This window comes from Eleginops maclovinus, chromosome 11, assembly GCF_036324505.1.
Source record: "Eleginops maclovinus isolate JMC-PN-2008 ecotype Puerto Natales chromosome 11, JC_Emac_rtc_rv5, whole genome shotgun sequence".
Classification (NCBI taxonomy): Eukaryota; Metazoa; Chordata; class Actinopteri; order Perciformes; family Eleginopidae; genus Eleginops; species Eleginops maclovinus.
The window spans coordinates 23,258,637-23,402,815 of record NC_086359.1 but is presented as its reverse complement, the minus strand read 5'-3'; the positions used below and the strand labels follow the sequence as shown (position 1 = coordinate 23,402,815).

The 144,179-nt window shown below is 41.6% G+C and overlaps 3 protein-coding genes across 3 annotated transcripts; 2 read left to right on the top strand and 1 right to left on the bottom strand.

Moving 5' to 3' along the window:
• Positions 1–33,973: 33,973 nt before the first annotated feature.
• On the top strand, positions 33,974–41,927 carry LOC134872346 (myb/SANT-like DNA-binding domain-containing protein 2). The gene is made up of 4 exons (XM_063895619.1): positions 33,974–34,402; positions 38,452–38,707; positions 38,790–38,853; positions 39,387–41,927. The coding sequence occupies exons 1-4, from the start codon at positions 33,974–33,976 to the stop codon at positions 40,309–40,311; spliced, it is 1,674 nt and encodes a 557-aa protein (XP_063751689.1). The 3' UTR covers positions 40,312–41,927.
• A 4,276-nt stretch (positions 41,928–46,203) lies between these two features.
• Positions 46,204–124,356, top strand: esama (endothelial cell adhesion molecule a). Its single transcript, XM_063895977.1, has 7 exons — positions 46,204–46,577; positions 112,224–112,378; positions 116,114–116,315; positions 116,401–116,556; positions 117,806–117,928; positions 118,109–118,241; positions 121,830–124,356. Exons 1-7 carry the CDS (start codon positions 46,511–46,513, stop codon positions 122,344–122,346), a joined length of 1,353 nt encoding a protein of 450 aa, XP_063752047.1. The 5' UTR covers positions 46,204–46,510; the 3' UTR covers positions 122,347–124,356.
• Positions 124,357–126,446: 2,090 nt separating this feature from the next.
• fez1 (fasciculation and elongation protein zeta 1 (zygin I)) lies at positions 126,447–139,673 on the bottom strand. The gene is made up of 10 exons (XM_063894225.1): positions 139,416–139,673; positions 134,659–135,012; positions 131,681–131,768; positions 130,682–130,768; positions 130,125–130,290; positions 129,016–129,329; positions 128,230–128,310; positions 127,805–127,880; positions 127,642–127,707; positions 126,447–127,419 (listed from the first exon to the last, which is right to left on the bottom strand). Exons 2-10 carry the CDS (start codon positions 134,982–134,984, stop codon positions 127,397–127,399), a joined length of 1,227 nt encoding a protein of 408 aa, XP_063750295.1. The 5' UTR covers positions 134,985–135,012; positions 139,416–139,673; the 3' UTR covers positions 126,447–127,396.
• Positions 139,674–144,179: the final 4,506 nt, after the last annotated feature.

Genomic DNA, 144,179 nt, shown 5'->3' with positions numbered 1-144,179 from the left:
TTTGAAAAAGACGAGTCCACAAAATAAGATGCAAAGGAGGAAAAAAAACAAGGAAAAGCAAACATTGATACGGTTCACAAACCTCAATAATGGAATCATGCTTCCAGAACAATTGTTTTCTATGGTGTGATCTGCTTTGACCTCACAGATGGAAATGTTTTGGTTTGATTTCAAATCTACCTCTGTATGGGCTCTGCAGAAAGATCCTACACTTGGGGAAATGAAATGTAAACGATAACTAAAATGTCTCTGACTGTTAATTGAATACAGTTACATAAACTAATGTCTGTGCATGATGGCCCATTTCTGATGTTCTGAAAACAGTCTGTAACAGAAGGTGAACATTAATTTATAAGACCCAAAGCCGCCATGCTCTGCTCCCCTCACGCTGTTTTGATACTTTAGTATTCATAGGCAGGCATGACCAATCGTGTTGACACTGCAGGGCTGTCGCTGCATGATCCTCTCCCACCGATGGATTCACAACATAATTGTCACCACGATTGTGATGTGAAATGGATTTTGGAGACAGCTGTATGTATTACTTTGTGTGTGTGTGTGTGTGTGTGTGTGTGTGTGTGTGTGTGTGTGTGTGTGTGTGTGTGTGTGTGTGTGTGTGTGTGTGTGTGTGTGTGTGTGTGTGTGTGTGTGTGTGAGTGTGAGGGTGTGAGGTAAAGAAAGACAGAGGGAGAGATTTGTCATGCTTACACGGATGGCTATTGTGATTCACCTGTGTGCATATTTTGATATTGACATGATTAAGTATGCATGTATACGTGTGTTTAGAGGACAATATAACCCAGTCCTTTCACTCAAGTATGATTTACCACGGGAAAAAACGACATGTAAAATGACACTTCATACCTTCACTTCATTCATGTTTGCAATTTGTCTGACAAAAGTGATAACTGCACTGAAAACACTGAAATGTTTACTTTGATTAAAATGTATTTTGTTAACAGATTTTACATAACTGTATTAGTTTAGCTGGAAGCAATCATTTAAGTTGAGCCTTATATTTATTATTTAAATGTAATATTATTGCTTTTAACCGACCTAATACAGTTGTGTGAAATCTGTTGACATAATACATTTAATTAAAGTCAACATTTCAGTTATTTCAGTGTCGGATAACAATGATATGCATACAAATTCTGCCACAATTATGATGCAACACTTGACTTCAGGCAAGCAATGTCTAACCAAAGACAAAATAATATTATGTTATTAATTCTAAGCTCAATTTTTGAATCTGTCACTTAAATGATGTGGAGTGGACACTACTCATAACTAATTGCCCTGATTGGAATAACAATGGTGGGGGGCAGACAGGGCCAGCCCTGGGCATAGGCAGTATAGGCGAATGCTAAGGGCGCATTTATCCATGGGGGGGGTGCCATAAATTGGGGAAACAAAAAATGGGAAAAAAGTCCACATAAAAAAAAAAAATTAAACTCATGCAGAACAATGGTCAGGGCCGGGCCTGGGGGCAGATGTGACGGACAAAAGGAGCATGTCATCACACTCAATATACTGAAGCAAGATGTAGTGAGGTTGCAGGGGGGGCTTGTAGATGGGTTAGGGGTTACGACCTCTCTGGTGACCCCTGAGTCATCAGCCCACTTAACCCCTCATTTTAATTGACCTCCTCCTTGTAGTGAGCAAGGAGCCGCTTTAATGTACTGAAGCAGGAGTTGTTAGGTCCTCTCTTGAAAGAGCAGACAGGAAATATCCTTCAGAGAACAGATCTGGATGATGTTTCAGAGAAAGAAAATGGTCTATGAGAATGAAAGGATTTAGAAGATGGCCCAGTCAACAAATGTCACACAACTGTATTAGGTTAGTTGAAAGCAATTATATTAAGTTGAATCTAATATTTAAATATTAGGATTTTCAACTAACCTAATACCATTTCATTGCATACTTCCTCTCCTTGGTTCATCTGAACTTTTCCCCCCACAAAGCATCTTGAAATTGAACGAGGGACAATGACAATCACAATTCCAGGGAATGATCCCCTGATCCACGATAGTTTTTTTGCATATACATAATCCCTGGCCCCCATATATGCGCCATGTGAGTAAATCGAAGCAGCATCTTGTATCTTCATCACCATCAAATCTGCCCATGCTCACCACCAGGACAAATCCTCCCCATGCTGGAGGAAGTTGTCCAAGCCGCTATTAGCATATGCAGAAGTCTCTCCTGCTTACAAAGTAGCATCTCGTGCCCCCCGATCCCTCCCCTTCAGTCTTCATCCTCTTCACAGATGCTGCCTCATTTCCATCCCTGCTCCGTTATGTACATAACTCTGCATATTATCTGCGACACGGGGGGGACTAAGCATGGAACACACTGCAAACATCTCAACAGGTCTGGAAGCGAAAGCTTGAATTGTTTCGTTTTTTTTTTAGCAGAATAACGCTTTTTATTGCACGAACAAATCCAAAATGTATCTGAATATAGTTTTGGGAGAAATTGGCAAACAGTAGATCTAAACGTACTCATTCTACATGAACTGGCACAACCAAAGGGTGATTCAACAGAAGAGTGCTGTAGATCCAAAGGGTCTTTAAGGGAAATTATGGATGATGGGATTATCAGGGATGCAGCAGGCTGTGATGATGGAGCTAAGATAGGGAGGCCTACAGCTCCGGAAAAAATCAAGAGACCACTTATCAGCAGTTTCTCTGGTTTTATTATTTATAGGTATGAGTGAAATGTTTATAATTTTTAAATTGTATTCTATAAACTACTGACAACATTTCTCTGTGTTGGAATTCAACAGACACTGCAATGGCTGCCATACATGTAGAGATAAAGATTTATATATTTGCCCAAATAAGAGATAATCTGACAATTAATTGGGCTACTAGCTGGACTGTTGTCGCAGAGGACCGCCTGATGATATTCCTCCTCTACTGGAAGAGGAAGTTTCATAATGGGAACGATGTGTGGGGCAGATGGGAGGATAAGGTGAAGGAGCACAGAAAGGGTGGAGTGAGGAATGTGCAGTGACTCAGATCCTTCATTAACCAGATGCTGTCACACACAAACACACACATACAGATATAAACTCAAATGGAATTCTCCATCTTCTCTTCTTTTAGTCATATATTCACACAATATGGGGAAGCTGTTTATGCAACAGCCGTCCCCATAAATCAGAATGAATTGGAACAAAATATAAGTGAGCAAGAGAGAAACCATAGAGTGAGGATGACAGAATGCAGGAGATAAAAACAGATGGGGTAGCACAGGTGAAGAAGGGAGGGGGGGAGCAGCACTCACAGAGGAGAGGGTTTCTGGAAGCATGATGTCATCTCTGTTTGACTTCACTTCAAGATGAAGCAGCGTTTACTGCACCCAACTCTGTACACACACTTTGATTTAGATTACTACTGTTGGCTGCTTGCCTGATGATGATGATGATGATGATGATGATGATGATGATGATGATGATGATGATGATGATGATGATGATGATGATGATGATGATGATGATGTAGTAGTAAGTACAGCTATCTTTTAATTTAACACTACATGACTAAATGAATCCCTTCATTTAGGTTGACATAATTGCTTCTGCTGTGAAGAGCAACAGATCAGATTCAGACAATAATACCATAACAACAATACCAATGTGTAAATATATCAGTGCATTGTGTTATAATGGAAGATATAAAGCCCTTCTGGGACTCATAGCTCCTATCTGTATCTGATATTTTACAAAAATATACAGTACGTAGGCCTACTCAGTTCCATGCTAAGAGTGTGGATCAGAAGAAGAAACAGTCGTGTCTATGATTGAAAGATGATAAAGATGTAAGACCATGTTGTTTTTAAAAAGCAAACATTGGAAGAGGTCCATGCTTAATATCTGATGTGGGTAAAAATAACAGTTTTGCAACATACAACAAGCACTTTCCTGCACTGCACAAAACCCTGATCAAATGTTATGAGGCTGGGCACGACTGAAAGCCCGGTTTTCAAAAGAAATAACTGACTTCTCCATATGCTACCAATAATCCGCCATATTTGGTATAAAAACATTTAATAAGGCAACCTCCTCTCACTTCCACATAGGACCAAGCTCTGGACCTGGTGGGACAGAGCCTTCTCGCTCGCTGTCCCCTCCCTCTGGAACTCACTCCCCAAACACATCCGTGACAGCCCTGACCTCAAAACGGCTTTTAATCTGAAATGTTATGTTGTGTTTTACATATTTACAGTGTGTTGTTTTAATTATATTTTGATGAATTTTACCTCTGTAAAGTGTCTTTGAGTTTTTAGAAAAGGATTATTTGTATTATTATAAATACAGAACTTTTCCATGATGGTCTCTCAGTAGTTGTGCCAAAAGGATTCTAACAAAGTAAGACAAGCGTTGCCAGCCTTCAGTTGGCTGACGGCTATGATCATGCTGATATGCTATACCGTGGTTTTGTTGTCAGGTTGTTTTCATTTATGTCAGGAACACACAGATCCAAAGGCTCTGTCAACAACAGGTCGGTGTTGAATCACGTCATCATAAAGGTCATTAATGTGAAAGTGAATACACCATTGATCCCTATTGGATCTGGTCATTAACAATGAAAGGTTTCCAACAAAAAAAGGTCAAGTGAATGTCCCACTCTAGACAGGCTTGTGTGTGAAAAGTCCTGACCCCCCCCCCCCCCCCCCCCACCACCACCACTAGAATAATGGGTTTGTTTTGGCCAGATGCCAGCAGTGAGTGGGGCTTAAATCCCTCCTGCTCTACACCACAGTTTGTGTGGCCAACAGCTCCGGAGCCCCCCCCCCCCAATCATCAGACATTCTCTTTCTAGGCGAGTACAAAGTCCCGGTCGAGGCCACAGCGCCAGCATCAGCAGCCGTGCTCAGAAAGGTCATATCTAATGATCCAGGCGTCACGCTGGAGCTGGAAGCGGCTCTGACAGGAAGTGCGGGGTCCAGAGGTGAGGCAGGGTCTGTGTATGTATTCCTTGTGACTTTGAATTAGTGTGCATCTCAGAGCATGTGAGCATCCAAGCTGTAAGTGAAGTACAGAGAGAGCCCACGGTAAGCTAACAGTTAGCTTTCGAAGATGGCAATCAAGCTGAGTATGCGGGGAGAATATGGTGGTTTCATGCACACACACTTTGAGTTGACTTTAATTTAATGTATTATGTCAGCAGATTTAATGTCTGCTATGCTTCAGCCATCTACTTCTCCATCTTTAAATGTAGTGTTATGGATTCAGAGCCCTCTGCAGGTACTGGCTGGGCTCACACCGCTCCACATTGACAGCATCATTAGCAGCAAACAGCTAACAGGCTTAACAAGCACCACAGGGGCCTGAAGGAAGTTTAACCCTCCCTTCGGAGCTCCTGGTGAGCATCAGGTCAGCATGGTTTCCCTCCGCCTGTAGCTCCAAGTTCTGTTTGAATTCAGCGTCTCTCTCACAGTGAGCAAATTGAACAAGAGCGAGTTCACCAAATGCAGTTTGCAGTGATTCTGCAGGCAGCCATGCTACTGCACTAATAAAATCAGTCATGGTTGTTGTGGATTTGCATATTTAAATATTTAGTTTAGTACGCAATTAGCTAGGAAATATGTACACACACGCATACTTAGACACACACAGACATTTTTAATGGCTCCTGGGCAGATTAATGGTGAATGGAGCAAAGGGGAGCCTACTTGACCTCCATGAAGGGACAAATGGCTGCATTAGAGCCCATAAATTACACATACACATTCAGAAACACACATACAATGACACAGCGTCATTATCTCCAGCTGCCTAAATGCAAAGATCTCACACACACACACACACACACACACACACACACACACACACACACACACACACACACACACACACACACACACACACACACACACACACACACACTCAGAACTTGGGCTCAAATCATGTCCAAAAGTATTGGCACAAAACTGTACGTTAAGTCTCAAAAGTACATCAATGTGTGTAATGTTCTACGAACATGAAAACATGAAACATCTCCATTGGACTTCTTTGTTTAATTCAGGAATATAGTGACATCACTATGTAACCCCCACTCTTCTATTGGCTAGCGCTCGAACACATTGCACATTGATACGCTATGTGAAATGTGATAGGGCAGGACATCTCTAAGCAGTTGACCAATCACAACCGAGCCGTCCAGCTAACCAATCAGAGCAGACTGTGCTCTGGTTTCAGACAGAGGGTGAAAAGAGGTGCTGCAGCACAGGCAGGATGAGAAAAATAAAGAGCTTTCTGAACATTAAAGCATGAAGACATGTCCCAGTAGAGACACTAGAGATTGATATACACCTAGAAATGATCAGAATAGATCCACTTTAAGCATAAATATTTGAATTACTTTATGTAACTCTGCTGAATATCTTAACCTATAACTACATGTCAATTTTTATATATCATTTTTTGTACTTGGTATGAGCTAATAAACTGAATCTGGAAAGTATTAGTAAAGCTGTCAGATATATGTAGTGGAGTAAAAAGTATAATATTGGCTTAAAAATGTGGTGAAGTACAAATAAGTAGAAGTACCTCAACATTTTTCTAAAGTATAATATTTGAGTAAATGAACTTAGTTACATTACGCCTCTGTCTATTCACAAGGCAAATATCCCTTTGTCCAGGTAATACTCAGCACCATTAGTCAATGCACACACTTAAAATCGGTCAATAGAGAAAAGAGAGAAGGTGTGAGAGCGGGTGAACAACTGAGAACTAAAGCGTAAACTCTCGGCCCCAGCAGTCCTCCACAGTGCGGTGTTTGAGGGAATTGTCTATTATTCAGTAATTGGTTATTGGGCCGCATTGATTTTCCAATTGAGCCTCCCTCTGAGCTCCAGGTCGACTCACACAAGCTGTCCGCCCACTGCTTGGCTATTGAGCTCCTCGCCTGGATACCCACGGTTTGACCAGCAACCCTCCTTTGATGAATCAGCACATAATGGCCGGAGAAATACATCTCTATTATGACAAAAAATAGTATATGCAGTATCAATCACAATGTGGGCAAACATTACAATATACTTTTTGTCAGATTGATTTGTGTAGCAGGTGGACTTTTAGATATCAGTGTGTTCACTCTCTCCATGTGGTCAATCCATTTCCTTCACAAAGGTTTACAATGGAGAAAGCTTATTTACGTTATCTCATTGATCACCGATTAGAACTATTACATCTACTCCCCCCCCCCACCCTCATTCAAACTCCCTGAACCTATCGATGCCTCCTACAGATTGTGTGGAGCAGATTCAGTGTGTGAGCGCTCTGGGGAAACATCTGGAGAATATGAAGCCGGGAGCACAGGAGGCACGTCTGTCTATCAGCCCGTGTGGCTCCACAGATAGATTCCTCTCCATAGATTCGTTGTTGTTCCTCGCCTCTTATGTTTACTTTCTCATACGGCTGATATATATCTTAGGAGCGAACCCCACGCTCAATCTACACTCCATTAGAGCTGGTGAATAAAAGCAGTGATGAAAAGAGAGAAAGAAATAGAAGTGTGAGGGCAGTGAATGAGGAGCTATATAAAGCCAGCATTATTGATACACACACATCCCAGCAGCTGAAAGCTTATCTGGAATCTACCCTTCACACACATGTTCACTCATCAAAAGGCACATGTCCCCCCCTCAGTGACAAAACACTTCAAGTCACTGCAATCAGACATACAACCGTACACAGAGAGAAAAAACTAAAAAAGAATGTGTGTGTATGTGTGTGTGTGTGTGTGTGTGTGTGTGTGTGTGTGTGTGTGTGTGTGTGTGTGTGTGTGTGTGTGTGTGTGTGTGTGTGTGTGCGTGTGTGTGTGTGGCTGGATGCAGCTTTCATTGGTATTCACTGACATGGAGACAAAGCTTAGCTGCTCATTATAGCAGATATCAAGGTGATCTGTTGACTTAACACTCGCCTATACTACACATGCACAGACACACAACCACACACACATACACACATTTACTTAAATGTATATATATGTATACAACCTAGCCTTTAGAGCAGTGCACTGCAGGGACAGCTCATTACTCCATGTTAATAAGCCTTTGCGGACACACAGTAAAACAGAGACAAGTGCTGTGAGATTGATCTTCATCTCTGACGGAGCCCAGTGGCAGAACTTATGGAGACGTGACAGCTCTGACAGCAGACAGCTTCATTTACAGAGAGCCGCTCAGGTTTCTGCAGAACAGACTGTGTTATGAGGTAATAGTCACATTTTACTCACAACCCACAAAACACTCAAGAGAAGTGTGTGATACCAGTGTGCTGCCATCAGCTTTTTGGACATAAATCCACCAAAAGACTTAGACAGAGGCAAGCACTGATTCAGTTTTTTGCTCATGGAAACCAGTCATGTCTTTAGATGGACTTAAAAATCAGATTAGGAAGTTCATCCAATGGCCCAGTTTAAAGTGTTCAGAGCCTTCTTAAATAGTGAAATCAAAAAGAATGAGACTTCCATAGATAATGGAGGTTAAAATTATCACCTGTCATCCTGAGTTCTTGGATACTCATCATGTCTGAGCAGCACATCCTACATCTGTAATAAGCACCTGATCTGATTTCAAACTCCCATTCATCTCCAATCAGCTCACATGAGATTACTCTGATGACAACTCCTTCCACTTTCTCTTTTCAACTCCCTCCCAGGCTCAACTCCACATTACCATCACAAAAGGAAACCCCTCCTAAGAGTTTTCAGTCTTTTTCAAGAAACGTCTTGCGTCAGACTGTGAGGAAAAAGCCAAAGACAAATCAAAGAGGAAGACGGAGCAGAGGATGCAAAAGCAAATTCCCTGTTCTTACCGTTGAAGCCTGTGAAATTCCCCCAGTCGAGCAGCGAGCCGTTGAAGGAGGGCAAGGAGCCGTTGAAGAACAGATCGGTGCCGTTGGACGGGTTTCGGAGAGTGTCTGTGAACAGGTTCATCTGCAGCAGGGTCTTGATCAGATAGCGCAGCATCTTGTCGTGTGGATGGACCCGCTCTCCCACACAGGTTCACTTTAAAAAGAGGGCCACTGTTTAATATCCTTTGCCTCCTTATGTGTTGTTTAGAGTTAAAGAGATGTCCTTTTGATCCTCAAATGTTCAAAACATTCTTTTTAAGACTGAAGAAAAAAGGATAAATCTTGAAAAGTGGATGAAAAGAAATCAAGTTAAGTTGATCAGTGGTTTGTAGATGTCAGATTGGGTTTGGGGGGCCCCTCGCTGTGATCCCATTCAGTTCCTCCCAGCATCGGATTGTTCCTTCCTCCTTGTTCCTTTTGTTCTGGGATCACATAACTTCACACGCTGTCTGACACCACACAAAACAGCCTCTCGCTGGTGTAAAAGAATCCAGCAATGTGATTATGACCCCTTCGGATTTGCTGCTTGCCGCTCTCCAACCCCTCCCTCTGGCTCCTCCTGTGTCCCTCCCTCTTGCTCTCCTCCTCTCTCCCTCTCTGTGATGGGGTCCCGGGGGGTCTGGAAGAGAGAGAGAGAGAGCAGGTGCTGTTGGCAATAAATGTTTAATTATTAGATTAATAATCATCCCAGGAGGCTCTGAATCTGTGCGCTGGAGAATAGACTTACTGTCTCGGTCTGTCCATAAACTACACACACTGTCTCGGATAAATACAGACAGTATGTGTTAGACAATCAAATCTAAGGTGTCTTTTGAGGTTGTGTTTGATTTCCTACTGTAACACCTTTCGAAACACATCTTATGTTAATATCTTTATGAAATGGACGTTCCAAATACTTTTCCGTCAGCCAGTTTTGTGCCACACTGACAAAAGTGAAACGCTGACTTTAATTAAATGTATTATGTTAACAGATTTGACAGAACTGTGAAGTATTAGGTAATGTTATTGTTTCCAACTAACCTAATACAGTTATGTGACATTTTTTGACATAATACATTTAATTAAAGTCAAGCGTTCAGTGCAGAAAACAGTTTTTCGATGCACACTGCAAAATCCCCATATATTTAGGAATGTGTGTGTGCGTGTGTGTGGGTCTGCATGTGAATGAGACACACTTACCCACATACCTTCAATCATGCTGGAGCATGCTATAGCTCTAATGCACAGTCTACATATCATCATCCACATGCGGGGGGGGATCGTAGCAGTATACGGTCGCATGTGGCAGCCGGACCCCCCACTGACAGCCTCAGTGTGACTCCTATTAACGATGCCCGTCCTCCATCAGGACCCTGTCCTCCTGCCGCATCACGGGGACAATGGGAGCCAGCCTTTCGACAAAGTTGCCGTGACGACCCCCGTCCCGTGCTCTGTTCCCGGGGTGCTTTCCGGTCCCTCCTCATTTCAGAGGGTCTTCAATTCATGGGGTTCCTGTGCCAGCTCCATCCACACAGACAGCGCTAATGGGGGTACAATGGAGGGGTGGGGAGTTGTGTGAGCAGACAGATACACTGTGTGGGAGTCGAGCTGTCTGATGCATGGATGTGCTGTAAGTGTTTCACTAGTGGAAGGAGACATGAAGGTTGTACATGTCCCGTATAGATTGTTCTGTACACACACACACACACACACACACACACACACACACACACACACACACACACACACACACACACACACACACACACACACACACACACACACACACACACACACACACACACACACACACACACACACACAATGTCAATGTTCAAGCAAGAAGTTGTCTTTGTGCTTTCATTTCCTTGAATTCCAGTAATCCAACATAAGTAGACCAGTGATTTATCTCTGGCTTTTCCTGTGTTTTCCCTGGTTAAAAAACATTTGCTCATTCTGGTGCCGATCCCACCCACACCTGTCTCCAATATAAACATAATCACCAGGAGCCCAAAACCACCTTCAAAATAAAAGCATAACGAATTACTTCAATCAACTAAAATATTTGCAATAAATAATTTAACATACATAAATATTGAATTGTTAAAGAGCATAAATCAATGTATAGCTCCGACAGTCTTAAACAGAAGTAGGTGTACTTTTATGACATCTCTTGTTTGCACTTCTTGTTTCAGTTTTGTAGCATAAAGACCTGAACCTGCATGTAAGAGAGTAATGAATATTTGCAGCGCTGCTTTCACCTGATAACAATATGTTGGGAGAAATAAAGAAGACAGCAAAACATAACTTTCACATGATGATCATGTTGTTGCACTCATCGTCAAGAACAAATTGCATTTTTTATTTCAGTCATAAAGCAACCATAATGAGGCAGCTCTGAAGTGCCCCTACACATATGTGTATGATTGCATGCTCCATTTCAGCCACTCATAATTTTCAGTAAAGACTCTCCTCTTCCATGTAATGCCATCATAACCATGTAGGTGGATCTGCTGTTAGAGCTTCTGAGTAAACATGGTGCACTTTAAAATATTATTTTTTTAAATAGATACATTCAAAGTCCAGGCTGTAGGGCTTCTGTTTTCTTATTTACAGTACAACTTCTCTCTAAAACTGTTCTATTATGGGTTTGCTGTTTTACTCTATGTGCACAGGTGAAAAATCACACATACCCCTGTGATCATGTACTCCAAATGTCAGTAACCATAGCATTGGTAAATCATTGGCAAGTGACCAGGACTTTGTTTTCATTCTGCACAACATATCATCTGTGGAATCCAGATCTGAACAGTGAAAGTATCAGTTATGGGAATGATATGTACTGTATATAGTCAGTGGAGGAATTTTGACAGCTTTAGTTACTTTACAGATTCAGGTTTATAGCTGATTAACTAATAAATGTATATAAAAATACAATCTGAGTACTTGTGCCACTCTATAAAGTATAGCAGTATTATCAGTATTTACACTTGTTTTCAATATAGATTATTATTTCATTTAATAAGCAATGATTTTCTAACAGGGTGTGACCGCATGGAATAGCAGGTATCTGCATGGTGACCTTTCTGTTTGCTTGGGGACAAGAGGACCTCTGTTTGGAGCATGAAACCAAATTTCATGGACATCCATCAACAGAGGAATGAAGTGTTTTGCCTGTCATACAAATGTTAATGCAGAGATGCAGATGGGTCATTAATGTCACCATCCTGCTAGATGGATGACATTGACTCGCTGTGACAATTATTAGGAGTTCAAACCCTTTTAACATTCCCACACAGGTCTTACGAAAGAAAAATAAATACTGAAATTATTTTATTTTGAACCCGTTCTTGTACGCTTTGTTGAACATATGAGCACTGCTTTGAGCTAAAGTTGTTATGCTAACATGTAGATGTGCAGCAGGTATAATGATTACCCTGTTTATGAACTCTGTTTAGCTAGTTAGCATGCTAATATTAGCTTTTTAGCACTTAACACATGAAGGCTATTATTTGAGGGTTGAATAATTTACTATAACTTTGGGGATAAGCATCATTATAATGGTTTACATCTAACCTAAGTGAATCATAGAAGTTAAAACCAGCTTTTATTCAAAGTGTCCCAAACTGTGTTGACTTAATCAAATCAAAGAAGACAATTGAGTAGCGGCTGAGCCCTGTTTATTTCTATGAGGGTTGCTCAGCGACGCATGAAGCCTACAAGGCCTTTACCAGAACAAAAATATCTGGATCTCGCCCTAGAATTTCCCTGGATTTTCCGGTGATCTTCTGCATCCATGGGGCCGTAGGTACTGTGTTCCCTAAGCCCATCGCCTTTCTGCTTCACCATGGCAGCGCCAAGGCCGGTGTTCCAGTTTAACTGGATTCTGGTTTAACTGGTTGAGTTTCTTTACCTTTTCCGCCAGATGTTGTGGTTGCCCGGTTCGTCATTTTCACGTAACTTGTGTGTCTGAAGTGTGACTAGACAACGGAGAAAACCCAGGCGAAAAAACGTTAACATCACCAGTTCATGTAAAATGCACATCTCGAGATCATCACAGACAAACACAAAAACACGCTGGCCAAAAAATAAAAATGAAAATAAACAATATTCATACTCTAGCGACAGGATTCGAACCCGTACATTTGGGCAATATATGTATCAACCATGAATGTTACTCATTGCGCCACCGACCAGCTCAAACGATGCCCTGCTTGAACCATCTAAGTCTTGTAAGTTCTTGTCAGCTGTTTAACATCACCGTTTAACATGGATGAAATAAACCCCACCATGTTAACTGGTGATATTCACAATATGACACAGGCAGACGCTGCCAACGCAAGCCTCAAAAACAAATTCAAAAGCCATGTGTTACGGACTAAACACTAGCATGGCCACCTCAAAGGATATAGCTTTGTTTTTTTGCATAAAAAATGCATATAATGACCATTATAAAGCACATATCAAACGCTATGAAAGTAGCCGCTGTGAGATACGAACCCAGTCATGCTTTCAAAAGGTATTAATCCACTGCCTTTCCGCTAATGGCCTGAGCTACTGTTCAGACGTTGAAAGAATCAGGTGAATATTTATTATTGACTATTTGCTTGTAGCTGTTCCCAACAGTTGGGAAAAACAGTAACAATGACATACAGTGGTTCCCAAAGTGTGGGTCGCGCCCCCCTAGGGGGTCGCGGAGGTATTGCAGGGGGGTCGCGGGGGAGGGGTACGGTTTGCGTGAACTGCAGAACCGCGTCTGTTGTTAAGGTGGCACGTAATACAGTTGTTTAGTCTACATGCCACCATGAGCCTATACCACCTTAACTAACGGACCACTCATCCTGGGGTGCGTTTCCCAAAAACCTTTTGATAACAGTAGCCATGCGTGAGTCTGAGAACTGAACATTTTAAAATGGAAAAGTTTTTAACAGCGGGTCCAATCAAGCGTAAGCCTACTTTACAGTACGAGCCATCAAGCACTCCGACTCAGAAAAAGACGAGGAGATATGACGAGGTTGTACATCGGGCTGGGCTTCACTAGTAGGCTACGCTGGTAGGTGGTGAGGAAAGACCGCAGTGTGTTCTATGTTTAAGAGTGCTAGCCGCTGACAGTCTAAAACCCAGCAAGCTTAAACGTCACCTGGAGACCACACACCCTGAGCATAAAGACAAGCCGGCTGATTTCTTTCAGAGAAAATTAAATAACTGTCGTATCCAACAGACTAGTTTCGTAAAATCTGCGTCTGTCCCTGCCAATGCTCAGCTTGCCTCCTATAAAGTGGCCTACCGTGTCGCACAGTGCAAAAAACCACACTCAATAGCTGAGGAACTGATACTGCCCTGTGCTATCGATATGGTTGCCACTATGATTGACGAGGCAACAGCAAACAAGTTAAAAGTGATTCCTCTCTCTAACAACACTGTTGGGAGACGCATACTTGATATGTCAAGTGACATAGCGGAGCAGGTCAACGATATGGTGCGTGCAAGCACCCGGTTTGCTCTGCAGGTGGATGAAGCCACCGACAGCAACAAGGACTGTTTATTAATCACATACGTCCGATTCATTGCTGCAGGGGACATGAAAGAGGACCTGTTGTTCTGCAAAAAACTTAAAACGCGAGCCACTGCTGATGAACTTTTCAAAGTAATTGACACTTACTTGCAAGAGGCCAATCTGAAGTGGGAGGGTTGTGTTAGGGTGTGTACAGATGGGGCTCAGGCAATGGCTGGGAAGCACAACGGGCTCCAAGCGCTCATAAAGCGTGTGTCGCCCAACGTTCATTGGACTCACTGTATGATCCATCGAGAAGTGTTGGCTTCTAAACAGCTGAGTCCCGAATTGAACGAGGTGATGACGGACGTCATTGCCACAGTGAACTACATCAAAACGCGCCCTGTTAAGGCCCGACTTTTCTCTGCGCTATGAGGAAATGGGATCCAATCACACAGCTGTTTTGTTTCACAGCGAAGCGCGATGGTTGTCACGTGGGAAGGTTCTGTCCAGGGTATTTGAGCTGCGGGAGGAAATTCGGATTTTTTTGGAGGAGGAGGGTCATGACCTCGCGGTTAATTACAGTGATGAAAATTTTCTTACGAAAGTTGCCTACCTCAGTGACATGTTCCAGAAATTAAATGAACTAAATCTGCAGATGCAAGGAACCAACACCCACCTTCCGCATCTTGCAGATAAAATAAAATCATTTTCAAGGAAATTGGAAATGTGGGAGCGGAAAATTGGGGAGGGAAACATAGACTCATTTCAGAACCTTCATGCTTTTCTTGAATCCAACAACATTCAGAACACAATCGTGCCTTGTATGAGAGCACACATCTCTGCCCTACAACAACATTTTCAGAGGTATTTTTCAGTGAAGGATTCAGCACAATATGACTGGATCCTAGACCCCTTCACTGCAGCCGCACCTACTGACTTCAGCACTGCTGAAGAGGAGCAGTTCATTGATATCACATCAGACTCCACACTGAAACTGCAGTTTCAGGCCAAGTTACTGACTGCATTTTGGATTGGGGTGGAGGAGGACTACCCACTATTGGGTGGAAAGGCAATGGCAGTATTACTCCCTTTTGCCACGTCTTATCTTTGTGAGGTGGGCTTTTCTGCAGTGGCCTCCATAAAGACCAAATACAGGTCAAAGCTGGACATTGAGAATGAACTGAGGGTGGCCATCTCACAGTTGCCACCACGATTTGAAAAGATCTGCAGTTCAAAGCAAGCCCACACTAGTCACTGAGATGTATGAAATATTTTATGAAAAAACAAATCTGGGGTATTTTTTCAAATTCAGTGCAGATGTTAAAAAGATGAAATAGGTTCAAAGTTGTACAATTTAAAAGTAAATGTAAGTTACTTTTTTTGTTATTTTGTCACTCAAGAAGAGAAGTTGCAGTTGCAAAGTTGTTAAAACAGTGCTGTTGCACACAAAACACATGAATAAATGTTATTTTGAAGTGTCTTGTAATGGTGATTATGCCCTTATTGTTTATTTGTACTGTTTGCGTGAATTTCAAAATACATTTTCAAGAAACTAAAAGTTTCGGTGTTTAGGGGGGGCTCCAAAATATGTTTAGGTCTTAAAGGGGGTCCCAGCAGAAAAAGTTTGGGAACCACTGAATTAGCAAATTAGGTGGCAAAGGATATATAGCTGTTTAGACGGGCCATTTATAATCGTCAGCTTGGATGGAAAACGTGCTGACATATGGTCCAGAAATTAAACTTTCGCTTGTCTTATATTGTACTTCTCAAATATATATGTTCAAATATATTAATATCTGAAAGCTTTTTCAAGTATCGCGCATTATTCACCTACATTTGATTTGTTTTGCTAACTTATAACTTACATTTGAGACAATATTCACCTCTATAAGTGGCCCAGCTCTCCGTATATTTTTCTGTATGTGGCCCTCGGTGAAAAAAGTTTGGACACCCCTGCCTTAGACCAACTCGGCCATAGAGCCAACACCACTTGTGCCGCACAAATGGCAAACTGGTTCCCCATCCACAATTACTGACCCATCGCTTCCCCATCCCCACCTCAGTCCAGCCCTACATTTCCACAAGTACAAGAAATACATTCAGACACTCTCGAAACTCGTAATTATGGACTTATTTTGTCGATTGTTGATGAAACTGGTGGCTGGTCCCTTTGATGAGCAGGGATCAGCCATCTGCGAATGGACATAGCCCAACAGCTCATCAAGGAAACGGATTGGTTTATAATTTGTTTTCAGTTGTTATTGTCATGCAAGTGATATTTATTCCAGCCAATAACATGGCTATCTGTAATCAGCAGATGATTTGAGCTATGTCGGGTGTGTGGCGAACATGACACCCATGACGAATGGGTAAGACAAGTTTGGAGCACTTGAAGTTGATTACTGTAATGTTTTACAACTGTCCTAAAGCATAGGCTATCTTTTTCTTTGCCCTTTTCTTCCAGACGTAGTGCACGCTTTCTAAAAGCTGGTATCACAGCCTTTGTGTGGGGGAACCACCTGTGGACAACGATTACTGTCCTGCATGTATTTGACAGCCAAAAAATAAATAAAGTCCCCTGCCGAACCATGCCTCTATTCATCCAGTGATGAAGTTGTAGCCAATTGTGACAGTTTTTCTCAATTGGGAACAGCTACAAGTAAATAGTCAATAATAAATATTAAATATCAAAATACCAAACAGAGCATGCCTCACACCCCTCAATTTCAGCACCTCTCCTCAAGTGCTGATTCTGTGATTGTAGCTTTAAATTGGAGCTGAGCTGAAACTGGCCCCGCCCCTTTGGAGCTCCATGCAGCTCTCTGTCTGAAGAGAGAAGTTTCTAACAGAGAAATTCAGCTAAACGCTGCCGTAATTAAATCCCATATTATGTTCCAAACCACATCCAGCATTATTTCTGAAACTCTTCTCAGTGTTTACCACTACAACAGAGACATTATATGTATTATATTTACAACAACTCTAAGTCCCTCCTGCAGACATCCTGCTGAACACACACACACAGAGGTGCTGCAGAGGGGATTCAGCTCCGACTGTAATATGGGGAAGATAGGTTGGGACATGTCACGTGGGCGGGACGTTGCCAGGAGTTCAATGTAAAGCCAGCCCACATTTCTGATATGACGTCATAACTGAAGCAAATCTGGATCAGCTCGTTTGTACCCCCGTTTTTAGAGATGTGAGGAGAAAAAGAGAGAGGGTTGTATTTTCTTACACATTGTGAGTCTCCTGAAACACCGGGGACACATATTTATGTATAAAAGACATCAAAAAGTGTATTTTACATAAAGACCAGGAGACCTTTAACACCCAGATCCGTTTCAGGGGGCTTGACTGTATTGGGAAGATCCACTGAAATGAACATGCTAATTGATTGACCCAGCCCATCTTGTAAAAGCCCTTGTTCCTATAGAGACTAAAGCTATGCACTGTAGCACCAAACTGCTTTCAGTGCATAGGGAAAAGAGTTGCCTTTACTGGGGGATACTCAGGACAAGTTTTAAGAGTGTGGTTTGAGGAAATCCAAAAAGACCCTTGCCTTGCTCTTTCCATCACTGCAAGCAGGCTTTGCCGGGAGGAGGGCTCGAGGCGGATAAGAGATGGAAAGACCTTTGGAGCCTTCCCTCTCAGTCAGATCTCACACATTGTGCTCATTCTGACTGTAATGTCCATCGAAGCTCTAGCCTGCAGCAGCTCATTGTCCTGTCAGCCGCTGTGTCTTACAGAGTCATGACAGGTTGGGTGTCCCCTGGATGATGTCAGCTGAGATGAAGTGTGGTTAGTGTCTGCCTTGTCCTGAGTAGCGAGACGTGATGCTGACGACACCCGCAGTCAGATAGGCATCAGAAAGGTAGATGTGTGCCACTAGCCTCTACAGATCACCAGGGTGGAACATCTGTGCCCCGGTCTGGATCTGGGGTCTGCTGCTGCAGTTTGGCCCCATGGGAACCCCTGAGTTGGGGTAAACAGCCGGATCCACCCCCAATCCCTCACTCCCAGCTGGGTAGAGGAAGGCTAACTGCAGGCAAGCAGCCAGAAACAGCATCCTAACCAGACTGCAGGTGTAGGACCGCCCCCCCCCCCCCCGCCCTTTCGGCCTTTGCCTCCTGCACAGATACATCTGATACCCTGATAAACAACTGCCATCCGGAAAAGAGGTGGCATTAATTGGTTGTTTTTTTTGGCAATAAATATGTGTCAGTGACCTGGAGCAGTTGGCAGCGTCCATCAGAAGAGCTGGCGGCTAGCTCCTGCCCATATGCAAAAGTGCCATAATTGGTGCCTGTGTCCTATACGTTTTGTGTGCAGGCCAGAAGGACAGAGCCCTGTCTCCCTCTGGGGTGCTCTGTCCAATCACGCCTCTCACAAACTGGCTCTGCAGGAAACCCTGCGGCCAATTCCCTCATCTCCTCCAATTGCCACATAACTACAAAGCCAACTTCAAAGCATTTGGGACGGCCCGCTAACATGGCTGAAAGCTGGACAACGGTGCCTCTTTAAGAGCAGGATACATCTTTGTGTGTGAGGTATCTATTTCTCCACCTCCACAGTGCATAGCAGGCAGCGTAACTGGGAGTGACAGAGCCAATATGCTTCAGTCAGGGGATTATCCCATCTCCAGAGGCCTAAGTTACACACAGGGCCATGAGGGGAGGAAGTTAAACAAAGCACTAGCCGCACCCCTCAGCTCGGCTCTATAAGGTCTGAGCAAACTCTGGGTAATTGCACAACAAAAGCACAATTAGCCATGAGCGCAAGGATATTAAGTAGGAAAAGATGGACCTGTCATTTATCCCATCTCATATTTGCATCTCATGAATCTCCCTCCACACACCTTCCATTCTATTCCTATTTTCATACTATTTTATTTCCAGATGAATGCAGATAAATGCAAAGCAGTCATTTAAATATGCATTAATATTATAAGTGGCCCCACCTCCCCAAATCAGAGGTAGTCATTTTGCGGGTCCCAGAACATTCTGCTCCCTCGGGTCAGACTCCTCCAGTACTGCGCCAGAGCGCTGCCCTTCTCAAGTGCTTCTTTGAGAATGACCCTGTGCACTGCGCTGCAGTAGGACTTTGAAGTGACTTGCCTGGAAAAGGACCTTATGCCATTTAACAAGATTGGCTCACACACAATCAGTGTGTGTGGACCTGTGAAACACTGGAGTTCATTCCAATCAGAGTTAGAGGGAGAAAATATTGCTGCTGGAGAGTGAAGAGGTCTGCGTCATATTGATTGGAGCTTAAAAGATGGGTTATTTGTCAGCCTCAGAATTTGAAGGAGGAGAAAACTTTTAAGCTTGATTGCTTTCCCACAGTGCCGTGAACTGCCGACTTCAAACAGACACACATTCCAGGGAGAAATCGATGGTGAGCGGCAGTCACAGCTTGATAAGTGCTTTAACCAGGACTCCCACCACAACATATCCAATAAAAGTTATAAAAATATTCTTAAAATCTCAGTTATCGTAAAAATGAGGATAAATCAGATCTGCATGGTAAATCCATATGGTTCTCTATATATTTGTGCCCATTCTTCCTGAGAAGGATAGTGTGCACTTTAGCAAGTTAAACACTCATGTGTGCACGCCAGAGATTGAAAATCTATGCACACCTACTGAGGTGTGTCTTGCCTCAAATGCCCTCAAGGCTGCTAAAATAACTGCATCATGCACCAGTGACCGGAACGCCTCTTCTCTTAACGCCAGTGTGGGCCAGCCAGCTGCATCCCCCCCCCCCCCCCCGCCCCCAGCCTCTCCTGCCTCTGAGGCTGATGGGCAGGCACTGTAACAGGTAGCCTCCCCAGGTGCGGCAGCGTCCTCACAGCTCGCTAAGCTATTGTGCCCCGGCTCGACAAAGCTGAGCTTAATTATCCGAGGGGTGGGCTTCTGCTGGCCAATAATGAGCCATGGTGAGGGTAATGTCATGAAAAGATGTGGAAGTGGGGGTCCAAGGGTCTTTTTCTTGGCTGTGAATTATAGATTTTAACCATCTGGCCATGCAGGAGGGGTGGGGAGAGGAAAATGATATGCCTGACAGACGACTTTAACAAAGATGTGGCGAGAGAGGGGGGCGTGTCCGGGATCACAAGCTGAGTTATAGCAAGCGTGACTGGGCTATTGTTCGGGGTGATGGGTTGCTTATTCACAGCTGGGGCAGCCCAAATTGTTCTTTTATATTCTTTTATTCTCCTTTATTGAAGCCAGAGGGGCTTTGAAGATGATTAACAGAGAGCAAAACAAGACAGACCCACTGACGACCTTTCCTCTCAATTTGGTCACCATCTAGTCATTTTTACCTCTGTCTGTGTGATGCATATGCACCAGCTCGCTTTGTTAACCGACAGGCCCCAGAAAATTGGTTAGAATAACACAGCCGTTGCAGCGTGTGTGCCAAAATCTAATCAGTGTGTTTTTTTATCCTGTTTAAGACTAAACTTTGTAACATCTTTGCTGAAAACTTTGTTGGGGAGAAGCCTGGAACATTACTCTCAGCAGCATTCACATCCATACTCGTGTTAGATAACACTTTGACATATGCCCATACAACACGGAACAACAATGCTTATGCAGCCAGCCAAGCCGCCCACCATGCTCCATGCTCAACCTCTTCCTCCTCCTGCTATCACTCCCTGTTATCATTCTTCCATCTGGTGTCCATGCTGCACCCCTTCTGGTCAGGAAGAAGGGAGAACAGGGCCAGCTTACTCCATAAACCCAACTGGATGGAGTTTTCATGGCAATTAGGGCAGAGATTACTGGCACTTTTCCAGGCACCCACTGCTCTTCCTCTGCCGCTGGTACCAGCACTCACAGCTCTCACACTGAAGCCATTAGCTCGGCTGGCTGCTGGCAGGGACTAATTGTGGGTCTCTCAGGAAATGACAGAAGCTCTAATGGCCACAGTGTTATCTGGGGCTCTAAGATCAGAGACACTGGTTTGCAATGACTGGAGGATGTTTTTTACAGGACAGGTTTCAGGTGCCATCTTTGGATATTTGTGCCACTAAATTTGCTAGCACTTTGATCATGTTTAACTGGTCCATTTATGAGATCCACTATTATTGTACAGTCACAGTAAAAAGGTTTTAGAGTTCAGTCGTCCTGCAAGAAGGAGGACTTTGATGAGAGTGTGCATGTTTAGGGATGTGTGTGTGCGTGATCACATGATTGTTCAGTTGGATGAACAGTGAACACACACTGCAGTTTCTTGGCAACACCTGACTTTGAATGGCATTTTCTGTAGTGGACAGACTGAGCTAGAAGACTTTAATCAAGACATCAAGAAGGCCAATAAAAAAGGATTTAATTTTCCAAATACTATATTATATAGTTTCTTTGAGAAGTATATCACTAGTGGACATTAAATGTACAGGTCAAATACTTTTTAGACAATAAAAGAACATTTCTTGACATTACAACTTTATTCGGGAAAGTTGTAAAACAAACAAATCCTACTGTAAATAACATTTTAACCACATTCCTCTGACTGAAATGCCATCAGGATTCCTGCCCATGTTGGTCCTTTTTCCTTCCTTCTTTCAAATGAAACGCAGCACAATGACAGCAGCAAACATCACTGTACGGTAAAGTCATTTTATTCATCAAATCATAGCAGGGCCCCCCCAAACAGACTAAAACACATAGTGGTCCAGAATGACTTATCAAGGAGACTCACACATCTGCTTTCGGAAGAGAGGGGGTTTCCCTTTTCCTCTTGTGTGTTATATAGGTTTTAGTGCACGTAAATGGTCTGCAAAGGCTAAAATCCCTGTGTTCCTCCAGAGAGAGTATCTCTCCCACTCCCCTCACCTGCCTGAAATGCTTCCATTGGACTCCTTTGTTTACTTCTGTAACATAGTGACATCTCTAAGCTGTTCACAACAGAGCCGGCCAGCTAAACAATCAGAGCAGACTGGGCTCTGGTTTCAGACAGAGGGTGAAAAGAGGTGCTGCAGCACAGGCAGTATGAGAAAAATAAAGAGCTTTTTAAACATTAAATCATGGAGACATGTCCCAAATCCTCGACATGAGGAAAATAGAGCCCTTTACCCTGTTGTTCAAATCATTTTTAACAAAGTGTGCATTTGACCAAGATGCCGTGGCAGACCTCAGTCCAACATAGACTGCTAAACCAACATCATTCCTCCGGCACACCACAGAGAATCTATGTACAAAATGCTGCACCCATTGTTAGTAAATCTCTTAAGTATTAAAAACGGGTTACTCCAGCTGATATTTATAAAACTGATAAATATCTTAAATTGATCCTGTATTGTTTGTAATGTAACAAGATGTCAGAAAAGCAACATATATATAGATAAAAGTTGAATATTGACATACATAAAGACTGCTGTCAGTTTTGAATATAAAAACATATTATATAATCAATATGCACTGAAGAAAAACATAAAAGGCAGATGAAATGTACTTTAAAGTGCTGTTATGAACTGTTCTTTCTAGACTTTAGCTTTACACTAGGTAAAAGAGTCCCACGTCTCTTTGTCTACATCTGCTGCTTTGTTATTACGTTTGACAGCTAAAATCAATAAAGGGTGATGGCTTTTATGTGAATTCAAATAATAAGAGTCCCCTTGATATTTTTTCCCCAGACAGATGTAAGAAAGTTTTTCTAAACAAAAGAAAGCTTAAGTGCATCTCTCGTCCCCTAATACCAGCGTGTCCTCTCTCCACTCATAGCTTGTTTGTTAATCCTCAGAAGTTCATGTGACGGTGTGCCCAGAGCCGTGAGTGATCACTGTTTATTGGAAGGGGCAGCCCTTTAATTAGTCAGGGGTCTCTGGGGGGCCATTACCACGGGGGAATCTTGGAGCTCTTTATTAGCCCATTTTAATATTGACTAAGCAAAGAGATACACAGGGTGGGGCAATTTGGTTTCCTCAGACAGGACCAGCTCTTGTGAATATGCATGCTGGGATGTGGGCTGTGGAATAGTTAGGGGGTGCGGGGACATGGGACAGGGCTGATGGATGACCTGGGTGGGGCCTCACCTGGGGTCCCTCACACAGTAACAAAAGGGGCTTCAAGTTCCATTAGACTGTGGAAATATAGCACCAGAAAATGAAAGGATAGAAATACTAATGAAGGGAGGAAAGGGATAGGCATTTCTTATATGGGCCGGGGCCTTGCAAAACATTAAGAGCTTAATGCTCAAAGTGAAAGAAAATATTTTTGGCCGAAGTTCGGCCCAAATTGAGCCTCCCAGATAAGAATTATCCTTAAGAAAAATCAACGGCAAACTCTTATCGGTAGAATTACCCAATAAGAAACTGTAATGTTATGAGGGCATTAGAATAAACTGTGATAATAACATTTCTTCCAAAAGGACGTCAGTCTCAAAGTCACACTTTCCTCTCAAAGTTACAGAAGGTGAACCCATCAAAGAGCAGACACTAATTCCTGACAAGGACAGACTTCATCTCTTCCAATTCCATCCCTACACCTCTTTCAAAGCGACTTTAATTAAAAGTCAGAATGGGAAATGAACACATTTCCCTCCACAGCTCTCCTCATTCTCCATTTCCATGTGTCTGTTTTCCAACTCTGCTGCTCATTTCAAGTGATGTCAAATGAAGAGGTGCATCACAGGGGCCCACTAATAACCAGACCGGGTGCATGTTTTAGCCATCTTGTTTGGGAATAGAGAGATTAAGGAATTGAGAGACATATGTTGTTGAGCACCGACCTTGGAGAGACCTGAGACGCATCTTTCCCTGCTAAGTGGCTTCAGCGGTGTATCAAGCCTCTCAGAAACCTCCCAGAATGCAATTACAGCGGGGGATTACCTCCCTTACTCCACACTGGGATAAACTCAAATTGGCCACAGTGTGTGTTTGAGTGTGTTTTTTTTGTGCATAGTGGCGGAGGTTGTTATTGGAAGCTGCCTTTCCTCAGCCGAGTAAACAGATAATTTGCATAAAGTAAAAAGACCCCTGCTCACTGTAAATACTGCTGAGGAAATCCACTGCTCATGTGCAATATGCAATGTATAGTTTTGGTTTTTTTTACTCACTGCTTCCTCTTTCTGTCACATAACTTTATAATGATCTTTGAAAATCATTTTTGTAACATACAGTATTGGGAAAATATTTCATTCCCAAATCTTGCTTCCTCAAAATGTCTCCAGTAATTATTTGACTTTTTAATGACATACAATATAAATCTAAAAATACATTTGTGCCAAATTAAACAATTTTATGAACATCTGTGCAAAATAATTCCTTTCTGACAGCTTGTGTTTATTTTTTATTTATTTGTATAAGGTTTTTTTAAATCTGGTTTCTGTTTATAACGCCCTCTGTTTCAGTACATGAACATTGGTGGGCCTCTTTCTGATGTTTTTGAGGAGTTGTTCAATAGAGTAATAAATGCTGCTATTCTTATTTTTATTTTTACTTGCCATGGATGTGTTCTTATTTATTAATTTTTTAACATGTGCTTGCCTTTATTTGATATGTTAATCTATTATTTTTTCCTTTTATCTGCACTGTCCCTCTGCTGTTGGTTGATTTCCGTTCTGTGGGAACAAAAAAGGATTGGTGTGAGTGATGAAGGATGTTTGTGTGACTTCAAACTGTTTTCCTGAAACGAGACTGGAGATACGGTTGAACTCACTTTTCTCTAACTCCACACTTCCAGACCTTTTTTCAGGAGACATCAATGGAATGTGTTAATCCGACTTTCATTTTCCAGACAAACGAGCTTTATTAAACTTTTTATAAATATCCGGCAGCACTCAAAAAAGTGTTTCATCAAATTTTGTTTCAGCTTGAGAAAAAGCGAATCAGGACTTTCCTGCCCTGAGCTGTGAGATAAAGCCGGGGGGAGAGGTGCGCTCTGTCAGCCTGCTCTGCTGCTCTCAGACAGTGACGGGTCACATGTGCGGCAGAGATTGAGGGGCATTAGTGCTCCATGGTAATCAAAGGCAGAGGATAGACGCAGGAGAGCAGGGATATAAAGGGAGTCGGTTGGGCGCCAAAGCTGCCCCTCTGCACCCAGTGCCTTTTAATTAGGCTCACAGCAGGGACACTGACACACACGCACACAGCTCATCACTCACACACAGACGCACGCACACACTCATAAAAACTGACATCACGTACCTTTTTCTGCCTTATTATTTCAGTGTGTGTGCTCTGCGTTTTCTGTTCAATTGGGGGTTTGCTGTCCTGCAGTTGTCTGATGTTCTGACCCTTCCTTCAGGTAATCCTGCGATGTAATGGGCCTTTTGACTAACAAAAGGATTATATGAGTCGTACATGTTTAGTGGTATCAATTAATAGCATCTAAAGTATTTCAATGTCTCTGTATAATGTCTGTCTCGAAATTCTTAAATCTATTTTAATGAAAATAAAGTAAAGCTAGAAATGGCAGATTAACATATATTTAGAGCACAGTTTGATCATCATCATGTTTAAATTGGTCAACAACTTCACACACCTTTAATCTGCATATTATTTCTGAATCAATCCTGTGCTGCTTTGTTTTATATCATTGATTTCTGTAAAGATTTGTTTAATGCTCGTTAGAGTTTATCGTTAATTGTAGATCAAATCATAACTCAGTTCAGCAATCGTACGTTTTTTCCTCAATAACAAATAATAATCTAAATAATTTACAACAACTGAAGTGAAAATGTATTTATAATTCCAACTCATAATTTCCCCTCTGGCTTTACAGAACAACCAGAGCTGCACAGTTGCAGGCGTCGGTGTCGCAGCTCATCAGACGCATTGACAAGATCAATTTCTTGAAGCAGAGGCACGGAAACACAGTTCACCATCTGCCTGTTTGCCGACATTGGTCCATGACCTTTAACCTGGCAGGGAAATGTCATGTCACCAAAAGTCACCATAACAAACCCCATTGAAACTTAATGGGTAGAGCCATGTGAATCCGAATGTGTTCTAACACCAAAACAGCCATCTGAGAATCAGTCCTTCCCTCTAGAATGTCATATCATCTCTAAAACAAGGACACACGAGCACTATAGGGATTTCTTACTTGTGTTTTGACTTTGATGAGTTACCGTGGTGCTGTGATTTAACACACCAGGTACAGACTTCCCCTCATATCAGTGAGGACTGCTGACAGTGAAGAATTATGCAGTGGGGAAGGGGGGGGGGGGGGGGGTGTTTGATATACCAAGGTCACAAATGATACACTCTTTTCCATTTCAGTTTAGTCAAATTGAAGATGGATTAAGTTTGACGGCCAAATCTGAAAATATACCTTGGGGGTGGGTGGGTGGGGGGGGGGGTTAGGGACTTTTAAAAGTATATAACAATATTCGCCCATCTGTGCAATTGTTCAGCCAATGCCAAATCAAGGCCGAGTCTCAGTGAATGATTGGCTTTGTTCTTGCAAGTGTAAAGCAGTGGGTGGTGCAGAACATGTCCCGGAACTGCCAGCTACTTATTTAACTTTTTCCTTTTTTATTTAATCAATTACACTTCCTCTGATATTCAGCTATAGCATACCAGGGAAATAGTTCCGAATTACAATAAAGGTGCCATATTTTCAGGGTCATATTTGTATTTGTGTCTCTCCTGGGACATGTCTCCATGCTTTAATGTTCAAAAAGCTCTTTATTTTTCTCATACTGCCTGTGCTGCAGCACCTCTTTTCACCCTCTGTCTGAAACCAGAGCCCAGTCTGCTCTGATTGGTTAGCTGGACAGCTCTGTTGTGATGGGTCAACCGCTTAGACATGTCCCGCCACCTTCGCCTATCATGTACAGTGGGTTGGAGCGCTAGCCAGTAGAAGTGCAAGTGTTACATAGTGATGTCATTATGTTCAGGAAGTAAACGAAGGAGTTAAATGGAGGTGTTTTAAGCAGGTGAGGGGAGTGGGAAAGAAACTCTCTCTGGAGGACCATTTACATGCACTAAAACCTATACAACATTAAGGAAGCTATATAACACGTTTTGCCAAGACATGTTTGCAAGAACTGTATCTTCATGTGTTAATTTTAAAGAGTAAGGATTCATTTATGATGTATTTATTGTCAAGTTTTGGTGGCAGGATGATCAATTATTGTATTTCACTGAAAGGTTTTTAAATGTATTGGTTATGCTATTAAGATAATAAATGTGAAGTGAATTCATGGACCTCTTTTTAAGTTAAATTAACAGCAGTAGTTACTTTTAGGAAATATCATGGAAATTATTGGTAAAATTTTGAAATGACAGACCCTTAAAATAATAGCTTTCCCATTCATAGAATGTGACAATTCATCCACTGCTTTGTTGTTAAACATTTCCTCTTAGGAAACTTAATGTTAATTGTATTAATAGAGGTGTAAAAGCATTGTTCTCACACCGATTACCCAGCAGACACTCTGACAATCTGTGCATGGGTGTATTGTTGTTCATGTGTTAGTGGATTTTATGGAGCTATTCTCGTGTATGTCTCTCTGTGGATATATTTATTACGTGTTGCCTGTCCACGCCTGTGGACAGGCGTAAATGAGTGTTTCGCTTGCACTAATGGTCAGTGTGCATACTTGTCTCTTTTATAATGCTACATTAGTGTATCAAAACAAACTCCCCTAAACTAATGATTGTATTTCCAGTGGGCAGTAGACAGGGAGGTGTGCGCACTGGTCAGGTCAGCTGCAGAGGCTAATGGTGTATTGAGCTGTGGACAGGGTGGGGGTCAGTAGGCCTCATGCTTCAGCTGCTGCACACCTGGGGTCCGGCAGGGAGAAGGTGGGTGGGTGAGCCCATCTCAGCACTTCTCTCCATGAGGATGGACCATCATCCCTCATTGAGTCCATCTCTCTAACCTCCAACACCTCATGAATACCCCCCCCCCCCCCCCTCCAACAACAACACTCGTTGAGGGGTCTGCAGATCCACCATTAGCAGCCCTTCATTCATTCCTGTCAACTGTTTTCCTTTGTCTTCTCACTGATGCCTGACATTTGGGGAATTGCAAACCAACACAGTCCATCCCATAATGACTGCAGCAGTGTGCATGACCAAAGCTCTTTCTTAAATCAGGAGCATCTGTTTGCCACGTTAACTTTTATATAAAAATCACAATGTGTTGTCTTGCAAATCTAATAGCTTAACAACATCACCATGTCTATATTGTGATATATGAATATCATTTGTGATGACTTTGCAAACTACATCATCAGCAAGCAATTATTTGCTTCTTGATTTAGCATTCATGAGATGTTAATGAGCTGAGAATTGTCCCTAATTCAAAAAGCTGCCCGTGGTATTTAGATTTAATTGGGTAATGGTAGCCAGCTGCTGACCGTTTTGGGTGGCATAAAAACTTTCAGATGGAACATCATTCCGTTGTCCTCCCATCATGGTGAATTGCTTCACAAACAATGCAGCATCTACAGAGAGGCTGGTTTTAAGAGGAGGTGATGCAGAATATGTTATGTTCTCTTTGATTAACAGACATTTAGAAAGTTAAATCATGTGTTAACTCACAAACAAAGAGGCACAAGTAATTCATTTGAACCCAATTAACAACAAAGCCACCTACAAAATCTGATGGGATTAACTCTGAAGCATCCTGAAGACAAAGTTCTTCCCTTAAGTCTGCTGCACTGTCACTCCCCATTCTTCCTAAGTGCTTGAACTTGGATTCCCTCACTCCATCGCCCCCCTCCCTTTCCTTCAGAGGTGGGGAGGCATGACATGACTTTGGCCCTGACCCCGGGCCCTACCTGGATGTTTTGTTTGGAGCGGGTGGAGATCAGATGTTTTTGGTCATTTCATTGCCTCCCATTAGATCTTCCATCTCTTCCGAATAAAGCTAATGAGACAGTGTTTAATGTCAGGGTCCCTCTCGGCCCCCGATGTGAGGAGGGTGTGTGTGTTAGGGTGCATCGAGCCAAATTACCCGACATCTCGTTCAGTGATGGCACCTGGGCCCTCTGTCGCTCGGGGAGGTTAGCTCAGGGTAGGGGAATCCACTGGGGGGGTGGGGTGTTGGACCCAGCTGGGAGAAGTTAAAGAGCTAAATGGGGATTGGAGGAGCTCAGATAAGAGAGGTGTTTCAGTTTCAACATTGGGGCGATCAATGGGGGACTCAGAGGACTCCCTTTGTCTGAAGGACATGTGGGAGAATCCAACATCCACGTGCTGAGGAACATTTGAGTTGAGTCGATACTAGAACTCTGAGAGTGTTTTTTTTGTGGACTCACATTGAGGCTGTGTGTGTGTGTGTGTGTGTGTGTGTGTGTGTGTGTGTGTGTGTGTGTGTGTGTGTGTGTGTGTGTGTGTGTGTGTGTGTGTGTGTGTGTGTACTCAAAACTGCAGTGCAGGTAAACACATACAGAGGGGTTACATCATGCATGTTGTGTCAGTACTGAACTCCCATGTGCTAAAGAGTAGTACAGTAATCAGAAAGTAATTATAGAAGAGTATTTTGATAATCAAGTTGTCCTTTCGATAAATAACTTGCCACAAAGTAGTTTAATTTAGTTGAATATACAATAAAAGTATATCAAAATGAAAAACCAGCACTTAAACTATCTATTTAAAAAGAGCAATGAGGTTGTTGAAGAAGAAGAAGAAGAAGAAGAAGAAGAGTACCCTTTATTTATCCCCAAGGGGGAATTCCCTTGTTCACTCTGTTACTATAAGATAAGATAAGATTTTATTGATCCCAGTTTGGTAAATGATTTTGTCATACACAGTACAATACACACATGCAAAGACCTATACGCAGTCTAAATACAAATATGCAAACGCGTTTAGTTATGGAGCCGTGTCAGAGCAAAGAGACAGCAGGTTTGTCAGCACCAGGGAGCAGTTAGAAGATAGTTGCTTTGCTCAAGGACACCTCAGCAGTGCCCAGGAGCTGTACTGGCAATTCTCCTGCTACCAGTCAACACTCCGTATTTTTGAACCGATCGGGATTCGAACCGGAAACCCTTCGGTTCCCGAGGTAAGTCCCCAAAGACTGAGCTAGTGGCCCAGTTTGAAAAAGCGTGAACTTAGTGTACAGGCCTATGACTATTTCCTGAAGCCAGCGTGTACCAGTGCAGTTATGGAACTAATCAAACCCTAAAAAGATGAAAGAAAGGTCAGTATTAAGGTTCACATTACAATAAAAAGGTACCTGATTGAAATCCAGCAAGGTTATAAACCTGTAAAGGCCACCAAGGTACGCCAATTATGTAAGAAACGTGCTAGTTTTATCAGTCGTTAATGAAATATGAAGTTACATATACAGTAAAAAGTTCAAAAACACAACACTGCTTTCTTTCTTTTCTGATTTCTTCTTACGGGGTGATTTCCTGTCTGCTCCTTAAAAAGGGCAGCGATCAGAGACTTGATTTCCACCATGACTGCTCCCTCTCCTTATCCCGGTTTGCTGAAGAGGACACGTCTACAGCAATCAGTATCAAGGAAGCAGTCAACGTAATGGTGATTTCACACCTATCTCACGATCCAATAGGAGCTGTGATGATAAAATGACATAGCAGAGATGTGATGAGAAAACCCTTCTCTAAAACTCATGGCTCATTCTCAAAGACCTTATGGATAAAGTGTGTGTGTGTGTGTGTGTGTGTGTGTGTGTGTGTGTGTGTGTGTGTGTGTGTGGTGGGGGGGGGGGGGGCGGGGGGGTGTGGGGTGTGTGTGTGTGTGTGGGGGGGGTGTGTGTGTGTGTGTGTTTATATGGCTGAATATGGATTTAGGTTTGTTCAATGTAAGTTATTTTTACAGCTTTATTTTGATGCTGGACGGATGTTTAAGGTGATGATTCGGATTCAGAGTATTTCGGACTGCAAGGCCAAGATAGCTTGCAGATGATGTTGGGAAGTCAATCAGTAAATCAATAAATCAAAGTGTGCAATCTGTCCACTTACTAAAAATTCAGTAGGCCCCTTTTAAAGTCATTTCTTTATCACATTGCATTCAATGAACATGATAGAATCAGTTTGTCTGGGTGCTTTGAAAGCAGTCAGTAAAGCTAGCTTAAAGCATGGATATCTGAGAACCTTTAGATAGTTGTCATGCCCAGCATTTCATGTTTAATTCATTTCCAAGTGCAGACTGAGCTGAGACACATTGAAATGCCAAACGGCTGAGAGGCACACTTGAAAAAGAGATGTATGAGTATTTAGCTATATTCATTTTACATGAATATAGCATGTTTGACTGCCACCGTTTAGAGCTCATTTCACATTGAAACTATTATGCTTGAGAATATGTTGCTGTATCAAATGCTTTTTCAATGAATCGGTTAAATGAGACATGCAGGTGCTACCTGATCACAATATGGGTGAACATACCATTAAATTTAGGCTGACAGGCCTCACTTTAACTTCAAATCAGTGTGTCACTTTCATGTAAAGTAATGAGTTTGGAGCCATAAGTAGGACTTCACTCAGATACGCTTAAATGAAAACACTTGAGGGCATTCCTGGCGCTGTCATTAATACTGAGGCTCATGGGGAGCAGATGCGGCCCAATCAAAGATGAGCATGAAGACAAAAATAAATCCATCACATGACGGATGGCATAATAAATCCCCAGCCTTCAGCAATACAAAGGTTCATTTTTAGACCTCCTTTCATATGTCTAGAATTCAACTTATGAATAAGAACAAGGTTTGTTTTATCTTAGCTAAAAGACATTATTTTATTATAATTATAGCACGTTCTCAGAGGTCAATGACATTGAAGACTGCATTACAAATGTCCAGTTCCAGACAGAAGCAGGCCCCTCATATTTGAAATAAAACAACAAAACACTTAAGAATACACCTAAAGCAATCAGCAATCAGAACATTGGTATTATTTTTGTTCCAACTGATCGCCTGTCTCTCAGCAGTCAATTACAGTTAGAAAAATCTCTCTAATGATACACACAGGACTATAATCACAACCAATATTCTCAAACTTCAAATTCATGAGGCAGCACTAAAGCTGGCGGTACTGAAAGCTGAAACCAGTATCCTGAATGTGCATCTCATTAACTTTAAATTATGTCAGGACATGTGCCCAGATTATAATGGCTGACTCTAGATGCTACATAGATTAACACAGATCCTCACTATTTTGTTCAGATGTGCTTTCAGGAATATTAAAACGCAAATGAGGCCACGAAGACTAGACCTTACTGATTTTAAATGTGTCAGTGGCAAATTTAGGCAAGGCACATTTTCCATCATGTTCACTATTGTCTTTGAGATCCCAGATAATTAAGTTAACATTAGGTAATTACAGATCAAAAACACATCTTAATGACAGCCTGACAGGAGAGTGCAGGACGATGCATGCAGGATTTAGATAAATAAACTAGTGTGTGATCATGGCGAGGTAGGAACATGTAACCGAGTGCAACTTTTTGGCTCACTGAGAACAACATATAGCATCACCATCATTTTGAATTCATTTCAATCAACATTTCATTTGGAGTTTCAGGCTCATCTCCTCCTGACAGCCGACATGACAACTTATTGACAGCTGCAGACTTGACATCTAAAGGTTAGACTGTCCACTCTTTCCTATCTTTGACCTATATTGGACAGCTAATGTGTAGACCAAGTCCCAAAAATATATTATTGTCGATATATTAAGACACACACAAACACACACACACACACACACACACACACACACACACACACACACACACACACACACACACACACACACATACACACACACACACACACACACACACACACACACACACACACACACACACACACACACACACACACACACACACACACACACACACACATGCACACTGGACAGATGGCAGAGTAGGCTGGAATGATCGTAGTCCCTGAGGGAGTTCAGTCAAACTTTATGATGAAAAAGATGAAGTAAACAATGACACAACCCATCAATTGAGCCGTCAAATGACCAATTACACACAGAAATCCAATGAAAGGTCTCATTCACTGCACTGTGGTGACTCACCGGACAATAAAGCTCAGTTTATCCAATGTAAACCAAGACAAATTCCTCATACTGTATGTTATAACTTACTTGGCATTAAACCTGTTTCTGATTCTGATATTTCTACTAATGCATCTGTAAAAATGAACTAGTGGGCACTAGTTAAAAGAAGTCACTAAAGAGTGAAATTATTTAAATATTTTACAAAAAGACAATCAGAACTGTGTTTGTCTACAACAGTAAAATTCTACTTGCTGCAACAATGTTATTCAGAAATATCATATATTTATATATATGTAGTTATATACACACACACACACACACACACACACACACACACACACATAAAGGCAATTTTTCGACTGGTTTTACTTTTTATAAATGTACATTTTGCAATACATTTGGACTTTTACTTCAGCAAGATTTTGAAGGCAGGACTTATGTATTGGAACTTTTACTCGAGTAAAGCATCTGAATACTTCTTCCACCTCTGGTTGTTTGCTAGTATGTTTGTTTTGGGTTTCTTTTCTTTTGTTTGTTTGTTTGTTTGTTGGCCTTAAAGTGAACCTCTTCCAGGATCCCTCTCTGGACCTCTCTCAGGATCCGCGCCGTATTTTTCTCCTCGCCTTGTAGCGTAAAGACCCGAGCGTCACCCGCCTCCCATCCCCTCCCCCCCTCCCCCTAGCAACAGAGGAAACATGGCGGCGTCCAGTACCGCGGAGCACTCTCCCGAGATATCGACGCCGTTAAAGATACTGAAAACCGAGGTGCCATCCCCCGAGTCGGAGGATCTGAGTGACAGTAACCAGTACCATTCCAGCCCCTCCACCCCGAACCGCTTTTCGCCTCTGAACGTGGGGTCGGGGTCGGCGGGCCGGACGGCGGCCTCATCCTCCAACAGCTTCACGGCTTGCCGGGGGATGTCGTGGACCCCTTCCGAGACTAACGCCCTCATCGCGGTGTGGGGCAACGAGAGGCTGACGGAGGCGAGGATGCAGCAGCTGGAGGTCGCGGGCACGGTGTTCTCCGGGAAGGCCCCCGGTCCTGCCATGTATGAGCGGGTGTCCAGAGCCCTGGCGGAGCTGGGCTATGAGAGGACTCCGTCCCAGTGCCGGGAGAGGATGAAGGTAAATGAGGTTATGAGGACACACCGTACATGTCAATCTTCCACCATCAGGACCTGTTAGTGAGCTGCAGGCTCTGACAGCACTGTCATGCAGCTGATGGCGGGGGGGGGGGGGGTACATCAGTCCAGGTACAGCTTGTTGACATGCAGCAGAACTCACCTTCACATTGGGAAACAGCCCACCACTGAAGAATCAAGTATCCCCACCAACATGCAGCCTTTAAAACATGCTGTCTTATTATACAGTAATGGCCATGCACTGTAATGCATCCATTCTCCTCCCTGCATGTATCGGCCAGAAAAACAAGCCTGATCAGATCAAATTTTTAAATCAGAAAGGACAGCCTGGTTTGGGTCAGTACTTCATATTCATGTGACATTTTTATGCTTTTGCCCCCATTGCATTAGCCTAGATGTCAACACATGCAATAATATTTACTTTTAAGCACAATAATATTTTAGATGACAATTTCAACAGATTCCCAGCAATAAGGAGCAACACAATTGAGATATGTTTATTTTTATTATTATTTACATAACATACTCCCAGCACTTCAGACACAATGCTTCATTCTAAAGTGAAAAAACACCCTAACACTTAGTACTGATCTAATACCATTGCCCCCCTTTTTCCCACATACAGTGGGGAGAACAAGTATTTGATACACTGCCGATTTTGCAGGTTCTCCCACTTACAAAGCATGTAGAGGTCTGTAATTTTTATCATAGGTACTCTTCAACTGTGAGAGACGGAACCTAAACAAAATCCAGAAAATCACATCGTATGATTTTTAAGTAATTAATTTGCATTTTATTGCATGACATAAGTATTTGATACATAAAAAAAACCACTTAATATTTGGTACAGAAACCTTTGTTTGCAATTACAGAGATCAGACGTTTCCTGTAGTTCCTGACCAGGTTTGCACACACTGCAGCAGGGATTTTGGCCCACTACTCCATACAGATCTTCTCCAGATCCTTCAGGTTTCGGGGCTGTCGCTGGGCAATACGGACTTTCAGCTACCTCCAAAGATTTTGTATTGGGTTCAGGTCTGGAGACTGGCTAGGCCACTCCAGGACTTTGAGATGCTTCTTACGGAGCCACTCCTTAGTTGCCTTGGCTGTGTGTTTTGGGTCGTTGTCATGCTGGGAGACCCAGCCACAATCCATCTTCATTGCTCTTACTGAGGGAAGGAGGTTGTTAATCCTGACGGTGTAGTGTGTTAATAATGGTTTTCTTTGAGACTGTGGTCCCAGCTCTCTTCAGGTCATTGACCAGGTCCTGCCGTGTAGTTCTGGGCTGATACCTCACCTTCCTCATGATCATTGATGCCCCACGAGGTGAGATCTTGCATGAAGCCCCAGACTGAGGGAGATTGACCGCCATCTTGGACTTCTTCCATTTTCTAATGATTGCACCAACAGTTGTTGCCCTCTCACCAAGCTGCTTGCCTATTGTCCTGTAGCCCATCCCAGCCTTGTGCAGGTCTACAACTTTATCCCTGAGGTCCTTACACAGCTCTCTGGTCTTGGCCATTGTGGAGAGGTTGGAGTCTGTTTGATTGAGTGTGTGGAGAGGTGTCTTTTATACAGGTAACAAGTTCAAACAGGTGCAGTTAATACAAGTAATGAGTGGAGAACAGGAGGGCTTCTTAAAGAAACACCTAACAGGTCTGTGAGAGCCGGAATTATTACTGGTTGGTAGGTGATCAAATAATTATGTCATGCAATAAAATACAAATTATTTAAAAATCATACAATGTGATTTTCTGGATTTTAGTTTTAGATTCCATCTCTCACAGTTGAAGAGTACCTATGATAAAAATTACAGACCTCTACATGCTTTGTAAGTGGGAGAACCTGCAAAATCAGCACTGTATCAAATACTTGTTCTCCCCACTGTATATGCTTCGCTTCATGAACATTATTGTTCTGCGATTAAACATGAGGCTGCAGCTGTACTGAATTGCAGTCTGGTTATTATTGTTAAACATGTCATAAAATAGAGGTAACTTCCACCTCGCAAACAACTTCCTGTTTGCGTGATCTTGAGTCAATCTTAGCTAATGTTAGCTCACTGTTAACATTCACAGCAAAGGTGTACCACTGCCTTCACATTAAATGGGGCAGTCATTGTGCAGCACATACAGGAAGTGCTGACTTACAGCAGCGTTACGAGATACAGTTGTAGCCTATGAAAGTGGAGTGTTGATGACCTGCTGATCCTGCCTCTGCTCAGTGAGGTCTATCTCGGGGTCGGTGCCATCACTGATCCGACAGATCAGTTTGATGCATCCTAACTTAAAACGTCCATAGCCAGACACATGAAAGCTCATTGGTGTTAGTAACCAGGCAACTAGCATAGGTGATATTGTTAGTGGTGGAAAAGTCTTTGAAAACCGACCCCTTACCACACTGTAAAAAATGCTGCTCCGAAATCAAGTAAAATAATAAGAAAAACAATGTGTTTTCCTTTGTAATAAGTTTAAAAAATATTCCAATAGAACAAGTAAAATTAGCCTGGTAAGATTTCTGGAAATAAGATGGGATATCTAGATAAATGAGATCTTGTAATTAGCTGGGAAAACTTATTGTGAACTATATTAGACCAGGATCAGGGAATGGTGGGTTACAAAATAAGCCAGAACTGCTCAAAAGTGTTCTGTTTCCTGACAAATGTTTAAAAAAAGCTTGTTTCATCAGAGATTCAACTAAAAATAAGATGCTTCAAGAGTCTTGACGTAAAAAGATACTTAAGATGCATTGTCTAAAAACAAGACTCTATATCTCACTGCATTGTTTCTGCATTATGGTATGTCTTATATCCAGTGTAAAGACATATTCTGACTATTAAACAGACAAATATACAAGATTTCTAAATAAACGGCACCATTGAATGACCAGACAAAGACTGAGCTTGCCTCTTATACTGTAACAGGTCCAGTCCCTCTATTTCACCTTTGCAGAGCGATGCAAACCCCCTGTACTCGACTTTGTCTAAGTCTGCTGTAGTCAACATGTAGTCAACATGTGTTCTAACTGTTTTCAGAATAGTGTCAGGCTTGTCAACATGAGGCATGCACATACTGCTGTCTTAACACACATACATTTTCTTTTTCAACCCAGTGTGACCTAGTTTTCACACACACATCTGCTGCAGCACCAAGGCAGACACTATACACACCTTGACATTACTCTTATTGTTACTGAATACATTATATAAGTTTCTAATAGAGAGCAAAAAACTTCACTGCTACAGTGTCTGTTGCTCAGCCAGAGGTGGGACAAGTACTCAGATCTTGTACTTGAGTAAAAGTAGAAATACTCAGGTCTTTTACTTGAGTAAAAGTAGAAGTACTAAGGTCTTGTACTTGAGTAAAGTAGAAGTACTCAGATCTTGTACTTGAGTAAAGTAGAAGTACTCAGGTCTTTTACTTGAGTAAAAGTAGAAGTACTAAGGTCTTGTACTTGAGTAAAGTAGAAGTACTCAGATCTTGTACTTGAGTAAAGTAGAAGTACCAGAGTGTAGGAATACTCTGTCACAGTAAAAGTATTCTAAATGTTCCTCCAGTGAAAGTAGAAAGTACTCTCATCTAAATGTACTTAAAGTAGCGACAGTAAAAGTAGTCATTGTTTGATTGGTCCATTTCAGAATAATATCTCTGATATGTTTTATAATTATTGATCATTAAAGTGTTCTCAGAGCTGGTAAAGTTGCAGCTAGTTTGAATGGCTTTGTATACTGCAGGGTAGCTGCTGGATTTACTGCAGGTGAACTAAAGTCTGATTTAAGGGCTGATTATATTTACCATCATTCATCCAGATCTGTAAAGTAACTAAAGGGATTAAATACATGTAGTGGAGTAAAAGTACACCATTTATCTCTAAATTGTAGTGGAATAGCATAAAATGGAAATACTCAAGTAAAGTACAAGTACCTCAAAATTGTACAGCACTTGAGTAAATGTACTTAGGTACTTTGCACCTCTGTTGTCAGCATAGTGCTGAATCCAACAAAGTCACTATAAGAGCCCCCTCCCCATACAGACGCTGCGGCGCTGCTACAGCCGTGTGAAGGAGCACGGCATCGGCAAGAGGAAGAGCAGCTATACCATCGAGCAGCTGGAGAAGGTGTTCGGTCAGGGAGGCTGGGACTCTCAGAGCTGCGCCCCCGTGCTGATCAACAGCAGCGGGCTGTACCAGGAGATGGAGTCTGACGGCAGCACGCTGGAGGACTTCTCCCAGGAGGACTGGTGCAACCAGGTGCTGGACTCTGCCTTCCAGGAGGGGGACATGGAGACTGGTGAGTGTTAGCAGTGAGAGGACAGATAGCAGAAGAAAATACGGTTGATTTTAACGGATGTATCTGTTTGTTTTCTCTCTAGAAGAAATCCAGGTGCCTAAAAACAGAGCTCTGCAGATTCAAATAGAGCTGTCTGAACAAACCCAGTAAGTCAAACAAATAAATGTAGCCCTTTGTCTTTGCGAATGGAACATGTGTGATATAAAGATTTGCAAAACGCTATAGTAAAGCGGATGATTTTTAATGACTTCTCTGGATGAATGCACTTTCTGCCAGTCAAAACAGGACAGGGCCCTGTATCCCAAAAGCATTAGTTCATAATCATACAATAAAACAAATATTATCGTAGCTTTAAGATATTAATAGGAATAAGGTTGGATTTTACTTTATGCAGTGCTGTCTGCCAGTGTTTTTTTAATACTATCACAGGGAGACCCAAAGCCAGAATTTATCCAGTCTCACACACAGAGACTTTAAAGAATCTCCACTTAACTTCTTGGTAGTTCTTTTGTTTAAGAAATGTATTATCTGAAGAGCTATTAATGCATAAAGGCAGGCTCCCGTGAACAGGCGAACACATTTAAACACGTTTTTTTGTTATAGTTTTGTCTGGTCACTACTTGTTTGCTTCTTTATAAAATGTAAATCGTCATTATAATGTATGTTGGGTTCTGTGCAGAAAGAGGGACATGATGCAGACGGTGGTGCGTATCCTGGAGTCGGTCCAGCTGAAATGGGAGCACTTCCAGACCTGGACCGAGTTTTCCCGGCTGCATCTCTCCAACAAACTGGCCATCTTCGGCGTTGGCTACAACACCCGCTGGCGTGAGGATGTGCGTTACCACTACGCCGAGATCAGCTCGCAGGTCCCGCTGGGCAAGAGGCTTCGGGAGTACTTCAACCCAGAGAAGCCGGAGGGCCGCGTCATCATGACCAAAGTCCAGAAAATGAACTGGAAGAATGTCTACTACAAGTTCCTGGACATCACCATCAGCGAGGCGCGTTGCCTGGAGCTGCACATGGAGGTGGAGTGGATCCCTGTGTCTCAGTCCAGAGCAGCCGGCTGCAGCAGAGACATGTCCCACTATCTCCTCCCTGTGGACATCCCCAAGGCGTATGGACTGTACGCTATCGGCTATGAGGCGGTATCATGTTGTAACGACACCGCTCACACCTTTCCCCAGAGTGACAGTGAAGAGCTACCTCAGAGTGAGTCAGAGAAGAGTCAGGCTGATGGAGGAGGAGGCTCAGAGAACTGTTACAGGACTGGGGCTAAAGTCACATACTGCTACCTGGGCATCGCTGAGGAGAGGACCATACAGCAGAGTCTCTTCCAGCACTTCCAGGGCTCTGGCAAACACTACGGCCATGGCGAGCCCTTGGCTGTGACGCGTTTCCTGCAGGAGAACTGCCGCGGTGCCGTCTCAAACCAGAGTGGTGATGCAGGGGAAGACTCGTCCCAACATTTTGCCATTTACATAAAGTTCATAGAGGTGGAGCTGGACTTCCTCTCTGCAGGCTCCCTAGTCGAGTGCCTGGAAACCGCTATTGGTTGTTCCTTGCAGTACAACAACAAAGAAACACTAACTACTCAGTGTTTCTGATTTGTATGGAGATTTAATTAAGTGTTACAGCCAGCAAGGCAACATGAAAGCTGACCAATTCTGTCTGTTACAAAGCATGGATGTGTGCAATAGTCGGCCATATTTTTGCAGCCTTTTCAGCTCTACTGAACTGATTTGTCATTATTAGGTCCTTAAAGAATGATGATGCACAATATGGCTAATTTATTGTGTTGCTGTATGGGAGCAGTAGCTTGAGTATTACAGAGCTGCAACATCCACAAAGTTCTTCATGTTAGGCTGATGTGCACTACGAAGGGTTTTGCTGCTGGTTAAGTTAAGCTGAATATTGCCTCATCAGGAAGGGTGGAGTTGGCAAGGGGACTACTGCAGTATGCATCCGTCTACCTCAGTAGGATGTAGCAAACAAGGCAGCGAGGGGACCATAGCCTGTATTTATTTAAAAAAAACTGCCTTTACTTTGAGTGTTGAAGTGTGGACCTGGCTTCACAAGCGTCAAACAGAAACTGCTTAGTCATGCCTTATGTTCTGCACGTGTGACAGGGTTGCAGCTAGTGATGCTCCCATGCAAATAGTAAAAAAAAATCAATGTGGATATCCAACACTGTCGGTGCAAAACAAACTTGGCCAGTTGGGCAATTCCATTTCAATGCAGCACACTAAACGACACATGCCTCGTATGCCTGTAACAACCATTCTGTGCAGCAGGAAGAACAAATGCCCTGTGTATCAACACACAATTTACATTATTCAGACTGAAAAGCATGGCTGAATCCAAATAGGAAAGGTTTTGTATTGTTTGTGCAACACATGCACACTAAGCGTTTAAAGACTACATTAAGTTTAGGCACTGCCTCTCTTGCTGTGAGATGCAGAGTCATTACCTGCACTGCATCTGGTCTTGAGAAGGATTTTGTGGTCTGCAGATGATAACCAAATGTTGGACTTCTGACTACATGGAAAGCATGTCTTGTTCTCTGTTTGGCTCTTCACTGACTTTCTGTTGCACTTCAGATGGTGAGGGGTGTGCAGAGTTTGGCTCCTCACAGGCAACACAGCTTTGAGTTCTCTCACTGGAAGGCAGTATGTATTGTTGGCCAGTACTTTGGAGCATCTCTAGCTGCAGCTCTGGGGGGGTTGTGGGTCAGTGGAGCACCATCACAACAGAAGCTTTGCTGATGGCACCAGTCCCTCAGATATCATACAATCAAGCGTATAGGTGTAAACCAGGCTGCACTGATCTACAACTTCTAGTCAGGTTAAGACCATGACCTGCATCCTTGACCAAGATATTAAGTTATTTATGATTCCTGAGGTTATGTGCAATGTGCCAGGAAAGGACTGTATGGAGAATCAAGCGATGGAGAAGTCCATTTTGAATCTATGTATATGAAATGTACCTTATATATCTATAATATATATATTTAAAAATATCGATGTTCTTGAGCATTCCAGCTTTTGCAAACTTGCAATGTTCACTTGTTTGGGTATACAGTATATACATATAAAAGGATATTTTATATTTTATTGGTTGACACCATGTCTTGTATGTGATTGTTTTAAAGTCACTGTCTTGTATGTTTACTTGTTTGAAAAACAATAAATGGGGCACTCACTGTCATTTGCCACACAGTGAACATGGCCATGTGTGTGTATCTGTTTGAGCTCACAAGGGGATATTTTCAGGTGTATATATGTAGTGTCTCTCCTGGGACACGTCTCCATGCTTTAATGTTCAAAAAGCTCTTTTTGAACAGAACTGGAATTTTCTTGATCATTATTATTGATCATTAAAGTGTTCTCAGAGCTGGTAAAGGTGCAGCTAGTTTGAATGGCTTTGTATACTGCAGGGTAGCTGCTGGATTTACCATAGATTTACTCCAGGTGAACTAAAGTCTGATTTAAGGGCTGATTATATTTACCATCATTAATCCAGATCTGTAAAGTAACTAAAGGGATTAAATACATGTAGTGGAGTAAAAGTACACCATTTACCTCTGAATTGTAGTGGAGTAGAAGTACAAAGTAGCATAACATGGAAAAAGTAAAGGTATGTCGATAATGTTCAAAAAGCTCTTTTTGAACATTAAGCTCCCCCCCCCCCCCACCAAACAAGTTCCAGTTCTGTCAGCTGAATCAGGCTCATCCTTTAAGGAGGAGGGTGTGAATACAGTAGCAAGCTAAGGTTATCGAAACAGTGTCACAGTACGAAATTGAACAAATTACAATAAAACTCCTGAAACTGTTGGCACCATTTTATTTTGAAATTGTTTTTTTCTGAAATAGAGAACAATTTACAATCAAATGAACACCTGTACCCTTTTTCCAGACACAAAGAAATACAGCAGTAGTAAGTGATCCAAGTAAAAAATGATATATACTTATAAAATGTCTATGTCTTACTTTGTGCAGAACTATTGGTTCACATTGTGTTCCATGAGGAACCCAAATCAAAAAGTTGCACACGGTCAGGTCGGGCAGGTGGCCAGGTCAGGATGTTGGAGTTTAATAACTCCCACTCTCCTCTAGTTGGTTTGGAACGGCACTTAAACCATTTGAAGAGTAGGGAGAAGTACTCAGATCTGGTACTTCAGTAAAAGTAGAAGTACTCAGATCTTGTACTTCAGTAAAAGTAGAAGTACTCAGATCTGGTACTTGAGTAAAAGTAGAAGTATTCAGATCTTGTACTTGAGTAAAAGTAGAAGTACTCAGATCTTGTACTTGAGTAAAAGTAGAAGTACTCAGATCTTGTACTTGAGTAAAGTAGAAGTACTCAGATCTTGTACTTGAGTAAAAGTAGAAGTACTCAGATCTTGTACTTGAGTAAAAGTAGAAGTACCAGAGTGTAGGAATACTCTGTCACAGTAAAAGTATTCTAAATGTTCCTCCAGTGAAAGTAGAAGTACTCTCATCTAAATGTACTTAAAGTAGCGACAGTAAAAGTAGTCGTTGTTTGATTGGTCCATTTCAGAATAATATCTCTGATATGTTTTATAATGATTGATCATTAAAGTGTTCTCAGAGCTGGTAAAGGTGCAGCTAGTTTGAATGGCTTTGTATACTGCAGGGTAGCTGCTGGATTTACTCCAGGTGAACTAAAGTCTGATTTAAGGGCTGATTATATTTACCATCATTAATCCAGATCTGTAAAGTAACTCAAGGGATTAAATACATGTAGTGGAGTAAAAGTACACCATTTACCTCTGAATTGTAGTGGAGTAGAAGTACAAAGTAGCATAACATGGAAAAAGTAAAGGTATGTCGATATTGCACAGGTACATTACTTGAGTAAATCTACCTAGTTACTTCCCACCTCTGACCATGTGAGGGGGGAGTAATGGAGTGTGTTTGAATTGGGCCACAGTCTATGGTATAGACCTGGCAGATGTAATTGGACACAGCTGCCAGGAGATGGCCATAGAGAGCTGCTGCTGAATTGACCCCACATGCTGAAATATGTTTATGCTGAGAACTCTGCTAGCTGTGGGCTCTGGGATGTATGTGACACTTCCTTTTAACTGGTCTTTCAAACTGGAACAAATAAACATTTTTACAGACATCCAAATACAGTTTCATAATACGTTAAATTAAATATGTGACATGACGTGAACAGAATGAATCAATGTATTTTTCAGACGTACTGAGACACCACAGCAAATTGAAAGGCATGTAATGTATTCTCTTAGGTTATAAATAACATTCCTGGTTCAGCTAGTTAGTTAGCAATTAATATGACATCAATATTCAAGCGTTTTATTTACACAGTGTCAAATGTTTCCAATGACAGAAATTACTCATACATGATAACATGCTGTTCTATATTTGATAGGCCATTTTGTTTTTCTTCACAATGAATAAGTAATACGTTTTCTTTCATGTATTGTATCATGCAGGAAACAACAGGACTTTCTCATGTTTAATAAAATATATAAGGCTTTAATCATTGAACATCATGGATCAATCTTGTTCTGAGCTGCAAACAGTATTATTATTTAACTATTTGTTGGTGCAAATTTTAGAAGTGAAATTCAAAAGATAATGAATGAGCTGACATAAAAAAAAAGCTAAACTAATCAAAGAGTAACTATAGAGGATGTCCAGAAGCAGCAGGACGGGGTCAATAATCACGTCTCCCTTCTTTAAGTATCCAGGGCACTGAGGATAAACCAATAACACTGTTCTGCATGAAGTAGATTTCACACATCAGCAATATCCTATAGAGAATAATCTGAAATAATCTGATCATAGAAACAATCACACAGCACTCTGTTATATTTCATTAAAGCATGGAATCATTTCCAAATGTTTTTATCCATTGATTTCCAGTGAAATTCCATTGCACACATCACAGTAATCTCCTATAAGAGAAATAAGACATACAAATATAACAAAACCATAAGACCTTAATAGGAAATGATCGAAGCAAGCAGTGTGTTTGGCCTCCAGGTGTTAGGTTTGCTCATCCTTTGAACAGACTAAATGGTTGGATTTGCACTCAGTTCAAAATCAAGTATTCATACTCATATTGTAGAGCAACACAATAAAAACAGGGCCTTTTTGAAAGTTCTCCTCTGAGTTCTGTAGATTTCAGCTGGAGACGCAGATGAAATTTACAACAACACAACAGAATCACATGAGGCTTGGACCCTGCTACTTTGGATTTAATCACAGGGATAACCTTATTAACCTCTCGTAATTGAGTGATCCTCATGCATTAGCCTCACCCTTGTTGCTGAGGCAACTGGGCAACCTTAGAGGATGAAGTAAAGGGGTCTGACCACTGCGGAGAGCACAGGTCACTCCATATTTCTACATCTGTGGTGAGCTCACCTTGGGAATTCATGTCAAGCTGAGTCCAGTGTGTGTGTGTGTGTGTGTGTGTGTGTGTGTGTGTGTGTGTGTGTGTGTGTGTGTGTGTGTGTGTGTGTGTGTGTGTGTGTGTGTGTGTGTGTGTGTGTGTGTGTGTGTGTGTGTGTGTGTGTGTGTGTGTGTGTGTGTGTGTGTGTGTGTGTGTGCTGCAGACCCACACCTCTTCACACATGATGGAACAGGAGCTGACGGTCTGCTTGGGAAATCATGCAGTTGTGTTGGTTTGGCAAAAGGCTTACTGATGAAAAAGCTTGAGCCATGGTATTTGAAAATGGCCTATTGCACACGAGTATGTCTGCCTAGTATTTGATGAAACACACTTTTTGCTCTTTATCTTTTTTTTTAAACAAATTCAGGTCATAGCAATTCAGTGGAGACATTAGAACTTTAAATAAGATGGTGAAATGTAGCCTCTATGGCACGTATTACTCAGATTCCATAAGCTTGAGTGGGACCATAACTTATATCAATTATCTATACACAGATAAATGTGATGATTGTTTAAATACTTCCATAGCCACTGTCTTACACCGTTTTTCAGTTATGTTCATGTGTTTGAGGAACATTTGTAAAATACACGGAAATCGATTTTAACTAGGTAACCTAATTATATTTTTAGTTTAATAGTCATTTTTAAAAACTATTAGATTTTCTGATGACTGTTTTGTGAAATTGTCTCAGAAATACTTCCAAAATTGTATGTAAATCAACCTTGCAACGCTGCTAATCAGAGGAAAGGTGTACCTGCGAAGTCAAGTGCTAACATTTTAGCAGAAAAAAACCGGATGATAATAAAATGTTCCTTACAAAATAAAGGTAGACTGTCACGATAAGTGTTAAAACTGTGTTAGTAAATAGGTGGTTTTATTTTGAAGGTCATAACCGGAACTTGTAATTATTATTAAGGTAAATTGGTTCATCTCCTCTCTCTCTCTCTCTCTCTCTCTCTCTCTCTCTCTCTCTCTCTCCCACACACACACACACACACACACACACACACACACACACACACACACACACACACACACACACACACACACACACACACACACACACAGAAGTACTCGCTGGCGGAGCGGGAGTAGCAGATGCAGCTGAGCGTTAAGAAGAGTAGCAGAAGAAGAGTGGTTACAGACCTCCAGTGTCCGCTCCACTGTGTCACCATCTCAGCAGAGTCAGGAGGATTCCCGCCGCTCTGTGGGACCGGACGGCTCCTCACATTTCCTCACCCCAAGTGTCTCTTACCTTCCGCAGCTGGCTCTGTGCTGGGCTCGGGGGGAAACACCTGCCAGACTGAGCCTGAGGCGGACAGAGTCACAGAGGTGAAGGACACTAGCAGTCAGTCTCAACCATGGAGCTCTCCAACACTTCGAGGAAACTTGCTCTGCTCTCACTCACCTTTCTGTGGGTGCTCTCAGGTCAGTGACTGCTTATTCTTTACCTCTCCTGTGTGTGTCAGCAGCACGAGACTTTGTTAATTGCTGGGGAATTGGGTTCCGTGACAGTTCAAATCACAATACCTATATTAGCCCCGCAGGGAGAAATCTACATTGTTACATCGAAAGTAAAGAGGCAAAAATACCAAATAAGAGTCATTTATAACATTTAAGAGATAGAAATGTCAATTTACAAAAGTACCCATCCAGTTGGACAACAAAAAGTTGCTCCATTTTAAAACGAAATTAGTAAAAGATAAATTCTTTTCTTTTGTAAGAACAATAAAAAGATAAAATAAAATGAAGATATTTATTTAAATATTAGAAGTTAATGTAAAACGACCAATAAAATATATAATAATAGCAAATAAGTATTTAAACATAATAAGTGAAAACAAAAATGTGCACATTGCATACAAAATATAATATTTATATATGCATATTACATACAGTGGTGTATAGTGGTAAGTTCTTGGGCCAGTGGCTGATGCATCTATGTTTTTCACCAAATAAAACACTTATTATGTCAAATATTTTATACAAAACAGCTTGTTGGACACGTTAAATATATGCCCTGAGGCTACACTCATTCAATCAATTTGACATTTTCATTTTGTCTATCAAATCACAGCAAAAGTCTGTCTGAGAGTGTTTTCAACATGTAATGCCAAAATGTAGCGTACTTATATTAATATCTCCCGACAGTCTATTCTTTAATATGTGGGGTGTATTTCTATGATGAATGGTATTGAAATTATCTCGACATTATTCACCATGTCTTAATAACTAATGAGCAGATGACGTCAGTCTGTGTTTCTGGGGGTTCTCTATGTGTGTGTGCTGCAGGATGAAGCTGGATTTAAAGCTGGAACACCTGTTTGTTTTTCACAGGATTTGAAACAAGTGTGTTACACATGATTATGTCTTCCAGGGAATAATCCCTTTATAGCTGCTGTAACATTGGCTCAGCCGCCACTCTCTCTAGCAATGTATTAAACTCCTACTGTGACTCGTATATTACAGGCAGCCTACTTTCCCCCATCATCTCTGTTTTAAAAATTGGGGCACAGTACGGCTGTAAGACTATTTCGCTAATATTTCAATGAATGAGCAGTTTTAAATGATTAATCAGGTGAAACAGTGTTTTCTTGAAGCGAGCATTTTACACTTTACAGAAAAAGAATACTGTGGTTGTTAAATCCTTGCTTGGCTTTATGAGAGGGAGAAACTTGAAGTCAAATTTAGTCTCAGTCAACAGGCTGCATAACTTGAGGTTATGCAGCCTCTGCCAATGATTTGACAGAAAAACATCCTTAAATAGCCACAACGGATCGCTGTAAATTCATATTCATCTGGTCTGTCATTCCTCTTGTCTCAACTCAACCCTCAGCTTTAACAGAAACTGCGGTTTTCATGGAAGTCCAGATTCATGTCTCGAACATTCACTTGGATGTAGCCTTCTCTCAGGAACAGTCCTGCTTGCAAATACTGTATGTGGAAAACAGGAGGTATACTTTTAAGTTAAGCTGCTCCAGGTGAGTGTGTTACTTCCTTTCATTCCGCCTGTGAGACAGCAGGAGCTTCACATGTTGTCTGCTCTCAGCTGAAGCCAGTGTGTTCTACAACGCTGTTGCCAAAACAATCACATGCGCTGACACGGGCAATCCCAGGCTGCCTGTTAGTCAGAAGCAGGGCTGTTACCTGGGGAATGTTGCATTTACCAACATGCTTCAGACGCCTTAAGGCATTTCAAGGACTTATTGCTAATAATGTCTCCTACCTGAGGTTTAACAGCAGGCTGTGATTCATGTCAGACAGGACATTTGGACAATACAACCACAGTGCTGACCTTGACCTCAGCATTTGACTGGCCATCAATTGCCCTGCAGGTGTGTCCTGAAAACACTCAATGGTCAGACACAGGGAGGAAATGTCCATGAATAGCAGCCTGTGGCAACAGGAAAGCTCCTTCAGCTGCTGATGGAGCCGAAGGCCTCAGAGCCGGAAGTGAGCAAACGTCCTTCAACAAACAAGACCTTTGGTGTTAGAAATCACAGCAGTGGAGGAGGTCAAAAAAGAGAGGGATTAAAAAATATACGTAAAAAATAAAATATCTTGAAATCTCAAAAAACGGAAACGTTGACCTTAATTAGAAGTGTATTATCTCAACATTTGTTATTAGGTTAGTTAAAAGGTATAATATTAAGTTGAAGCTACTATTTTGAAATCTGTTGACATAAATCATTTAATTAAAGTCAATGGTTCAGTTTTTTCATAGCTTAACTGACTTTTGGTAGTTTGACTTTCTTACCCGTGTACTACGTTTTTGGGAAGATTGTTCTTCTGTGTACGGTTTTGGTAATTATTCAAGCTAAACTACCATTTGATAATAAGGAAGTTTGGAAACTGCTGCTTTTAGTCAATGTAATGTTTTGAGGTTTTATACACTTGCTGTGACAAACTAGACATCTGATGATGCCAAATTGGCCTTTGGATTAGTGATGAATATTCATATTCATCACAAATCCCCCCCCTCAACATTTAAGACTGTATTAAATGTTGAGGCAGTCTCCGTGACCTCATCATAGTTTTACTAAAGCCAAATGTGGTTGGCTATTCATCACAAGAAATCTCATCTCTTTGTCATGTGTTTCTAATCATAGTAATTTTTATAGCGATATCTGATTTACTGTTCCTCTCTGGACGTTTTCAATCTCATTTTGTGTTTTTTTGTAGTCATTTTTCAGTGCCTTTGCTTCTGGTTTTGTGTTTTGTGCTCATTTTGTATCATTTTGTGGTCACTGAATTTCCACTAAGGAAAGTTAGCAGTCTCTTCATACAGAGGAGCAGCCTCTTACATCAAAACGTCAATCTTTGATTCGTCTGGGGTCATGTAAATACCTTAATCTAATTATGTTTCTTAATTAAAACCGTATTCACAGGATTAATGCTGTCATTAAAGGATGTGGAGCAGTGCAGTATTAGCTGCATATTTAAATTGCTGCTTTGACCTTTAAAGATCAGGTTAAGGCTATTTATCAGAGGTTTGCTCCACATTCGCAGAGTTACTGCTATTTTTAAGTGTACACACACATTCATATTTAAATGGTTGAAAGAGGCATATGAGTAACATAGCTAGTAGATTAGATTCGATTAGATTCCTTTATTGTCCTTGCACTCACATACAACAAACAGCAATCAAAGAGGTAGAAAAAAAAGTGCAAAATATATATATAACAAAACAACAACAACAAAAATATACAAAACAAATGCACACACTAACGATACGACACAATTACTTCTATCATTGGCAGCGAGATATTGCACATTCCGACTTGCCATGGCCCTAGTAGCTTGTTACTTGGATATGGGTTGAACTGTTGTTGCCACACTGAAAACACTCACATTAGTTAAATTATGTTTCACATTTCTGTATTAGGTTAGTTGAAAACAATAATAATACGTTGCAACTAATGTTTTTTTATTCAAACTTAATATAATTGCTTTCAACTAACCTAATACAGTTATATGAAGTCTGTTGACACAATACATTTAATTAAAGTCAACGTTTTAATTTTTCAGTGCATTTGTAAATTCAAGCTAACTTATTTGGACTGTTGTTGAGACAAAGAAGATTTGGTCATGCCTACTTGGGCTGTAAGAATTTGGGATTTTGTAAAAGTCTTATAGACCTGAAGACTTAAAACATGTAGCCAGTCTACGTGACATCACCCATAGCTTTAGTAAGTGCTGTTGGGAGGCTCAATGTGGGCGTGTCAGCCGGCGCTACCTCCACAGTCCTGACTCCCCCTTAGACAAAAACTGGGCCAATAGGTGGAGCTGAAGCGGGCAGGGTGACGCAGCAGAGCAGACATGAGACGTCACCCACCTGTCAATCAAAATGACCACATCGTAATTGTGCATAATTTAAAGCCTTATGATAATTTAACGTTGTGGTAAGAAGAGCGCTCCCCTACATGATGAAAATGATCTGGAAATCAGCTATAGATATTTTAAGTTACCTTAGCTATAGAAGTGTGTGTGTGTGTGTGTGTGTGTGTGTGTGTGTGTGTGTGTGTGTGTGTGTGTGTGTGTGTGTGTGTGTGTGTGTGTGTGTGTGTGTACGTGCGTGTGTCTAACAATGCATTTCCATGAGCACACATTTGTTGCAGCTTATCAGAGGCAGTTGGTCTCTCGGAGTGTAAGCCGTGCCTTATCTCCGGACCAACAGTTGAACCATTACTCTATTCTGGACACACCAGCTGGAAAAAGAACATCTTCATTGGTTTTCCAGGTGTGTCCCACAATGGACTTAACTTATTTAACGAGGTCAATCCATACAAGCTTCAAAGGCTCCATTGGGACAGGATTGGGTGGGGGGGCGGTAGAAATCTGTGCTGCCACTAGTGATTTTCTGTGGCAACTCTCAGTGATTTCGAGTAGTGAACTAGAGGGTTGAAAGCATTATTTTTAGATACTTGTATTGTTTTAACACGGGGCCATTTAGGGCCCTGATCCCCCCCCCATTAAAACATAACATTCCTTAAAGCTCAGCATTCTCACACTCTATATATGACAATATGACAACATTGGTTTGTTTCTGGTTTCACTCCCTATTGTTACCCTGACGACACATTGTCCCAAAATATAAAATGTTTCCCCTGAGACTGGCAAAGGGAGGGCCATGGAACGCAGTTTGCCCAACCTACAACTATTGCCTTATCTCTAATTGCCTATTTCTTAGAATAATACCAAGTGGATATGCGGCAAAGCCCCTTTCCTCTTTAGCAGGGATTACAGCACTCTGACGCTCCTCCCGATGTGTCCCCGGCAACTGGTGCAATTTTGATTTGAGGAAGGAGATTGAGGGATTTATCAGTTCATACGTAATGACACAGAAATACATCAGTGTACTTTTTCCTCCCCAGTGAGGCAGTTTGCTGTCCAATCGTCAGTCTGTGTAAATGTGCCGGTGCCTCTTGTAATCCCGTGTATGAACATCCACTGACACTCTGCACACGGTCCAGGAGAACAAGAACCTGCAGGGGATTAGGGCAGGTCCAGCATCAGCAATAGATATAGAGAGAGCATTTATCATGTTTCTCCAGTATTTTAATAAATAAATAAATTCCTTTGAAGCATTACATTTCTACGTTACATCACATTTAATTTAGCTGTCGGCTTTTTTTCAGAGCAATTTACAAAAAGTCCTGCAGGTACATGAGCTCAGTGTCAAGACACACTTTACCAGGCCAGTTATTTATTAGGGGCACAAACAAAGAAAGTACTCACAATTTCAACATTTTATTTCAATTTTAAGTCATAGTGCTCAAAAGAACCCCCTAAAATATCACGATTGGTTTGTTTCAGCAACAGTAACATTTTCTAAATTATACTGTTAAAAACAAAACACATTATCATAAGTCCGGCTCAAATTTGAGCTCAATATTTGCATCACAAGTGGTATTATCATACACTCTGCTTGTAGAGGAGTGGGGGGCATAGATGAGTCCAAGCTCAGGCCCTGGCCTAAGCTATCTCACAGCCAAACCATTGTACGACAGTGCTAAGAATAGTCGCTTAAAACAGAGGTGCCGCCATGTTCATCTATACGTCAATCTGAGTTTCTAAATTGCTGCCAGGGGACCCGTAAACATCTATTGATAATACCTTCATTAAAGTCATAATGACAGGATTAATGCTGCGATTAAAGGATGTGGAGCAGTGTGAGCTGCATATTTGAAACGCTGCTTTGACCTCTGAAGATCAAGTTCAGGCTAACTATCAGAGGTTTGCTCCACTTTCACAGACTATTTTTAAATACACACACACATCCATATTTAAATGTGCATCCACACAGTGAGAGCAGTCATTGGATGACGGCAGGCGGACAGATGAGGAGGAGCTGTGTCTCTCAGCTGTGTGGGTTGTCCCTGTCCTGGGCTCTCTTCGATGTCCCCGCTCCATCCATGGACGCAGGAGGAAGAAGGCCTCCTCTCAGGGGTCATGAGAAAGCCACTGGGCGACTTTCCCAACACTGGGCCCTGGCCTGGGGACTCTTAAAGGCACAGACACATGTTTACATCTTTTTCTTCCTCTTCCCTCTGTCTGTCCGTTGGCCCCTCCTCTCAAAAAAAGAAAATCCAACACCCTAGAGATATGGGCATAGTGGCGTTTTTTGTACCAATTGATTGACAGCTGGAAAGATGATAGAAATCTCTAGTGTACAGTAAAACATGCTTTTGTGTATTGTTTTGCGTCTAGGCTACATAAACAGAGTTATTGCCAGCTGATGGTAGCTTGTAGCTGAAAGTATTTCCCACAACAAGTCTTTATGGTTAATATATACATATATAAATACAGAGTATAGTATATCTAAGGAGACGTTATCATGGTTTCTGTAGGGTCATAATAAGTCATAATGATGGCATGTGTTGCTGAATTACACACATACAAAACTACAGCGTCAGCCTCATGCCCGTCTTACTGCAGGACTTCCTGTGGTACTGCTGTAGCCAGGCTTAGACAGTGCCCTGGTTAATGACTGTTTACAGCCAATACAGCCTCATGGAGACTATCAGCTGGGTTACAGACCGGTGTGGGCGCTCCGCTGTGTTCCCCCTCACTTCACGTCAGACTGCTCATGGAAAAAAAAGTATTTTCCTAAATAGTTACCGTGAATAGTAAGTGATATTAGGTCCCTGACTTGTGATCACTTCAAGCACTATAGATAGATCCCATAGGATAGGATAAATGTAAAGGTGACATCAGAATTTGCAGTTTGTTACGCCTGTCCTTAAAGCATGTGCTGTCCAGTGGAGCAGTGGAAACACAAACAGACTGCTGTTTTTATTTATTGTGACTAAACAACGTGACTCATTAAATGTTAGAGCCAGCAACTACATATGGCTGTTGGGTAAAACAAGCAGATTTATGTGCTGATTATTGTTCATGTTTCAAACTTAATATCTTTGTGTGTTTTAGATATTTGGATGGAACACAGCATCACATACCGTTGACTTACTTAAATTGAGCATTTTAACATATAGTGCCAAAAACAATGTATAATTTTCTGTAATCAAAAACATATCTGCAGATTAATCAATATATATAAGTTAAGAAATTCCACTTACAAAATAATTAATGAAATGACAGTATGGAAACTATGAAGTAGTATTCAGTGATGAGCGTCTGCAGCCCCCCTCTGCTTCATGGAGCTTTACGGTGAGTTTCAGCATGTTTAACCCTCTTCTGTTTCACTGTCAACTCTCGTAGCATCGTTTTCAGACTCAGGTAGCAGCTGTTTTCAGAGAAAAAGCTTTATAAACTCACTGTGCACTACCTGCTCAGCAGCAAACAGCAGGCTTAGAGAGCAGCTGGTGAACAGAGAGGAACATTTAGCAGATCAAGAGACTGACATTTTCTTTCATGAGCTGGTGGAAAACCAAAATCAAATATAAAATGGAGAGACTGACACAAACACACTGTCAAAATACAGTCTTTGCATCATTCATACATTTTATAGAAATGTATATTATTCTACTTAGTAGGCAACTTTTCTATTTCCAACAAAAATAACACGTTAATGACATTCATACAACACGCATAATATTATTAAGCACAGGGTTTGTTTAATATGATTTATTCTGATCTCATTATGGCACTCATCAGAAATAAGCTCTTGGTTAAAGATTGAAAAATAGTTTGAGGGTTGATGTATTTCAAAATAGAAGCTTTGTTTAAGATTTACTATCCTTAGAAAGAAAGTGGAATATTAACTCTTTGTGTTGAATATGTGTTGTATAATTTCCAGTTGAAACGCTGTGTCTGACATGTAATGGGTTTTGAAAGGGTCTCCTAAGGTCGAGTTTTGTAGAATCTTACCCCAGCCACGGGGCCACAGTTACTAAAACTTGAGGAGCCCTGATGTGGCTAAAGGCTTCACAGCATCATGCCCCCCCAGTTAGCTGAGACGCTCGTCTGCTGAGAGAAGGCGTCCTGCTCCTGGTGCTGCTGACAGATGTTGCAGGCTGAGGTCAACAACAAGCACAGCCACACATCCTTCTAAACCTGCCCTTCAAAAAAAGAAGTTAATAAAGCTGCTGACAGACGGGAATTGAGGGCATGGGCTTAGACAAGATAGGCTATGTTAAATTATTCTTACTTGGAGGTACTTAGGTGGGGGTGGGGTTAGAGTCTGATGCCTTCATGACTTCAGGGACATAATCCTGGTTGTCTTCTTTAAGTGTTTTGGGCGGCTCATAATCACTCTCTGCAAACAATCATCCGTTTGTGAGCTGCTGCATTGTTTTATTCCCATGTCCACTCTTTTATGAGAGCTGCTCTTACATGAATCTGATCTTTGAGATATCATGGACTTAAACAATTAGTGATAAAAGACGTTTGTGGTTTTAGCTGGCACTGTCCGCTGTTTGAGACAGATTAAATGAGAGGGGATCTGAATGTGCTGTGGCGTCTGCAATGAGAGGGAGATATTTGATACCAGATTTGGTGCCATCTGAATTGATTGTATTTTACCATTTGGGATGTTTTGATTGGTCATTTTTCACAAAGAGTTGAAAAACGCATAAGGATCAGATTTATTTTAGATGATACCAATATTTAAATATTCACAATCTGCCCAGCGCTGATATTTAGATTCTCCTCAGAACATCTGTGCTGATGCATTTTTCATGAAACTTAATAACCCTAATTTTACATTTCATAAAACTTTTGAGTTACTTTTTTTTTAGTTAGTTAGTTGCGAAGTCACCGATGTGAGGAGAGTGCTGATATAGGTAGGAGCCTTTTATGCCGTGTCTCACAATGAGCACAACTACATAGTATATTCCTTCATGGATGGCATACAGAGCCGTGTACTTCTTCTGACGGTGTTGAAATAAAATATATTTGACATTAGGACAAGTTTAATTACAATGACCCAATGAAATCCATATGGAGTAATCGTGTATGAGATTACACTGGCAGCAAGCAGCTCTGTGGAAAAAGTCATTATAGTCACACTATTAGGCCGGAGCCTTCAGGGCATCAGAGCTGTGTCCTCAGTGAGGCAGAACGAGGGAAGAAGAGCCGTTAGAAAGAAAGGACGAGGCACAAGTAGGGTTTATGCCTTCTAGACGCTGCTCAGGGAAAATTCCCTCCCTGATGCTGATATCATTCATTAGCACCGTGGCCTGTGCTCTCAGGAGGGGGGTTTGATGGAGTGTTGAAACTCCATTTTAGGGGGAGTTTGCAGCTCAGGAGGTCCAAATCGGAAGGTCAGTGGTTCCATCTCCAGCCCCTGCAGTCAACATGTGGGAGTGTCCTTGGGCAAGATACTGAACACCAAATTGCTCCCTGTGGCACGGGTGTGTGAATGTTTCCCTCAGCAGACACCTTGTGTGGCTGCCTCTGCCTCTATGTGAGTGTGTGTGAATATTGACTTGTATATGTAAAAGGGCTTTGAGGGGTCACAAAGACTGAACTAGCGCTCTAGAATCCTTTAACCATTTAACTTTATTTTACTAAATCCTCCCTCAGGTACTTAGTGATTTCCTATATAGAACACAGAAAAATGAACCACAAAGAATGACAGTGGGTTCCTTGTGTTTAGATATTCAATATTACTATCACTACTAATACTGTTGTACCCATGACATTACATTTGGCTGAGTTTATCCAAAGCTCTTACAATGAGCAATAAACCTTAACGATATAAACTCAGAGCAACAAGAAAAATGCTGATATGTTCATTTTAAAAACGCCAAACCATCTTAAGTTATTTTAAAATGGGCTAAACTGTTCTAGTGCTATTTGTGTGTGTGTGTGTGTGTGTGTGTGTGTGTGTGTGTGTGTGTGTGTGTGTGTGTGTGTGTGTGTGTGTGTGTGTGTGTGTGTGTGTGTGTGTGTGTTTGTGTGTGTGTGTGTGTGTGTGTGTGTGTGTGTGTGTGTGTGTGTGTGTGTGTGTGTGTGTGTGTGTGTGTGTGTGTGTGTGTGTGTGTGTGTGTTGGGTTTAATGGCCAGAGTACAAGTTAAACAGAGCTGTAGACTTTATGCTGTCCTGATATGAATGGGGAGCTCCTTCCACCACTTGGGAGCCAGGAGAGCAAACAGGTGTGTTTTCCTTCATGTTACCTTGGTCCCACTCACAGTGAGCTGATTGGCTGATGTGCGTGAAGGGTACATGCTGGAATGTGTGGTTTAACCTGGATTTGGGAAGGACATGTGAGTAAGTGCTCTGATGAAGCACGCTCAGTGTGTGAGGAGCAGGGCTCTGAGTGTGTGACTCTCTTAAGTTCAGTTTGATCAGAGGCATGTTTCAGGGGAGTGAACCAGAGTTCGACCCCCCTCTCACACTGTGGATGATGCACAGCGGTTAATCGAGCACACCACCAAACACCAACCATATGTTTTTTGCATCGCTGTGAACTTCACTTTGCTGACAATGGAAACAAAGTCTTCTGTGCAGCATCTCAATTTAGTGTCAGGAGTTCTGAGATATGCCCTGATGCTCAGAAATGGCCAAAGGCATAGATTTGAAGGATTAGTCAAATCAAGATTTCTATTTTGATCTATTTCAAGCATTGAAAAGCTCAGCAAAACATTTCATATGTCTACATTTCGCTCTAGAGAGAAGCGTCAGGCATTAGTGAATATATGTTTTATTAGTGAGGATTCAAACCACTGGAAGCAGCGACACATTGTTTGTTTTTTTATTCTTAACGTACAATATATACATGTTAACATATTAGAAATGACTTAAAAATTAAGAGACCACTTCAGCATTATCATTTTCTCTTGTTTCATTATTTATAGGTATGTCTTTGAGTTAAATGATTTTTTTATTGTATTCTATAAACTACTGACAACATTTCTGTTGGATTTCAACAGACTGTGTCACTGTGGCTGCCATAAAAGAAAAATGTGGAGTGGTCTCTTAATTTTTTCCGGAGCTGTATGTCAGCCTGACCAGACAAAAACATCATTAAACACAAGCATAGTTGTATATTAAAAATGAATAAAAAGACATTTAAATATTTTGGCATAAATCTCTTATGACCATTCGTGACAGTGTTTGCCTCCTGCACCAGGACATCCATCTCCCCTTGGTCAAATTCTGGATTGTTCTTTCCATCACCAAAACTCCAGAAGAGCAAGGTACTCATTAAGCACACTGGACTAAAAGGAGATTTACTGTTATTGCTCATAAATAGCTTAAAGCTTAGAGCTTTACTGAAAATATGTTGTAGTCCACTTCCAAATGCAGCAAAGGTCTTGCAGCGACCTCCACTAAAAGCATCCAGACTCTCCATTGGATTTTGGGATCTATAAATAATCTCTGTGGCAAACAAACATTTATGATAGTTACATGTTTGGTTCAGCAGGATAATCTCATATATTAATACCACTTTTATGAACGAAATGCAATTGCCTGAAGTAAAAAGCTAACGTTAGGCTATAAGGGCTATCAACACTGCTAAGCTAAAGTTGGCTAATGTTCTGTGTGTTCATGTTTAGTCGTCTCATTTACACACTGCAGATTTTGAGACACAAAAACTTCACCAGTGGGGTATTTACTGACATATTGTATCACACATATCTTATATTCAGGCATCTAACCAACACATCATTGAATACCTTTAACTTTGAAACAAGGTGGTAAAATGCTAACTCATTCCCGGGTTAAGCACTCATTCCTGCACCTTGGGTCAATCACACTAGTCCAGGGGAGCAGTCCCCATCTGCATTTGAAATGACTGCACCATTCATCTGCTTGGTCTTTAGATAACAAACGAGACATCACAAAAACCATGTCCTCTCACACGATTTGAGATATGAAGCATTCCAGAAACAACGTGTGTAAATCATTTGCACACGTAGTAGTAGCATTATTCCTCCATTATTTCACTGTCTTGTATCTGTGGTGTTCCAGAGGGCAGGACCTCTTGTTTACCTCAGCAATCATTAAGCATTAAGCACCCCCCCTCCCTGCATGAATAACACCTGTTACTGTTTATGTTTTGGAGGGACGGATCTGTTCAGAATGTTTCGTCCTTTTCTTTCATAAAGTACAGCTCCTCTTTCTTCCCTCTTTTTTCTACTCTTCTCTGCTCACAAACATCTGGCCATCAACAATATTGCACCCCCCCCTCTTTTTCCTTTTTTCTCTTCATCTTGTCCTCCTCCTCATCTTCCTCCTATTCCATCCCATCTCTCCTGAGGGTTACTGCTCCAGCATCTCATCAGCATCAGACTGTCGGGTCAGCCAGGAGGGTTATAGCAGAGGGGCTTTGTTTCACTAGTGTGTGTGTGTGTGTGTGTGTGTGTGTGTGTGTGTGTGTGTGTGTGTGTGTGTGTGTGTGTGTGTGTGTGTGTGTGTGTGTGTGTGTGTGTGTGTGTGTGTTTGTGTATTCCCTCCTTTAGCCTTTCCCCCTCAGCCCTTAATACTTCATTGCCAGTTCAGATCATTCCTCCCTCCCATCTCCCCTTGTATCTCTCCTCTCCCTCAGTGGGAGGTGTGTGTAATTATAAGCTCTTATCTATTTTTCTGTCACACACAACTACACTCTGTGGATAGCTTAGTTAATGTCATCTTCTCTGATAATAGCTCAGAGGTTTAGCCCCTCCATCCCCATTTACCCCCATCTTCACCACGCTCCAGCACATAGAATTTAATTGCTATTTATTGAAAACATCTCCCACATTGCTCACCTCCCCTGGCTGATCACCCTCTCCCACAGACCGTTATGGGAGTGGATATGTTTTAATGTGTTGCTAATATGGGGATCGCTGCCAACATGTTCATAATTGGATTTATTTTTCTTTATTTTTAGTCCGTGTGACTGCAGCCCTCAGAGAAAACATGTGTGCCGTCATCAGATTTCTGTGTATCGGTCACAAAAAACGCTGTATTTGCACCCCTGTCATTTCCACAACAATTCCTCCTAATGAAACCATTGGTCTGTTCCAAAGAAAATGTTTCAAATCAGTGAACTTTAAAGTTAACCAAAGCATAATGTGACAATGATATGTTTAAGGTTTGGGTATACAATGTGGGCAAAGTTAACGTAGAGTGTCAGCCTCATTGCTTCTACGCACGATGACTGTAAAACATATCTGTACAGTAAAGCGGTTTCACTGTTTAGGTGTTTAAGACTCAAAAAGAACATGCAAGTCATATCAGTTGTATTCAAGCCCCCAGAAAGTGAACCGGACGTTGAAGCAGATTTCCGTAGTGGCCAATCGGCGATTACTACGACATCTGTGTCAGTCCGTCATTGGGCCCCAGAAATACCTTTCCGTTTGACTTACATTGGGAAAGAGTCTTAAATCAGTGAATCATTTCATTTAAATTAAATCAGCTGCCCAGTACGAACACTTTTAAAGCCCCTTATCTAAATCATTATGGTCATTACATTTTAAAATGCAGTCCAAGTCGAATCAAGTTATTTTCCCTCTCCATTCATCTGACTGAGCCGAGGTCGGCTGTGACGCTGCAGACTGGAGGCGGGCCTTAGGCAAAACGCATGTTCTATGGTCCCAGATACTGGTTCTATGGTCCCAGATACTGGTTCTTTTGTTCTCCAGAGTCAGGCCCTTTTGGCTTCATGCGCCACAGAGCAACTTTCATAGCAATGAACGAGGTCCCACCTCCAACGCTGTATCCGTTGCGTTGGCCCATCCCCCCACATAGGCTCCATAGTCAATTCATATAAATAACTACTACAGCCACTATATTCTTTGTCACTTGAGCATAAACATCGTTTTGGGCTCTTGCTGAAGGAGGACTCCTTTTTTTCGCAGAGACTCTTCACCACTCGCTGTAAATCTTCTCAAAGCTTCCGCTGCTCAGGTCCAGCTGTCCTCGCATGCAACTATTGTTAACTGTAAAAGTCACTAAGGACCTGTGGGCCGAAGAAAAGGCTGGGTCAGTTTCCTTGCACCGATTGTCTGACGCACGCTCTATTTTCTGACTCTGGAGCCAAGAACAATGGTGATAATGGCTGCAATGTAACAAGACAGGAAAGTACGGAGGAAATTCTAACTGAGACACAATGCTGAGTGCTTTACTGAATGCTAACCTCATCCTAAATGTCACTGATGCCGTTGCTGTGTCCCCTCCTGACAGAAAGAAACACACTAAACCTCCATTCATTTCTTTTCCCATGTATGTATGCACAGCACTACTGTACTCTGAACTACAGTAGAACTGAGGCACAGAAAGCCCCCATAATCTCCCCTCACATGTGTTTGAAGAGGTGGAAGTCTCTCATCAGAATGCTAAACAGGATCTATAAGGATTAGGTCTTGGTTTGAGGCAGTGTAGCTTATTGCTGACTCTGTTTAAGGATTGGGAATTTTGAAAATATAGCCACTTTAACAACAAAGCGACAGATTTCTCTCATGTGGCACTCAGAGTCTCGTTAAGCCACTCCGAGAAAGATTTTTTAGAAAGCACCAACAAACCCAAAGCCCTTTAGTATAGTATCATCATTGATGTTTTGAGTGTTCATTAGTAACTGCTCATTACGTTCACTGATTTCCTGAGGCCAACCATCCGTGAGAGTCCATTAACCCCGGACATTAAGAATAATTAGGCAAAGTGCTCATTTTTTGTTCAGATATTTATACTCTGGATTGTTTGTGTGGATGTATACAAAATACCCAGAAGGCAATTTGTAAGGAAATTGACCTATTGGCTCTCCATTTCTGTATTCCTGAGGGGTTTTGTTAGAAATAATCAATATATTGGAGCGGAACTTTAAAAGATAATTCACTGTTTCTGGACGGATCATATTTGTCCACTTCCGGTAGTATTACCGGATGTTGTTTTTAGCCTCAGATAGCATAAAGCTAATATTGTATTGTATATATGAGTAGAGGGAGAAGGACCAGTGGAGTTACATACTAAACACACCGCCTCTACCTCTCACTCATTGATGCTGCAATGATACAGTTGCCTAGGGTGACCAGACGTCCTCTTTTGCCCGGACATGTCCTCTTTTTATGTCCTGTCCGGAGCGTCCGGGGGGGTTTTATAAATTCATGAAAACGTCCGGTTTTCACAGTTTTTCATGGGACCATTAAGCGTGTACTTAAATTGAATGGCGCTTTGCACAGAAGTCTACTGTACTTAGACTTCCCCCCCAACAATCGCAAGTGTCCTCTTTTTCGCCACCTCAAATCTGGTCACCCTACAGTTGCCTGTTTAATAACTGATAAACCTCAGAAGAATTGCATAATAGAATATTGTAGTTGAGAGCTTCAGGACTTCACTAACAAGATGGCGACGGTGACGTCACAAGAGGACCCGCCCCCGACGACGTCAGCCTATAGAAGAGTCCGGAGAACCCCATGTGACAAGCAGCCAACAGGATCCAGCCCCCCCCCCCGGTACCAACCAATGAGAGCACGAGAGTGGAGCGCGTCTTATTTTGAAGTTGTGTATTGTATGGTCGGAAAGGGGTGGTTCTATAAAACATGTTTGTATTTTGAAATCGCTCTCTTTTGTTCCGGACCGCCAGACAGTAACTACTGATGAGCTCCACTCAGTCAGTGGCCTGTGGACCGTGTCCCGGGCTATTGAGCCACAGCTGTGAAACTTTTGTAAAACCTACTATCCTTTTATTAAACACTCCTTTTATAACTTTTAAGAGGAGGTTTGCTTTCTTTCTTTTGAATCGACACCTGGGCTTCCCATAAACGAACATTTCTTACAGTTTCAATTCCTATACACTGAATAAAAAACTGAAACGTTGACTTTAATAAATGTATGATGTCAATACATTTCACATAACTGTATTAAGTTAGTTGAAAGCAATAATATTAAGTTGAACCTAATATTTTAAATTTTAACTTAAAGGTCCCCTATTATGCAAAATGCACTTTTGGATGTCTTTTATACATAAATATGTGTCCCCGGTGTAAGTAGACTCACAAAGTGTCAGAAAATACAACCCTCTCTCTTTTCCTCCTTACCCACTTCTTAAAAAACGGGGGTACAAACGAGCTGATCCAGATTTGCTGCGGACTTGACTAATAAGGAAAATGGGCCGGCTTCACATTGAACTCCTGGCAACTTCCCGGCCACGTACCGACCTATCTTACATAATATATACAGTCGGAGAGCTGAAATCACCCCTTGTTTTGGAAGTAATATGGTCTGTGTTTACATTAGCAAGCATTGCTAACACTCAGAGCTAACGCTGTACTGGAGAGACTATGTGTAATATAAAGGTCCTGTCCTTGTGGTAAACCGGAGAGAGAGAGACGTTTGAGCTCCAGACTGCTTCAGAAATAATGCTGGATGTGGTTTGGAACATATGGCGTTTAATCACCGCAGCGTTTAGTTTTCTACTCACTTCAGAGAGAGCTGTGACGCTCCAAAGGGGCGTGGCCAGCAGCAGCTCCAAAGGGGCGTGGTCAGTAGCAGCTAGTTCATTTAAAGCTACAGTCACAGAATCAGCACTTCAGGAACTGGGCTGAAATAGAGGGGGATGAGGCATGCTACAATGGGGGATCTGTTTGCTATTTTGAGTAAAACACTTCACAGACAAGTTTAATATAGATATTGCCCTACAATATGTTGTTAAAATATAGCATGATAGGAGACATTTAATAATATTGTTTTCAACTATCCTAATACAGTTATGTGAAATCTGTTGACATAATACATTTAATTAAGTCAACGTCTCAGTTTTTCAGTGTAGGCAGAGGAGCAGATGAGAATGAAAGAAAATAAACAATGTTGGCTAGGTCATAAAAGCGATCCTCCACATGTTCATACATGGCTCAATGGCCTTATTAAATGTCTTCCTCATATTGTCACATGGAATTAAAATCCTCATTTAGAGCCACATGTTTGGCGTCCCTCTTGGAGACCCTGAGATGCGCTGACTTCCTTCTCTGTTACTCTTGTTGTTTCCAGGATTCTCCCGTTTATTCCCCCAATGGGAACACTTTAATCACAATGGCAGATCCATATACTGTATCTCCACCTCCATCCGCGTGCTCACAAACACACTTGCTAATTCATTTCTGTACTCATCCTCTGGGAAGGCAAGTCTCGTCTGATCCGTAATCTCTCTCTCTCTCTCTCTCTCTCTCTCTCTCTCTCTCTCTCTCTCTCTCTCTCTCTCTCTCTCTCTCTCTCTCTCTCGGGCGTCCCCCCCCCCCCCCCCCCCCCCACGCACCTCCTCCGCCATAACCATCATCAGGAAAACAACTTTACAGATTCTGTTTAATAACAGCCGCGGCATGCACGGAACCCACAGAGGAATACTAGCTCCTGTCTCATCTCGCCTCCTGACACTACCTGTCAGTGAGCGAGACGTCACACAGCGGGGAGCAGAAGAACCATCAGACCCCCCCTCAACCGCCTAGACTTGGCACTCATCTGTCTTTTACCTCCCCCCCTTTTTAAAAATAGACCCAAGCTGTCAAGTGCCAACCGCAATTTTTTCCTGTCTTTCTCCCCCACCCATTCCCTCCTTTTACTCACTTTCTTCATATTCATAATTCGCTGGCTGAAGCAGACTCCTGGTCATTACAAGTCATTTTCAATCTGTCTATCCATTACTCAATCACTGCTGATGTTCACCTGTCAAGGCGAAACAAGAAAAAGAAACTAAGGCACCATTACAAAAGAAGCAGTGGGCCACATCTCTGACCCTGAGTGTCTGTACCAGATGTTTATATGTGAGTTATCAAGCAACATAAGCCACTAAAAAACCTTCAGAAGCCATGTTGTGGTCCAAAGTTGTCGAGCTGAAAGTGTGATGTCATTATTTCAACTACTTGATAAAAACAATATTGTGCTCTTCAGGAAGTGTTCTGCTCCAAATGTCCCTCTGCTGAAAGCTGAAAGCTTCTGATGTTTGTATGTGAACCTGAACTGACCACGAACATAAACTCTCATCAGGATGCACAGCACATGTGAGCACCATGTTAGCCACACTGAACTTGAATTACTTTCGTAAATGTGCTTAACTTAAGAGGACAGGGATAAATACAAGTGGGGGCATGGCAGGATTAAGATGACAGGGCAAAACAAGCAAACAAAAATAAGACGACAACTGTGGATCTGCTGGTGGGTATCAGCGGGACAACAAATAAAGAAATACTATACATTATTAATGAAAATACTTTAAAGAAGTTACGTTGTGTTTTCTGCAGCTTCAGTTTGTATATTTCATTGAGAGTGTTTCTCCTCTGAAATACAAAGCTGACGATCAAAGTCAGAAAGGAGTGTCCACTGTTTCATGAGGACACCCAGTGATTACTGTTGTCCTTCATCAAACTTTTTGTTTCCATTTAACTTCAGACCAGAAGTTATGCTATCAATTACTGCTACACGCCAAATGCATTATGGGGGATAAGACTGTGTTGAGACCTCTGGGTCCTCCTTGTGTACACGAATACAAACTTGAAGGTTCACACACCAACAGAGTAATGTTGGATTGTTATATCTAATGGAAGGTTGTTCATCTTCCCTTCAGAGTGTGATGAATGGGCTGTGCAAATAGGTAGTAAATGTCTAGACAGATGAGTGTGACTGATATTTACTTTAGTGTTTTAAGAGGAACGTTTTAAAGCAGTTTTCTAGTCAATGCTGTGATGTCCATGCTACATTCTGTTAGTTTCATGAAATCCGTTTTCAAGGTGACATGAGCTCCATTGATAAAAATGATTGTTACAAATGTATGGTATTACAAAAAATAACTCTAAATATGAAAGAACATTTTGAATAAATAGTGAGTTGAATCATATAATTGAGGAAACAAATTCACAAAAAAAGGCATTGACTAAATGAGTGGAGTGACACAGGTTGATTTGTCCCAGCCCTAAGGTCAAACAAAGCTGCGTTCTTCTGTGGGTTTTTCAATGGAAAGCACCCAAACAGCCATTAGCAGGAAGAAAGAAAGTAAGTTAATCAACCGTGCCATGTGTACTGTGAACGCTAGCATAAGCTGAGTCAATGTTGCATTAGCTGTGTGTTCTGAAGTGAATACAAAAAGAATAGTCCGGATGTAATAAAGTGGGGTTAACTGAGAGACCTATCCAGTCAGTGTTTTACCTGCAGTAAATGTCAGTCGGTGATGAAGAGAGGAATACCTGCAAAAAGCTATGCATCCACTGAGGTTAACTGGGGCCGCAGCAGAACGTATTTTAGAGACTGAAAATGTAATCTATGCTCACTTCAAAGCCAGCAGACTGCTCTTAAATTTACCTCACAGAATTTGGGAGTTGTTAGTCTACTGCTGCCTTCCTCGATGAGCTGGTTGGTGACATTGTGCTACTTTTTGAAACAAACTGACGTGGTGTCCATACTTTACTTAAATTGATCTGAGTTTCTACAGGTCACATGGAAAATCATTTTTAAAAAGGCTAGGGAAAATAGCATTTCAGTACTAAACAAACAAACAAAGGCACATTAGGAATATTTAAAACAAATTCTAGATGATTTTTAACTTTGGATTTGTATGTCACCCTGCATCTTCTTGACTCCTGGGTGATGACCTCTGACCTCTTCCTAGTCAGTGTTGTGACTGCTCTGGTGTTTATTCAGATCCTGTTCAGGGTCACTGAATTATTGAGCTTTTCACACAAATCCTCCAAATGAAACGACAAAATGCAGTTTGTCACGGAGAAGTTATTTCTTATCTATTTCTTACATAGCAGAGGTGGGACCAAGTCACCGTTTGGCAAGTCACAAGTCAGTCCCAAGTCTCAGCAGTCAAGTCCAAGTCAAGTCCCAAGTAAAGACAGAGAAGGGCAAGTCAAGTCCAAGTCCAAGTCCCGATCTTTTTCAAGTCCTGAACAAGTCATCATGTATTCTTCACTTAATATTGCAATTATTAGACTATCGATCATAATTTGAACATATCAATCTAATCTACTGTCTAATTTTATAAATACAGATTGAAATATGTTCAATGTTTCTGTATTGAAATCTTTTACGATATACACATGCGCCCTAAGACCTTCAAAGTATCTCAGAGAAGAAGTGAGAGTGAATATTGAGAGAGAGAGAGAGAGAGAGAAAGAGAGAGAGAGAGAGCTAACATGTGCCACAGCAATGAGAAGGTTGTTTTTCATGCAGACCGGACGGACCGCTCTCGACTAGGCTTCCCTTCCGCAGCGCAATTGCATCTTTTCTGTAGGTGAAATAAAGAAAAATCATGAATATTAATGAGGGGAAAGCCGGGGATTATCCAATCACGTTGGTTAACTCCCTGATCCAATCCAAAAAGGCCAAAATCCGCCACATGATTGCATCGCTCGCGCTTGCCTGCCGGCTCTCGCACTTTACGGTCTTCGGGGCTTCGCAAATTCGCGTTGCAGGGAAGGATGTCCATGATCAGGAAATGTAGTTTTTGACTCGAGACATGTCAAGTCATTACAAGTAAAAGAGGCAAAGTCTGAGTCAAGTCTCGAGTTAATAGTATTCAAGTCCAAGTCGAGTCGCAAGTCATGCCGAATTTGATCAAGTGAACTCTGAAGTCATTAAAATCATGACTCGAGTCCAAGTCATGTGACTCGAGTCCACATGTCTGCATCATAGTATGGGGTTCTGGTCCTCACAATTACAGCAAAACATGAATGCATGTGTGAACAATAGTAAGAACAGTAGTATTATTGCATGTTGCTTTCAACATTATATGAAGACTTCTAAACCGTGATAGGGGAACTGTTCATGCTCTCTTTCTTGACTGCTCTGCATTTTTTCATATTTTGAGCAGACATGAATGACTAAACTCATTGAAAGCCTAAGCTCCAAAATCTTATGCGGCAGGATTTTTTCTTAAAGGAGACTTATTTAATGGGAGGAATTGAAAATATGCTTCTCACTATACAATCAACAACTTTATAAAATGTTGAACCATTTTAAACTAAGAAAGATGCTCTTTTGAAGGTAGAAAGAATGTGGGTTTATTAAGATTTTTGGAGCTAGTTTCCAAAGCATCTTCTGAAGGTGCAATCATGGTCGAGGTGTTTTGGCAAGAACTCAGTTGTTGTTGTTTTATCTGAGCTGAAAGAAAGATGCTACAGAAGTTTCGCTGAGAGCGAATGAGTGAGAGGGGAAAAGATGACAGCAGACTATCAGAGAGGCTGAAAGAGAGGAAGGCAGACGACACAAAGACCATAAAGAACATTTTGTCGGGAGTCAAGAGGTGGAGGGGAGGGCATGGGAAGAGAGAAAGGAGAGGCAGAAAGAAAGTGGAGGAGAGCAAATGAAGAGAGTGGCAGATAAAGCCAGATACTGAGCCGGAGATTTGGCTGTTTAATCGAGTGGGAGAGGATTAGAGCCGGATTATGGAGGAATTGCGACATAGCAGCAAATTAGCCTGGTAGCTTTAATCTGCTAGGCGGACAAGCCGAGTACTTGACCAGACAGCTGTGTGTGTGTGTGTGTGTGTGTGTGTGTGTGTGTGTGCGTGTGTGTGTGTGTGTGTGTGTGTGTGTGTGTGTGTGTGTGTGTGTGTGTGTGTTCGGCTCGTGTGCTAACGAAGTCTTAGGATGCACTTAGACAGACACACTTCTCTCCTGCTATATTGATGAAACAACACCTACAGTATTTAACCGTTTTATATTGGGTGATATATATTTGATCATTAATTACATTTTATTTTATAAATTCAACTCATCTTTTATTGTTTCTTATTGGTTTTCTTTCTCTCAGAAACCCATACGCAACAGATTTGTACCGCAGTTTCCACATTGATTAAGGATTACAGTTGCACCAATTTATGAAAGTAATCTGCAACTCTATCGCTCAATTAAAACATCTTTGTATTGGGTTTCGACAATGCATAACCAGTGTTTGTCATTTAGGAATGGAGAGCACAATATATGCAAACACAAATAAGACGGTGGTTTATGCTGATTGTATGTAAAAAAAGAGAAATAAATAACAAAAAAACATAAACAAACAATAACAACGACTAAAGTAATCCCCTACATTCACTGCCAGTGAGCCTCATACACAAATATTTTCCAGAAATATTGTTAAATGAATATATATGCATGTTATACATATGCACATGCAACATATACGTACACATTCACATTTACTGTATACATACACACAGACAATACGTGCTGCAGATAAGATAAACCAATACCAAAAAAGGGTCCCCAGGCTTCCTGAAATGTCCTGTTTGAGTATAGAAGTGAATATCTGATCCAGTTTCATGCAGGACATTACGTCCGTTAACCACTGTAAGTGAGTAGGCGGGACACTGTCTCTCCACTTAAGCAAGATGGCTTGACGAGCTAGGAGGAGAGCAAAGGATCACCGCCATTCTGCGGTTAAATGCATCTTCTTTCCTATCACCCCAGATAGGGCAGCCAGGGGATTTGGATCCAGTTCAGTACTGAACACCTGGGATAGGCTTTGGAAAATCTCCGTCCAGTACATGCTAAGGAAGGTCCAGTACATATGAAGGAGAGAGGCTTCAGTATTTTGGCATATATCACAGTAGGGACTAACATCAGGATAGTTTGACTTTTGAATTATGAGATATATGTACCACTTTGAACTGAATTAAGCATAGAGAAGTTGAATGAACCAGTTTAAGTATAGAAGTCCATGTATCTACTGGAAGAGAAAGGCCCATATCCACCTCCCATGCTGCCCTGAGCTTATCTGTGGAGAGACACCTTAGATCTGACACCTTGTTATAGAGAGCTAAAATAAGTCTGTTCTAGGATGAGTTTAAAAAATCTGATTTAAGGAGATTTAATTTTTTGCAGGTTTACATTTAATTCAACTGCTCGAATGATGCCTTTTTAAAACAAGTGATTCCTTTGCTGCGCCATTCTAGGAAGCCACAATCCAAAACGGATGGTTTAAATAAGTGACTTTGTATTATGGGACTCAGAGGAGAAAAGTCTGACAGGCTAAATTGAACCCATATCCTTAGTGAGTGTTTAACCAGCAGCTCTAATGATAACGCATGATTTGCATGTAATTTTTCATGCAAATAAAAGCCAAACTGTACTGTGTGTCCGACCAAAAGTCCTTTGTCACCTTGAGGCGTTGTAGACCAAAGCAAATATAGTGACTATAGACAGATAAATGAAATATGAAAATAAGTGCAGTACAAGAAAAACCCAACAAACTAAACAGATATCTTTATTTGCTCCAAATACAGTAGGAACAAAAATAAGGTACAGGCCTAAACTGGCTTTCAGAAGAGACGTCCCAGAATGTGGTTTATTTAGCGAGTGTAATGTGATTCATTCTCAGAGTTAGCAGTCATGCTGTTGTTTCGTGAGTTAACTTTATGTCTGAGCAGCCGGAATCTACATAATAAAGAATATTGCAGGCTAACATGTTTATAGGAATAACATTACACTTTTTAAAAACATTTGACTTCTTAACCGTAGACTACACTGTCTATGATTCTAACCCACATGAAGAAAGAGTTTCAAACACTTTGCACAGCAGACTGTTGGACCAATACTCTTCACACACATGGACAGTGAGCGGTGCAGCTTGGCTTTGGTCGCAGCATACACACTGATCCATGGCACCATGTTGACCATGAGCACAGTGGTGTGTTGAGTTGTGATCCCCTGTGAAGTCCAGGTTTATCTGCAGGAACAGGGAACATGTTGAGGGCAGTCTGTGGACACAACACATGAGAGAGTAAGGGAGTGAACACTCACCCACAGCTTAAGGTAGGCAGTGCTGTGGCAAGTAGATTGCTCTTGTGTGTGTGTGTGTGTGTGTGTGTGTGTGTGTGTGTGTGTGTGTGTGTGTGTGTGTGTGTGTGTGTGTGTGTGTGTGTGTGTGTGTGTGTGTGTGTGTGTGTGTGTGTGTGTGTGTGTGTGCCAGAGATGAAACCTGTATGCCTATATATCCTTATTTACAATGCAATTGCGGTTTTCAAAGTGGGTTAAAGTGCAATGATTTGATTAAAGATGGTACACACATAGCACCAATATACTGGTATTCTTACACTGCTCTATGTATTCTATATTTCAATCCAAAAGCCTTTTTAATACACCATCAAAGATCTCAACAATTATAAACTCACTGAAAACTGAACTCACTGATCCCAAATTGGAAATGTTTTTGTTGCAGCAGCATAAAACAAAACAATGCATTGCACATAATTAAACATTAAAAGAGTAGAAATAAACAGTTCTAAAATATAAACATCTCAAAATAGAAATAGAAATAAACCGGCATTCGAGAGTGAAAAATATACAGTTGACCGTGAAGATAAACAATCTATACACTGTATGAAACACTATTGAAGGGCCAATTACTCAGTTTAACTTGATTTACGAATGAATATGGTCCTTAAAAGAAAGGTTTTTACTCTATCTGTAAGCATGTAGCTGCAGACTGTGGCAGCCGGAGTTAGCAGGCAGTGAGAATCTGAAGTGAAGCGAGTAGTTCCAGTCGTGTGAGCAGAGCAGCCTGGATGAAACCTGATCAGAGCAGGTAGGTCAGGCCCCATGAAGAGAGAGACAGTCCAGTGAGTCACCACACACACTGTCAGTAGCGGTGACATGCCGCACACACATGCATAGCTCGCACCAACTCACACCTGAGTGTGTTGCACAGGAAACACACACACTGTATGTGATAAACTCTGTGACACTGCAGCAGGTTTTTTAATCAAGGAGGAGCTAAAGTCGCTTCACCTGAGCCTGGTTCTGCAAATGAGGATAGGTGAGGTGTAGAGAAGCATATCATCTGAGTTATAACTTATTAAAGCTGTGTGTGTGTGTGTGTGTGTGTGTGTGTGTGTGTGTGTGTGTGTGTGTGTGTGTGTGCAGGGGGATGGGCGGACAGTAAGACTTACATAAGAGCCCATGTCCACCTTGCACCGCTCCTCTCTCTGTAATGGAGACCCCCGCAGGCCCTGGAGCCGAGGTTTCGCGTCCATTTGAATCACGCTCCCTTCACTGGGACCTGGCGCCTTCTTTTCCCGCCTTGGCGCTCAGTGAGTCTTGCTAACAGGCTGCACTCCACACACACTTCACCTAGGGGTTTGTGTAGATGTTTTCTCACGACAGTGCAATATATTCACTGCTAGACAAATGCTTGTGTTTGTTTTCTGCTCTACTAACCCATTTTTCATCTTCTTTGGAGAGAATTTGGAAAGCTTCAGACACAATGAGAGCAGCTCTTTGTTCCCTTTGGGCGCCGGACATTCAGTCAGCCACTGTGAAGGAGGATCTTCACCTTCAAGCCTTTGGTGGGGGGGGGGGGTTATGTCAAAATGGTCACAAAAGTGTATGCTGAGAATAAATATAAGCTGTAGTAATACTGTATATCAGACCTGATAGCAGCATATCGTATGCTGACCCTGACAATCTCAGTAACACAAACCGAATGTTAATAAAAACCTAAATGAAACAGGTTTTAAAGGATAGATTTAGAGTTTTTGTGTCTTGTGTATGTTTAAAGAATTATTGGTCAGTGTAGAAAGAAAATAATAAATAAGAGTACACATCCACATTATATTAAAATGACAAAATAACACACATGGAACCACACCTCTGCCCCATCACACTGTTCTGCTACTAGCCTACTAACATAGCCATCGAGACTAATAAGCTAAATGTAGAGAGCAGTTGTATGACATACTGCTTAGCTAGGCGCTCCAAATCATATTTGATTAAAAACATTTTCTGTACGCCAATACTCTCAGGAAAAGTCCTAACATTTATTTTTCTAAAGTGGTCATCAATGACACAATGTTTGGCTCTGACTGAAACCAAGCCACACAAAGCAAGTGATATTACCACTTGGCAAACTTTATGCACGCCTTTTACTCGTGTCTGTTTATTCCCCAAAGCACAAGACCGTTTGTTATACTAATGAATTAATACAGAGCATTTATCATGTTGATGTTTGACAGCAGCAGAGAAACATGGAGAACAACGCAGCATTCACGTGCTCAGAGTGAGAGACAGATTCTGTTTTTAAATATCAATGAAGATAGTAATGTGATGGAAGCTTCTGGCGCAATGGAGATGAAACTCAGAGAGACACGGGGAGAGCTGGAACTTTGATAGCAAACACTGAAGGTTTATTATGAAGTTAATGGCCAGAGAATTGACAAGACATTTGCTGCAGCCACGAGTTGACACAGCGGTTGCCCGACCGATCTACTTCAATACGAGGTTTTAACCAGTTCGGAAAATATGGATCCTGAATCTAACTAAAGCTGTCGTACATAGAAAAGAATGTACGCCAGGGAACCTACGTTCCAGATAAGAAGGGCTTCTAGACGTCCCTGAACAATAAACTATCTCAGGTCAGCTTGTGCTCAGTCATAGACTGGCATCAACAAACCGCCCTAGCTGCCCCTCCTTAAGGGAGATTACAGCACCCCAAGGCCGAAGACCTATGCCATGGGAACGCAGACAGAGGAAGGAGAAAATGATGAACTAGGTCAAAGGTTAAACACCTAATCCAAAAATCCTCTAACAAGTATCAGAACAAGATTAAGGATGGGTAGCATTAATACTGAAAGTATGGGCTCACACTTTTGAACAGGAAGAGGTCGGAGCAGAATTTTGATTTGAAATGCTCTCTTTGGCATGTAGTTGACGATTGACACAGGAACACAGGATTAAACTATTTATATTCCCCTGTGTTCGGGCCATACTTAAAGGGCATAGTTTGAAAGCGCAGGATGCTATCTCTGCGGCCCGGCCTCTACCTCCTGCCCGTCCTCTCTGCTGATTTGTTTGTTTAATGCTTGAACAACATGACAGGGTAATTCTTGCCGCACCCCTCAGGGACTCAGTGGGCAGATCAAGTGCAAACAAGTGACTTCTGACCTGGAGCAGGATATCACTATCACCACTGCCCATCTCATAATCACTGCCCCTCTCCCTGAGGATGCCGTGGCCATGTAGGGGGGAGTCTGAACCTCCCCAGTGGTGGATTTTTCTTCAGGATAGGGACGTCCTGCTGAGTGCTGCGTTCAGGGGAAGGAGAGTGTCTTGCATTATGCATGGCCGTTGTTATTTTCATCACATGGTGCTGTCAGGCGTCATTGTGCTTTCTGCCCTGTCAGCACAAATTGCACTGAGTTCACAGATTGTTGTTTTGGTGTCTACTTTAACCCCCTCTCACTCTACCCGTGTTTACTCCCTCTGCACTCGCTTTCACTGCATCAGGGAAATGGGTTTGAGAAGACCCAGTGGGTTTCCATTAACATGTCCTGTCTCCAGAGTGTTGAGGGTCCCGGTTTGAGGAGGACTCAGAGTGGAGCCGCCTGATGTGACAAAGCCGGCCCTCACTCTGAGGCTACTCAGGAGAATGAGAGGCAGAGAGTGGCTCCGCTCTGGAGCCCATGCATTATTTCACACAGCCAGTGACAGTTCAGCACACAGACACAAATGCCAGCAGAAGCCAGGGTGTCAGCAAGAGGTGTGTGTGTGTGTGTGTGTGTGTGTGTGTGTGTGTGTGTGTGTGTGTGTGTGTGTGTGTGTGTGTGTGTGTGTGTGTGTGTGTGTGTGTGTGTGTGTGTGTGTGTGTGTGTGTTCTACTGACTTAATGCCATTGCTACTGTGGAAGCTCAGTATACAGTTTTATCCCCCACCCAAATAACCTTTAATATCCGGACAGGTTTGGGGGATTCTAAGACAAACACACTTGTCCTTTAAAGGTGATATCTGTTGCCAGGAGCGATAGCACTCTTTAACAAGGTTCAGATAGCTTCAAACTAGGGCTGTCAACATTGAGGCATTAACACTCGATTGATCTGGAGACCGCAAATGAACGACATTACCAAGTTTGACAAAGTATCTCCCATAATTCCATGAATCATATGACAGTGAAAGACAAAATAAATCTGAGGAATTGCTACAACCTACATGTGTTACACTGACTACAGACCACTGGACCTCACTAAGAACCATCACAGTCACCCCGCTGTAACGGCACACCTGATCCATGAGAAACTACTGCGCTCGTTCTTTGGGTCTTTCGAGATTGCATCAAAAAATAAGCCAGTTGCACAGGAGTGTGAGATAGTGGACAGGGACCACAGGATGATAGCAGCAGAGGGTAGCACACATCTTACAGAGGGGAATCACAGCGGCTCTCAGTGACAGCGGCTCTGTCCATGCTTCAGTGCCAGATAAATGTCACAAGAAATGATCAGACTTAATGGCAATAATTCAGAAAAAAATATATAATAAAGAAATAAAATGATGTCTCTAACCAGTTTGTAATGCTTTTCTACACCACACTTGTGTTTGTTTTATTTGCTCAAATAATATAAAATAAATACTAGTATTTAAACTTCTGATTAATCATGATTAATATTTTGGCCATTGCGATTCAATCTTTTATTTGATTGACAGCACTGCATGAAACATAGGATGAGACTTAAGTTAGTCTACCGCTCATCCTAATGACAGATCCCCCCACAGGGGTGGTTTGATGAGTTAATATCTTTGGGAGCGTTTTGTGATGGAAAGCTGTTTGTTGGAAGGGCTCTTTAAATGACCTTGATATTGCTTTGGTCGATTACAGCCTCATTACCTGGGAGAGGAGCTCATTCATTTTAAATGAGAATAAGATGCATCATTACGTTGTGGCCGCTCCTGATTAACCCAACAACTGAGGAGGGAACAGTATTGATGAGTATTGAGCGGTTTAATGGGAAACTGAAACAGTTTGACTGTTCTCTCTCATTGATCTGGTTATTTGTGTTAATGAATGGCTTCATCTTTAAGAATGTTGACCAAAGGCTTAATAATTACTATTTTCTCACTTACCTATTAATTTACTTACTTATGTTGGTCATTTGGACCCCCCCTGTTGCTGGGTGAAATACTTTACGAGACTCTGTTCTGCTTTTTGGGGTGTTCGCTTCCCTGTAGTGTGTTCTATTGGTTTTAGTGCATATCAATGGTCTGCAAAGGCTAAAATCCCTGCGTTCCCTCCAGACGGAGTTTCTCACACTACTCCCCCCTGCCTGAAGAGTATCTTTTGGACTCCTTTGTTCACTTCTGTAACATAGGCACATCACTATGTAACACTCACGGTTGTATTGGCTAGCGCTCCAACACTTTGTACGTGATAGGCCAAGGGGCCTGACATCTCTAAGTTGTTGACCAATCACAGCAGAGCCGGCCAGCCCAATCAGAGCGGACTGGGTTCTGGTTTCAGAAAGATGGTGAAAAGAGGTGCTGCAGCACAGGCAGTATGAGGAAAATAAAGAGCTTTTTGAACATTGAAGCATGAGGACATGTCCCTGTGGAGACACTTAATATAAATAAGAACCTGAAGATAAGCATAGGGCACCTTTAAGCAAAACTCACAGAGAAAAGTAATGCGGAGAATTTCTTAAAGAGAGTAAAAAATCCGACCGTGGAGGAAGTTACTAAGTACATTTTCCAATTAATTAATTTAGAAAAAAATACCTGAATAAATAGGATATACTGTAACTGGAACATTTCCATAATTTTTTGACTGACACCATGAATTACCTAATTTAGTTACAACCTTTTCCCTACAATATTGATCACAGTAGTGGATGGATATGCACATTTATTAACATTTAGTGTTGTTACTTCTTTGGCAAATTTTGTAAGAAATGTAGCCACATTTGGGTAGTGTTTACCTGAATGTTTTCCTTAACACCATGACTATTTTACTATTACTATACCACTTTTCCATACATTTGTCTTTTGCTAGAATTGAAAAGAAACAGGCATTTAAAAATATTATTGGCTTGGACACATGATCACATGCTAACACACATGTTCACACACTGACACACAGTTCTGTCAACACTGTCTCCCTTGGTGTAACATTCAGGGACCTTCACCATTATAACGCCGCAATTTCCCTTTTCGCACCCCCAATTCAATTTATTCCATCTGAAGCCTGCTGATAAAGACGCAAATGTAATATATGAAATATAAAAAGAGAGTGAAGAGAAAACAGAATTGGGAGATATAGGAAATAGGGAGGGGGGGGGGTCTTCTCTCTAGTGTTGGTGGTTATTCAGGAAAGGTTGTGTGCTGTGTGTGTTCGCCTGAATGTGTTATTTGTCCACGCCTGACTCTATGTGTGTGTTTGCACGTTACATCCTAGCCTACTTCCTCTTTCCCCTCCTGACACATCACTTCCCGTCGCAGCGGCCTGGCGCTCCCAGATAAGGCCTTGCAGAACATTCCTCCTTCCTGTCGTCCCTCTCCCCTCTATCCAGCACCAATCCGAGCCCACGGCGATCAATCCCACCGATAGTGGTCAGCCACCAAAAATAAATAAATACATTCTGTCTTCTCTACATCTCCATACAAAAGGCTCCAAATGGGAAACAGCCTCTATTGTAGCAGCAGGGTGGAGGAAAAAACAGTGGGGAGGAAGTGGAGTCTGCTGCTGGTGTGGAGACCTCAGCTGTGAAGAAAACAAATCCTATGTTGTTACCTTCTGTGGGTGATTAGGAATCAGGTGCATGGAGTCAATCATGATAGCGACATATCCACAGATAGAAGACGAGCAGTACCATATATACAGCTGATATAATGTGACAAACAATACAGAAATGCTTCAAATGTTATATTTTAAGTGTTCTCTTAATGTTCATATAGGGAGACTCCATTCTGAATGATGGTCTGGGGTATGGCAAGGTATTTTTGAGTTTCCAAGTAGGAATTCCAACCTCAGGGCGCGTTCCAGTTGAAATTTCTGACTGAGAAATCAGAGTTTTCGAGTTCCCAGTAAAACAGGAACATAGCTTTATGCACTAGTTGTGAGTTTGTCTTCAGAAAAGAGGTTGTTAGTGGGGCCGGTGTGACACCACGCCCATTCCTCCTGCAACCGGATCCATGCTGGTTACGGGCCGGAGGGGGTCTGAAATCATGCGGAGAGTGTGTGTGACTTGTCTACCGTTCCTGCTCATGTCCGTGAGTGTACAGGTGCTTGGAAATTGGAGATAGACCCCATTGTCCATTGTCCTGAGGGATTCTGGGTAGCAGAGCAGACTGTGGTGAATACAAAGGCTCGATTTAGACACCGTGGCTGTTACCTGAAAAAGAAAAGTATCCAGGTCTTTACTCCGGCTCCAGCACTGGATCAAACAGCAGCTGCTTCTAAAAGTCTCTCGAACAGAGAAGTGTGTGATAGCCTGCTCCTTTAAACAGACAGCGGCTGAAGAGAAGATTATGTAGCAGATTGCTGAAATGGATAGGGGGGTGTTTGGTTCACTTAGCTCATTCCCTGTATGTAGGACAACGCTGTGAGCCAATAAATGCTTGCCAAAATGTATCTTGAATGACATTTTACTTTCATTTATCCTTCTTTTCACAACTGGTGTGAAGGAGCTTGTTAAGGTGCATGAAATGGATGTTATGGAACCAGATTTGAGCAGCAATTCAATTATTTTCAGAGTAGAATTGGCACAGAATGTTGGTTTTTTTGTTGCATATATATCAATATCTCCATCACATCTCATGAGGGCCTAATTACGGACACGTTTGGTATCCAAGGCACAATGCTAGCAACCATTCTTCACAGTTATATCTTGATTCAGCGTCTCACATTTTATATGTCTGTAATACATGTGCGGCAGTTAGTGAGAGATGAACTGTGAGTGGTTAATGCATAATTGGTTTTAAATATTCAGTTATTGCTCCTAATGCTGATGTGATTTAATAATGAATAGCACAAAACGTAACTGTTTGTAGTGACAGCTTATTGAGGTGTCTAACTGATAGCGTGGATGGAAAACGCATCAACCCTGGTAACTTTTCAGAGAAACAAACCCCAAACATATGTGCAACGTCTGATGTCCTGATCCCCTGCAGGTGGCATGCTGATGAATGCACGTTGCAACTAATGAATAAATGCATGGAGTTAGTTAAAAATTATTATGTGCTCTTAAGAGACCCCATTATGCCTATTTTCATGCTCATATTTGTATGTAGTGTCAATACTGTGAAATGTCTCCATCTTTTAATGTTCAAAAAGCTCTTTATTTTTCTCATACTGCCTGTGCTGCAGCACCTCTTCTCCCCCTCTGTCTGAAACCAGAGCCTGGTCTGCTCTGATTGGTTAGCTGGCCGGCTCTGTTGTGATTGGTCAACCGCTTAAACATGTCTCTCCCCTTAGCCTATCATGTACAATGTGTTGGAGCGCTAGCCAAAATAAATGCAAGTGTTATAGTGTGATGTCACTATGTTTTGGAAGCAAACACAGGGTTTTTTTCCCCTTGCAAACCATTTACATGCACAGAAACCTATAGAACACACTACAGGAGAGGGGAAATAATATTTCACTTCCATGCAGACCTATTGCATGATGTTAAAGTCGACAGTCCTGTTTCATTCAAAAAAAGAACCTTCTCCAACTTTTCTCAGATAGCGATGCCCCCCCCCACCCCGCCGCCTGTGTTCATGTTGTCTGCTCCTGCTGATCACATCAATAATTACATGACCTCCTGGCTCACTTGTTGCTCGGAGTTCACTCTGTCATTTTAAATCACTGTTGACCTTTTGACCCTTTGTGTCAGAGTCTGACCTCAGATCAGGGCTGAACAATTCATTTGATCAAAATGGCAATATGGGGAATATTTATTACGGGTGGTATGTGTCCCAAAAAAGCTGCTGAGAAGTCCTGGGCTACACGTCCATTTATATAGCTGTTTGGTACAGATCCTTACAAAAAAACCTTATCATCATCATTAAGTATATTTTTAATGAATATGATTTTCCTTTTTTGCATGTAACCTTGATTCTGTTCCAGTTCTTTTTTTCGTAGCATATGATAAATCTTGAGAAACGTGCCATAAATAACATTTAAGAAGGTGCAGGCAAAATTCTAAGCTACGATTAAATTCCTCCCCCGGCAACAGTATTTCTGATGCCTGTGCACATACTGTAGGTAAAATCCTGGTGAGTGGTGACATGGCAACAAGGGTACAGGCTGAGGTGCAGCCCATTTTCCTATGGCATAGATTATAGCAATCAAATGTTTGCAGACTCTGAGCCATGCCAGCGATTTGACTCTATCATTCAGTGTTGATACGTCAGTCTGTCCGCCACCGTTTGTGAAACTTACAATATTAAATGGTAGTGACAAAATCTGTAGCTCTTCGAAGGTGGTCGCGCTGTCTACCACAAAACTCATTTCATCTCCCCTCATGCGATCTTATTAAAACCTGTCTCCCGATGGCGGACTGACAGCTGGCTCGATGATTGAAACGCTTTACAACTGAGCGGCTAATATTTCAGATCGTCACTTTGATTTTCGTCAGTGACATGTTTACTGTCAGTCACTTCTGATTTAGAGCTGGCAGCAAGGTTTCATTAGTACCATGTGGTGGATGTCAGTGTGTAGCCTGTACTCCCTGTCCGTCTGCTGCTGCTGCCATCCCTCAACCAAGCACCAGATGTGTGTGTGTCTTCAGGGAGCCTTACCTTTAGCACTGCCTTTGAACACTGATACGATTAGCGGTGCTGAGACTTAGGACCGAGTCCTTGCTGCTTCACCATCCAACCCAATCAGCTGTGAGTGCAGCTGAGACGAGATGAAGAGCTACCACACCTCCGTCCACATGCTTTTATGTTGTACCCACGCACACAATGTTTCACAATCGGCATGCTCGAAGCACATCACAGAGTTTCCATGTGTTAAACCAATAATTATTTCCTTCTTTCAGATATACTTACAACTATTCAAAGTACTGCATTCATGCCAGCTTATGTCATGTAAGGACTCTGAAGTTCAGGCTAAATTTATTTAGAAAATATAAGAAGAAGCATTTTTTCTAATTTTACATTTTAAATTATTATTTAAATGACATAAATTCTCAGTGGGATTAAAGTGGGGCTTCAAATTTATGAAATGCCAAATGTATGTGTCAACATCAAACAGTAAGAGGAAACACAACTCAAAGGGTCTCATTAAGGGGTCCTCTCCTGCTGATGTTCAGGTGTATATCAGTATGTAGTGTCTCTACTTTAAAGAGTCCTCTCCTGCTGATGTTCAGGTGTATATCAGTATGTAGTGTCTCTACTTTAAAGAGTCCTCTCCTGCTGATGTTCAGGTGTATATCAGTATGTAGTGTCTCTACTTTAAAGAGTCCTCTCCTGCTGATGTTCAGGTGTATATCAGTATGTAGTGTCTCTAATTTAAAGAGTCCTCTCTTGCTGATGTTCAGGTGTATATCAGTATGTAGTGTCTCTACTTTAAAGAGTCCTCTCCTGCAGATGTTCAGGTGTATATCAGTATGTAGTGTCTCTACTTTAAAGAGTCCTCTCCTGCTGATGTTCAGGTGTATATCAGTATGTAGAGTCTCTACTTTAAAGAGTCCTCTCCTGCTGATGTTCAGGTGTATATCAGTATGTAGAGTCTCTACTTTAAAGAGTCCTCTCCTGCTGATGTTCAGGTGTATATCAGTATGTAGTGTCTCTACTTTAAAGAGTCCTCTCCTGCTGATGTTCAGGTGTATATCAGTATGTAGTGTCTGTATTTTAAAGAGTCCTCTCCTGCTGATGTTCAGGTGTATATCAGTATGTAGTGTCTCTACTTTAAAGAGTCCTCTCCTGCTGATGTTCAGGTGTATATCAGTATGTAGTGTCTCTACTTTAAAGAGTCCTCTCCTGCTGATGTTCAGGTGTATATCAGTATGTAGAGTCTCTACTTTAAAGAGTCCTCTCCTGCTGATGTTCAGGTGTATATCAGTATGTAGTGTCTCTACTTTAAAGAGTCCTCTCCTGCTGATGTTCAGGTGTATATCAGTATGTAGAGTCTCTACTTTAAAGAGTCCTCTCCTGCTGATGTTCAGGTGTATATCAGTATGTAGTGTCTCTACTTTAAAGAGTCCTCTCCTGCTGATGTTCAGGTGTATATCAGTATGTAGTGTCTCTACTTTAAAGAGTCCTCTCCTGCTGATGTTCAGGTGTATATCAGTATGTAGAGTCTCTACTTTAAAGAGTCCTCTCCTGCTGATGTTCAGGTGTAGATCAGTATGTAGTGTCTGTATTTTAAAGAGTCCTCTCCTGCTGATGTTCAGGTGTATATCAGTATGTAGTGTCTCTACTTTAAAGAGTCCTCTCCTGCTGATGTTCAGGTGTATATCAGTATGTAGTGTCTCTTCTGGGACATGTCTCATGCTTTAATGTTCAGAAAGCTCTTTATGTTTCTCATACTGCCTGTGCTGCAGCACCTCTTTTCCCCCTCTGTCTGAAACCAGAGCCCAGTCTGCTCTGATTGGTTAGCTGGCCGGCTCTGTTGTGATTGGTCAACCGCTTAAACATGTCTTTCCCCTTAGCCTATCATGTACAATGTGTTGGAGCGCTAGCCAAAATAAATGCGAGTGTTATAGTGTGATGTCACTATGTTTTGGAAGTAAACACAGGGTTTTTTTCCCCTTGCAAACCATTTACATGCACAGAAACCTATAGAACACACTACAGGAGAGGAAGAATAATATTTCACTTCCATGCAGACCTATTGCATGATGTTAAAGTCGACAGTCCTGTTTCATTCAAAAAAAGAACCTTCTCCAACTTTTTCTCAACTAGCGATGTGATTGCAGACCATTTACATACACTAAAACCTATAGAACACGCTACAGGAGAGGAAAACCCCCAAAAGCATAGAAGGGCCTCTTGTAAAATTCTGGAATACGTTAAAGTATGGACATTTAAATATATTAATGGCGGTGCAGGACAACACACTTTTATAAGTATGATAATTGTTGAAAACGAACTGCTGTAACTGAGGAGCTACACTGAAATCACATTAATACAGCGACAGTGCTGGGATGTGTAGGATGTCCAACCCTTGTGAGCAGCAAGATGATATACACACAAATTGTTGAGCCTGTATGATACAGGAGTCCCTTTTGTGAATATTATTATTGGTTCGATAATGTTTGCTTCAGTGTAGTAGGATAATTATATTCTCTCCAGTAACAGCAATAATTACAGCATAAATATAGGTTCTCTCCCAGCCAGGAGTTCATTCCATTACTGTTTTCACAAACGCCTGTGACTGACCCAACCCCCAGCAGGCCACACCAACTATATGCAAGCATATAATTATGTGGCACAATTGCTATTATTATAATACATGTTCCATACATTATGCCGGGAGCACTCATTATGACACCCTGAACTCAGTCCCTGAAGGACATAGAGAGCGGGCTCCTCACTTCAAACAGTCCACAGTCAACACTGATAAGCTTTATGTTTATTGACAAAATGATTTGTGACAAAATCGACTGCACAGTGATGACATCAGTCACAGTAGAGCCTGCTCTGCTGTTTCAGGACGGGAAGGTTAATCATTATCATGAAACCTTTTGGAATTTTCTAACTAGAAAATGCTTAAATAATTTACTTGAGTAACAGTAGCAGTGCCACTATGCATTTGATATTTTGCAAATGTTTCTGTATTGTGTTGCTTTACACAAGTACACTGCAGTCGCTAAACAATGAAGTAAAATACACTTCATTTGCCTTGAGTTTGAGTACTTCTGAGTTTCAAAACAGGTTTCCTTTGTTTGAATGTCACTTTTTTATTCATTAACTGTCACTTCCATAGGCACAGTTACATTGACATCACAATAAACAACACATTTATCCCAGTCTATAAAAAATACTCAACAAGTTGGCAATACGAATAACACGGGGTATTCCTTAAAAATAAAGAATTGAACTAAAGTGATGTGTGAACTTCATGGACATTACAGTGCCCAACAAGTGAACACATCTTAAACTGCCATGCTGCAATCATGATCTTTTTGTAAAGATATTTCTGTAATATAATATATATTTCTGGCTCTGGCCTGAGTGGTCACTCTTGGCCTTCAGCCAGAGGAGAGTTGACTCAGAGTAAACTGGTATTTTCTACAAACAATTCCTCCCAGTGGAGAGATTAATCAGAAACGGATGTCTCCATCTATAGTAGCTCTTCGATAGCTTATCATGAGTTCTGCCTCTCCTTCGCTTTATCTCTGTCTCTTGAGACTCATACTTATCGAATATCTCACCACACTTATTTCATAGCCTCATCTTTAGGTGTTTTTTTTTATCACAGTTAGTGTAGATTCACTGCAGACAAAAAAGGGACATTTTCCATAGTACTGAGGCTGGAGGGGATATCAGAGACCAAAGCAAAATAAGCACTTCCTCTGGGGACTGTGAACTTTGCTGTCACTTCCTCGCCTCTGAGAGCTCTTTTGTTTGTTTTTGATGCCCCCACGCCCACACGCTCTCTGTGGAATCATAAGCTCGCTAATTAGGATATGCTGCGTCTTCTGAGAGAAGCAAAGACAGGATGTTATCAGAGGATGCTGAGAGCGCCATAGTGCGGTTTGGTGAAGTGATAGATGTACAGTTTAGAGACTGAATGTTTCTCAATCAGTTCACCACTGTTTATCACAATGCTTTGTTTAGGAAAGTCGTGCAGATTGTAGGACGCGCATCCAACATTCTTCAACAGGTTGTTATAAAAAAAACCTAGAGGCAAAAGTTGGAAAAGGAAAACTGTGCGCTGTACTAATATCACAGCAAATGTACTGTAGAGCAGACACTCCATCCAACAGAGACCTTCATCAGCACGGTCAGAATATTGTTTTAGAAAGTGTCATTGTAAAGAACAATGAGCCAATCAAATATTCCTAAAATGTAACAATAAAAACAAGTTAAAATTTAAATATTATAGTAGGTTGATATTTGGAGAAAAAAAACTTGATTTCTGTTATTTGAAATCAGCCTTTTATATTAGACTGTTCAACATTCAGGTGAATGGAAAATATGCTAAAAACATAAGATAAGAATAACTTTATTAATCCCAAACTGGGAAATGTTTGTGTTGCAGCAGCATACAAGGCATAGCATATAGTTATCATAATAAATATACTAATGCTATCCTGCCAAGAGTTACAAGAGAACAAAGTTACTTCTCATCTGGTTTTCTTTAAATAGGAAGCCAAAGCAAGCATAGCTTCTTAGCTTAGCGTAGCTTAACTTAGCATATCTCATTTTAGCTTAGCATAAAAACTGGAAGTGAGGGTAAAGTGCTTTTGTGTGTGTGTGTGTGTGTGTGTGTGTGTGTGTGTGTGTGTGTGTGTGTGTGTGTGTGTGTGTGTGTGTGTGTGATCCATCCTGTGTGTAGCTCAGTCTGGGGCTCTGTGTCATTTGACCACTCGTGACTGCTATTGTACCGTTAACGATGTCATCCAGAAAACACACTATCATGTGTTTCGGTACCAGAGTTACAGTAATGTATTACTTTTTGCTGTAATGCAGTAATATAACTCATTACTGATGAAATGTGGGTAATATAATACCCGTTACAATTCTCAGTAATGCAGTTACAACACATCATTGGCGGCTGGTGAAAAATATTGTAGGTGGGGCTGTTTGACAAAATATGCCGATTCCTGTCCACCTCCTTGTGCCTTCTTAAGGCAATGCGGTGTCCCTCATCTAGCTGTGTGGCTATGCTAATTCGGCCTACCATGGCTAGCTTCACATAGCTGTCCATATGCACTCTTGCCCGCTCATGTTTTTTAATGCTTTCTGACGTATGTTTCAGGTCTGTCACCCCCTGTCTGTGTCCACAAACTATCACAAGCACTTGTTTTAAAAAGTAAGCAAGGGAAGCAAAAGATTGCATTGGCGTACCCACAGCTAGTTAGCCAAGCCTTTCGATCGAACCAGCCTCTCGCAAAGCTTCTCTTGTAGGTTTTCTCCTTTTCTCGTGCCTTTTGGGTTATATTCTCTTCTGGCTTGTCTGGTCCGAGTTCTTTTGCAATTAGTTTTTCCGCTAATGATCTTCTTTCGAAGGGATACAGGTGTAGAGATTTAACTGAATTAGGGGCAAGCTGAACTACATTAGTGCTACTCAACATTGCCATGCTGCTCCAGTGGTGCACTGCTCTAAGCTTGGTAGCTACTACGGGCGATATTTTCAGAGCCCCCAAACCATAGAATTTGACAACGCTGATTGGCGAAATATGTACTTTTTTGCGTAGCAACCGGGGAACCATTGACTTAAATTCAGCACTGGTAGTGCTGAGTGAACTGGAGCCCAGGGAAGACAGCCTATTGGCTACCAAAATGATAAATGAACGTGAAAGTGAATGCAGATATCATTCTGGAGACTTCTAAACACATTCTAAAGTAAAACCATTATTAGCATGTAATTAATAGATTATTTTTCGAAATGAGAAAGATTATAAAAAATAAAAACAGGCAGGCAGGTCGGTGGGAGGTCGGTGCCCCAGCGTCCTCTATGGGCGAGCCGCTGCTCCAACACATTTTAACCCGAAATTATGTGGTGTTTTGTTTTTATGAATTCAGCAACATCGCGAGACATTCCGACGCCAGAGAAATAATTGTGCGGGTAGAAATTCTCAGTAAGCCTGTTTACTATTGATTAAGAGGGCTGCAGAAACAGATTTGCAATGCAGAGCTGCAGGCTCGCAATGCAGAGCTGCAGACTCGCAATGCAGAGCTGCAGACTCACAATGCAGAGCTGCAGGCTCGGAGAAAAGAAAAGAGAAACACACGAGTGCGCGCAGGCCAAAGCAACAGAGGGTAACTTTCTCTGGTCTGCCTCTTGAACCCCGAAAAGTTCTGAGACTCGTGGCAGAGTGTTGAAGACATGCAGCCTCTGTCCTCTGTGGAATCGCCAGCTTTTAGAAAGCTTGTCAGCCAAATCCCCGTTAACACACCAATGACCAGGTGAGCTAACGCTGCCATGGAGACTCGTTCATATACAGCAGGTCACAGGGCCGTGCAGAGGCTCCACTAACATGTTGTTAATAACACACAGAGACGTGATGTTACCGGTATCACATATTATCCAGCCCACTTAAACGGAGCATGAGTTTAATATCTAGCTCTTTTCCTAATGTTCAGCATGTAGGCCTACTGCCAGTTAATTAATGAGCTGCAATAAACTACATGTTGGCATTTAAAGCCATACTTTTGTGGTTATTTTGGTCAAAGTAACTCAAAGTAACGCAAAAGTAGTGTAACACATTACAGTTCAGAGACAGTAATAATGTAATGTAACTTATTACGTTAAAAAGACAGTAATAAGTCATATGTACTGTATTACATTTTGGAAGTAACTTGCCCAACACTGGTCGGTACTGCAGGTAAAATGCTGACCAAAGAGAAAGCTTCCCCCCAATTCTCCCTTCACTAGCCCCTCAGCTTAAATTAGCATGTTAAATTGTCTGACATCTTACATTAGCATTGCTACACGGCACCCTCTCCCTCCCGGTCCTATACGTTATCAGACTCCGTGTCAAAACAAGATGAATGCCTCTGCCTCTCGCCCTGTCCTTATCTCTGATTCCTCCTCTCCTTACTGCCTTTTTCAAGGGTGAGCTAGCATGGATGTATAATAAGAACTGGATAAGGCGTTGGAGGCGGGACCTCGTTCATTCCTATGAGAGCTGCTCGTTGGCGCACGAAGACGAAATGGCCTGAGATTCTCGAGAGCGAAACGTCACAAATGACCCAGCATGCCTGGCTGTCGAGAGTTGAGTTTCTCCTTAAGCCCCGCCCCCCATCTCCCGCTCTCGGCTGACTTTGAATGAATGGGAATGATATGGATGATACGGAAATTATAGTAGGCCTACCCGCGGTTTGGCCACTACGGATATTTTCTCAAAGTCCAGAGCACTTCCTGGGGGCTTGTGAGCTACGCTACGTTCTCAGTTATGGAGAAACCTGTTAAAAATTACATGTTAAAAGATATGTAACCTAAAAACGCACTAAGAAAAGGCGTGAAGCGGATTCTAATAAGAGGAAGCTTTCAGAAGTGAAATGAACTGTGAGAAAAAAGCCAATCAAGAAGTTAGAATCATATGGTGACAGGTTCTCTACTGCTCATTCTCTCATATGGAAAGGCAGGCAGTTACACACACACTGAGCAAAGCATCCAAACATCAACATCTGCTCTTGCTAGTTCTGAGAGAGAGGAGGTGGGCCGACTGCAGCGTGTGCATTGCATCATGGGAGGACCAAATGGCGTTATGAAGGCCTTCGTCCGCTCCCTCTGTGCCAGAAAGACTACTACTTTCATCTTCCAAAAACCAAGGTCTTCTTCTTTAATGCGTAGTGCTCCATAGCCCGCAGGCTTTATTCCTCTGCCTCTCTGAGATCTTTCCTGATGAAAGCATTTAGTCAGATTATAGGTTGAGTTAAAATGATCGTTAATGTGATCACCATATCTAATCTGTTTTACCTCGGCCTGGCTTTGTGTCGGCTCAGAGCTCTGCACTCATCTGGCAGCAGCAGCAATGCATTATGGATCAAGTGTGATCCTGGGACAACACAGCAACTAAACACATACACGACACATGCTACATTATAGAAACACACTGCGTTTATCCAGAGTGATACATGGCTTTCCTCCTTACGCATCTCCAGCAGAATCTCATCTCTCTTGGTTTCACTTTACTGCCTGTCAACCATGCCACCATATCTCTGTAATGACATCCACTCACACACACAAACACACACACACTCACAATCAGCAACTGGAGAAAGCACATCCCCGTCCATCTTTTCAGCAGAGTCACGTCAGACCAAAATGATTCCCATCTTTTGATTACGTGGAGACATTATACCCAGATCCCTGAAGAAGGAAGGATGGGTTTACGTGTCAAACCCCTGTGTGTGTGTGTGTGTGTGTGTGTGTGTGTGTGTGTGTGTGTGTGTGTGTGTGTGTGTGTGTGTGTGTGCGTGTGTGTGTGTGTGTGTGTGTGAGTGAGTTGGTTTGTGTCACATACACTATTCTAGCGAGGGGAGTGTGGTTCAATATCCCAGGGCTGGATTCACCATGATCCCATGGTGTCCTGAGCAGATCATGTCTCCTGTCATCCGTTTGTATCGTCCACACTGATTTACAAAGCTGTTGGTGAAGCGTGTGTGTGTGTGTGTGTGTGTGTGGGGGGGGGGGGGCAGGGTTTAAATGCATGGTTTGAAACTAGAAAAGTAATATCCAGTTCTTCTCACTGTTTACAGTCTTTCTGTGTTCTACTGCTCAGATTTGGAATAGATGTAAGAAATGTGGCCTTACGTTTCAGAGTTCATCAAAAGGACCTTTATGAAGCAGAAGTCATGTAGGTCAGAGGTCACACATAAAGACCAAACCAGAGCGGCATACCTTATTTATCATTGAGTCGTCCAGGCAGCAGATTTGTAGTGGACACGTGTTTCCTTTTGTTGTATTCTGTGCTGCGTAACACCCATTTGTGGAACATATAGTAGACAAATATCCCAGCATGCCTTTACCATCGACCCGCAAATGGTGCTGGAATGTAAGCTTAACTTTAAAGATCCCCTATTATGCAAAATGCACTTTTTGCTGTCTTTTATACATAAATATATGTCCCCGGTGTGTAAGGAGACTCACAGTGTCAGAAAATACAACCCTCTCTCTTTTCCTCCTTACCCACATCTCTAAAAACGGGGGTACAAACCAGCTGATCCAGATTTCCTTCGGTTATGACGTCATATCGGAAATGTGGGCTTTACATTGAACTCCTGGCAACGTCCCGCCCACGTGACACGTCCCAACCTATCGTCCCCCTGAATCCCCTCTGCAGCACCTCTGTGTGTTCAGCAGGATGTCTGCAGGAGGGACTTATAGTTGTTGTAAATATAATACATATAATGTCTCTGTTCTAGTGGTAAACACTGAGAAGTGTTTCAGAAATAATGCTTGAACATAATATGGTGTTTAATCACTGCAGCGTTTAGCTGAGTTTCTCTGTTAGAAAACTCTCTCTTCAGAGAAGAGATCATGACACTCCAAAGGGGTGTGGCCAGCAGCAGCTAGTTCATTTAAAGCTACAGTCACAGAATCAGCACTTCAGGAACAGGGCTGAAATAGAGGGGGATGAGGCATGCTACAATGGGGGATCTGTTTGGTATTTTGAGCAAAACTCTTCACATATGGATGCATTGTATAGATATCGCCCAACAATATATTGGTCAAATATAGCGTTATAGGCAGGGGTGCACATAACTGGTACGCAGGTACGCATGCGCGACAAAAATCAGGAATGCGTAATGCCACCTGTGTTACGCCTTTGCGTACTTGACCGATCTCATCTAACCTTGCACATGTTGCTTGTCAACTACTGCCAGAGATGTCCAAAAAGAAACAGACATTAAGCAGCTTCTTTGGCGTTTTGCCACCTACAAAGAAACGCCAACTGGAGCCAGAGCAGAAGATAATAACACTTTTTCGGAAAAGTGGCTCCAAGATGTGCAAGTGGCTTGAAGCTAACAATAAACGCACTGAAATGTGGTGCAAGATTTGCCGCTCACATCCACATCTAGCAGACAAAACAGGTGCGTTTTATAAAGGCTCAAAGAATTTCAACCATCCTTTATTTGACAAACATGAAAAGAGCAAGGAGCACATGAATGTGACCCAAGCCATTGCTAATAAACAAGCTAGCCGAGACGAAATGTCCACTCGCTCACTTGCCAGATGGCCAGACAAGCTGAATGAAGAACAGCGGCAAGCTCTGTTTAATATTTTTCTCCTCGCCTTCCATAAAGCTAAACACGCACGTCCCATGTCTTCCTATTCTGAGGATGTTCCTTTACTGAAGCGGCTAGGAGTAAATGTCGTGCATAGCCTATCATTCACGTGAAGGGGGCACACGGATCATGCAGAGCATTGCTCACACAATCAGCGGGGAGTTACGAGCCAAGTTGCAGTCTGCTGATTTTTGGGGGCTGCTTTTTGATGGATCTGAGGACATCACAAAAACTGAGCAGGAAATCGTTTACATTGTGTCTGTGTCCAGCAACCGAGAGTTTACCTCAGATTTTATTGGACTGATTGAACTGGGTGCTGACCGAACCGCGCAGGCCATAACAGAAGGACTTGTGAGACTTTTCCAGGACACAGGCTTGGATGACTGGACAACAAAGTTGGTCGCTGTGTGCACAGACGGGGCTGCTGTCAACGTCGGTGTGTACAACGGCGTTGTGCCAAAACTCCGGCAACTTGCTGCGGTTGGAGACTCCCTTGTGCACATTCTGTGCACCGCGCACACACTGGAGAATTGTGCAAAATCAGCTGATCGCAACGTTCCTTACTGTGAGACATTTAATCGCTCTGTGGTCAAGCTGCTGCAGTTTTATTTACAAAAAGGTGGAGCAAAAAAAACTGCTGCATGAAGAAGCTGTGTGAAGAAAATGGGATCTCCTTTGTGAAACTGGATAAGTTTCATAATATCAGATGGTCTGCATGGAGGCACGAAACACTGTTAAAAATATCAAGACTTGCCAGCCATTAAAATGCAACTGGCTACAGTGACTTGCAGCATATCTGCAAAGAGCATTTTCAGTGCTTTCTGTCAAACATGCTTGACATTGGCAACATTTTGAAGACCACATCCATTAGGTTTCAGAAGGAAAAGCTGACCATTGGAGAATGTAAGGATGAACTCATGGTGGCCATTGGACAGTTCACACTTCTGCTTGATGGTGAAGGCCACAGGGCACACACTGTTTCTAATGCTGATGCTGACAGAGACAAGACAAACTTACTCAGGGGGTTAATTCAAGAGTTTGAAATCAGATATGACTCCCTGAAGTCATGTGATCATTTCTTAGTATTTGATCCTTCAACATGGCCTCAGGAAATGCAAGACCTCCACAGTTTTGGAAACACAACAGTTTGCAGCATTCTCAAGAAATATGAGGCCAACTTGCAACTTGTCAAAGACACCACTGTGACAGAATGGATGTGCTTAAAGCAGGCAGGAAAATGCCTGGGAGCCTCTTCTGTGTATGACTTGGTCGAAATAGTAAATACAAGTAACCCAGATGCTTACTCCAACATCAACAAGGTAGTTAAGCTGTCTCTTACACTGCCTTTAAGCAGTGCAGCTTGTGAGAGGGGATTCTCACATCTCAACATAATAAAAACCAAGTACAGATCTCGTCTGTCACATGCTCGTCTCTCAGCCCTGATGCACATTCACCTGTCAAAGCAGACCACAGAGACATTTGACCCAAAGCAAGCTGTTGACCTGTGGATGGAGACAGCTAATCGGAGGCTCAACCAAGGACAGGGAGATGCATCTGCAGCATCATCATCATCTACCATGCAGGAAGCTGAAGCAGAGGACAGTGGGGGCGACACTGAGGAGGACAGTGAGGAAGACTGCACTTATTAAGACCACGCTACATATGGGGTGAGTACCAAACACCATCTCCTGGTACTCACCTGAGTAACTCACTGAAAAAGTTATGTGCACCCCTGGTTATAGGAGACCTTTAAATAAAGTAGACAGGTTGATCCGTTAGCCATGTCCATGATCTCAATGATTCATTACATTGCCACTGATGTCAGCATAGAGTTAAAACATTAATCCTTTTTGTAAAATAACAGTATGTCTCAGATTAGATTTTAATCTGATTTTGTAGGATAAGATAAAACTTTATTGATCCCCAGAGGATAATCGAGATGTTGAGGCAGCAACGGGAATAAGATTGAAATGCAGGGTAGCATAGGTGAGAGTTAACACAAGGATTTGTTCATCATCATTTCTTTTATTTTTTCATTCTTGAATAAAAATCAAAAAATGTATTAAACATAAAGATGCGAGTTTGTGTACTATGTATTGAGCTGAATTAATCCACCTCCATTCTGTGTGTTATTCGTTTTCATTACTGAGGTAAAAAGGCAACATAACCACACACAGGCCATAAAACTGTATGTCTAAGATTTGTTTTATTCTTGGAACCCGGGAACTTACATTCATGATGTTTATTTGTGATGGTTTTAGAATTTTTCCATTATTGAGCATTTACTGATAACATCACTTCCTGTGAGTGTAAGGTCAGTGAGTCAGGATTTAAATGTTGGAGTACTCAGTGTGTTAAGGGCTGCTGGTGTTTCAGTGTGGGCTACTTCCTGTCTGACCCCGACTACTGGACTTCACTTTAACACTATCTACCAAGAAAACACAGTGATCCTGGAATAAAGGTCCATCACAGCTATCAGCCAGCACAGCTTTTTCCTCCCTGCCATAATCCACACAATGCAGAGGAAGTGTGTGTGTGTGTGTGTGTGTGTGTGTGTGTGTGTGTGTGTGTGTGTGTGTGTGTGTGTGTGTTTTTAATTGTCCAGCCACACTTTGTATCAGCAGAATCAGAACAGAGTTGCTGTTGCGTTAGAGCCCTCGCTGACTAACTTTTTGTCTAAAGCTGTATTTGTAATGAGGGCCATTGTTTTTGTCAGCTGATAAGACGGATCTGTTGGATGTGTTCGAAAAGCGCCTCGAGCTCTGTCGATTGACATGTTCTCAGTAATTCTCTCCCCAGCGGTTCTCATGGTGTCTGGATCAGATGGAATACAGCTCCAATTAACCGAAGCGTTTGTTCTTAAGGCTCAGCTGCTATCACAAACCTGTACATCGCACTGGAGCATTAACTCTGTCGCGTCAGAGTACGAGGACAGAGATAGCACCAAGTATTACACAGCTGTAGAACTGTCTTTCTCAGCCAAATGAACATGTCTGTTAGCCAGAACGTGTAAACCATTTAGTGTGATGTGTGATTATGTTAACATGTTAGCATAGTGCATGCTGGTGTTAGAAATATATTGAGTTTCTATAGTCTGCTCTTGGTAGAATCATTTTGCCTGCTTACCACCAGTATTAACATTTGTGGCAGCAGCAGCTACCGTTACACACACAGCTAATGGAAGCAAACGAGGCTAATGACTCTGTGTCAGACTTAAAAGGTCCCCTATTATGCAAAATGCACTTTTTGCTGTCTTTTATACATAATTATGTGTCCCCGGTGTGTAAGGAGACTCATAAAGTGTCAGAAAAAAGCGTCTCTCTTTTCCTCCTTACCCACTTCTCTAAAAACGGGTGTACAAAGGAGCTGATCCAGATTTGCGGTTCTTATGATGTAATGAGGAACATTTCGGCTTGCTTTACATTTGGGTGACAACGTCCCGCCCACGTGACACGTCCCAACCTATCGTCCCCCATATACAGTCAGCGAGCTGAAATCACCCCTTGTTTTGGTAGTATTATGGTCTGTGTTTACATTAGCAAGCATTGCTAACACTCAGAGCTAACGCTGTACTGGAGAGACTGTGTGTAATATAAAGGTCCTGTCCTTGTGGTAAACCGGAGAGAGAGAGACGTTTGAGCTCCAGACTGCTTCAGAAATAATGCTGGATGTGGTTTGGAACATATGGCGTTTAATCACCGCAGCGTTTAGTTTTCTACTCTCTTCAGAGAGAGCTGTGTGACGCTCCAAAGGGGCGTGGCCAGCAGCAGCTCCAAAGGGGCGTGTGTGCGTTCAGCAAGATGTCTGCAGGAGGGACTTAGAGTTGTTGTATATATAATACATAATGTCTCTGTTGTAGTGGTAAACACTGAGAAGAGTTTCAGAAATAATGCTGGATGTGGTTTGGAACATAACATGATCACAGCAGCGTTTAGCTGAGGTAGAAAACTCTCTTCAGAGGAGAGATCATGACGCTCCAAAGGGGCGTGGCCAGCAGCAGCTCCAAAGGGGCGTGGCCAGCAGCAGCTCCAAATGGGCGTGGTCAGTAGCAGCTAGTTCATTTAAAGCTACAGTCACAGAATCAGCACTTCAGGAACAGGGCTGAAATAGAGGGGGATGAGGCATGCTACAATGGGGGATCTGTTGAAGTGCAAAACACTTCACAGACAAGTTTTGTATAGATATGGCCCTACAATATATTGTTGAAATATAGCATAATAGGAGACATTTCAAATTCTCAAGTCAGTATGATTAATCATCTTGAGAGCATGAATCTCTGTGCATAATAGTTTGCCAATCCAAATGTTGATTTTATTTCATTGTATGAGTTAACCAACTCTGGTTAGCCGATTACACTCACATTTAACAAGAAAATACATTTGTTGGTGACGCTCAGAGCTCTTACTTTGAGGTTTCAGCGTTGTGGCCCAGGTGACACAGGTGTGCCAGGGGGGAACCAAATGCGATACACAGGCATTTCACAGATAATACCATTATTCAAGGCCTGGTCCAGGCAAGGCAAGGAAAAACCGAACAGAACTTCCCCATGTACGACAAACAAGAGAATACAAATACCCAACAAAAAGACAATCACAACAGGCGGGAAAACAGACACAGGAAATAAAAACAGACATGACAAAGATGGAGAAGACTTTTCAAAATATAACACGAAAACCAAGATCATGACACCGGGTTTGAATCTTTCCATGCTGCGTGTCCTCCCCTCAATCTCCCCCTTTCTTGTCTTTCTATACGTGTTTGTGAAGAAAAAACTATGGATGGAGGTGTTGTGAGCAAATGATGCTTGCCCCAACACTGTGTAACAATATTTCATTGCAAACTATCTTATAGCTGTTAAGGTATTTCAAGTATGGACTAAATTGTGAGCTCAGTGAGAGAGAGTTGGGAGGATGTGAGTTGCTGCAGTGAGCTTCTGATCCATTTTCAGTTTCCCGGCAGATCACATTGTAGGGGAGCATGGGAGAACATGCAGCTGATTGGATAACAGCTGATGGTTGTGAAAACTTCATCCATGGCCACATGTTGCATCATTGACTAACATCTACACTGATCTACTTGCGGCCAAAATGTCGCTCACTTTCTCTAAAAATGTGCTGATTCTTGTGACTAGGTAAACATTTATGCAATTTTTTAAATGACATAATATGTTAAAGAAATTCTGATCTTGCCGCATGCAGGCAGTAATGAAGGCCACTCATGCAACGCTTAATTATTATGCACTATATAAACAAAAGTATTGGGACACTCCTCTTAATCATTGAATTCAGGTGTTTCATTCAGTCCCATTGCCACAGGTGTATAAATCAAGCGCCTAGCCATGCAGCCTGCCTTTACAAACATGTGTGAAAGAATGGGTCGTTCTAAAGAGCTCACTGAAATCGAACGTGGTCCTGTAAAAGGATGCCACCATTGCAACAAGTCAGTTCGTAACATTTCTTCTCTCCTAGGATATTCCACAATCAATTGTAAGACTTATTTTTGCAAAGTGGAAACGTTTAGGAACCAGAGCAACTCAGCCACGAAGTGGCAGACCACGTAAAGTTACAGAGCGAGGTCGCAGAGTGCTGAGGCGCATAGTGCGTAAAAGTGGCTAAAGCTCTGCTAACTCAATAACTGCAGAGTTCCAACCAGCTCTGCATTAATATCAGAACCAGAACTGTGCCGGGAGCTTGTAAAACAAGCTGAATGTACAGTTGTGAGCTTGACGGTTAAATCTCAATTTGAATTGAATTTAATGGAGGTTATTGATTGGATATGAACAGATCATGTGCTCTTAACAGGCACCAACATCTAAGTTTTTGTAGTAATAGAGTGGTTTAGGAATGAGTCCTAAACCCTTAGATGAGTTAGCATTTTAGCACATTAGAAAATCCTACATTGTGTAAGTCAATGCACTGAAAAAACTGCAATATTGACTTTAATTAAGTGATTTATTTCAACAAATCTAACATAACCGTATTAGGTTAGTTGAAAGCAATAATATTAAGTTGAACCTAAAGTGTGAAATCTGCTGAATTTTGGAATAAAATGATGGTTAGATGCTCTAAATAAGTTCTGTGGTTGTCGCAAGCTTGAGAGATTTTCAAGTTTTGTCCAACGACATGAAATATGTAAGTAAATACCCCCCTGTTCAATGTCTGATGCTTTTGCGGATCTTACAACACCTTTTTCTTACTAGTGGCTAAATTAGACTAAACATCAGCTGCCTTTAGCTACGTTGTTGACACGAAGTCATGCGACCCTGATGCAGTTATTTTATAACATTATGTTGGAAGTAAGACAATTTCATTTAGGAATGTTAGTAAGTGTCATCTTAATACATTAAGTTGTTATCACTGGAAGAAATAGCTTCAAACAACACTGAAAAAACTGAAACGTTGACTTTAATTAAATGGTTTATGTCAACAGATTTCACATAACTGTAATAGGTGAGTTGAAAGCAATAATATTAAGTTGAACCTAATGTTTTTTATTCGAATGTAATATTATTGCTTTGGACTCACTAACCTAATACAGTAAGTGAAATCTGTTGACATAAACCATTTAATTAAAGTCAACGTTTCAGTTTTTTTCAGTGAAGAATAATATATAATAATATCTATAACCTTATTTCTGAGACTAGATATTCCCCTCCAGGCTAAAGCTTCTGTGACACATCACAGAATGGTTGCTAGGCAAACATGAAACTGCTTTATTTAGACATTTATCTAAATATTACCAGTGTGGCTTTTATTTGATCCTACTCCATAGTGAGTTGGAGCTTCCACTTTGATGATGGATAAACCACCAATCCTAAGTCAGATCTGGTGAGTTGGGATAAGCAGTCCCATGAGGTGGTTCTCTCATCTCCATGAGAGAGCAAAGCTTCATGTCTCCACCCAGCCTCCAGAGAGAGGACTCAGCTGGCCTCCATGGGGACATCTCTGTTACACTAAACTACTTCTCACTGCAGATCATCCAGATTTGATCATCTCTTCCTATCCTCTCTTTAATGGCTCTTGTTCTCATCTCTTTGGTCTCCATCTTTAATTGGCTGCTTTTTTTTCTTCCTCTCAAATTAACAGATGCATTTAAAATGAGGATGTAGTTAGAAACGTTGCATCATCTTACCTATAACATTCTGGTTTTCCATGTATTGCTCCCCTCCTCTTTAGCTGTTTACTTAAAGTGGCTGATAAGGCTCTGAGAGGAAGTGAGCGACCCACTCCACCCATCTTTTTACATGAAAGACGTGAGTTGAGGTCGACCTGATCAAACGCTGCTTTGGCTGCTGCTTTATCTACTCTGAGGCCTGTAGGAATAAACAAGCTCACTCTGAAGTGTTTCCTTTAATTAGGTGATGTGCACATACAGAAACACAGAAACACACCCACACACACACACCAAATTATTTTCATCAAGGGAAAGAGGTGGCCCTGTTGTGCGTCTATAGCTTGGAATGCCATCCAACCCATGTGTACAATAAACACTTGGAAATTACTCAGAACAACACTAAAGTTTCTTCAGATTTTTGTGTTGCCAGAAGTCCTATCCCTACGTATGCACTGCGTTGGCATTCCTCAACTACTTCATTTTTTTTTTTTTTTTAATATATTTTGTATTTTGTTCTTGTTAATATTTTCTGTACATTTTTTGTCAAAAATGTATGTATATATATATATATATTTTTTTTTTGTATTGTAACTATAATGCCTTGTTTTTATGCTGCTGCAACATAAAACATTCCCAAATTGGGATCAATAAAGAAATTCTATTCTATTCTATATATTATACATACTGTAGCATTCGCAGCTCCGCCGCACGGCTGGCTAGCTATCTGAATAAGGAGGACACGGAGGATCCAGTTGAACCAGAGAACCGGGTTTTATTACCCTCACCACAGACTTAACCCCGGGGTTGGAAGACTGCCCAAAGCAACAAACAGGCTACAGCAGGGGTGCCCAACCTTTTTTGAACCAAGATCTACTTTTAAAGTTGATAGTGTGTCGAGATCTACCAAGCCGTATCTAAAGCCATAGCGTAGCCACAATTAATTGTGCACCTATATAATAATACAATGTTCTGACACAAAGATCAAGTTTTAACAATAATAATACATTTATTGAAGTAAATGTACGTCGTGCAAAGAATAAGCACAATTAGGTCTAGGACTGACCCGAAACAACACAACAACATACAACCCAATTAATACAACGCCTAATTCAAGTTGGAAAAGTGGTTCTCTACCTTAGTGGGACTTCTGGCACTGAGAGGAGGAAGCTAGTCTCTCATAGTCCGGACAGTAGGAGCTGAGTGCCAGTCGTAAGCAGGCCGCAAGGTGGTCATCAGTCATGGTGGATCTGTATTTTGACTTAATGATTTTCATATGTGAAAAGGCAGACTCACACAAATATGTTGATCCAAAAAGTTCAGTCAAATTCTTTGCAGTTTGTCTGAGGTTGGGGTACTTCTCTTTTGCATTAGATTCCAGAATTGGACATTTGTGTCAGGTGTAGCTCTTGATTTGAGCTCAATGTCACTATTTAGTGTGAGGATCTCATTCTCAATAGCACCGCTATCCAGGTTGAAGAGTGATGCCACTTTGGACGTTATACAATCCACATCTATATTTTTCCCAAATGGAAAACTGAGAAAGCTGACAACAGGCTCAATGGATGCAAAGTCAGTAAAGCGCCTGTCAAATTCTGACAAGATGCTTTGCACTTGATCATCACAACATGCACTCTCAAGCTCCGCACAGTCTTTGCACTGACACTTAAGTTCTGTGTCCATGTGTGGAAAGTTCCGCAGATCCCACTGTTGCAACCTGCTTGATAGCAGCAGCAACTTGCTTTTAACGGTGTTCACGGAGCTGATCATGTTGATGATGTGTTTGTGCTTACCCTGCAGCTCTAGATTCAAGTTATTGAGCTTGTCAGTCAGATTAGTAAGAAAGGCTGAATCCAAGAGCCACTGACTGTCTTCTAGCTGTGCATACTCAGCATGGTTTGAACGTTTCAGAAATTCTTTAATTTCGGGCAACAATTCAGAAAACCGTTCCAGAAATGTACCTCTGCTGAGCCACCTTACGTCTGTGCAGCAGCAGATCTGTGTGTTCTGCACCGGTCTCCTCCAGTTGCGCACGGAATAATCGCCTCTTCAGACTCCTGGCCCGAACAGAACAGGCAATCTTGTTAGCCACATCCATCAGGTCTTTCATATTTAAAATCTTCCCGCACAACCCTTGCTGGTGAATTATACAATGGTAATTCAGGAAATCCGGGAAAGATTCAGACTGTTTGCACAATCCAATGAACCCAGCAGTACGTCCAACCATTGCTGGAGCCCCATCGGTTGTAATGGAGATGAGGTTGAAGAGGGGCAACTTGCTCTTACTGTTCTGAACTAATGTTGATGGCTACTAAAATAACGAAGGGAGACGTCCGTTCATTTCAGATGTTTACTAACATAAAGAACTTAACATATTTACAGCGAGTGGTTGGCTTGAATTGTCAGCATCCTTAACAACATAAAACAATGGCCGCTGTACGACCTACAACACTGCGTATGTGACGTAACACGCACAATGTCCCATGGGTAATGAAGTCCATTTCAAGTCCATTTCCTAAGTATATCCCAACTTAAATGACCTAAAGTCCCTTTTTAATCTAATCCCATATCTGAAACATGAACTGTTATTCTTAACACTTACTTATAAATTGACTAACTTATTAAATGTTGCTTTTAACTATTCCTTTTAAATCATCTGTTCTAAATAAATTCTCTTCCTAACAAATAAATTCACAACATCCTCCCCCCCATAAACTACTGTTTATACTATTTCCAACGGATACAGAAGCTGGATGGGCCTCCGCAGAACAGTCCCTGTGCTAGTGCGAACTGCACATGACCTCACAAGGCCATCACGACCAGGAAACAGCTCTTCGATCTTCCCCAGCTTCCAGCTCTGCCTTGGGGCGTTGTCTTCTCCGATGAGCGCAACATCGCCAACCTTCAGCGAAGAAGGCTGTGGGGTGTCACAGCGACGGGCCGACTTCAGATCCAACAGATATTCCTTCTGCCAGCGGTTCCAGAAGTTGGTCACGAGTCGTTGTCTGTAGCGCCACCTCTTGGTCATCTCCTCCTTGTTGGCTGTTGGACGGTTGATCTCAGCTGGAAATGACTTAGGAGGCAAGCAAGTCAGTCTCTGACCCACCAAGAAGTGGGCAGGGGTCAGTGGTTCTGGCTCATCCACATCATTGGACACATACGTGAGCGGCCTTGAGTTTATTACGGCTTCAGCTTCGGTCAGCATGGTGCACATCTCTTCAAAGTTGAGTTTAGCTTTGCCAAGCACCTTTCTGAGAATGATTTTGACTGATCTAACAAGCCGCTCCCAAAATCCGCCCCACCAGGCTACTCTTTCAGCGATGAACCGCCAGGTGATGCCCTTCTCTGAGAAGAACTCTCGTAGTTGTGGATCTTTAATTCGTTGCCAGAGCTCCTTTAGATCTTGATCTGCCCTCTTGAACGTCTTGGCATTATCTGAATAGATCACCTTGCATAATCCTCTTCTGGAGATGAATCGTTTCAGAGCTAGTAAGAAGTGTTCCGTGGACATGTCTGAGACTAACTCTAAGTGGATCGCTCTGGTCACAGCACACGTGAAAAGTGCTATGTACGCCTTTGTCATTGAGCTCTGTATCTTCACATAGAGTGGCCCGGCAAAGTCCACACCGGTAACTTCGAATGGTGGTGATTCTGTTATCCTGTCCCTTGGCAACGGTGCAGTAGTCTGTTGCCCAGGCCTTGCTTTGAATTTCCTGCAAAGTACACATCCGGACACCACCTTCCTCACTATCTGCCTTGCCTTAAGTATCCAATATTTCTCTCTTGTCTGCACTAAAGTGTCTTGTACACCTGCATGGCATATTTGCTCATGTTGATTCTGCACCACCATCTCTGTGTATTTGTGTTTGCTGGGCAAAATCCAGGGGTGTTTTTCTCTGTAAGAGAGATCTGAATGTTGTAGCCGTCCTCCAACACTAAGCAATGCGTCTTCATCCAGAAATGGTTTGAGCTCCCGTATCCTGGAGTCAGTGTTGGGGCATTTCCCTGCTATCAGCAGATCCATTTCGGAGCAGAAACTTTCTCTTTGAGTCACCTTCGTCCAATATTTTTCTGCTTCATTCAGCTCTTCCGCTGTCAGTTCACCGCTCACCTTAGATCTTGAGCGTGCGTTGGTGATGAATCTCTTGATCCAGGCTGTCACTCGGAACACTCTTTTTAGTTTGCTGTACTTCTCTAGACATAAGACAGGACTTAGGAAGTCTGGCTCTTGCTGAACAGCCTGTACTGTAATCTGGTATTTGGATCGGAGTTCAGATCCGACCTCCTCTTCCTGAACATCTTCCTGAGTACTCTGTGAGTGATCAGCTGTCATTAGAACATAAGGTCCTTTCCACCACAATGTGCTCTGCTTCAGGTCCTGTACAGTTAGGCCTCTGGTGGGAAGGTCGGCTGGGTTAAGTTTCCCCTTGCAGTGAGACCAGGACTGTGGGTCGGTTAGGGTCTGGATTTCTGTGACTCTATTCGCTACGAACTGTTTCCACCTATGAGAAGAGCCGCAGATCCAGTGCAGAACTATCATTGAATCTGTCCACAGTCTGAGTTGTGTCTTGTCTAGCTGCAGCGCTTTCATGAGTGTGTCCCCCAACCTGGCTGCTATCACGGCACCCATCAGCTCCAGGCGTGGCAGAGTCATTCTTTTAAGCGGGGCCACTCTTGACTTGGATGCAACCAGGCTTATGGTCACTTCTCCTTCCCTTGTTTTTCCTTCGATGTAAGCGACTGCACTGTAAGCTCTTTCGCTCGAATCACAGAATACATGCAGCTTTAGCTCTTGGTTGTTCTGCTGTGGCATATGCGTTTTGTACCATCGTGGGATTGACACCTCATGCAGTTGAGGGAGCTCTGAACACCACTGTTGCCACTTCTTTGTCATGTCAGGTGGCAGCTCCTCGTCCCACTGGAGCCCTCTCTCCCACATCTCTTGGAACATGATCTTGATCCTAATCGTGAAGGGTGTCAAGAATCCCAATGGGTCAAAGATTCGAGCAGAAGACTGCAGAACACTTCGTTTTGTGTTTTCTCTATCCTTCAGGATATCCAGCAGCCCTCTGAGGTCGAACACGAAGTCATCAGTGGCCGGTCTCCACACCAAGCCCAGCACCTTGAGAATGGACCCGTGTGGTTCTGGCTGAGCAACGCAATCCATCGAGCTCTCCTGCCATTTCTCTTTGAGCTCAGCAGAGCTCGTCATCCATTTGCATAGCTCCATGCCTGCTTCAGACATTATGTTCTTGGCCGTTTTTGTCACTGTATAGGCCTCTGTCACCTCACTTGAACTTGAAATAAAGTCATCGACATACAGTGAGGAGCTGATGATTCCTACCACCTTTGGGTGTTCTGATTCGTACTGTCTTAGATGCTTCCTAATGGTGGCTGCGAGTAGGAATGGGCTTGACGAAGCTCCAAACACCACCCTCGTCATTCTGAGCATGCGCAGCTTCATGTCCTTGTCCAGTGTTGGTGGACCTGTGAACCACAGGAATCTCACGGCGTCCCGATCTCTTTCTGTGAGTGAAATCTGCAGAAATGCTTTCTTGATGTCTGCCATATAAGCAACTTCATGCAGTCTAAACTTGATCAAAACACTCATCAGATCTGGATTCAGATTGGGGCCGGTTAAGAGACAGTCGTTCAGTGAGGGACTTCCATCTTCGTGAGATGAAGCATCGAATACGACTCGCAGTTTTGTTGTCGCCTTGTCTTCCCTCAGTACAGCATGATGGGGTAAGTAGTATGTCTGAGTGTCTTGCGGTGATGCACGCTCCTTTGGCACATCCTCAGCCATTCCTTGCTTTAGGTAGTCTTCCACGACTTCGTTGTATCTGCTGTACAGAGTGACATCTTTGCTCAGTTTCCTTTTCAAACTCTCCAGTCTCTTTTTGGCTATGCGGTAGTTGTCTTTAACTGGTGGATGATGTTGTCGCCATGGCAACTCCACTTGGTAACGCCCGTCCTTGAGAATGGAGGTTTCTTCAAACCGCTGCAATGCTTCCGCATCCTCTGGGCTCTCAGGCTTCTCACTTGTGATGCCCAGGGACTCGAGCTCCCAGAACGCATGCAGTTGTTTGTCCATCTGTGCATCGTTGCTGAGCAGTATGTTCATGCATGTTGACTCCGTCATGCTGGACACTGCCATTGGGCCTTGCACTGCCCATCCAAATGTGCTCTCTAGTGCCACTAGGCTCTTGGTCAGTCTTTCCACTCGGCCAGACACTATCTGCCAGTAATAATCAGAGCCAATTAGCACAGAAAGTTCTGGTTTGTAATCTCCATCACAGTCAGCTAATTGGAGACCTCTTCTTTTCATCTCTTTCTGTATGTGTTCACCTGGAACCCTCATCAGTGCTGTGCACACTTGTGGGGTCACAACAGCTTCTATTTCAATTCTCCGCTGCTTATCCCACACATTCTCCAAGCTGAGCTTCACTATGTTGCGACTCACCGTTGTTGGAGCAGAGGAGCCAAATGTGTGAAGAGTAAGCGTTCCTTGTCTGGTAACAGGTAGCTGTAGCTCCTTCACTACATTCTCATGCACAAAACTCCCCTGACTGCCTCCATCTAGCAGGCAGCGGACCATCTTCCTGCTTGTGGGCCCTACGGCCCATGCCTTGGTGGTCTGTAACAGCACTGTGTTCTCTGCTTTAGGAATTACTGAGCTTACAAGTGTGTCTGTGTTGGTTGACACATCAGGTGGGGGTGCCAGATTTTTCTCACACACGGCTGCATGATGCCTGCCACCACATGTGGCACATGACACACCCTTCGTCTTGCAAAACTTAGCAATGTGTTTGGATCCCAGACACACAAAGCACCTGCCTAGCCTTTTCAGTTTTTCTTTGCGTGCTGGCACATCGTGGTCTGGACATTTCTCGGATTTGTGTTCAGCACTATCACAAAACAAGCAATTGTTGACTTTCTGTTCAGTAATGTGTAGCGCAGCTGCAGATGTCATATTTGGTTTCTTTATTTTCATGTCACTAGCTGAATGTGATTTGCTGCTGAATTTATTAGTGAACTGGCTTTCTCTCTGATTAAATGATTTCATCATCTGTACAGTTCTCTCTCGGGTCTGAACCTCTGTCTGGAGGAATTTAAGCACATTGTCCACTTTCCACTCATCATTGTCACCTCTTTGACGGCTGTATTCAAGAGCCATGTCATCTGGCATCATCTGGAGCAATATTGGGCATAACATTCCACCATAGGTGTCTGATACCACTCCTAATGATTGTAGGCTTCTGGTTTGAACTTCACATTCATCATACAGCTGTCTTAAGGCAGTGACATCAGATGATCTCTTTACAGGAGTGAGATTCAGTAGCTTTGACATATGTGCATTTACAATGAGATCTTTCCTTCCAAATCTTTTTTGAAGTAATTCGATTGCAGCATCATAATTACTGTCTGTCAGTGTGAGCCCTGCTACTGACTTTGCAGCTGTTCCAGTAAGATACGTTTTCAGGTAGGTAAACTTCTCTTTCTTGCAGAGTGCACTGTTGTTATGAATAGCAGTCTCATACTGGCTCCAAAATTCCTGCCATAAGCTTACATCTCCGTTGAACTTGTCAATTTGTAATTTTGGCAGTCTCACTGTCTGTCTATTTGCAGTACTAGCATCACTTTGCCGAGTAGGCGGGGGGTTACTCACAGTCTCGCTGATCACTCGGTGAGCACGCGTCTTTACCTCAATGAGGCGGTCTCTGTAATCTTCTGCGAGTTCAATCTCCGCCTCCACATCTTCCAGTGAAGTGTGTTCCTCCACTATGTTGTCAAGCTCGCGCAAAGTGTCCTCCTTTGTCGACAATACAGCTAACATCTCCCGCACACGGTTGAGATCCCTCTGTTGGTCTTCCTTTCGCAGTTCAACATCAATCTGGTTGATCACTCGCGTAGTGGAGCTACGAATCGTCCGACGTTTCCTTCTCGCCCTTTCTCCTTGCTCCGCTACAAGTGGTCTCTCTTCAGCCGGGTCGTCAGCCATCTCGTTCTAATTCCCGGGTTTCGGCACCAAAGATGTTCTGAACTAATGTTGATGGCTACTAAAATAACGAAGGGAGACGTCCGTTCATTTCAGATGTTTACTAACATAAAGAACTTAACATATTTACAGCGAGTGGTTGGCTTGAATTGTCAGCATCCTTAACAACATAAAACAATGGCCGCTGTACGACCTACAACACTGCGTATGTGACGTAACACGCACAATGTCCCATGGGTAATGAAGTCCATTTCAAGTCCATTTCCTAAGTATATCCCAATTTAAATGACCTAAAGTCCCTTTTTAATCTAATCCCATATCTGAAACATGAACTGTTATTCTTAACACTTACTTATAAATTGACTAACTTATTAAATGTTGCTTTTAACTATTCCTTTTAAATCATCTGTTCTAAATAAATTCTCTTCCTAACAAATAAATTCACAACACTTACTAACGAATTCCATAAAAACCTGAAAAATATCTGTGCCTCTTGTGTGCCCTTTCAAAGGCAAAATGGTAAGCAGCTCTTCTTTTATACTCATATTGTCAAAATCCATTCTAATGAATACACATAGCTGAGCCACATCCACAGCATCAGTGGATTCATCGAATTGCAGAGAAAAACACTCACGTGTCAATATCATTCCTCAATTGCTGTTCAACATCCTCTGCCATTCCCTCGCATCGCCGTGTAACAGAATTTCTTGATAGCTGCACATCCTGAATAGCAGACACAATCTCCTTTCGATTTTTAAAATCGGCAAAAAGCGCATCTGCGGCTTCCATGAACGCTTCTTTCACAATCTCACCATCCTTGAAAGATTTCTTACCTTTTGCAAGAACACGACAGACGCGATAAGAAGCTTTGGTTGCAGCCTTACTCGTGGTATTGGGCCTGGTAAAAATGGACTGTTGTGCTGCTAGCTGACTTTTCAAGTCCTTGACTTTTCGGGCGCGCAGTGGTGATTTAGCTGGGAAGTTTGTATCGTAGCTCTTGTGGACCGTCTTGAAATGCCGCTCCAAATTCCCTTTCTTTGGTAAAGCCACATTTGCATCTCAGATAAGACAGATGGACTTGGCATTCGAATACACGAAACAATAATCCTCCTCCCACTCTGAATGAAAATGATACGTTTTAGATGTTTTAGCTTCTGCCGCCATGATAGTATCCACTCACTCTAGTCAAGCTATTCGCGCCCTTCCGAGTCCTTAGTTAGAACCTAGCAACCATACCCTGCGCGCGCAGATAGAAAGAAGCGCGTGAGATTGTTTCTGTGATTATGCCTGATCTATCTTACTACAGCTGTACAAATCTACACACTGCTTCACGTCATCAGCAGTTCATTGTGCCTATTTAAGATGTTTTAAGTTGGAAGTTTTAATGTAAGCCTATTTTACACAACAGTAGGAGGATAGCCTACACACAACATTTTCTCACAATCGACTGGAACTCAGCCCGCGATCGATTGGTAGACCGCGATCGACTGGTTGGGCACCCCTGGGCTAGACTATCTAGGCGGCGCACGTTCTTCCCCCCAATTGTCTTTCTCTCTTCTTCTTCGCTCTCCTCAATCTCCGCAGCTCCACACTCTTCTTCTACTCTCTTAATTCCCACCCCGTCTTTCTACCCGCCCTGTCCAGCTAACTAGGGCAACATCCTCCCCCCATAAACCCCCCCCCCCCCCCCTTTTGAGTCTCTCCCTCGCCAGCGCTGCAGGGTCGCTACAATACTTTAAATTGTGCTTTTTTTCAGAACATTGAAATTCAACCTAAAGCGGTCCTATTTTGCTTTTTAGGGTTCTCCCTCTCCTGTACTTTTATAGGTTTTAGTTCATGTAAATGGCCTGCAAAGATTAAAATCCCTGTGTTCCTGAACCACCACTATTGGAGTAAACAACTACTTTGCTTACTTCCATAACATAATGACATCCTTATGTAACACTCATGCCTCTATTGGCTAACTCTCCAACACATTGTACATAGGCTAAGGGGTGGGACATGTCTAAACGGTTAAGCAATCAGCTACCAGACTGGGCAGACTGGGCTCTGGTTTCAGACAGAGGGTGGAAAGAGGTGCTGCAGCACAGGCAGAATGAGAAAAATAAAGAGCTTTCTGAACATTAAAGCATGGAGACATGTCCCAAGAGAGGCTCAATAATGAGCATGATAGGGCCCCTTTAAAGATCCCCTACTATGCAAAATGCACTTTTTGCTGTCTTTTACATAAATATGTGTGTGTGTGTGTGTGTGTGTGTGTGTGTGTGTGTGTGTGTGTGTGTGTGTGTGTGTGTGTGTGTGTGTGTGTGTGTGTGTGTGTGTGTGTGTGTGCGTTCAGCAAGATGTCTGCAGGAGGGACTTAGAGTTGTTGTATATATAATACATAATGTCTCTGTTCTAGTGGTAAACACTGAGAAGAGTTTCAGAAATAATGCTGGATGTGGTTTGGAACATAACATGATCACAGCAGCGTTTAGCTGAGGTAGAAAACTCTCTTCAGAGGAGAGATCATGACGCTCCAAAGGGGCGTGGCCAGCAGCAGCTCCAAAGGGGCGTGGCCAGCAGCAGCTAGTTCATTTAAAGCTACAGTCACAGAATCAGCACTTCAGGAACAGGGCTGAATTAGAGGGGGATGAGGCATGCTACAATGGGGGATCTGTTTGGTGTTTTGAGCAAAACTCTTCACAGACAAGTTTTCTAATATATATGGCCCTACAATATGTTGTTGAAATATAGCATGATAGGAGACCTTTAAATAATGCGAGGCTGTGTTTTCCAAAGAAACAGCTTGATTTGACTTCCGTTGATTATATTGTCCCTCTGTTGCTAACAGGAATGCATTGTGTTCTTTTTTAGCGTGTGTGTTGTTTGTCTCGTTGGTGTGTAATATCCTGGTATGTTCAACTGAATTTCTTTGTATACATTTTTTTTGTTTAATTTCTTTTAAACAGCTTTCATAAAGTAGGAAACACACCGTCCATATACAGCTGTGAAACTGGACACCACATTCTTTAATTATTCATTCACTGTTTTGTTCCTATTGTAACACTTTTACCTCTTATCTTACCTTGTCGTTACTTCCAACACATTTTCCAATCTAAATGAGCTAATGACAGACCAAGTCAAGATTTTTGGTTGTCATAGCAACATAACACACGTTCTGTTTTTTTAGGAGTTCGGCAGTCTGAATTTTTTTAGAGATATAAAACAGTCAGCAGAGACATCAGAGTTTTGTTGACTGTTTGCCCTGACATTCATTTGAAATAAGTATATAAGCACTGCTGTAACCTCGCTAGGAACACTCTCTACCTAGAATGCAGGTGGATGAATGAAAGCCACCTAACCATGAAACACTTTGTTGAAGCAGACTTAGTGAAATTCCCTCATTACCCTGGTGAGACCCTGTGACCTCATTACTCTCTTCATTCTCTCCAACCTCAACCAACCGGCTCCCATCAGCCCGCCATCAGTCAGCATGGAATATTTAAAGCCAATCGCCATGAAGCCTGCTGAGTGGATTTTAGAGCTGCCACCGTGATTTATCCTCACTGACCAAATGAAGATAGGAGAGTGAACGTTATGAGTGTGATTCACGTCGCCCTGTTCCCTCCTCCATCTCTACATAACCCATTCATCTTTTCCTCCGGTGCGGGGCACTCTCATCAGTATCAGGGAGGATTTCTGTCAGGAAATCTTCTTAAAACAGCACATGGCGTGGACAAACATGCACCCATCTGATCAGGCTGAATCATGAAGAGCAGCCCATACATTGATGAGGAGCGGCAGATTTTGCCCTTTTCATAAAAAAGCTACAAGTAAAAGAACGCTGCAAATAAAAACATGTACAGCGTTTATAACTTACAGCGTTTCTTCATTTGCATGTGTTTTGGCACTTTTGTGTTTTATATTTGCCTTATATTTTAAAGTGCAGCCGTTTCTCCTATTGTAAACGTTTAGCACGTTAGCACGCTGCAGGTCACACACTGCAGCCTCTGAACCTCTTATGGCCTTCTCACAGAGACACTTGAAGGACATTGTTTTGGAATATGCTTACTTGCCCTACTCTGTATCTGTCTGTTGAATATGAATCCTCTGCCAGGAGACGGCTTACCACAGAGAAAGAGAGATCAGGTTATAGTCCGCCACATAACCCCTATAAAACCACAACTGATTAATCTAATAAGATATAAGATGTCAGAAGGCTTTAAGGGTGCTGGGAGGGGTATTACTCCCCCTGCTTCATCTCTTATGCTAAACTAAGCTCATTGGCTGCTGGCTCTAGCCTCATGTCAATTTTTTGTATATGCTTTTTATATATTGCTTTAGTCCTAATAATAATAATACAAATATTATTATTAATAATAATAATAATAATAACAATAATAATATGTGTATTTTAGATTTTGCAATATTCCAGCTTTGTGGGAAAATCAAGTGAAAGCTATGAAATGGGGAGAAAGAGGGGATGACATGTGGCAAATGGTCTTAGGCTGGATTTGAACCTGGGTTCTCCGCATGGGGACCAAGCCCCAGTATACAGTATGCCTACCAGCCCTACCAACTGAGCTATATGATGGCCCAGCTATGTGTTTTTGTGTTTAGATTTGATATGTTATCCTTTCCAGAGTGCACACTTGGCTCATGTCTAGTCTAATTTTTGTCCCAGAATTTTTTTATATGATGTCAGAACAGCCCATCCATGGCTCCTGAGAGACGTACAGCCGGCTCTCAGTGGAGTCTGTTACCGGCTTACTGCAATCATCAGAGAGCCGCTCCACACTGACTCACTGCCTTTATGTTTAAGCTTCTTTGTGTCATCTCTACATGTCCACTGATCCAACTCTCCATCCATCAGCCAACACCAAGACAAGAGGTCTGCTCCTCACGGCAAATCTTCTTACAGTCTGAAGATTGATTGACACCATGAAGCTCCTCTGTCTCCTGTCCCTCTTTCTCCACCTTTTCTCCACTTTTTCTTCCCCCACTGTGTTTCATCTTCATGGTCACCTCTATCTATGTCTTAATTACTTCATTACTATGACTCATTCCCAGAGGAGAATAGCCTACACATCCTGTCTCCCTCATCACTGTCAGCTCCTTCTGTCTCCACGGTGACACAGAAACTGATTCCTACATCTTCTCCCCATGCACATCTCTATACCTAATTTAGTTGTAATTTCAGCTGTGCCATTAAAGCTTACATTAGAAATAACATTCATTTGAATTAATTGAGTCTTACAGATGTATATTTTTACCTGCATTGGGAAAAAAGGGACAACTGTACCATCAAATAATGATCCCTGTTGTTAGGAATCTCTCTCCTGTTGCAGTACAGTGGAGAGGGATAATGCAGTATGCATGGTCCACATGTGGCTGTAAAATCACTAGATTTGGAGTGCAGTGGAGGAGATGACGAGGGATTGTGCTTCTAAGTTGTTTTTGTTGGCGAGATTTTTTAAAATGTTGTTTTAACACATACACACACTACTTATACTTTTTTTTATGTACACACACCTGCCACTTTTCTACATTGCGTGCTTTTCGATGAACACACACACTTTTAGATGGAAGTCAAGTGACATTGAACAAAATCGACTCGTTGCCGTGGGTGTGTGTGTGTGTGTGTGTGGGTGTGTGCTTGCCTGCGTGTGTGTGTGTGTGATTGCCTCCATAATTGATTGAATAGGCGAACATGTCTCAGTCAAACATGTACTGACGTGTGTGTGTCTGAAGGAACACAGTTTGACGGACACATTAAACACTTTTACAACTCTTAAGTGATCTTTAAAATAAAAGTGCCAATGTACACGTTTCTCATTTCTGTGAGCGGGTCTCTGATGCTCCCCTCTGGTCATACCGACACACTACATGTTCCTGTCTGCTTAGCTTTCATACAGACAGCCTCAGCTGGAGCCACAGTCCTGTGGTAATTTAGCTCACACACACATTTATCTCAATCAGAATTGTTACAGCCCAGGAGGAGAGGAGGCCATAACGGAACCAAAATACTTTATTCTGTGACAGTATTTGTGACAGTTGCTCCATTTTAAAATGAAATAAATCAAAGATTAATCAAATCAATAGAAATGTTAAAAATATATGACTTCAAATTAGATTCAAAATAAATTAAGAAAAAGGTATTTATGGAACCATAAGAAGTCAAATTGAGCACATTGTACTGTATAGTAATCACATACAGCATGTAGTACTCAGTTCAAAGGCCTATATTTAACGAGATGACTCTCATCACTCCTGTGGGATAAACCAAACATGGATCAGTGGCAAAGAAGAGGAAGATACCAATATTACCTATTGTACTTCAGAGTGTGCAAGGTTTCTTAGAAATGAATACTCTTTATTATATAGAGATAATATATGGGGTTTTTGTTACTGTGCCTGTGGTGAGGGTAGTGAAAACAGAGGAGAATATGTGGAAATGGAGAAAGGAGTGGTATTTTCCAGATAAACAGTTTTTTTTTTGTCAACGTCATATATCTACGTCACATAAAGTCCCATATAATTCCCTCAGCTCAAATCCCTTGTAGATGAAAAATGGAGAGCTTTGATCCTGATGGAGGTTGTGGAGTATTTCTCTGCCTCATGACAAACATAATTTTTGAAGAGTTGTATTGATGACATTTTGAGACTTGACCTGCACCAGTGCTCGCCTGCATGGATACATCCTAACTCCGGTTGGTAGGAACAGCTTTAGTTGTGTTTTTGATGAGGACTCCCAGACTAGGATTATACTTTCCTTAAAATATGACAAACAGCTGCTATCAACTCTCACAATGAGCTTCTTCCTCAGCATGTTTTCATTTATTTCTGATATTCTGGTTTTCAATGCTGGACTCTCAATGCTTGGTATAAACGTGTCTTCATACGTAGAAGCTGTTTGAACCTTCATGGCGCGTCACATCTCTTCACCAGAGTCCATTCATTCTCATCGTTAAAAATAATGTGGGATCAGATCCTAACTTTGCTATCTCCCCCCACAGGTGTATGGGCCCAGATTCAGATGCCCAAGCCCAGTATCGAAGTGATCCAGGGTCAGACGGTGGTTCTGGGAGCCTTGTATAGCATGGGGCCCGGCAGTGACCTGAGCCTCAACACCATCATCTGGAACTTTCAGACACCTGACACCACCCAGCTGGTGAGGACACTGTACCTCATTGAGAATATTTAAGAGATATGTTTATATATTGCTGCATATGAAATATGCCACAGTACACAGGCCTGGGGAGTATTGGATCACATGTAAGAGGATATTGTAATCAAGATGCAAAAAAGGTTATTGTATTCCATGATGTTATACACCATCACACGTCAATATTGATATGTTTTCAATCCTATTTGAGGCTGTGAACAGAGGTGGAGGAAGTACTCATATCTTGTACTTGAGTAAAAGTACTATATTATTTGTATTTTTATTTCTTCTTAGAGATGTCTATACTTTAGAATTGTTTATTTCTTCTATTTATTTCTAATTATTTTCTATGCGTTGTATTGTATTATGCTACTTCAACACAAACATTTCGCAGTTTGGGATTAATAAATAAATTATTGTATTATCTTACTCAGATCTTGTACTTGAGTAAAGTACAAGTACTCAGATCTTGTACTTGAGTAAAGTAGAAGTACTCAGATCTTGTACTTGAGTAAAGTACAAGTACTCAGATCTTGTACTTGAGTAAAGTAGAAGTACTCAGATCTTGTACTTGAGTAAAGTAGAAGTACTCAGATCTTGTACTTGAGTAAAGTAGAAGTACTCAGATCTTGTACTTGAGTAAAGTAGAAGTACCAGAGTGTAGGAATACTCTGTCACAGTAAAAGTATTCTAAATGTTCCTCCAGTGAAAGTAGAAGTACTCTCATCTAAATGTACTTAAAGTAGCGACAGTAAAAGTAGTCATTGTTTGATTGGTCCATTTCAGAATAATATCTCTGATATGTTTTATAATGATTGATCATTAAAGTGTTCTCAGAGCTGGTAAAGGTGCAGCTAGTTTGAATGGCTTTGTATACTGCAGGGTAGCTGCTGGATTTACTGCAGGTGAACTAAAGTCTGATTTAAGGGCTGATTATATTTACCATCAGTAATCCAGATCTGTAAAGTAACTAAAGGGATTAAATGCATGTAGTGGAGTAAAAGTACACCATTTACCTCTGAACTGTAGTGGAGTAGAAGTACAAAGTAACAAAACATTGAAATACTCAAGTTAAGTATCTCAACATTTTACCTAAGTACATTTGGAATCATTGTCACCTCTTTCATACCTGATAAGTTTGCATGAGATCAGATTACTGTTACATTTCTAAAAATGTGGAATTACAAGGAGGTAATGTGTTGCATTGTTGGCGTAAAGGCTACTGCCTGAATAGGTTTTCCTGTACATATAATCTCTGAGCAGAGGAACCATTTCTGATAGTAAATATCTTGTTTTTTTCACAGATAAATGGTGTACTTTTACTCCACTACATTTAATCCCTTTAGTTACTTTACAGATCTGGATTAATGATGGTAAATATAATCAGCCCTTAAATCAGACTTTAGTTCACCTGCAGTAAATCCAGCAGCTACCCTGCAGTATACAAAGCCATTCAAACTAGCTGCACCTTTACCAGCTCTGAGAACACTTTAATGATCAATCATTATAAAACATATCAGAGATATTATTCTGAAATGGACCAATCAAACAATGACTACTTTTACTGTCGCTACTTTAAGTACATTTAGATGAGAGTACTTTGTACTTTCACTGGAGGAACATTTAGAATGCAGGACTTTTACTGTGACAGAGTATTCCTACACTCTGGTACTTCTACTTTACTCAAGTACAAGACCTGAGTACTTCTACTTTACTCAAGTACAAGATCTGAGTACTTCTACTTTACTCAAGTACAAGATCTGAGTACTTCTCCCTCCTCTGTTTATATTCTACTACAGCCCAGCAGGGAATGCTGTCGCTCTGTGGATGAAATATCTGTGATTATAGTTATGAAGGACGTTTGCATGTTCCCATGTTTTTAATCTGGTAAAGCTCTTCCTTTGTAAACCTTTAGAAACTAATCCAGGACCAAAAACTACCTGAAGTAGTACGCTGTTTGTTCATACTGTACTACAGTGTACTCCCTCTTTACTGCTTTAATACACTTCTCTGTGGATGAATGTGTTGTCCCAAATCATATTATATATGAAATCATTGCTCTGGTTGAACAGGAAATGAAGCAGGGAAGGGTTGCGTAACAAGCATTCCTCCCCCCCATTGTATTTTTATTCATCACCCAGAGACCTGGCCATGGCTCAGTTTACAGATCGGCCCAGGTCAGATTACCGCGCTGTACAGATCGACGAACCCAAAAGAGGATCAAATCCAAAAGGAATCATGGGAAAAGAGAACTCCCAGAGCTGGGAAAGACACAGTTGATTAAGTGAAGCTTTGTTTCATGTGACTCCCATCCAGTACCTCAGATATACCGTCATGTGTCGCCAAAATGATGAATGAGAAGCACAAACTCAAAGCCAAATCTCTGTAGGGAGGTGTGTGTGTGTGTGTGTGTGTGTGTGTGTGTGTGTGTGTGTGTGTGTGTGTGTGTGTGTGTGTGTGTGTGTGTGTGTGTGTGTGTGTGTGTGTGTGTGTGTGTGTGTGTGTGTGTGTGTGTGTTTTTCAGTGATGCACAGCCCTCCCCATGGTGTGTGAGGTCATAACTGCTGACAAACTAAAAAGCTAGTTGAACATTAAAAAGATGTTCTCTCTTTTTTTCTTTTTTTTATGTTTCTGCTCATAACGTAACAGGGTCATTTATGACTGTGGCTTTCTCTCTTTGCTATGTGTGTGTCATATGTCTGACACATGATAGAACGGCCTCCCGCAGAGTGCTGTTGACATCAGTAACTGTATCAGGTTGTTACATCCAGACGCAATCCAACTTTGAACTCCACCTGTGATCCTATATCTGAAGCTAAGAGTTATGGCAAAAAAATAAGTGCTGTTTTTTACTCGCCTTACCTACATGGTAAGGCTGGCAAAATCATTTCTGCAATATCATTTAGTTGTCACTGCCAGCAAAACAAACAGTGTGTTCCTCAATAAGATCAGATCAGATAAGAGGTACTCTATTAATCTCAATTTGGGAGATTTTTTCATTGCAGCAGCATAAAAACAACAAGGCATTGCACATGATTATAAATTGAAACACTAGAAATAAACATTTATAAAATATAAACATCTAAAAACAGAAATAAACCGGCATTAGAGAGTACAAAATAATACAGATGACCATGAAGATGAAAAAATCTATAAACTATCTGACCATACATGCTGCCTTCATTGTCAATCACCTACAACATTTTCCAAATGAATAAAAAAAAAAATAGCCAATATATATATTAATACATTATACAATACATTTGCTGGAAAGTAAATATTTCTTTGCTAACATTTCTTAAACTAGAGAGATAATCCACGTTTGGTGCTTTGGTGAGCTTCAGGGCAGCATGATGATGTAGAAGAACAGTACTTTATTCATCTCAAAATTCAGTTGTTAATACTAGTTGCACTATTTGTATTATAAAACATGTTTTGGTCTGTACTGGGGCTCAAACCAGTGATCGACTGGTGACCATCCAGTTCCCAAGCTAATGCACTGAGCCACTGTATGTGAGTTGGAATAAAGTAGTGTGTGTTCATGGTAAAGCAGCAGAATTATTGAAGTGTATTTCTGTGTGAAGATGGTAGGCTTTGAACATCAACTCTATATACAGTATACATAGCAGAACATCCCATCCCTACTTCGCATGGCTCAAATTGAAAAGCCCCTGATGGCGGGGCTGGAGCCTCTTTCATGTCTTGTTGTTTTACCTCTGTGTTCTCTGTTCTCGTGTCCAGGTCATCTCCTACATCAAAGGCTCCATCAGCGTGGACAGCCCCCAGTTCAAGGGCCGTGTTGGCTTCAGCTCCAGCATGCCCTCAGAAAATTTGTCTCTGAACATCAACGACACCCGGGAGTCCGACTCAGGGCGCTACCTCTGCCAGGTCATCAGCCCCATTGGCCCCAGCCACACCGCCCAGCTCTCTCTGGACGTGAAGGGTAAGACAAACCCTTTGCTGTATATTTATACTTCTTAAGATGCAAAATGTAAGAAAGTGAGCCCTGTGTCATCCTGTGTTCTCAGTTCCTCCTGCGGTCCCTAAGTGCTCTGTGTCGGGGAAGCCGGTGCTGAAGGGCAACGTGACTCTGAGCTGCACCTCCAGCTCCGGGAAGCCCCTCCCTCTATACCGGTGGAAGAAGAGCAGCCCCACCTCTGAGGTCTTCTTCTCCCCCATGCTCAGTGAGTGTCACACTAACTTATTGTTGGGATTCATGGGGTATACTTCAGACCTGATTTTAAATCTGGAAATCAGCAGCAGGTATCCTAACATTTTGTTATTATTTCCATTTTTCTTTTGTGTTTTTTTAGCTTTTAGAGAAAGGTTTTCGTTTGCTCTTTAAAGTGCGTGTCTACAATATTCATATGATTAAAACTATGAACTAAATAAGATAAGATAAGAATTACTTTATTAATCACAAACTGGGAAATGTTTGTGTTTCAGCAGCATAATACAATACAAGGCATAGCAAATAATAGAAATAAAAAGAAGAAAATAAACAACTCTAAAGTATAGTCATCTCAAAGAAGAAATAGAAATAAAAATAAACTAGAGAAAAGATATATAAATAGATATATAAATCAGGTGTGATAGGCAACAAGTTTTGCTTTGATTCACTTTACAATTTTTTTATTGAATGTTGTTTAATATATATAATTTTAAATTGTGTAGGATAACTTACCTAATACTAAATAAGATAATAAGAGGGGATAGGTTTGCAGTTCAGGGGATGTGAACAGGTAATACAAAGGGGCCTACAGTGCTAAACTCTCAGCTTTACCAGACATACACAATGTATGACATGTAGTAGACTGTCGGGGAACCACAGTGTGCAGATTGTTAAATGCAAGTACACAAACGCTTAGCTTATAAATCAAACTATCGATAGAACACATTTTAATTCAGATCTCTTCAGGTGAAAGGCCAAGGGACCCCTTTGAGTTTGGCCAGTTTTTTACCTCAACATATCTTGTTGGCAGGAAGCTGAGCCTCGTCTCAGCATTTCTATAATTTTTTGTTAGGTGCAGCACTTTTTCAGTGGCCATATTCTATGACATGCGCTCTGTTATCATTGGAAACAATTCAAAAAATGGCTGTTTGACACAACAGGCCTTCACTTGTAGCCTTCCCAACCAGCTAGACTGTCTGGTTGTATCCATTGATTCCCTCAGTTCTGTAGTTCCATATGCTTCCATATGAACACCTTTTAATGTAGTTAGGATGAAGGACATAGTATCCAACACTAACAATTAAAGATGAAGTGCCATCTAAATAATAGATATGTGAATAACACAGTGAAGCATATTTATATTACGTGTCAGAGCATTGGATACTTTTGCAGTGTGATTCTGGGCTGTGTTGTGTGTTTGTGTCTTGGATCAACGTGTTTGCATGCCTGACTGTAGTCCTCCTTGTTCACTGCTGTTTCAGATGAGAAGACCGGCACTCTGAAGTTGAGCAACCTGAGCAGCAACATGTCGGGGAAGTACGAGTGCACCGCCAGCAACTCGGCTGGCTCCGAGAGCTGCTCCATCAACCTGGATATCATCACCTGTACGTATCACCCAGCAACATGTGATAAAAGATCCTATCTAAATATTTGTTCGTAAGCATGTGTTTGTTAACTTGTAATGTCACACTCCCTTGAGTTTAACAAAGAGAATGTTCACAAAAACAACATGTGTACACACTATTCACGTGTAATTACTATGTTCCCCATCATTCCTCCTGCAGCCACCAATGTGGGGATGATTGTTGGAGCCACAGTGGGCTCAGTCATTGGCTTCATCTTCCTCCTCCTCATCTGCCTCGTTTTCCTGGTGAAGATGCGGAGAAACAACGAGGACGACATGGCTAACGAGATCAAGTGAGTTGCTGGGGCTAGTCTTCATCACTGGCCATGTACACAGGAGGGAGTAATGGAGGGGGCACGTGAGACTCTGCCTGATGAAGGACAATTCATCCGGACTTAGAAGAAGAGACACTATTAGAATCTGAATTATTTTATTTGTCCCGCAACTGGGACATGATTTGCTGTATTACAACAACAAGAGTACAGTGCAGATTGAGTAAGAAGAGTAGACTTACATATTATATAAAAAAGATATGCACACGTTATTAATAATAAATAAACACAAATAAGGTCAAAGCAAATAACAGATAGGTACAGCATGGTATAAAAAGAGAAGAAAAAGAAAACCTTTGATTTTAAACAATAGCTTAAAAAACACCCACCAATTCTGACTTCATTTTGTGATTTTATAACAGTAATAAGCGTAACGTTCAGTTTGCCTTTTGGTTTAACATGTTTTTAAAAGTTGAAAACATAAGCACTTAAGCTTTGGCATAAGATATAAAGCGCTGAACAAGCTTTGTAACTGCCATGATCTGTGTCTGTCGATCACTATGGGTTGTTTCCATGATCAGCCAAATGGTGCGCCACTTTATATGTTGGCGCTGCAAGGAATTGTGGGACAGCAGTATCTCCTTTGCTTTCACCATGATGGTGCCATGCTAAGCTAAATGAGAGGACAAGAACGCATTGAATTCATCTCCTATCATCTAGAGCAGGGGTGTTCAATTAAAATTCAAAGAGGTCCATTTACTAAAATTTGCACTAAAAGGTCCAAACCTTATATTGTCACTCGAAATAGTGTACTCTGATGTACATAAAATCAACAATGTACGTACATTACTATATCATTTATTGTCAAATTTCAAGGTAATATACTTTTAGCATACCGATAAGTCTGAACTTGTATGGCACTCGAATGGAAAACAATACTGTAGTTGTCTTTACTACATTTCAAGTAACAGACAACAGAGACTGAATTGTTCTGAATAAAATAAATAAAAAGTGCAAACACAGCTTTGAGCAGCCTGACATTAATGTAAAAACATTCAGAATCTGTTGAATAAAATAAAAGTGCATCTTTAGAAAAACATTAAACAAAAGACCTTTAAAGCTGCCCAGCCCCTTTGTTAAACATGTAACTACATTTCAGATAAAATAACACAGGAACCTTAGGCTAATGCCTACATTTCAAGTCAAATAGAACAGGGCAGAATTTAGTGAATAAAAGAAAAGGGCAGAGCTCTGAGCAGCTCCCTTTCTCCTCTCTCCTCTCCTTCCTCCCTTTCCTAGTGAGAGAAATGGGCATGTAACTGTACATTTGTTTGAAGTACTCACACTCCTTGAGATCTTCTTTGAACATTTCCAGCTTCATCTGGAAGGAGCGGACAGTTTCATCAAGTCACACACAGAATTTTTCTGACCCTGCAGCTTTAAATTGAGCTCATTAAGGTGTCCTGTGATGTCCACCAAAAAAGCCATTACATCCATCTTGTGCTTATCTTGCAAATAGTTTGCAAACGGTGTTGCTTTTTGTCTCTTGAGCTGCTGTAAGAAAGCAGCTATTTCCTTTCGGATGGACCAGAAGCGTCCTAGTGCATTCCCTTTGCTCAGCCATCTCATGTTGTTGTGGAGATGTAGGTCATTTGCATCTGCCTCCATTTCTTTCAGAAATTCTCTCAGCAGTCGATGCTGATGGGATGAGGATGCCCTGGCCTGAGGAAGTTGATAAGTTTCATTATGGTATTCATTACTTCAGCAAACCCTTCAGAGAGAATGGCACAGAGAACAGTCTGATGGATGGTGGTCTTAGTGGTAGGCTATGAGATCAGGGTTGTCTTGTTTCATCCCCTTCTCTCTCCCAACCATGGCAGGTGCACCATCTGTGGTGACTGAGACTACTTGCTAATCTTTCTTTTTGTGAGCATCTTCTTTATCCCCTCATATTTATCCTCTCCTCGTGTGTGTCTCAAGTGGGATTAAACCCAACAGGTCCTCACAAATCTCTTTCTTCTTTTTGTGAAGAAATCTCACATACACCAAAAGCTGGGCATTATCCGTTACATCTGTGGACTCATCAATGGCTAAGGATATGCATACTGCGTTCTGAACAGCTACATCAAGCTGTGCCAGTACATCCTCTGCTAATAGTTCAGATTTTCTGGTTGTTGTTGAAGCTGACAATGGGATTTGCTTCATTTTTTCACACGTCTTTTTGTTTACCGTCAAGTAAAGTCTCTGCAGCCGCATTTAAGCACTCCTTCACAACTGTGCCATCGCTGAATGCTTTCTTGTGTTGCGCCAAAATCCACGCAATCTTTAATGAACACTCATTTGCACTTTCATGGCCTGTAAATGCATGCGTGAGGACACGGGTAGACCTGTCATACTGTGCTTTCAGTTCGGTAATTTTACTCGTGTAGAGGTGTTCTTTTATTCGAAGTCCAGGAGTAAATTTAAAAGAAAACAAAGTGAAGCTCCTCATATAAGTTTTAAAAGGAGTATTTAATCAAATGATGCGGCAGCAGGTTTTACAAAAGTTTCACAGCTGTGGGCTGTGGCTCAATAGTTGGAACACGCTTCCACAGGCCACGTAAGAGTAGAAACTCAAAGCAGTTATCTGTCTGGGGTCGGCGAACAGAAGAGGTCGATTCTTCAGTTCAATGGTCCTTTTATGTTACTATCTCCTCGACGCCATCTGTTGGCGTAGTCATGAAGCTTCCACCTACGATATTCTATTATGCAATCCTTCTGAGGTTTATCAGTTATTAAACACACAATAGTATTACTGCAGCATCAATGAGTGAGAGGTAGAGGCGGTGTGTTTAGTATGTAACTCCACTGGTCCTTCTCCCTCTACTCATATATACAATACAATATCAGCTATATGCTATCTGAGGCTAATACCAACATCCGGTAATACTACCGGAAGTGGACAAATATGATCCGTCCTGAAACAGTGAATTATCTTTTAATGTTCCTTTTCAATATATTGATTATTTCTTACACTCGCCCTCACTGCGGACTTCTGCAGGTACCTTTCCTCAAACAACCCGTGTTTGGTCTCATAGTGACGCTTAACGTTGCCACTTTTTGTTAACACAACAGTTTCACAGCATATGAGACACAAAGGTTTAGAACTGGCTGCAGGCAGAACGAACATGTATTGTTCCGTCCATTCATCTTTAAAAGTTCGGTTTTCACCATCTGCTTTTCTCACTTTTGAGCAAGCCATTTTCTCTCATCTGCTCTCTCTTGCTATACTCTGGTGCTGAAAGGTAAACAATCGATTTGATTGACTTGGCTATTGATGATGCTCCTGTCGTATTCACTAGATTAGCTGCGCATGCACGAATTATTTATCTTTTTAATAATATTAGAATTTGAACGGGTCCGGGCAGAACCGTCACTGGGTCCGGATCCGGACCGTGGTCCGCCATTTGGTGATGCCTGATCTAGAGAAACAGCTGTTATGGCTGACACCACGGTACTTCTGGGAAATGTTCCTCAGTTAGGAACCCTCCTGAGACTAAAACAAAATTTGACCCTAAGCTGAAACAGGAAGTTCACTTTGTGTCTTTGTGCCCCCCCCCCCACCCGCAGGGAGGACGCTCAGGCTCCTAAGCGTGTGTCCTGGGCTAAGAGTGGCATGGGATCAGACATCATCTCTAAGAACGGCACCATGTCCTCCATCGGCTCCAGCCCTCACCACAAAGAGCATTCCCACCACCACCTGCAGCAGTACCCACAGCGCCCCCCCTCAGACACCGCCTCCATCATCACCGCCACGGGCAGCATGGCCGGATACCGCCCGTCCCGCCATCATGGCGCCTCCACCCCCACCCATTACAGCTACAACAACAACAGCACCCTGCCGCGGGGGCAGGCCATCCCCTCTGAGGCCAGCACCAACGGCAGCTCCCTCCCCAGGCCAGAGCGCTACACCCAGCTGCCCCAGGCCCAGGTGCTCCCGCAGACCTACAGCCAGCCTCAGCACCTTCAGGCGGCCCCCGTCGCCCCACCGCTGCCCACTTCCACGGTCACTGCCTCAAACATCGCCCGCATGGGAGGGGTGCCCATCATGGTGCCTGCACAGAACCAGGCGGGCTCTCTGGTGTAAACAGAAAAAGGACAGCCCCTCACACTTGGGGGAGGTCAGCTGCAGATGTTTAAAGGAAGTCTATAACTCGTATTTAGCGGTGAATACAGCAGACGGAAAATCAAATCCACTTCTGACGCTGCTCTCACTGTCGGAAACAAACTGTTTTCCTCATACTGTTGTCTTTTATATTCTTTATGCGCTCTTTACATTTCAAACTGTATGCTGTGGATATGATTTTCATACATTTGTCAAGTATCCACTTTTCTACTTTATCAAATGCATTTCTAACGTTATATTTCCTTTGTTGCATATTTTTCAAACGTGTATTATACTTTTTCTCCTGCAAGTTCCACAGAATGAAGCACATGGATCAGGACTGGGGGCTTTCATGCGTGTCACTTGAATATTAAATAATGAAGAAGAGGGCTACAGGTCAGCTGAGCTGTGTCCTTTATCTTTATATTAACAAACCTAAAGATAGAAAATAGATTTTAGCACTCTATATCAGATAGAGGAGTGAATGTGGCTTGGGTGGGGGGCTGGGTGTAGAATATGAAGATGTGTAATAATGAGGGTATTGCTGCAGCAGAAGGACATTATAAATGATGCAGGTTTGGCATTGCAAAACATTTTAATCCTTCTTTTGGCTTTACTTCTGTCGGTGGTTCAGATTATAAAATGCTCTTAGACTGAATTCTTTAAACACAGATTAGCAGAAGCCTCTTAGAATATTGAGCAGTATTTAGAAATGCTGTTTGGTGACTGCCTAACACGAGTACAAACGTTGAATAATTTAAAGTTGCCTGCTAAATTGAAATTGTAAATATGATATTTATTGTCTTACAGCATAGCATCGCATCCGGCCGGTAAAGGGAAAATAATACAGGTCACATGTTTGCCTGCAACACTGCATACTGAACCAAAGATAAACAGGATGTAACGCTTCATTATTTCAACATGTATTTTATTTGATTTGATTTCCGTTTTTTTCTACTTCAGGTCAGTTGAAAAAAAATCTTTTTTTGCCAAGTCCCAGTAACAGGAAGCTGATATGAGTTTCTAAATCAGTATCACTGTTGTCCACGTGTTTTTCCTGAAGGTGCTCTGATACCATTTCCTATCAGGAGAAACACCTCCTTAAAGTTGGGGGGTTTAAAGCTACCTACAGAATGTTCTCTAATAAATGTTGGTTTAATTCGCTACAGATAGTTTTCAATAAAAATACTGGTGCATCATTTTCATAAAAGATGTATACCGCTGATCTTTGATCAGTCAGTATTGATGAATAAGAACATCTGTAGCTCATTAACTCACTACATGATACATCGATCATTGAGATTCTGAACTTATAAACACTGAAATGTAAAGTCTTAATGATTATATATACACACAATGCAACATGAACTGTGGTTAAAAGACTATATAAAACTAGAAAAGTATTATTGTAATCATGTTTTTTTCTCATTCTGTCCACTTTCAAGTCACACAAATGCCTATTGCGATATAATTAGAATTCTTTAGTGAAAATAAGAACATATATGTATAAAAATAGTGATCATACTATCCATTCTGCTGTATTGTCATTACACTGGAGCGTGTTTGTGCAAAAGATGTCAGAAGAACACGTGCCGCTCTGAACATGTGATGACTGAAGCCTGACAGGACCGAGCATCTGGAAGCTTCATGTTGGTTTTCATAGTTTTTACTACATTAAAGCCAAATGACCTGAGTTCATGGGGGAAGTGGTTAGAAGTCATTTACAGAGCTAATATGTTGAACTAGCGAATGGCAGTGTACATTATGAACATAACATGTATTCAAGACAAGCCTTTATTTTTATACAGTGATGTATAAGAGCACAAAGCAGTGAGTTTAACCATGATGGATTGTACCGGGGGCCAAACGCGTCATCATGTATGCAGTAGACCTGACCTGTGGACGTGGATGTACAGTGTGCACTTGTATTCTCCATATTTATGTTTATGGAAAAGCTTTGTATAACATTTTCAATTAAAAGATAAATTATCACTGTTTGTGTGTGTGTGTGTGTGTGTGTGTGTGTGTGTGTGTGTGTGTGTGTGTGTGTGTGTGTGTGTGTGTGTGTGTGTGTGTGTGTGTGTGTGTGTGTGTGTGTGTGTGTGTGTGTGTGGGTGGGTGGGTGGGTGGGTGTGTGTGTGTGTGTGTATTAAAGCCATAAAAAAAGCATCACTTTTCTATCAGCATCTCCATCAGAAACAGGGTCACATTTAATAGGCAGTCTGCATCTGCCCTCTACTGGTCACAGTAAACCAATACAGGGTGAAATGTAGCAAAGCAACCCTTTCATATTTCCTGTAACACCATCCAGAAACTATTTGTCTATCTGTCACAGGTATTACCTAATAGACATTATTACGGATCAGGAAATACTATTCAGCGATATGGAGAATTTAAGTGAATACACTCTCTGGAAACATAGTTTATATTTTAAACATAATATCTTACACATTCCCGGAGGTCATCCTGTGATTCAAAGTTAACTTTTTTGCAATACTGCGCAATTATCACTTTTATGTGAAAAACATACTTTGTTATAAATGTCCCATCATCTTATATTTTGCTTATGTCACTTAGTTCCTTAAATTGCTGTTTGTTTTTTTTTTAGCAATAGCTCTGTACTTATTTGTCTTTATTTGTAATCTATCATTACTAATGAGTGCTTTTCTTCTCTATATTTAATAAGTTAGCTTATTCTTTAATATTATTATTGTTACATTTTTCTATATGCCACTTTTTCGCTGTCACACTGTATATTTCCCAGACGAATAAAGGAGTTCTGAATGTGACAGCAGAGGGCAGCACAGTCCCTCTATCAGGAAAACACCAGAAGCAAACTAAAGATCCGTATGTTAACCACTACCACTTAGATTTGTTTACATTATATTTTAAGTCTTGTTTCGGGGGACATTTAAAGCAAAGCCAAAAGTAACAAAATGCCAGAGAAGGTTTGGCAAATTTGATAACTTAACAACTTCAAATCAGGATTAAAAAAGAGAAGCATGCAAATCAACCTTTAAGAAGCATCATTAATGGTTTAAATATATATAAATGTGTTAAATAAACAATTCGAAACTGTGATTTTTTGTTTCTTCAAGTGCAATTGGTTACTTATAAGAGATGTTTTACGATGAAAGTGATCCGCTCTAACCCTAACCTGATGGTCCTCTCCTGTTCAGAGCATTGACGGATCCACCAATCACATTGGAGAGGTGCTTCTGTAGTATCTTACGGTGTATGCTGAAAGTTACAATGACTGGGACCTAAAGACGCATTTGTTTTTCAAAAAAGTACAGAAAATATGATGCAAAGGATTTTAGGTATGCATTCAAGTATGTATATATGTAAAGTTGAAGCGTCCAGTGCACACACTGAGGATGGACTTCACTGACAGTGAGGGGGGGTAGATACTTTCTTAAAGAGTTCCTGCTGTGCTTTTTGGGGTGTTCCCTCTCCTGTGTGCTTTATAGGTTTATCTGCAAAGGCTGAAGTCCCTGTTTTCCCTCCAGAGGGAGTTTCTCCCCTGTCTGAAACGCCTCCATTGAACTCCTCTGTTTACTTCTGTAACATAATGACATCACTGTGTGACAATCATGCTTCTATTGGCTGGCGCTTCAAAACATTGTACATGATAGGCTTAGAAACGGGCATCTCTAAGCAGTTGACCAGTCATAACAGAGCCAGCCAGCTAACCAATCAGAGCAGACTGGGCTCTGGTTTCAGACAGAGGGTGAAAAGAGGTGCTGCAGCACAGACAGTATGAGAAAAATAAAGAGCTTTCTGAACATTAAAGCATGGAGACATGTCCCAGGAGAGACATTAAATACAAAAATGAACCTGAGCATGAACAGGAGAGGTCTTCTTTAAGACTATTTCCTTATGAATAAGGACACTTCTAATATTTGAAGAAATACTGAATTGTTAAGCCAAGGACGTTATGTTCTCACAACCTTTCTATGCACATTCTTTATTTCTTCCTTAAAAAGAACACAGCCTTAATTCAGATATCCCGGGGCTCATCAGCATTGACCATACTACCTAAACTCTGAGGGTGAACACAGAAAGACAGATGCAGTCAGAGCGAGGGTAGAATGTTTATTAGAGTTAGCGATTAGCGATTCACCTACATGGCACAAAGGAAGTCATACATGTGCTATTATGCAAATACGCACGCCTTTATTGAAATGAGCTCATCACATCAGGGGACAATGTATCAACCAAAAAAATACGCCTCCACGTATCCTGAACAGGGCGAAATGACACAGTAAATAAAAGTAAAAAGTCAACAACAGAGTTTATATCAAATATTTAGAAAAAAATGTATTTAGAAAGAAATGTAAAGTAATTGAAAAAGAGTCTGAAGAGCACCAGATATTAGGTGAACTAAAATGAAAAAGCTTTACTATGCACTGCACCCGTAATAGTCGTGTGTCTCCTCTCATCCACATGGAGCTACAGTACTAAGTTGGCAGAAAAGGTGCATGGCTTTTATATTCAAATGAATTTCCAAATACAGGGTGTATCATGTGTGGATGCGGTATGGCATTTCATTTATTTCCTGATGAATCAGTGAGAACAAGCAACAGAGCTCAGTGGTTGAGAGGTCCATTTGAGAACACGTTTCAAAACTTGGCAACATTGAGATTATGTTAGAGGAAACAAAGAGAAGAGACTGTAGAGAATAGAAATAAGAAAACAAAGTACAAATAATGTTGTATCCCTGTAGCGAAGTGGTGTTGTGATATTTAATAGCATGTCATGCTCCGTTGGTGAAGTCCTTTAAAGTGGAACAGGCTGTCCCACTGGAACTATTCTGATGGAGGCCAGGTTGGGTCCGGCATGAGCGCAGTGTACAGTGGAGGGGAGGAGGTGAGCTCAGCGAAAGGCAGTAATCATAGTTGAGGAGAATACAATGACGTCGATGGTGAGGATCCATGATTGATAATGGTGAGAGATGGGAGGTCATGCAGCAGGGGCCAGAGGCAGGGAGGAAGATTTCTCCCTCACAATGTGGCCCCTGGCCTCCAGAGCTTTAGGTAGGAGTAGGACACAATACTGGAGAGGAAAACAGGGCATAACAGTGATGAGTCAAATATATAATACATTAAGGTAGTGATTATTGTGGAATAAGGAGAAATAACAGAATTTACAAGAGAATATTCCATCAGAGAACAAACTCTAAATTCACTGTTATGATTGTGTTTCCTTTCTGCAGGTCTACGGTGGTAAGTGTTCCAGTCCAAATGATAATATATTAACTGTATGATGTTTGCTTACCTTTCAGTATGTAGTCAGTTAGCAGGGTAGGCACCTTCTCACTGTCGTCCTTCATGGCATAGAGAACTAGGTGGGAAAAACAAAGTGTTTTAACTCTGGGTACACTCTTTTTTCTCCCAGCTGGTAGATTTGTATTTGTCTTTGTGTTCTGGGATGTTCTTACTTTTTGTGAGCATCTGCAGGTCTTCAACAGATGGGGGGATGCCTTTCTTCTCATATGGAATAACTGTGTTTAGATACTGAAACAGAGACGTTCAATGATCAGGGATAAAACAGCACTTAACCTGGAAAGCAATAGCTCCACTTTTTGGGAAATATGCTTATTTAGTTTCTTGCCATGATTTAGATGGAGATGGTTCAGTTAACTTAGCTTAGCTTTAAGTTTTTGACACATTTAGCCTGCCTCTGTCCATAATCAGAGTATATTGCAGGTTCTTGTTGTGCAAAATGCAACAAAAATCATTTTGAACCACTCTCTTTAGTGTCCGATGTACAATATATTACAACAACATAAATGCAGCACAAATTCCATTTAAATGGTTTGATTTACTTAACCCTGGTCTGTAAACTTTTGACCTTTGTCCTTACCTGTTTCTCATTTCCTGTGCTTCCAAATGTCTGTCTGATTCCAGTCTGCAAGATGTTGGACAGTCCCTCCATACTGAAACGCTGTGGGTCACACACACACACACACACACACACACACACACACACACACACACACACACACACACACACACACACACACACACACACACACACACACACAAAACATTGTTAAAAGCCACTGATCATAGCTTTCTTGATAGAGTTGACAGTCTGATCAAGTCATCACATGACATGCCAGTACTAAAAGCATTATTGTTTATATAGTATCTGCATCATTCATTCATTAATATTCCGTCAGTAATGCCGCCTCAGGTACCCTGCAGTCAGCACATTAAAGCGCTGCTGCTGCATGGAGAGGAAATGCATTAGGCTGTTTTTCTGTTACTGGACGGACTGGACGAGCTGTTACTGTATGAGACCACTGCTCTCTTTAGGATGTTTCCTGGAAGACACTTAACAGGCTAATGGACCCGAGATCCATTATGCTAAAAGTCAATGGGAAGTAAGAGAGAGTTTTCAAGCACTGTGCATTTACCTTCTTTCTAATTTAACTTAATGAGAACTGCACAACATATTTGTGCAAAACCATTTTCTGAGACAATCTGAACAATTGTGGCCCATTATCTCTGGTGAAGAGACCGTAATGGGAGAACAAGTTTGCATAAGGTGTATAAAAGGCCCAGACATTCACACACACTCATGTAGGGTGAATAATTAAGGGTATTTAAGGGCATATAGTACAAGGCCCCCTTCCCTGTGTCTCACCTTGACAGGCATGCTCCCTGTCTTCTCTGTGTGGGATGTGGAGACTGTGTTCCCTCCGTTCACAGGAGACGTCCCTCCTGCCTGCAGGCTCATGGTCTTGTCCCGGCGTTTGCGCTTGCTGCTGTCACGCTGCTCCCTCTGCCTGTTCTGGACCTCCATCAGGGCCGTGATGAACGTGTTCTTTACCTCTTTCTCAAAGTCCAGCTCCTCGCGCCGAGCCAGCTGGCTGACCAGCTCCTCTGAGAACTCTCGGATGGTGGCCTCCACCCTCTGCAGCAGCTCCACCAGCGCTGAGCTGGGCATCAGACTCAGGCCTGCAAAGAAGAGTCAGGTTTTACTTTGTGCAACTGTACCCAGAGGTTCAGACATAAGGCACGGATCTCAATCAGGAGAGCTGGATTTACTCCATTTAGCAGAAAAGAGATAAAATAAGATTAAGGTGAACTCAAGACTTGTCACAAAAAATATATATTTACTGCAACACCATTTGGTCTCTCTGACTCTAGCATTATCATTCATTTATCATTCATAGTGTGTAAATCTTTTGACTCTTTCACGGTAGTGGTTCTCCACTTATTGTTGTTTGTAACCCACTTCTAACAGAAAGCATATGTTATTCATATTGAACGTTTATAAATTGAATTTAGGGCAGTTCAATCACAGAGTGACATAACTTTTGCAGAGGATATACATAATAACATGTAGAGGGATTCATATAGGGAGGATTTGAGAAAAAATAAGCAACCATTTCTAATAATCTCATGACCACTTAGAAGATCCCAATCCCCAGGTAGAGAAATACTGACGTTGTGAGCTGAAGACAATTTTTCTGCATAGAAAAATAATAGTTGGAGTAAAAGCTGAACCCTCACCTGTATAAGCAACAGGTACAAACATATAATAAACATTTAACGCTAACAATTCACTTATTTACACACCATAGTAACCCTAACGGCTCTCTCATGTGTTCACACGTGTCCAGTGAGGACAGGACAAATGAATGCAGCTCAGATGGAGGAACAACTTCACAGACACTCTATTTTTCACCTTTGTACTTCCTGTGTAGTGTATTACCATTTGAAGGACTGCTTTACTGTGACAAAACGTACCTTCGTAGGAGCAGTTGTTATTGGAGGCCAGGGACAGCTGCCTGATCTCCTCCAGCAGGGAGGGGTTGATGCTGGAGGAGCAGCGGCTGCTCTCCTCTTCATCCTCCTCCTCAGTTTCACCAGGATCTGGAGAGTTCTCCATCATCTCGTCTATTTCCTCAATGACCTTAGAGAGAAGATATGGCAGGATGAGATATTTCATATCAAAATTGGAATACATCTAGCAGTTCAGATAGTCCATACAGCTCCTCGGGGATCTGTCCCTGGTCCATTTCTTTCTTTCTTTCTGTCTTTCCTTTCTTCTTCCTTTCTTTCTTTCTTTCTTTCTTTCTTTCTTTCTTTCTTTCTTTCTTTCTTTCTTTCTTTCTTTCTTTCTTTCTTTCTTTCTTTCTTTCTTTCTGATGATGATATTTTTTCCAGGATTGCATTATTTCATTGCTTGATGGGCAAACCCCTATTATTACACCCTGATTTATTTGTCCTATTATCAAAACAGGACATTGACAAACTGCTGTTTGTTATTTAACACACAAACACACACACACACTCCCACACACCTGATCAGCTGTGATAAGAGGCTCTTCATTCAGGCAGTTGGCGTTGTCATTCTTCTCATTCATCTCCTCCTCCTCTTTTTCGTGGATCTGCAGAAAGGGAGACAAAGCATGAGAACAACAAACAAACGGCTGGGATAGTACAGAGTGTCTTCGTGATAAATGCGGCTAACGAAAGACAAAGCGTTAAATCCACAATCATTTCTCAAAAGAGCATGGCGAATCAGTCACGGAAATTCTGATGCTTAAATATTTGAGATGTTTTACATTATTTAGTGTCACCTTTCAAAAAGCAATACATGCCACTATATTCAGTTTGTAAAAGTAATATATAGTATAGTAGTATGACTTATTTGCAGAATGTAATTTTTAGTCCCCAGATAATGTAACTAACTGACATTGCTTAAGACTTTTATCTAACACTACCATTAGGTTTTTTATTTAGTTTGAAACAACAACTCTGAGATTTGGTTCAGATGGACAGAAACTCCCAAGCAAGTGAACCAAAGGCTGGATAGCTGAACTGGAGCACTCTGGTGCAAACCTCCTCTCCCTCTGGCGCAGAAACTTCAGTCTGGCCTTGTCCAGCCCAAACATGGCCCAGACTGCTAAGTGCCTGCTGTCCAGCTGTATGCAAACGGCCATTAAGGAGAGAGAGGAAGAGGTAGAGCTCTGCTGAATGGCAGTGCAGTCAAGGTTGGCCGGGCATGTCTTCAAGTGTCAGCATGAGAATAAGCCTCTGAGAGAATGTGTCAGAACGACGTTAGGCTCAGTTGGGCATCTCAAAGAAAAAATAATGACACATTGTGTTGCTACTTTCAGTCTATATAAAACTATTGGAAAGACTATATAGAACTTATTCTAAAGAGTTACGTTTTTCTAAAGTGCAGCTCAATAGATACACAATGAAATGTATCTCTCCAAAATGAAAAGAAAGTATACTTATTTTTGGTACATATTCCCAGATCTTAGCAAAATACAAGGCTGTGGAGTGATTTGTACCTCCTGGTCAGACAGATTGCCGTTGAGTCCCTCGGAGTCGTTGCCGTCCCAGGTGGAGATGTAGTTGTCGGTTAGAGCATCCCACACACTGCAAAAGAACACACACACATGCACTCATGTAACCAAGGTAAAGGACCACAGAGACGTTTAAAACAGCATTAGGCTACAGTTTGGTGTGATGTTTCATCTCCCTGGTTATGAGGAGGTCCACTCTGTCTTCAGCAGCCTGCAACTTAGTCAATATGTCAATATGGTAAGTCAATGATGGAGGTCAATGCACAGAGCTGGAGGCTGCAGAGAAACAATGCACAACAGGAAAAAAACTGCTTACTACTCATTAAAAGGTATCCTTTGCAAAGATTTAGATAAAACCTCTCACATCATGGTAGTGGTCTCTGCCTGCATCTGTCTGAGCAGGAGCACAGAGAACTGAGAGAGGGCTCCTTTGTGTTCCTCCTCCTCCTCAGAGGCTGGCTCAGGCCTGCTGCCCCGGCACTGCCTCCACCCGACACACTGGGCACCATTCAGCTGACAGCTTACCTCACCAACCCGCTGGATGACATTATTGTGTACACCAGCACATAAACAATGTTGTGCTTGGAATTGTTCAATGTTTGTCTGATTTAAATAAACTGCATGAACCCTAACACATCGTCAATCTTCTACTCAGAATGATGCTAAACTGAATATTTATGTTGAGCAGCATAAAACCTGCACTGAAAAAACAACTTAACCGTTGACTTTAATTAAATGTATTTTGTTAACAGATTTCACATAACTGTATCAGGTTAGTTGAAAGCAGCAATATTAACCTAATGTTTTATATTTAAACGGAATAGTATTACTTTCAACTAACTTAATGCAGGTATGTGCTATCTGTTGACATAATACATTTAGTTAGAGAACATTCTGTTTTTTCAGTGCAGTCTGCAAAGTCAAAGATGGTCCAAAATGTAGAAAATAAATCCGTATTATTGCTTACATTTATAAAGTAACTGCAGGCCAAAATAATGGTAAAAACCCTTGCCTTTCCTAAATAAAAATGTACTAGAATTAGACGTTTGTATTGGACAGTCATAAGAGCTGTCCCCCAGGTTTCTAGTCTTTATGCTAAGCTAATTTTGCTAACTGTAGCTTAGTAACAATAACGACACTTTCCCATTTTTCTTTAAATGAAACCTTCATATTTAAAGCAATTGAACAAGTAATCAGCAGGGGGAGGGGGGCATCTGGCTAGCAGGAACAAGAACTCCATGTCTCAAAGCTGTCCTGCTGTGTGTGTTGGCCTGCAGCCACTGAATAGATATCATTCTTCTCGTTCTGGGTCAGCTTCGAAATGTACAACTCTTCAATCAAATAGCAGAATATCATCATTTCTGTGGTTCTGTGAGGGCTCCACTTAAAGAGAACCTTGAAATCAGTCTACACCTGCCAATGAAAAGATATAATTTCCAGTATGCCATAAGCCCACCTAACGTTGGTGGACTATTAGGAAATACCCCAGAAGAGGATGGAATGGTTGTTATGTTGTTAAATCTGTAAGAGGCCACAACAAATCAGTTTAAAGCATCATCATCATAACGTGCAGATTAATGTCACATCCACCGACAGCCCCGTGCATGCGCTCAGTAATCAGTAAATGCAGACTTATTTCATTAGGGTAATTTAACAGTGCTTGTAAGATCATGTGATTCCTCTCCGAAGCTCTTCTCTTACACGTACAGGCAGGCTATTTTTAGCACGATTCATATCCAATCAGTGTGAGGACGTGTGTTTTCACCTCGCTGCCTGCAGCTGAAGGAGGAGGGTCTGCAGTCAGCTGGTGGGCAGGCAGAGACAGACACAGAGAGTGAGCTAACTGAGGCGTGCACCATGCACAGTGAATAATTCAGACTGTGGCCCCCGGTGGAGCTGGGGAGGGCGGGTCCTGCTGCTGACTTACTGGACATGCTGAAACACTGTTTTGGCCCTGAAAGTGTGTCGTATATAATGCTGACAGCATGATGACTGTAATTAATAATGACTGAGTGTAATTAGCATCATGAACTGGATGTCACTACAGTATTAATGTGCATTCTATCACATTAATACGCTCCTTATGTCCTTGTAGCTTCACCACAAACATCACCTATTTGGAAATTTGGCTGACAAGTTCAAATATTGAAATATAAATAATATGTATTCATCAAGTTATCTTTGGTTTTAAGGCAACAGAGCGAGGAGTTATGTATTCTTTTTAATCATTAATGATTTCATGGATATATGTATATTTACAGTGTTGTTAGGTACCATTGGGTGCCGTATGTCATGTCAAATGGGATTTCCATTTGTAAGCCAAAGATACTAACTGTTGATGAACTATAAGTGCTGGTCAATGATGAAAAGAACCAAATACATTTAGTACTGTACTACTTGAGGACAAAATGTGAAATAAACCTGAGTATTTTCATGTCATGCTACTGTATCCTCCTACCCTATTACTATTTGAAAGCAAGTATTGCACTTTAACTCCTTACATTTAATTGATCATATTAGTTACTAGTGAATTTAAAGGATAATGTTATCAATACAAAATATAAATCAACTCGTGAATTATGATGTCCTTTTATGGATTAAGATACCTAGACGCTAAAGAGTCATTAACATTAGATCCACCTTTACTAGCTGCAAAAATAAAACACTGAACACAGTAATGCATCACTACATCACCAAGTGGAATTATAGATATTATTCAGAAAATGGCCATTCTGCAGAATGAGTCATTTCAGTTTTGATGTAAAAAAATAAATATGCAAGACTTGTGGCAGAGTATGTCTACACTGTTGTATTACCATTACCATTTAAAGGCACCTCCAGAGCTCATTTGTGCATATTCCAGTCTTTCATATTAAAAGACCACAAGAACACCAGCGTCTGAAAGCCCCAGAACATTCAATTCTTGTGCTTTTTGATAAACTATATGAACTGTGTGGACTCACTCCTCGTCCTGCAGCCGCTCCTCGTCCTCCTGGTTGTGTGTCTGGTTGCGTATGGGCGCCAGGCACTCGGTCTTGGTGTTGTAGTTGTGAAAGCACACGTTGAGCTTCTCGTCAAACTCGTTCACCAGGTCCTCCATGGACTTGAAGCTCATCATCTCGGAGAAGTTCTCCAGCTCAGAGAAGTCCTCTCTGGTGATGGAGCTCAGCGGTACGGTAGATGTGCTGGAGTAGGATGAGTGTTGGAGGGCCGGGTGGTCCAGCTCATCCATGTGACAGGGCCGGAGGTCCTCAAACTCCTCATCCAAACACACGAGGGGGGCCTCCATGCTGTCCCCTTCTGCTGGTCTCTGAGCCCTGCACTCAGGATACAGGGTTTATTGCATGGGGTTGCTAATTCAGTATGGCATGTAATACATATTTTTAAATATGAATAATAATAGCACCTTTAAAGGCTCCTTTTTACAGGTAAAGCAAAAGTAAGGTACAAGCGAATATAACAGTGAGACACACAAAACAAGACAAAATAAGGTAAAGTTAAATACAAAGACAAGGGTTGCAAAGACATAGTGGAGATAACAAAATGATAAAAGATTAAATGTGAAGAAGTGCCACGAGAAAAAGAAAATGAATGTAAAGCAAAACAACTGTCAATAAAAGAAATGATAAGACAAGATGAAATATAAAAAAACTGTGTACAAATGGGTTTAAAGTAAGGATTTAAAGATGTCACTGAGTCTGTGTGCCCTATATTCCCAGGCAGGTTGTGCTGATGGAAGGAGAAGGCTCACTTCAAACCTAAAAACGAAAGTATATTATCTGTCTGAATTCATCTGTACTCAAAATAAACACAGCAAGGGGAGCCACATCTAAATAGCTTGATTTATCTCAGGCAGCACTCACAAACAGACTGGGCTGTCTTTTCACAGTCGGCAGGTTTGTAGGTACTCCATATATTCACTGAAAAAGTGAGTTTTCATGATATGTCCCCTTTAGGTTTCATTAGTGTGTCTCTCGTGAAGCAGCATTGTATTTTAAACAAAAGACCAAATCAGACACATACGTCTGTACCTGTCTTCATCTGTTTACCCAGAAGGATTTCTCTGGCCTCTCCTAAATCAGGCCTGCCTCACCCCATGTGGAGTGGCACCATGTTGTCTAGACAAAGAGGAGATGGAGGTAGATCTGCCAGAAGGGGACCAGGGCCCCAAGGGACCAAAACCAGTTGGCTCACTGGTAAACCTCAGTTAATGAAGAGCACCTTCTGGGATTCAACTGATGATGTTTCACAGAATCTGGGCCATGAAAGTATAAGAACTGTCATAGAATATGATAAATTACAGTAAGGCTATTGTTAATGCAGGATTTCTTTAATGGGTTTGAGAATTAAATAATTTAATCAGCATTTATCTTTCACTTGATTGTATCATAAATCAAGTCAGATAATGGTAATAATCTCAGTGACACACCTCTCAGCTCTTTTGGGACTTTAGTAAAAGTACTTTGCAAAATGTGCAAAAGATATTTGGAAGACTGTAATAAACCTTAATATAGTTTTACAAAGAGTCAGACAAGGGCAGGACATCAGGAGCTCTAAATGTATTTTGTTTAGTATGAATATATATCCTTTGTGTTTGCTTTACCTGTCTCTAAAATAAGGCAGTAAAATACTTTATTACAAGAAAATGTTTTAGCTTTCAACTAACCTAATACAGTTATGTGACATTTGTTGACATAATCCATTTAATTAAAGTCAACGTTTCAGTTTGTTCTGTGTTTGATTAAACATTGGCACTTACAATATGTGGGTAATTGAAATGTTGCCTTCTGCCTCAAATATTTCATTCAGTGTGTTCAGTAATGCTTTATTGACTGGTGGGAAGCCTTTTCCTTTCCCACAGTGCAATAACAAAGAAGTCCATACACTGACAGATTTGTACAGAGGTGAAGTTAGTGCTTTCAAAGAACTCAACAAATGTGTCTGATGTTTTTTTGGGGGGATGGTTCTTTCCCCCCTATATTTAGAGTTAAGGTATTTTCTGAATGTTGTCCCATGGAATATGTAATTGTTGGATGTAAACAAATACAATTAAGGAATATACAGTATACCTATAACACTTGACACTGTCTACACTATGTTCTATACATTTTAATACTCAAATAAGTAGAGCTAGAAAAATGTTTTCCCAGAAACATCATCATCTCTATATATACATTTGTCCACAAAGTACATTCTATTCTCTGATTCATACCAAATGTTGTTTGCCTTTCCAAATTGTCCAACTTCAACCTTTAACTAGACGTAATTATCACATGGGAATTCCAAAAATGAATATTATGGGTAAGAACAATCATGGTTTCCAAAACTTCCTATTAAATGATGTGCACCTGCAACAAGGATCAGCTGGTGGAGGACTTCCTGCTGCAGTCAGAAGTTGTTACAGAAGGTGAACCTCTGTCATGTTGTCTGCAGTGTAATTATTGAGTGAGGCTTATATTTCATCCTCTGTTCTTCGCTGGACCGTGGCCTGGCCTAAGTGGGTGAGTGCAGAGGAGCCCATTTAAAAAGCAGCTTGTGCAGCCTCTTCTTCCTCATCACACCATCAGCAAAGTGCTGCACCGTCCTCAGCCAGAAACCTCCCTGCTTCCTCTTTTTTAAATGCATCCGCTCTGCTTTTGGCTCAACATTGACTTCTAATTTCTCTGCTGAGAAAACGACTTCTTCTTGTATAAATCTTTGCAGCAGAGAAATGAATCACAGTGACTGACAGCGTGCATCCATCACTAGATCCAATTAAGGTTATTTGGTTCACTCAAATAAGGAACATTATCAGCTGACTCTAACCTTGCCACAGGGACTCCTGGAGGCACTGATGCAGTGGATATCTGGCAGGGTGAAGAATCACAAATTACATTTCCTAACAGCACTTTCCAGGCATAGCGGGTTGATTCGGGAATATTTCTTGCTAGCAAAGAGATGTAAAAAAAACAGTGTCCCACCCTGCATACTCAGCGACTGACTAAATTTTCCCTTACGTCATACCGACTTATCTGTATTTATCAAACTCTCCAAACAACTATATGTTCTAAAGCATACTCAAATTGGTTTGTAGTATTTCAAAATGTCACTCACGGTCTATAACATCATATTTATTCTGTATTGCACTGAAGAGTCTGAAACGTTGGCTTTAATTAAATGTATTATGTCAACAAATTCCACATAACTGTATGAGGTTAGTTGAAAGCAATATTATTAAGTTGAACCTATTTAAACCTTATACCATTGGTTTTCAACTAACCTAATACAGTTATGTGGAATTTGTTGACATAATACATTTAATTAAAGCCAACGTTTCAGTTTTTTCAGTGTGGTTAGATAGGGGAGAGTAGGGTAAGATGAGCCCATCTTTACTTATGTTGTTCTCTCAGGAAAAATTAGACAGAAGTCAAATGCCAACAACAACCTTTACTTCAGGATGTATTTTATCAATCAAAATGAAAATAATGCATCTATCACAAAGGGCCATGAAAATATGACTTCTCAAATAATGCCTCATGGGGGGTTATGTTGAACCATTGACTCAATTCACCCAACAGCATCTGGCTCACTTTGTCCCACAGCCACTTTTTAGGAAAAAAAGTCAGTTCAGTTGAGTCATTCATGCTAATCTTTAGCTAAAAGAGTCAGATGGTTTTACACTTGCTAAATAACCAACAAGTATGATACATATTTTCAGAGCTGGATAATTTCACTTGACATAACAGTGATTTTACCTGACATGTTGGAAATGTTTTTTTGTGGAAAAATGTGCTTCTCTCAATCACAGCCAAATATAAATGATGGGTGCTTCCTTTATTTAGGGTCACATGGTAACAAATGTGCACAGGGGGTGGGTCAACTTATCCCACTCTCCCCTACAAACTGTATTTTGTTGTCTTAGTACTTGTACTCGGTGCAATGACAATACAGTTGAAGCTGACACAGTATGGATGGTGTGCGGGTGTTTGAAATGTGCAGGTATTACATTTCTGCACAGTGTCAGCCTTTTCTATGTGACCTTCACAGTGAGCTGGTGGTCTCAGGTGTGTCTCGGGTTCACGAGCATGCAGGTAAAGAGCCAATCATGTGAGCTCATCAGAGGTCATGTAATGCAAGAGAGCCAAATCACTCCCCCATGTAACTGTGGGAGGGAGGACCACAACATGGGCAAACAATTGGAGCACCTCCTCCACCGCAGATTCATTCAAGACAGCATCATGCTTTTCATGTGCTGTAAGTCCATTTGTTTAACATGGAGGTTTATTTAATTCAGAATCTTCTTTTCTTCTTCTTTTTCCAAATGCTATTTAAATCCATTACCTGCTGTCTATCAGGAATATGGAATGAACATATCACTCACATCTCAAATAAGCCATGGCCAAAACTAAATATGACTCCAGGCACTAATAAAATCACATTTGTTTTGAAAATGAGTGTAAAATAATTAAACAAAATACCAAAATGTATTCCGCTTCAGATCAATATTCATGCAGCCGTGGTACAAATGGAAATCTAGCAAATGCATGTCATCAGCTCATCAGAGGATGAAAAAAGAGGAGAGAGGGGGAGGGAGAGAAGAGCAGCAAGGAGAGAGGAAGGAGAGATGGAGGAAACCATGGTTACAAGAGAAGGATGGAGGAAGGATGGAACACAACGGAGACCTGAGAGGGGTCAGGACTGTAAGAAGGAACAGCAGGATGGAAGTATGGAGACGGATTACCTGCAGGAGATGCTGCTGTAGGTCCGGATCGTGTGGACTGGATCTTCTCAGAGCAGGAGAATCAGTGCCTGAACCTCCCTCTGCTGAAAAACCCACCGACGAGCAGCAGTTACATTCATTCCATGGGGAAGAGAGAAAATCAGGGAGGTAAAGATGGTCGTTGCTTCGGTCCGTATCCCTTCCCTTACCCGTTAGCCCACAGCCTCCCTTATCTGTCCTCCCACAGCCCGTTGTTTTCCAATCAATAGGCAGCCAGCAGCTCACAGAGCCTGCGCACAGCCGGGCCTCTGACGACATCACCCCCCCTCTCCTCCCTCAACGTTCTCTCTTTGTCCCTGCCTTTTTCTGCCTCCCTCCCTCTTTCTGCCTGCCTCCCTCCCTCCTTCTTTCTCCCACCCTCCCTACATGCATTAAATCCCCAATATTCATGAGAACAGGAGGAGGAGCAGGTTTGGGGGAAGGAGATGTTTCTGGAGCAAGGTAGCACAATGTTTATCTACCTTGTCCAATAAATCCTGTTTCTGCTTTAGTCTGCTTGATGGTTCAGATTTGAGTGGAATGACGTCTTCATGAGAGAAAGTATTATTTTTGACTCAATGTTTAGATAATGAAATCAAGGCTTGTATTTGCCTGGAAAGCCAGGGTCATTTCTTTCTTGATTTTGAAAAAACAAGGCAGGACATGTCAGAAAACCACATATACTGCTGTGCAAGCGTGAGCAAATACATACAAATCAGACCAAATCCTCTTCCTACCCATTCACTAAACAAAAGGAGCATTATAAACAGAAATACATAGGAGGAACTCAAGGTTGCCGCAGCTGACTTAAATTGTAAAAATGATGTAACTTAAATGTAAATGGTTGTAATACTTTGGTTCAGAAGCATTCCTAGTGTTTTACGAACTATCGAAAAAGTAAACAAACATTAAGCTAAACATACAGCATTGAAAGAAGTGCAGCAAACTTATACACAGTACACAGCAATTTAGAATTGTATTAATATTAATACAGACAGAATAAACATTAAGCAATATAATGTGTTTCAGACGAGACGGAAAAGATTACACTACATCCTTACACATACAGTATTCAAAGTGAAATGAGACAGTACAGGGTAAACTCAGGAAATATGAAAGTATGCACAGAAAGCCTGGAACTGTCTTGAAATTAAGTAAAATATCAATATAAGACAATACAGTATATACCAACATATAATGGGAAATGCCAAATATCTTGAACTTGATGTCGACCCCTCCCTCCTTCACAGCATGTGTTCTAAAATCTGCATAATCCTGTTTTTAAATCTGCACTGGGGGTTTACACATCCTGACTGAAAGCCTATATAAAAACACACACTCACATGTTATTATCACACCCAGAGTCACTGAGGACACCCAGCTCTCTGAAGTGAGCAGATTTGACAGATTTATCTTTTGACACTGGGCCTGATGGCTTTGACAGAATTGAGAAAATAAGAAGGGTGTCAGTGAGGACATTTCCCACACAGATTTAAAGCAGTTTGTATAATGTTGGATGTGGCTCAGGAGTAAATGGGTTTCTACCAATCAGAGCGTCAGTGGTTTGATCCCCTGCCCCTGCAGTCAACATGTTGAAGTGAACATGGGCACAATACCCCATAAGCACTTCCATGCACTGAAAAATCTGAAACACTGATTTTAATTAAATGTATTATACCTGGATTAGGAAGTAATAATATTAAGTTAAATTACAAAAGATTCGATCAACTTAAAACTTTGCTTTCAACTAACCTGACACAGCGATGTGACATTTGTTGACATTTACAATGTTTCAGTGTTTTCAGTGTGGTACTGAGATGTGAAAGTCACTTTGGATAAAAGTGTCAGCTAAATTAAGTGTAATGATGTTTTGGGATCTAGTTTTGGGAAAAGCCCAAAAACTGTTACAAAATCTCATGTTTGTGTACACTCCAAATAGGATAAGCAGGGCATAACTAAGGATTTGTCAGCTTAAAATCGTGTTGTTGTCCTCACAAAATACACACCCTAATCTCATAAATTGGCAGGGAGACAACACACAAAGAGAGGCTGCAGGGCTCTCTGCTCACATGACGTCAGAGCAGGAGCTGCTGGGAATACCTGCCTGCTTCAAGATGCTGAATGATATCGTAAGGGAAATCTGACACCACAGAACATTCGCTAAACCACATAATGGTAAACAAACACACACAAGCACACACACATGCCATGTGTGTACCCACATTTCATCATCATTAGTGGGAAACACTATATTGAAAGCATCTTGACCAACTTTTAGTCTCCGCTGCCTCTTCCCACATAACAAGAGAAAGGGAAGAGAAAGGAGAGCTGTATGACCGAGGCCTCCCATCACTACGGCAACATAGCTCACACAGCCCGGCATTGCAGACGCTGGTTGCCATGGTTATACCGTAATTGCAGGCGAAAAGAATTACTTCACTATCAACAAAAGAGGGGATTTAGTAGTACTACTGTTACCATCAGTAGAGTCAACTGTATAGGCGATTTACTGGGGACATTAGGGACAGTGGACCACCACTTTTGGAAATGGCCAATTTTGTCCCCCAGCACTTTGCTAGGATCATTTGTTGAAAAATGTTCTGAAAATAGCACGCACAAAGAATTGTACACTTTGAGCAAGTTGAACATGTACAATCTGGAAATTCTTCTTCTTGTAAATTACAAAAAGCACAGGAATATTTAATTTCAAGTCTAAACAGTTGCAGTATCTTTTTTGCAGGATATATTGTGCGTACAATTTCAAAAGAAACCTACCTTAACTTTATTATTGAGCGGAAATGTGTTTCCAATTAACCACACGTGTTTCTATGAACTGAATTAACGACGGGAAGTTTAACCAGTCACACATTTCACGTGACTTCCTCTTCTGTAGTTTCATTTTTAGATGAAATAGTTTTTGGATGAAAGCAGTGATGGAGGAAGTACTCAGATGTTTTAATTAAGTCAAAAGCAGCAATGCTGAATTGTACAAATATTCTGTTACAAGTAAAAGTACTGCTTTAAAATCATACTCAAGAAGAACTACAAAAGTATTGGTATCAAAATATAATTGAGGGACCAAAAATAGACAGACTGATGATGACTATTCCTGCCATTGATTGTTCTCAGAAAAGAAATAGGCAGGTTCTTTGAGCAGGTGCATCGTTACCCACCCATGACCTAAGTTCACTGAATAAATACAGACACACACACTTTTGATATTGTGTGTTCTACTAATTGATCACAGATACACTTTCTCATGAAGGTGCTGCATTACCCATCCATGACAAATCTCAAGCTCAAACAATGTCAAAGTAAATACAAATGTCTTGAAGGCATTATTTATAAATGGGGATAGCAGTCAGAGACCATAGAGGTGCTGCAGACTACAGTACCGCAGCTCTCTCTGTACTGATCCTGAGTGTTGATTAAAGATCATTCTGATGTTCTTTGTGTTTTTGATGCATCTTATTTTTTATTGGTATCTATTGTTGTTGGTTATGCTCCTTGTGGGTGGGAGCCATGGTTCAAACATTGTTGTAAAACTACTATTTTGCATTTAAATTGTTATGCAAAGTATAAAAGAGGTTCACATCTGTTGTTTCCCTACATTACAAAACCCATTTCCTTTAGTTTGCTAGGCTGCATAAGTCCTAAGTTAAGCTAGAAAATGAAATAATAACATTCCTCTACTTTAGCAAGGAAAATTATTATAACAAGTGTGCTGTAAAAGAAGACGAGTGGTGTCCACTAATAAAAAGCAATGTTTTTGCAGTGTGAAAAGGGGAAAACTAAGACATTTATAATGTGTGTGGTTAATGACAGGTTGTTTTTTCATGAAACATAGATTTTGGGTAGAAAATTCAATCAAGCTGCTTTATTAAAGAGGTTTAGTGGAGGCGGTTTTTTTTTTTACTAAGGACAAGGTACTAAATAGCCTACCCTAAATTCAAGCTAAATATAATATTCAAGCACCTCACAAAAAAGCATTCCGTATAATTCAGATACTGAATGCTGCAGCACACAGAGCAGCTCTGTGAGTTTTATCTGTGTGTTCATTGTTAAAAAAGTGTACACAACCACACTGCTGTATAATGTGATTTACATCTTTTTTTTTTTTGCCTAGGATTATGTGGCCCTCATTGTCTGTAGTCCCCACACACTGCCCTTTATTTTATAACAATTTAAAACGTTTCCTCTAGTGATGGTAAAAAAAGTTACAGATGTAGGCTGTCTGTATTATTTGAAAGATTCTCCTTGTATCGAAGATACCTTTCTCTTTAATACTAATACACTTTTGGTGCCCAAACCAGTCAAACACACTCAGCTAAACACCTCTATCTAGTGGACAACAGAAGTCATTACATCTTCAGGGACATATACTGTCGGAATTTATGGAATTGTGAATGGCAACAGACCCAACACAGTATATTTGGATAAATGGATAAAGGTTAATCACTGTAACAACAATTAGATTTTTGAGAATGAGCATGCTTTAAAGAAACATGTCAATAGAGACAGGTGTGACTTGTAAAGTTAAGCTTCTATTTCTATTCTTGCCAAAAAAAGAGACCACTTCAACATTATCAATTTCTCTTGTTTTATTATTTATAGGTGTGTCTTTGAGTTAAATTATTGTTTTTATTGTATTCTATAAACTACTGACAATATTTCTCTGTGTTGGAATTCAACAGACACTGGAATGGCTGCCATACAGGTAGAGATAACATTTAAGAAACATTTGGA

What these genes read in the sequence shown, in the direction of transcription:
- LOC134872346 (XM_063895619.1), top strand. Translation starts at nt 33,974, where the DNA reads ATGGCGGCGTCCAGTACCGCGGAGCACTCTCCCGAGATATCGACGCCG. An exon ending in AGTGCCGGGAGAGGATGAAG is followed by an intron (nt 34,403 to 38,451) that starts GTAAATGAGGTT and finishes CTCCCCATACAG; the next exon opens with ACGCTGCGGCGCTGCTACAG. An exon ending in GAGCTGTCTGAACAAACCCA is followed by an intron (nt 38,854 to 39,386) that starts GTAAGTCAAACA and finishes GGTTCTGTGCAG; the next exon opens with AAAGAGGGACATGATGCAGA.
- fez1 (XM_063894225.1), bottom strand. Translation starts at nt 134,984, where the DNA reads ATGGAGGCCCCCCTCGTGTGTTTGGATGAGGAGTTTGAGGACCTCCGG. An exon ending in TAACAACTGCTCCTACGAAG is followed by an intron (nt 129,330 to 130,124) that starts GTACGTTTTGTC and finishes TCTTCTTTGCAG; the next exon opens with GCCTGAGTCTGATGCCCAGC. An exon ending in GCACAGGAAATGAGAAACAG is followed by an intron (nt 127,881 to 128,229) that starts GTAAGGACAAAG and finishes TCTCTGTTTCAG; the next exon opens with TATCTAAACACAGTTATTCC.
- esama (XM_063895977.1), top strand. Translation starts at nt 46,511, where the DNA reads ATGGAGCTCTCCAACACTTCGAGGAAACTTGCTCTGCTCTCACTCACC. An exon ending in CTTCTTCTCCCCCATGCTCA is followed by an intron (nt 116,557 to 117,805) that starts GTGAGTGTCACA and finishes CTGCTGTTTCAG; the next exon opens with ATGAGAAGACCGGCACTCTG. An exon ending in GACATGGCTAACGAGATCAA is followed by an intron (nt 118,242 to 121,829) that starts GTGAGTTGCTGG and finishes CCCCACCCGCAG; the next exon opens with GGAGGACGCTCAGGCTCCTA.